The sequence below is a fragment of the Syzygium oleosum genome, unplaced genomic scaffold (genome assembly GCF_021117445.2).
Source record: "Syzygium oleosum isolate NSW1041296 unplaced genomic scaffold, Sole_v2.1 Sole_v2.32, whole genome shotgun sequence".
In the NCBI taxonomy this organism is placed as follows: Eukaryota; Viridiplantae; Streptophyta; class Magnoliopsida; order Myrtales; family Myrtaceae; genus Syzygium; species Syzygium oleosum.
In genome coordinates this window covers 1,654,574-1,774,501 of record NW_026607516.1, presented here as the reverse complement: position 1 = coordinate 1,774,501, position 119,928 = coordinate 1,654,574, and the positions used below count along the sequence as shown (strand labels likewise).

The 119,928-nt window shown below is 42.8% G+C and overlaps 15 protein-coding genes and 1 long non-coding RNA gene across 25 annotated transcripts; 12 read left to right on the top strand and 4 right to left on the bottom strand.

Annotated features, from left to right (window-relative positions):
* The first annotated feature begins 5,042 nt into the window (after positions 1 to 5,042).
* Positions 5,043 to 10,512, top strand: LOC115685429 (alpha,alpha-trehalose-phosphate synthase [UDP-forming] 5). Of its 7 annotated transcripts, none has more exons than XM_056304469.1 (4): positions 5,043 to 5,367; positions 6,075 to 8,074; positions 8,819 to 9,092; positions 9,909 to 10,512. In XM_056304469.1, exons 2-4 carry the CDS (start codon positions 6,084 to 6,086, stop codon positions 10,236 to 10,238), a joined length of 2,595 nt encoding a protein of 864 aa, XP_056160444.1. In that variant the 5' UTR covers positions 5,043 to 5,367; positions 6,075 to 6,083; the 3' UTR covers positions 10,239 to 10,512. The 7 variants fall into 7 exon arrangements, 6 of the variants coding, with proteins under 6 accessions (XP_056160444.1, XP_056160441.1, XP_056160442.1 ...); XM_056304466.1 differs by having other exon boundaries at positions 5,986 to 8,074; XM_056304467.1 differs by having other exon boundaries at positions 5,919 to 8,074.
* A 3,731-nt stretch (positions 10,513 to 14,243) lies between these two features.
* LOC115685428 (ABC transporter B family member 2-like) lies at positions 14,244 to 21,453 on the top strand. Of its 2 annotated transcripts, XM_030610506.2 has the most exons (12): positions 14,244 to 14,735; positions 15,065 to 15,119; positions 15,253 to 15,428; positions 16,665 to 16,865; positions 16,971 to 17,230; positions 17,344 to 17,884; positions 18,089 to 18,468; positions 18,585 to 19,000; positions 19,261 to 19,502; positions 19,585 to 19,832; positions 20,008 to 20,420; positions 20,611 to 21,453. In XM_030610506.2, the coding sequence occupies exons 1-12, from the start codon at positions 14,448 to 14,450 to the stop codon at positions 21,153 to 21,155; spliced, it is 3,765 nt and encodes a 1,254-aa protein (XP_030466366.2). In that variant the 5' UTR covers positions 14,244 to 14,447; the 3' UTR covers positions 21,156 to 21,453. The 2 variants fall into 2 exon arrangements, with proteins under 2 accessions (XP_030466366.2, XP_056160484.1); XM_056304509.1 differs by lacking the exon at positions 15,065 to 15,119 and having other exon boundaries at positions 14,598 to 14,735.
* A 6,936-nt stretch (positions 21,454 to 28,389) lies between these two features.
* LOC115685431 (transcription factor MYB39-like) lies at positions 28,390 to 30,767 on the top strand. Its single transcript, XM_056304429.1, has 3 exons — positions 28,390 to 28,770; positions 29,343 to 30,039; positions 30,341 to 30,767. The coding sequence occupies exons 1-2, from the start codon at positions 28,493 to 28,495 to the stop codon at positions 30,037 to 30,039; spliced, it is 975 nt and encodes a 324-aa protein (XP_056160404.1). The 5' UTR covers positions 28,390 to 28,492; the 3' UTR covers positions 30,341 to 30,767.
* A 9,038-nt stretch (positions 30,768 to 39,805) lies between these two features.
* On the bottom strand, positions 39,806 to 41,534 carry LOC115685351 (inositol-tetrakisphosphate 1-kinase 1-like). Its single transcript, XM_030610420.2, has one exon. It carries the CDS (start codon positions 41,429 to 41,431, stop codon positions 40,439 to 40,441), a length of 993 nt encoding a protein of 330 aa, XP_030466280.1. The 5' UTR covers positions 41,432 to 41,534; the 3' UTR covers positions 39,806 to 40,438.
* Positions 41,535 to 47,557: 6,023 nt separating this feature from the next.
* LOC115685352 (uncharacterized membrane protein At4g09580-like) lies at positions 47,558 to 50,020 on the top strand. Its single transcript, XM_030610422.2, has 4 exons — positions 47,558 to 47,884; positions 48,748 to 49,018; positions 49,093 to 49,263; positions 49,404 to 50,020. The coding sequence occupies exons 1-4, from the start codon at positions 47,706 to 47,708 to the stop codon at positions 49,527 to 49,529; spliced, it is 747 nt and encodes a 248-aa protein (XP_030466282.1). The 5' UTR covers positions 47,558 to 47,705; the 3' UTR covers positions 49,530 to 50,020.
* A 1,627-nt stretch (positions 50,021 to 51,647) lies between these two features.
* On the top strand, positions 51,648 to 53,734 carry LOC115685354 (protein WVD2-like 3). The gene is made up of 5 exons (XM_030610424.2): positions 51,648 to 52,057; positions 52,397 to 52,526; positions 52,923 to 52,994; positions 53,077 to 53,202; positions 53,455 to 53,734. Exons 1-5 carry the CDS (start codon positions 51,648 to 51,650, stop codon positions 53,641 to 53,643), a joined length of 927 nt encoding a protein of 308 aa, XP_030466284.2. The 3' UTR covers positions 53,644 to 53,734.
* Positions 53,735 to 53,943: 209 nt separating this feature from the next.
* Positions 53,944 to 55,065, bottom strand: LOC115685353 (uncharacterized). Its single transcript, XM_030610423.2, has 3 exons — positions 54,690 to 55,065; positions 54,413 to 54,585; positions 53,944 to 54,304 (listed from the first exon to the last, which is right to left on the bottom strand). Exons 1-3 carry the CDS (start codon positions 55,005 to 55,007, stop codon positions 54,238 to 54,240), a joined length of 558 nt encoding a protein of 185 aa, XP_030466283.2. The 5' UTR covers positions 55,008 to 55,065; the 3' UTR covers positions 53,944 to 54,237.
* A 9,841-nt stretch (positions 55,066 to 64,906) lies between these two features.
* On the top strand, positions 64,907 to 69,435 carry LOC115685470 (protein YELLOW LEAF 1, choloroplastic-like). Its single transcript, XM_056304622.1, has 6 exons — positions 64,907 to 64,989; positions 65,090 to 65,148; positions 66,814 to 66,891; positions 67,988 to 68,199; positions 68,779 to 68,854; positions 69,026 to 69,435. Exons 3-6 carry the CDS (start codon positions 66,840 to 66,842, stop codon positions 69,220 to 69,222), a joined length of 537 nt encoding a protein of 178 aa, XP_056160597.1. The 5' UTR covers positions 64,907 to 64,989; positions 65,090 to 65,148; positions 66,814 to 66,839; the 3' UTR covers positions 69,223 to 69,435.
* A 4,577-nt stretch (positions 69,436 to 74,012) lies between these two features.
* LOC115685450 (cinnamoyl-CoA reductase-like SNL6) lies at positions 74,013 to 78,867 on the top strand. Its single transcript, XM_030610532.2, has 5 exons — positions 74,013 to 74,226; positions 74,349 to 74,506; positions 77,191 to 77,382; positions 77,571 to 77,905; positions 78,068 to 78,867. The coding sequence occupies exons 1-5, from the start codon at positions 74,094 to 74,096 to the stop codon at positions 78,171 to 78,173; spliced, it is 924 nt and encodes a 307-aa protein (XP_030466392.2). The 5' UTR covers positions 74,013 to 74,093; the 3' UTR covers positions 78,174 to 78,867.
* Positions 78,868 to 79,999: 1,132 nt separating this feature from the next.
* LOC115685432 (zinc finger CCCH domain-containing protein 12) lies at positions 80,000 to 83,586 on the top strand. Its single transcript, XM_030610509.2, has 2 exons — positions 80,000 to 81,456; positions 82,748 to 83,586. The coding sequence occupies exons 1-2, from the start codon at positions 80,586 to 80,588 to the stop codon at positions 83,026 to 83,028; spliced, it is 1,152 nt and encodes a 383-aa protein (XP_030466369.2). The 5' UTR covers positions 80,000 to 80,585; the 3' UTR covers positions 83,029 to 83,586.
* A 1,017-nt stretch (positions 83,587 to 84,603) lies between these two features.
* Positions 84,604 to 91,122, top strand: LOC115685359 (uncharacterized protein At4g17910). 2 transcript variants are annotated; one of them, XM_030610434.2, is made up of 16 exons: positions 84,604 to 84,741; positions 84,848 to 84,911; positions 85,012 to 85,057; positions 86,017 to 86,150; positions 87,138 to 87,211; positions 87,433 to 87,508; positions 87,611 to 87,700; positions 87,887 to 87,960; positions 88,148 to 88,235; positions 88,929 to 89,055; positions 89,152 to 89,256; positions 89,511 to 89,640; positions 89,765 to 89,816; positions 89,901 to 89,945; positions 90,592 to 90,690; positions 90,769 to 91,122. In XM_030610434.2, the coding sequence occupies exons 1-16, from the start codon at positions 84,692 to 84,694 to the stop codon at positions 90,919 to 90,921; spliced, it is 1,407 nt and encodes a 468-aa protein (XP_030466294.2). In that variant the 5' UTR covers positions 84,604 to 84,691; the 3' UTR covers positions 90,922 to 91,122. The 2 variants fall into 2 exon arrangements, with proteins under 2 accessions (XP_030466294.2, XP_056160592.1); XM_056304617.1 differs by lacking the exon at positions 88,929 to 89,055 and having other exon boundaries at positions 84,615 to 84,741; positions 89,175 to 89,256.
* A 3,748-nt stretch (positions 91,123 to 94,870) lies between these two features.
* On the top strand, positions 94,871 to 97,299 carry LOC115685361 (transcription factor bHLH71-like). The gene is made up of 3 exons (XM_030610438.2): positions 94,871 to 95,461; positions 96,135 to 96,590; positions 97,030 to 97,299. The coding sequence occupies exons 1-3, from the start codon at positions 95,003 to 95,005 to the stop codon at positions 97,123 to 97,125; spliced, it is 1,011 nt and encodes a 336-aa protein (XP_030466298.1). The 5' UTR covers positions 94,871 to 95,002; the 3' UTR covers positions 97,126 to 97,299.
* A 3,143-nt stretch (positions 97,300 to 100,442) lies between these two features.
* On the bottom strand, positions 100,443 to 102,375 carry LOC115685360 (E3 ubiquitin-protein ligase Os04g0590900-like). Of its 2 annotated transcripts, none has more exons than XM_056304618.1 (2): positions 102,047 to 102,375; positions 100,443 to 101,493 (listed from the first exon to the last, which is right to left on the bottom strand). In XM_056304618.1, the coding sequence occupies exons 1-2, from the start codon at positions 102,373 to 102,375 to the stop codon at positions 100,740 to 100,742; spliced, it is 1,083 nt and encodes a 360-aa protein (XP_056160593.1). In that variant the 3' UTR covers positions 100,443 to 100,739. The 2 variants fall into 2 exon arrangements, 1 of the variants encoding a protein (XP_056160593.1); XR_008814813.1 differs by lacking the exon at positions 102,047 to 102,375 and adding an exon at positions 101,670 to 101,808 and having other exon boundaries at positions 101,360 to 101,493.
* LOC130135418 (uncharacterized) lies at positions 102,084 to 102,704 on the top strand. The gene is made up of 2 exons (XR_008814814.1): positions 102,084 to 102,224; positions 102,341 to 102,704. It is a non-coding gene; the product is annotated as an uncharacterized LOC130135418 (long non-coding RNA).
* A 3,338-nt stretch (positions 102,705 to 106,042) lies between these two features.
* On the top strand, positions 106,043 to 107,946 carry LOC115669293 (protein TORNADO 2). Its single transcript, XM_056304620.1, has 2 exons — positions 106,043 to 106,769; positions 107,379 to 107,946. The coding sequence occupies exons 1-2, from the start codon at positions 106,272 to 106,274 to the stop codon at positions 107,688 to 107,690; spliced, it is 810 nt and encodes a 269-aa protein (XP_056160595.1). The 5' UTR covers positions 106,043 to 106,271; the 3' UTR covers positions 107,691 to 107,946.
* Positions 107,947 to 115,891: 7,945 nt separating this feature from the next.
* On the bottom strand, positions 115,892 to 118,680 carry LOC115685444 (protein RGF1 INDUCIBLE TRANSCRIPTION FACTOR 1-like). Its single transcript, XM_030610523.2, has 4 exons — positions 118,453 to 118,680; positions 117,836 to 118,036; positions 117,194 to 117,409; positions 115,892 to 116,657 (listed from the first exon to the last, which is right to left on the bottom strand). Exons 1-4 carry the CDS (start codon positions 118,453 to 118,455, stop codon positions 116,364 to 116,366), a joined length of 714 nt encoding a protein of 237 aa, XP_030466383.1. The 5' UTR covers positions 118,456 to 118,680; the 3' UTR covers positions 115,892 to 116,363.
* Between the last annotated feature and the right edge of the window lie 1,248 nt (positions 118,681 to 119,928).

The window sequence follows — 119,928 nt, the reverse complement described above, 5'->3', positions numbered from 1 at the left end:
TTATGAGCACAGCCTTGCGGTTGAAGGCAGTGTCCATGTATCATGAAGAGCATATTCTTCCTCTCTTTCTCTCGGATCCATTTTTGCATGCTCAAATCCATACAAAGTGGATCTCATCGATTCTCTGTATCGGGTTGCTTTCCATCTCCCCACCCAATAATTCCAAAACCATGTCCTTCCCCAAACCTACAAACAGCGACTCTTCTTCTTGTCATTTCATGGAGCGCCCTCTCTCTCTCTCACTCTCTCTCACACATACACACACACACACACACACACAAAAACCATCCCCTCACATTATTGTACTGTAGAATTTATGCATTTCTCCGGCAAGCAGCCCTAAGAGATTACACTTGTCCCATGCACAGTGCGAGTCGCAATCAATCGCGTTGAAAAACCCTCTTGAGAAGTGGCAGCTTCGTGGCTCAAGTAGACAGACACACCTGCCTAATAATATTCCATAATCATGCTTTTCTTGGCAAATAATTCTTCCGCCTGTCGTATTCTCTGACTAGGGTTAAGTACATGGAGTTCTGAAAGCAAACTACGAGGAGGTAGTTTATAGATGATGACCTCTTTGATTACTTTCGTATCTAGAGTGGAAACACAGTGAGCCATCATTGCACCATGTCATGCTGTAACAGTAGATTGAATCAAACACAACCAGCCATCATTAAACCCGACAATCATGAGATACGCGAACACCAGCAGATTGAATGACCGGTAGGGAATGAGGATGTAAGAAGGGATGATGACCCACCATACTCCCATCATTGGAAGTGATTCATCATTACACTCCGGAAAGAAAGCTGAGAAATAAAAAAAGAGTTAAGAGAGTCCTTTCTCCATTTTGCTTTTCTACTGCACTTTGTTGCGAGGAAGCTAAAACCATGATAAAGATCCTGGAACTTCCGAACTTGGGACTGAGCAGAATCTGAGCGGATCATTCACACATGACCACACATTCGGTAGCGTGGAAGATCGATCAACATCCAACCCTTCAAATCGACACATACCCGTTTCGAAGTTTCCGTCACTTAATGAATCGATGATTGCAAATGCAACTCATCGACTTCGAACACCGTTTGAACTTTTTAGAAAAAAACGATGGGCGCACTTTAGTATATAAATGCCACTCTTCTCCCTTTTTATCTAGCGCGAGTTTCGTCGAACTGTCCAAATAGAATAATTGGGCATATAGCCAGATAGTATATAGTTCCGTCGTATCGGTATGTAGGAAAAACCTCACATTGTGGTAGAAACAAAAACGATCAATAGCGACCAGAGAAGCACAGAAGTCTCGAGCGCATGATTTGTGGCGAAAGATTTTGAAGAGAGCGAAGCAAATCATAGCAGAAGCTTCTTTGTCCTTATTCCAGAACGACCGTCGCTAAAGGCTATTTCTTGATTGTTTAAGAGAAAAGATGTCACAGTTTCTGGTCCCAGAACAGCTGTATGGTCGGACTCATCTCACAGTCGGGGTAAGCTCTCTCTCTTTCTCTAAATTGCTCCATTTTACCTGACTTTCTCTCTTACTAATGGCCAAAAAATAATAAAAACCCTTGTCTATTATCAAATTAAAACCCAACTTTTATGGAAAGAAAAACTTCAAAAGTATACAATCGGATGACAAGCACTGTGTCCTAATCAAATGAATGGCGGTGCCCTTTTTCTTTACGAAAAGATGAAATGACATGCAAGCACGCATTTGTCCTGTTCAGTTTTGGACACATTTTGAATCCTCTTGATTGCTTTCGCTTTGAGCTTATTCAACCCTCAAATCTGCAGTTCGAAGTGCCGTGCCCGTCGCAAATGCAACAGCAAGATGATCAAGAATACTATTAATACGCACATTGGAGAAGAAAACTAGGTACCCAATAATCTATAAATGAGTCCGACCGTCTTCACGTTAATCGTTTTGATAATAACGAGGTAATAGATAAGCTTTGCCAAACATGATGCCAGAAGCAAAACGCCCGACATTAGGAGAGTGGAGTCAACAGATGTACCATGTGTCAAAACAGTATTTAGGCCAATCATATAAGTCTAATTAACAAACTAATCCATCCTCGAGTTTTTAATCCCAACTAGGTTAATCGAATAAGACAGAAAATTAGGTGAAAACCAAACGACTCTGCTCTTTCTTTTTTGTGCTGGGCTAGTTGTGGGAGGGGGACATAGGTGAGATCGAACCCCAGTTCTGAAGCTTGGGATAGGATTGGCTCTAGAATTTCATGGTACATTTATATGTCCATGAATTCAGCCGAAACGTTCAATTAGTCAGTGAATACATACATACATATATTTGGTATTGTACTAATGTGATATCTTCATCTAGTACAATAAATTAAGTATGCATTAGATTAGATAGAAGCAAGCCATTCGCGCTGAAGCTATAACGTTAGTGAGAAATCAATATCTTATGTGGATCTGATAAAATACGAAAAAGAAATTAGGTTGAGCAAGTGTAAGATAAAAGAAGCAACGTTAACATACGTATCCCGAAAACAAGCACCTTGGAGCCACATCTTAATAGGAATTCGATCTGTTCGGAAATAATACTCGCAAATAAAAAAAATAGATGACTCGCCACGCGATTTGCTCATTCAACTCAATATGTAGTAGGATTACGTTAAGTATCACATCATTTCACGAAAACGACGACGCTACAGTCTCAGCAGAAACAGATGTACGAAAAGTGGCTCCCAGACAGGATATTCCCAAATCAATTAATCAATCGAATAAGAAAAAGCTTTTTAACGCTCCAAACAGAATTTTTTTTGCGGTGATACATGTGTTTCGCAATTTAAAATAATTTCTTTATTAACCATAGATCTAGTAATCACTAGACACTAGGCAATTGATTTGACACCCCGTTGGCATTATCCATTCAAAAAGGTGGATTAGTTAGGGTAAATCAAATTCTGCTAAATAATTACACTAAAAAAATTTTAAAAAAAAATTGTGAAGCTTCGCGTACGGTGTCGGCCCATGTGAAGTACACACTCGACAGCGGCATAGTATTGCAGGCCAATGCTCTCTCGTCGGTTTAAATTAGCGGACATGTCGAGATGCATTCCTCCTAAATTAATCCACTTCTTAACCTTAATCTTCGATGCTAATCACGTTATCATCTCACTCGCCCCCAAAGAGCGCGTGCGAGCTACTCTCTCCCGCTGAGGACTTTTTCTTGTGCACTTTTTCTCACCTTTTCTAGAATCCGAAAGCTTGTTTAATTTTTCCAAAGGCTGGCTTTGAAAGTTCCTTAGCAGTTAAGCAAAAAGTGTATCTAGAGAAGAATTTTCCCTGGTGCTGCTAAAACCGAGAGCTCTCAACTTTTACTTTCTCGCCTTTTAGATGCAAATTCCACGTCATCTCGCAAAGATTTGTCTATTATCATGTGCTTTTTAATATCTAAATGAGGCGATATCATGGGTCCGCGTTTAAGCGAGAGCAAGGTAGGTGCTTATCCTATCCATAAGTAAATATTTTCTTGCTCTCATTTTGAACTCGCGATCGAGTGGGTTTCCGGGATGTTTTCCAATCAACGATGAGGCTTATCTCTCATCGCGGCTTGAACTCGGAAGTCTTAAATTAAGTGGAGGCCGATTCATATTGATCAATTAATCTCCGCGTCTCTTGCGTCGAAGACGGTTTGGTGCTTTTCATCTCTTAGTCTACTTGTACTGAGGCTAGTGCCGTGTTGGATACAAGTACCGATGCAATAATCCATCTTTTTTCTAATGGATTTCCTCCAATAGCATACCCTATTTAGAGGTTGACTCTATCACATCTTCTTGTAATACATGGCCATGTTCCCGGTTATCTAAATTCGTCTTTTGTATCGTGTCACCATAAATGTAACATCTCATTGCTGCATCGAAACATATAATTATCGGATTGATCACATTCTCAATCGTCAAAGGCACGTCATTTGCATCAAAATTAGGAAATCCCAAAAGAAGTGTTCCCATTTTCATCAAGACCCCAAGCACAACATCATCTAGAAATTTTCATATGAAAATCTCACATTTTTTACAATATGATATTTCAATTGTCTGACCTGTTTCGATTCGTTCTCTCTCGATGCTCAAGTACCTAACTCCACAATAAAAGTCAATAGTTGATTCTCAAACATGCATCTTCCTTTGTCCAAATCGATTATCGTGAAGCAAGTACTATGGAAGTATGAAATTCTTTACCTTTCCTTTTCAAGATGGGCCTAATTCCAAAAAAAACCCTCAACTTTACACTTTGTCCCAATTATATCCTGAACTTTTTTTTGTCTAAAAAAAACCTCAAACTTTTATCCGAGTCCCAAATCTGCCCTCCTGTTATAAATCCGTCTAATTAACGTCAAAAAAAAAAAAAGAAAACCGACAGCTGCTGCGGTGGCCAAGCCTTTGCTGGTGGCCGCCGCCACAGCCACCGGGAAGGAGCGGCGGCCCTCGCCTGGGCCTTCCCGAAGGCCGGCGACCCTTGCCGGCGAGGGCGTGCAGCCCCCGATCTCGGGGAGGGCGCGACCCTCGCTCCAGATCGGGGTCTACATGCCCTCGCCGGTGACTCGCCCGGGGCTTTCGAGGGTTGCCGGCCTTTGGGAAGGCCTAGGCGAGGGCCCGCTCCTTCCCGGCGGCAAGTGACCCGGCCACCGGCTTGCCTCACACATTGCTAGCTTCTTTTTTTTTTTTTTTCTCGACTTTAATTGGACGGATTTATAACGGGAAGGCAAATTTGAGATTCGGATAAAAGTTTGAGATTTTTCTTGAGATAAAAAAAAGTTCAGGATATAATTGGGATAAAGTGTAAAGTTGAGGATTTTTTTTGGAATTAGGCCACAAGATGATGATAATACTTGGGGCCGAGGGAGGTGGGAAGAAGGTTGATGGTATTTGAGTATTATCTTCCACGCGCTGTATGGGAGCGTCAGCTGAGCAATCGATAAACAAACGAATTGCAGAGACTAGTTTGAGAGGCTCTAATCACACATGGTTAAGCACTAACTGACCATGGTTTAGTTGCTGGGCGGGGGTCCAAGAACTGTTCTGTGCTCTTCGCGTCATCACTCCCCACTCGCTCTCACTCATTCGTACAGGGAGAGAGAGAGAGAGAGAATCGAATGCTTTGAACAAAGACATCCCAATTGCTATCGGCTGTAGAAAGATGGAGAGGCCATCACCGTGAAAAAAAATTTCAGACAAGTTGAATCTCTCTCTGTCTCTGTCTCTCTCCCTACCTCATCCATTAGTCTAAAAAAAACGCATCTTTCATCTGATTTGGTGAGGGGGGTGATTGTGGAGAAAGAAAGGGGGAAGGAAGAATCTTTTTGTTGTTTCAGCCTCAGCCCACTTCCTCTCTCTACCTCGGAGGGTCGGTGAGCTTTCTTCCTTTCACCCTCCCATTTCGAAAGCTCGCCTTTTTATCTTCTCTGTGCTTTTGATGTTTCTGGTCTCTCGTGTTGCATGCTACTTTAGCACGTGTGCCCAGTTTCTGTTCTCTTTTTCTTTTTTTTCCGTTGAGTATGTTTGTTTCTTTCGGTTGCTGCGCTGGATTGAGGTATTATCCATGTGTTGTATCCTGGAAAATTCTAATCTGTTTCGATGCTGAGGGCTCACTTTTACAGTGAAGTTGTTTGGTGCTAGTGGGTTGTATGTAACCTCCGGATATTTTTCTATGCACGTATCATGTGATTCGACCTCCAATTAACGAAATTGTTGCTTGTGTACATGTTCACCCTTGGTCTTTTTCTTGCTTTTGAATACCGTGCTGGTGATCTTCCTTCTTCCCTGTTTTTAGTTCGATTTCAGTGCTTTGCTTGTCCTTTGAGCTAATGCAGAAGCTTAGACTCGTGTTTGCAAGCTTTTCTGTCCCTTTTTTCTTGTATTTAATCTTTCTGATTGATGGCTGTATGCTCTATGAAGGAACTATGTCTGCCTTCCCTTTGGAATATGTTATGTACTAAAACTTTGTACATTTCTATGGCCACAGGGTGTCCTAGTGTTTTGTGCAAATTGTTGGTGAAATAAGAGTGGAGGTGTTGTTGCTGATCTTCTTATCGAGCGAGAATCATTTCTCAGGTCCACACGATGGTCTCAAGGTCTTATTCTAACCTTTTAGACCTTGCTTCAGGCCAGTCACTAGGTTTTGGTCGTGAGAGGAGGAGGTTCTCACGCGTGGCCACCGTCAGTGGAGCACTATCTGAACTAGATGATGATAACAGCAACAGCGTTGGCTCAGATGCTCCCTCATCTTTGTCTCAGGAGCGGATGATTATTGTCGGAAATCAGCTCCCGATTCGATCCCATAAAAGAGACAATGGAGAATGGTATTTTTCCTGGGACGAGGACTCGCTTCTTTATCAACTTAAAGATGGCATTGCGCAAGACGTGGAAGTGATCTATGTTGGTAGTCTGAAGGAAGAAATAGATGTGAGTGAGCAAGATGATATAGCCCAAACCTTGCTGGACACTTTCAAATGTGTTCCGGCTTTCATTCCTCCTGACCTGTTCAGTAAATTCTATCACGGGTTTTGTAAACAGCAACTCTGGCCTCTGTTTCATTACATGCTTCCATTGTCACCGGATCTTGGTGGTCGGTTCGATCGGTCTCTTTGGCAGGCGTATGTCTCTGTAAACAAGATTTTTGCAGATAAAGTTATGGAAGTGATTAGCCCTGATGATGATTTTGTGTGGGTTCATGACTATCATTTGATGGTTTTGCCAACATTCTTGAGGAAACGATTCAATAGTGTGAAGCTTGGATTTTTCCTTCACAGCCCATTTCCATCATCAGAGATATATCGAACTCTTCCTGTAAGGGATGATTTACTGAGAGCGCTTTTGAATTCCGATCTTATTGGTTTCCATACTTTTGATTATGCCAGGCACTTCCTATCTTGTTGCAGCAGAATGCTTGGCCTTTCTTATCAATCGAAACGAGGTTACATAGGTTTAGAGTATTATGGTCGAACAGTAAGCATTAAGATCCTTCCTGTGGGAATTCACATAGGTCAGCTTCAATATGTGTTAGATCTTCCTGAGACTGTATCGAGGATTGCGGAGTTACGAGATCAGTTCAGGGGTCAGACGGTGATGCTTGGGGTAGATGATATGGATATATTTAAAGGGATCAGCTTGAAACTCCTGGCTATGGAGCAATTGCTTTTGCAGCATCCCGAAATGAGGGGCAAAGTTGTCTTGGTCCAAATTGCGAACCCGGCAAGAGGACGAGGGAGGGATGTGCAGGAGGTTCAGTCTGAAACTTTCACTGCGGTGAGGAGAATTAACGAATCATTTGGAAGGCAAGGATACAATCCTGTAGTTCTCATAGACAGTCCGCTGCAGTTTTATGAGCGAATTGCTTTCTATGTAATTGCAGAGTGTTGTCTAGTCACGGCTGTGAGGGATGGGATGAACCTTATACCCTACGAATATATCATATGCAGACAAGGAAACGAAAAGCTGAATGAGACGTTAGGTCTAGACCAATCAGGACCTAGGAAGAGCATGCTGGTACTCTCCGAGTTCATTGGGTGCTCCCCGTCCTTAAGCGGTGCAATTAGAGTTAACCCGTGGAACATTGATGCTGTGGCAGAAGCGATGGATTCTGCTCTTATGGTTTCGGAAGCTGAAAAACAGTTGAGGCATGAGAAACACTATAAATATGTTAGTACCCATGATGTCGCATATTGGGCTCGCAGCTTTATTCAGGACCTTGAAAGAGCTTGTAGGGATCATGAAAGGAAGAGATGCTGGGGAATTGGTTTTGGCTTAGGGTTCCGCGTGATTGCTCTGGATCCCAGTTTTAAGAAGCTGTCAGTCGAGCATATTGTTTCGGCTTATAAGAGAACCAAAAGCCGAGCGATTCTTTTGGATTATGATGGAGCTATGGGGTCATCAGGATCCAATTCCATCAGTGCGATACCTACTGCTGAGACAGTTGGACTCCTTAACAGTTTGTGCCGAGATCCCAAGAATGTTGTCTTCCTTGTCAGTGTAAAGGAGCGAGATATCCTAAGTGAATGGTTCTCATCGTGTGATAGACTTGGGTTAGCTGCAGAGCATGGCTATTTTCTTAGGCGAGTTACCTTCTCCTTTAACCAAGATCCTGTTTCATTCTTTGCTATTAGAAAATTTGACGTAACGTAGGATGGGTTCAGATACCTATCCTTGAAACACTGAACAACCATCACAGATGTGAACAAATACTGGGTTTATGGTACATTGATGTACTATAGGATGTCATATGATCTGTCACCAACTCAATGTCCATTCCAAATTCAGTCTTTGGATAGTTTAAAGCTTAGCAAAAGTGGCACTGCTGGCTCTTTAATTAATTAATCTCAATCTGTTAGGTGGGAGAATAAGAGTTTAGCTAATTCATTGACAATAACATTAGGTTATTCTGTTCTCCAATGAATGGTGCACTAAATAGCCACCAGCGTACATATGTACATCGCAGAAAGCTTTTTCGGGTTTGTCTAAATCTTGATTCGTAAACATTGATTAATGCAAATTGAGCGAGTGAAAGGTTTTTATATAAATTCTTACTGTTTTCTTCTTTGTTGGGAGAGATGGTCCTCGTTTCCTTGGCCCAACCTGCATTGCTTAATCAAATCTTTTTTTTTTTTGATCATTTCAAGCATACTCACAGCTATCAACTTTTTCCTTCCTACTGTTCCATTTAGATATCTCGTACCAGCTTGCCATTCTAATAGAAGGTTAATGCATTATAATTTTCAACCATATTGCCCTTAATCTGTGATAGCAAAACCTTGGCTAAAATTTTTTTTCTAGCCAAACTGATCATTATCCTCTTTCAGGCAAAACCGAGAAGGAGATTGGGAAACTTGTATTTCCGTGCCAGATTTTGATTGGAAACAAACGGCTGAGCCAGTTATGAGATTATACATGGAAACAACCGATGGCTCTACCATAGAAATCAAAGAGAGTTCGATTGTGTGGAATTACCAGTGCGCAGATCCAGATTTTGGTTTTTGCCAGGCAAAGGAGCTTTTAGATCACCTGGAAAGCGTTCTTGCAAATGAACCTGTTTCGGTCAAGAGTGGCCAACACATTGTGGAAGTTAAACCTCAGGTTTTTCCTAGTTTCCTTTTCCCCAAGCACCGTTGTCTTTCAAAATCCTGATGTTCTATAAAAGCTAATAGAATATCACTAGAGATTTTTTGGTTGACTCTAATTTCGAGTGTCTATAGTTGGTCCAGTCCCCACAATCAAGTAATTTGAGTCACTACGGCGCAGTTGGAAACTATTGAAACTTGTGTTGCACTTAGTCAACGGAAATGTGCTAACGTATCGAGAGAGAGTGTCTTCTCACAAGGGAATGAAAAGAACAAGATCAGTCAATCATCATAAACATTGTGCTGAGCAAGTAGTCCATAATATCTTCGTGCTTGAATCATGCCAAGTTTATAGCTTTCAGTAACATTTGTATAGTAAGGTCATGGAACCTGTGGAATTGTTATTAAACTGTGATCAATCTTTTCGGATGTAGGTTAAATTGATTGGATCACATGAACTGGCATAATGTTGGATACGTTTATTAGCATATTTTGGTTTCAAAGGTCTCTTTTTTGGGTCAAAAATTTGATTTCCCGATTGAACTAGTCATTGGTGAACATCCTCACTTTGCTCGGAGATATTCAGGTTTATAGTTCATCTGTCTGTAAATTTGGAAGTTCCGGTGTTGATTTGCTTTTGATCTTAGCTCAAATTTGCAACCTCTAGGATTTGACTAAAGCCTTTTCTTACATTGCTGAACATTTTCATCTGATCCAAAGCAACAAAGTTACGCTATTTCTGGCCATTGTCTTTCAAATCAACAGGCTCCGAGTTATTGGGAAAAAATTCCAATTTACTTCAACATCAACTTATGCATCGACTCTTTTGCAGGGTGTCAACAAGGGTCTTGTGGCCGAACGTCTATTGGAGACAATGCAGCAGAGGGGAATGCTTCCAGACTTTGTTCTCTGCATTGGAGATGATCGCTCCGACGAAGACATGTTCGGGGTAATAATGAGCGCGAGAGAGGGTCCGGCTCTTTCTCCGGTCGCAGAGGTGTTCCCATGCACTGTGGGCCAGAAACCAAGCAAGGCCAAGTACTACCTGGAAGACACGAACGAAATCTTGAGGATGCTTCAAGGGCTGGCCAACGCATCCGAGCAAGCCACTCGAAATTCTTTGCCACCCTCCCCAGCCAACACTTCAGCGACTACAGAGTGAAAAATCCTCCGTTCAAAATCCAAATTCGACATGATATGCAAGAATCCATGTGTATTGGGCTGTCTGGCATGGGAGCGGCAGACGGCATCGTGTATCACTTTTGTAGTTTTTCGATTTGGGGGGAGGGAGCTTTAACCCCTTCTTCGCGGAGTTGTTGTTCGGCGCCCTATTGCATGTTATTTGTTGGCTGTACCATAATGATGTGTTGTTGTATCTCAAAACACCGTGGCAGTTCATAGGTTGTAGATGATGAATGAAGATTTGAGTACTGAAAGTAGGGTTGAGTTTGCTTCCTGAACTGGGCATTGAGTTCAAAGAAAATAACACCAACGCCAAAGAGCTATGTCAGAAGTGCATCCCTCAAATTGGTACTTAGCCATCAAAAGCTCAAATCAAGTCACGTCCGAAGACCCAGAAGAGGAGTGGATTGTGAGAGACAGTGCCCAAACTAGACATGGCTACGGTTCGGAACCGGTGGTTCCGGTTTGTGGCCATATATGAACCGGAACCGGAACCGGAACCGGAACCGGCGGTTCCGGGCTGGTTTCGGTTCTGGCCTGGTTCCGAAAAATAAATTATGAAATAAAAAAATAATGAATTATCAAATTATGAAATAATGAATTATTCAATATAAAATGAAATCAAAATGTACGTTGTAATCAAATTTGAGAAAATAAAAAAATAATGAATTATTTTATTTTATTTTTTTTGGAACCGGGCCCGGCGGTTCCGGGCCGGTTCCAAAATTGTTGGAACCGGAACCGGCCCGTAGGCCACCGGCCGGTTCCGAACTGCGGGTCCGGTCAACGGGCCGGTCCCGGGTTTGACCCGGGCCGAAACCGGCCCGTGGCCATGTCTAGCCCAAACTCCAAAGTCAAATCTCCTGGTCTGTCAACATCCTTCAATAAGAAGAGCGGTTGAAAGCTGAAACGCATTAAATTGCCAGCACTGGCAGTTCAACCGGGGAAACAAAGTCAGAGGAGTGTCTTAACTGAGGGGTTGACCTTCGCCACTCATTTTTGGTCAAGAATTATATATAAGTATGCTGAACATAAATCCTTTCTTGGTTTTCTTTCTTTCTGTCTTCTTTAGTTTTTCCTGATGTTGGAGAGGGTTGGATGTAGACACTCATACACCAGCTGCAACAATACAGCTGAGTTCAATCTCATATTATATGATGCACGACCAAGGAGTCAAGTGCAGGCACTCATTGCCTGGACCATTTTCCTTCAATGTTATGAAATCCTAATTTTTCTTTTAATTTTTTCCCAATTTTTCTCTGTTTTTTTTGTCTGGCCCTTTCCCCATTGAGAATTCGAAGCAATCTGAATCCGTATAATGTCGAATTTTATTTGATAAGTATTTTCTAATGAGTGACCCCTATGAGCGACCCCTGGTTCTTCAAATTATCAATTGCACATAATGTGAGAAAGTCGATGTTTTAAAAGCTGCAAAAATTCCTAAATCAATGAATATACTGATTTATAATATATTTTTTTATCATGCCCAAAATGTGGGACACCTAATTTTCTATCTTTTCAGGGTGAGATTCTCCACTAACATAATTGACCCAGAATCTGTACTTCCATTAAAGAAAGATTTCATTCACCATCATCTGTTTTTTTTTCAGCCAATGAAAATGGGTTTTCTCTTATCTTTGGAGTACAACAGGAGGGCAATGAGGGGAAGTCACAACGGTGGGCTTGGCTTAGCCCACCACCACCACCAAGCATTAAAATCAAATCCCCCCCAACTCCCTCTTGAGTTGAGTCTCTGTCAAAGGCCTTTAAGATCACCCAACAAACTTAAATGACCCTCATTCATATTCCATCTCCCCTCTCAACCGCCCTCATTATATCCTTCCATTGCAATATTAGCCCCCCATCAATTTTCCTTTTTCCCCTTCAAAAGGTTTTCATTGATGATCCCTCTTAATATAATTAGGGTCTTGTTAAGCATTCTTAATAATTACACATAGCATGAGGGAGACCGCGTTGCAAATTACAATCTTTTAAACGGGCGTTTAACAGCTGTCCCGATTCGCACTCGTTAAGAAAAACCCTTATAGTTCATTTACCGTGCTTTGGAAATATATAACTATATACATCTCTGCCTTGTTTCGCATGCTCTTATGTGCGAAGGTGTTATATTTAGTTCATCAGCGATGTTGTGAAAAAACATAAGCTTAACCTTGTGTGATCGATTTGATTAGATGTGGCTAAGGACATTGCTAGACGAGACTTTGAGGCATTTTTCTTACACTGTCGTCTTAAGTAGCATAGTCTTGCAACATCCTATAATTTATGCGAGTCCTGTCTTCAAAATACAAACGAAAAGAGCAACAATAACAGGGACTTCTCCAATCCAATGAATGGAAAGAAAACATGGGCAAGTCAACCATGAAAAAGGAAGAGGTTCCTTTCGATTTCTCCGTCCTGAAAAAGATTGAAATTCGTGCAGGGTTGGAGATATTCAATTCCTTCTTTTAGAACACGAGAAAGCACGAGATTTTGTACCATATGGGATGTCACCAAATGAGTTGATGCTTGTCCTTCTCTTTTAACCCACAAAATGTTGTGCATAAAACCCTAGCTCATACAACAAAGGTGTGAGGAAGTTAATTAATTATATTAATTTTTCGGCCCCTCTCAAAGTTTTTTAAACAGGAGACATGCTCTAATAACTTTATTCCGACTATTTCGGTCGAGTGAGTACTTTTATACGTAGAATCATTCTATTTTAGACGATGACAAAACGATTTTAATTGCGCCATAATATTCACTTCATGTGAGTCGAAATGCTTATGGAGGTTGAGACAATGAATTGTGGATGGATAGCTGCACACCTTTTGACTTTTGAGAGGCCAACTCTCAACTATATTAAATGTCGCATCGCATTTACAGTACAAATAAAGTAGAAATTTTTTTCCTTTTTAAATACCTACAACAGTGTAAACGAGTGAAATTAATGGATTTTCAGTTTTGGATCACATTCCATTTGTTTCGCGGAAAATAAAATAATTTAAAAAATATATTTTTTTAAAAATGATTACTTGTATAGCTTAAAATAATTAATTAATAAAATAATATTTTCACAACCGATAACAATTTATGTCGAGACATTTTCGTGGATGATAATCACACTTTTTCGTTCATTCGTTTTTGTGATCGATACAATCGATCACTTTTAGGAAAATATTTTTCAAGTCTTTTATTTCCTGTGAAGTAAATAGAGCCTGAGTATATTCAATTCGACTTCACCGCGAATCGAATGGCGATTCACAATAAGGGCAATTCTTTTCTTTTCTTCTTTTCATTAATTTCTCCTGAAAAGTTGACAACAAGAATAAGAACAATGAGAAAAATTAAAATGAGGAAAAAATGATGGAAGGGTAGGAATGCAGTTACAAACGGCAAAGGCATGAAAGTGGCAAATGTGGTACCACTTAGCATTAAAGAGGAGAGCCGATCTCAACCATATCAGACCTTTCATCATATTGCACATTTCGAATGAGAGACGCAACTTTTACTCATCAACACCCATTTCCAGCTGTCAAATCAGTCCAGAGATGTATATATAATCACGAGATATGAGTAATCAAACTTTTTTCCTCATGCCGTTGAGGATGTTCGATGCTAATTTATTATGATTCACTGATCGGCGAGAATGATACGACGGAATAATTGTACACCGAGGGGCTCACATGGATCTACGGTCGTTGAGGGTGTGGCGACGAGGAGACGGATTATGGGCACTTGCACCACCGGAGGCGGAGGAGGGCTCGAGCGTCTCGAGGAAAGGTTCGTTTTTTTAAGGGTACTTCCGAGAGAACAGATCCAGTGAAGACGGGACGGGCCTATAGCTCATCGGATTAGAGCACGTGAACCACGGTGTCGGGGGTTGGAATCCCTCCTCGCCCACAACCGGTCTCGGGTGGCGGAAGGGCTCAAGCGTATATATATTATCAAACCATGTATACCTTATGGGTTTTGCATGTGATGTGGAAATTGATAGGACGTCAGCCAAAGCACAGCTCAAAGCTTTACTTAAAGCTTTGCACTAAATGATCCCATCTAACTCTTCAATTCCTAACCATCTTCTCTTATTATTCTCCAACTCCTTAAACCTCCTCCTCTTCCTCCTCTTCTTCCTTCTAACTTCACTTCTCTCTAGCTCTTTCGTTTGGCCCACTTGAGAGGCCAAAGAGAGATGAAGCAGAACGGCTCGTCTTCGGGCCACGACGAGGCCTCCGACGTGAAGAAGACGAAGAGGATGGGTGAAGACAAAGCCGAGCGCAAGAAGCCGCAGAAAGTGTCCCTGCTGAAGCTCTTCTCGTTCGCCGACTTCTACGACTGCGTCCTCATGGCGATCGGGTCGGTCGGCGCGTGCGTCCACGGCGTCTCCGTCCCCGTCTTCTTCATCTTCTTCGGCAAGCTGATAAACATCATCGGGATGGCCTATCTCTTCCCTAAAGAAGCTTCCCACAAAGTCGCGAAGGTACGAGTACAAAAGTATGTATGCATGAACTATGAATGTTCAGTTTGTGATCATGAATCGACCAATTGTGGTGAGCTTTTTCACACTGAAGTGACAGCTTCTCTGCGAGTCTTCTCATAGTAACGCAAGATCATTTTTTAATGAGTGTTTAAGTGGGAACTTAGATTCCCAATGCTTTAATTAAGGAAGAGGTGCAATTCTCAATCTTTATCAAGAAAAGGGTTGGTCTTTACTTCTCTTTATAGTTTGCCTATAGTATGTAGAAGCTTCTGCTCATATCCTTCACTGACCAATTTATTTATTCAATGAACCTTCTTCTTTTTTCGCAGTACTCGTTGGATTTTGTATATCTCAGTGTGGCTATCCTATTTTCATCTTGGATAGGTATTGGCCAAGTGATTCAATCTCTTCAACGGCTTACCGCATATACTTTTGCCTAACTTTGCACATGAAAAAAAAAAGATATATGGGGTTATGCATACATATTATGTATGTTAATTTTAGGTGATTTATGCAGAGGTTGCATGCTGGATGCATACTGGAGAGAGGCAAGCGGCGAAGATGAGAATGGCGTATCTGAGGTCGATGTTGAGTCAAGACATTAGTCTTTTCGACACTGAAGCTTCAACTGGGGAGGTCATTTCTGCAATCACCAGTGACATCATTGTTGTTCAAGATGCTCTCTCTGAGAAGGTACCTCGACCATCTTAACTATTTTCCACATAGGGTCCATTTCTCTAGCATAATCCTGTCAAATTCTGAATTCAAGAGTTCATACTCGCCCCAAATCAACAACATTAAGCACCATCACCATCTTTGTTGGATCAAGTAAGAAACCAAACATTCAAAATGTTTGGAGTTATTCTGTCCACATAGACCGAAATTTAGTGAACGAAACATCTTTTCTGACATATGATTTGGTCTTGTTAACAAGTGTACCAAGAAAGTAAAAATACTTCAAATGGAAATGTTCACATTCCCAAAGTATAATGACCCTTAGCAAGTTGCCTAGGGCATTCTTTTAACATTTTGCCACAGAAATCGTGGTCTCCACACAAATAAGACCTCTTAATACGTGAGTATTAATGCCCGAACCGTAATGCACGTATTAATGATACCATTAGCGACCGAGGTCTCAATTTTTTGATGGTTAATTAGATTTGTTAAATCAGAATTATTTGGCAAAGCATATCCCTCAACTGCAAATTTTGTGGGTCAAGAGAGGCAGTAAATACACCACACTGATGTGCATGCAGCGACACTGACACTGAGTAACCACTATAATTACAGTTGGTATTGACATAAAAAAGAGTTGGTCTCACACTTTGCTTCCTTCATCTGCTTCCTTTTGGCATTCTTTCTGGGGATATAAATGCATTGCCTGGAAGCATTTATAATTCGGTTGGGTTGGGTGAGAAATTGGGTTTTCTTGGGTTTTAACATGCACCAACTTGCACCTTTGCCAGCTGGAAACAGTTCAAATATTGAATGCCCAACTCATGTTTTCTGCTGTTGACGTGTTCAAAAGAAGGCACGAGACACAAGTGTTTAGATATGGAGAAATTGGAGGTCCATCAAGGACCCGACCTTGTACCTGACAATATGCCCTTTTTTTGGTGAGATAGAGGAGTTAAAATTCATTTCCATGAAAATGGGGATTAGTTGCATATTTTGAACACTAACAAGATTTGCCCAAACTCTGCTTACTCACGGATAATTGAAGTCTTAGGAGGAATTACTTTTTTAGTAAAGGGTTAAAGGTCACAAGCAAGCTGATCTATTGCGCTTGTTAAAGTCTCAGTGATGAGGATGAGCTCTTTCTTGGCATACAACAATTAATTCCTCAGGAACTTCCAGAAGAAATATTGATTATTGTTGCCATGTATAGGATGTGTTTGTGGTATTCATTGTGCCTTGTGGAGGATGCAGGTGGGGAACTTCATCCACTACATAAGCCGATTTCTTGGAGGCTTCATAATCGGGTTTGTCAGGGTATGGCAAATCAGTCTTGTGACACTGTCTATCGTACCCTTGATCGCCCTTGCTGGTGGCATGTACGCATACGTTGCCACAGGTCTTATTGCCCGAGTCCGGAAATCCTATGTAAAAGCTGGAGAAATAGCAGAGGAGGTCAGTGTGATGCGCCTAGAATTGACATTTTTTATGAAGGGTCACATACTTCTTTTTCAACTGCGCCGTAGTCATTTGAAACTTAGGAGAAGCTTACATTAACAGGTGATTGGGAATGTCAGAACGGTCCATGCATTTGCCGGAGAAGACAGGGCAGTGAGATCATACAGGAGAGCTCTTATCAATACTTACACGTACGGGAGTAAGGCAGGATTGGCAAAGGGCTTGGGACTAGGCTCATTGCATTGCGTGCTTTTCCTTTCATGGGCACTTCTCGTTTGGTTTACGAGCATTGTCGTTCATAAGGGTATCGCCAATGGTGGGGATTCCTTCACAACCATGCTCAATGTCGTCATAGCCGGATTGTAAGTCTTCTTCGGAAGTTCTGATGCCTGGGATTAATCAGCAAATGTTGGTCTTTATCTTGGCATTGTGAAATTGATGAAAAGCCACCTTCATTGATGCTGTGTCTTGCCAGGTCACTAGGCCAGGCGGCACCGGATATTTCTGCATTTATCCGTGCAAAAGCAGCTGCGTATCCCATTTTTGAGATGATTGAGAGGAGCACAATGAGCAAAACCAGCTCAAAAACTGGCCAAAAACTGAGCAATGTGGAAGGACACATACAGTTCAAGGACGTGATGTTCAGCTACCCGTCTCGTCCCGACGTGGTCATCTTCAATAAGCTCTGCCTCGATATTTCTCCGGGTAAGATCGTGGCGCTCGTGGGTGGAAGCGGATCGGGGAAAAGCACCGTGATCTCTTTGATCGAGCGCTTCTATGAGCCACTTGCTGGGGAGATCCTGTTGGATGGATACAACATCAGAGACCTCGACCTCAAGTGGCTGAGGCAGCAAATCGGGCTGGTCAATCAGGAGCCTGCCCTGTTTGCCACGAGCATCAGGGAGAACATACTCTACGGCAAAGATGAGGCCACCCTCGATGAGGTCACTCGTGCCGCAAAAATGTCGGAGGCTCTCTCTTTTATTAATAATCTCCCTGAGAGATTCGAAACTCAGGTATTTCTCGTTTATAAAGAGAAGCTCTGAGGCAAGCATGGTCCGTAGATAATGTGATGATCTCCTAATAAAGAATGAATGTTTTATGTTGAGTTCTTAGCTGAGAAGTGAAATGGTTGCAATTCACACAAGTTATTTCCATGTTTAACGCTTGCTTTAGAGGGATTGACTTAATTGGACTGAGTTGGGGATATGACATCGCAGGTCGGCGAGAGAGGAATACAACTATCGGGTGGGCAGAAGCAAAGGATAGCTATTTCACGGGCGATAGTTAAGAATCCGTCCATTCTTCTACTGGATGAAGCCACGAGTGCGCTCGATGCTGAATCCGAGAAGAGCGTGCAGGAGGCACTCGATCGAGCGATGGTGGGGAGGACCACAGTCGTGGTCGCACATCGGCTCTCTACCGTAAGAAATGCAGATGTGATCGCGGTCGTCCAGGATGGAAAGATAGTGGAAACGGGGAACCACGATGAACTAATCTCGAACCCGAACAGCGCATATGCGTCGCTGGTTCAACTCCAGGAGACCGCTCACTTGCAGCGGCACCCTTCACAAGGTCCTACAATGGGACGACCTCTCAGGTACTATATTGACTGATCCGCATTTTTAAATGATGATTCATTTCTAGCAGTGTGCAAAAATTATAAGAGTTCTTGTTTTGAAGTCAGACTCATCAGTTGATTAATCTTTATTACAGCATCAGGTTTTCAAGCGAACTATCCCGGACAACAACTAGCTTTGGTACAAGTTTTCGCTCAGACAAAGAGTCTCTTGGTCGCGCTGGTGTTGATACAGTCGACAGTCTAAAGCCGAGGCAAGTTTCTGCCGGAAGATTGTACTCCATGGTCAGTCCCGACTGGATGTACGGGATGTTTGGCACCATTTGTGCTCTTATCGCTGGAGCCCAGATGCCTCTTTTCGCTCTTGGGGTCTCCCAAGCTCTTGTGTCGGATTACATGGGTTGGGAGACGACAAAGCACGAGGTTAAGAAGATTTCTCTGCTGTTTTGTGGAGCTGCAGTAGTGACTGTCATTGTTCATGTGATCGCGCATTGTTCCTTTGGCATTATGGGAGAGCGGCTCACTCTTCGGGTCAGGGAAAGGATGTTTGCAGGTAATTCAACCAAAATTATTGTGAATGCCTATTTTACCCATGTCTACACCACTGATCTTCTGGTAGTGGAGGTTAATCAGTTGCGTTCTTGAGAATTTTAATGATTTGATTGCTTGCGACCTTAAAAGATTTGTTGTATACATGAATGAAATACTAAAGCTTGTTTTACAGTTGAACGAAACACTATAAACAGAGTGCTGGTTACTTTTCTATTTGTAGCTGCATTTTATGCTAAACCTTCTGGCAAAGTTCTGTTGCAGCCATTTTGAGGAATGAGATCGGTTGGTTCGATGATGTGAACAACACAAGTGCAATGCTTTCATCACGGCTAGAGACAGATGCAACTTTGTTGCGAACCGTGGTTGTAGATCGTTGCACAATCCTCTTGCAAAATGTAGGCTTGATCGTCTGTTCTTTCATCATTTCTTTCATCTTAAACTGGAGGATAACGCTCATTGTCATAGCCACCTATCCGTTAATCATAAGTGGGCACATCAGCGAGGTAACTTTTCCTTTCTCTAATGAGTAGTTGAACTTAAAGTAAACAATATTGCTAATGTTTTGATTAATATATCTACCTTCAGAAAATGTTCATGCGAGGCTACGGTGGAAACTTGAGCAAAGCATATCTAAGAGCCAACATGTTGGCTGGTGAGGCTGTGAGTAACATCCGCACGATAGCTGCGTTTTGCTCAGAAGAGAAGGTGCTTGATCTATATGCAAGTGAGCTCGTTGAGCCTTCCAAGCGTTCATTCTCTCGCGGTCAGATTGCAGGCATCTTCTACGGCATTTCCCAGTTCTTCATTTTCTCTTCATACGGTCTTGCCTTGTGGTACGGAACTTAGCTTCACATTCTCGACTTCGCTGGAACTTGTAAAAGGGGTCACGAAAATCATTAACAGTATGCATGTTGCATGCTTCAAGACCTTCAAATCAATGAATTGGTACTTCATGCATTAATGAAAATCTAGGCAAACAATAATACCGAATCATTTTTTGAAATGCAGGTATGGTTCTGTTTTGATGGGGCAAGGGCTCGCCAGCTTCAAATCGGTCATGAAATCATTCATGGTGTTGATCGTAACCGCTCTAGCTATGGGAGAGACCTTAGCTATGGCCCCTGACCTGCTCAAGGGGAATCAAATGGTTGCCTCAGTATTTGAAGTCCTTGACCGCAAGACCGAGGTGATGGGGGATGTCGGGGAAGAGCTAACCGTGGTAGAGGGCACGATTGAGCTCAGGGGAGTCCATTTTAGCTACCCCTCGAGGCCCGATGTGATTATTTTCAGGAATTTTGATCTGAAAGTGCGATCGGGCAAGAACATCGCTTTAGTGGGGCAAAGTGGGTCTGGTAAAAGTTCCGTGCTCGCTCTTATACTCCGGTTTTATGATCCAACAGCCGGGAAAGTGATGATTGATGGTAAGTCTGATAGCAAAATCAACCACTTTGATTCGCTTACTATCTGCGAAAGCATCACATTGTTGCATTATCTGCTACAAAGGAAATTCCCTGACTACTTCAAAGCCCTTTTTCTTTTCTCAACTTGAATGAGAAAAGGAAATTGCATTGCCCGTTATCTTATTTAGTTCCAAAAATCAATGTTTCGCAGGCAAGGACATCAAGAAACTCAAACTTAAATCCCTCCGGCAACACATTGGCCTTGTCCAACAAGAGCCAGCTCTCTTTGCCACATCTATCTACGACAACATTGTCTATGGGAAAGAAGGAGCGTCCGAGGGAGAAGTCATCGAAGCGGCTAAGCTAGCTAATGCTCACGGCTTCATCAGTTCCCTTCCCGAGGGCTACTTGACCAAAGTTGGTGAACGTGGAGTGCAACTCTCGGGCGGACAGAAGCAAAGGGTGGCAATCGCTCGGGCCATCCTAAAGAACCCGGAGATCTTGCTTCTGGATGAAGCAACTAGCGCTCTGGACGTGGAGTCCGAGCGTATCGTGCAACAGGCTCTAGATAGGCTGATGAGAAACCGGACAACGATCGTGGTCGCGCATAGGCTATCGACCATCAAGAACGCCGACCAGATCTCCGTCGTACAAGACGGGAAGATCATAGAGCAAGGGACTCACTCTGCCCTCATAGAGAACAGGGACGGACCGTACTACAAGTTGATTAACCTCCAGCAACAGCAGCAGCGATAACAGCATCATCAACGATTATTGACGACAACAAACCAATTGACAACACGATTTGTGAAGGGGACTTTTTTATCCTGTACTTTTATGTCCTTAATTTTGTTGATTTTTATCGTACCAATTATGTGTTTATGCGAAGTTTGGATCGATTGTTTCTATGTGATGATAATAATCAGAAGGCCGAGGCTTTGGTCTATGTATAGAAAGGGGAACTTCCTACTTAGGTTCGGCTTATGTTTTATTGCCGCAACCTCAGTTGATGTTTAGTGAAACGGAGGAGAAAGACAAGTTTACATGGCTTCTATCTCTTCGCTTCTAGGGAGAGAAAATTCTCTGGACAGCGGGAAAACGAATTTCACTTCGGGCATAGTTGCTGACTGAGGTAGCATGGGCTTGTTCTTCCTTTAAGGGCTATACTTTTCCTCACTTGCTGTATAAGCTTTCGCGGAATGTACTTCGTTGTCTAAGTAATCCCTCTGACTGGGTAAATTTTGATTCACTTCGGGCATTGTTGCTAACTAAGGTAGTGTTTCGCCGGAAATATTCTTACGACGAAATATAATTCACCGAAAGTCGTTCTTCGTTTTTTAATTAAAGGAGACTAGGTTCCGTGTCTAATTCCGAACAGGAGTTATCCAGGCGTGAACAAAGAGTTTGATTGTCTTGATCAATAACTCAAATTTCGTACAGTAATGAAGTTTGACTTATATTTATTAGGGATGAGCAAGATGGACCGCCCAAACCAGGATTGGACCGGACTGACCGGTCCGGTTCCCGGTTCCTAAAAGTGGAACCGGTTTCCGGGCGGTCCGGTTTTCGGTTCTATGGTGGGAACCGGACCGGACCGATAAATATATATTTTTCTAATTTTTTCATATATATATTTATTTACTTTTTAAAATTTTTGAAAAATATAGAAAACCTAATCTAATTTCCCCAATTCTCTCTTGCCTTTACTAATAAGTGATTGATCCCATTGTAACCAGTCCATGGTCCCAAGACTAGTCGGTTCGGTCCCCGGTCTTGGAAACTAGGAACCGGTCCTCCCGGCCCGGTTCCCGATTCTTGGGTTGGACCGGACCGAACCGGGAATCGCTCACCCTTAATATTTATAGACAATTCAGACGGATCCATCCACTTGCTGGCTGTGTCCGAAGTTCTTCGATGCAACATTACAAAGTTATTGGCGTAGAAAGTAGACAACTATAGCTATGGAAACTAAAGGTGCGGTGTTGGAAAGTAAAGATAATTGAAAGACAGCATTTTGGTTTGTGTTCGCGGGAGGCTTCCTTTGGCAACCGGGTGCTATTTATAATGTGGGCTTGGTAACCGCCTTTAATACCGTGTTCGATGACCACCGTTGATCTCATCTTCACCATCCACCTAATGACATCTGTCCGTCAACTGCTATCGATCTTATCTTTTTGTTCCGAGGTGATAACCGTCATTGAGTTCATACCATATGACACCTGTCCTTCTCGAGACAATAATCGTCATTGAGCTTATATCGTCTTGACACCTATCCTCTTCGAAGCAATAACCGTCATCGAGTTCATATTGTCTTAACACCTGTCCTTCTCGAGGCAGTAACCGTCATCGAGCTTATACCGTCTTGACACTTGTCCTCCTTGAAGCAGTAACCATCATTGAGCTCTTCTTTTCCTGACATCTATCTTTTTCGGAGCAGTAACCGTCATCGAGTTCTTCTCATCCTAACACCTGTCCTTGCCGGGGTGATAACCGTTGTCGAGTTCTTTCTGGCTTGACACTTGTCCTTTTCCTTGTCGACATCCTCGATGACTCGAATCCGATATGACCATTTTCGTCGATAACTTTGGCATTCGCTCCTTCTATGACTCAAGCTCTTTCAATTTCAAATTCCCCGTCGGTATCTCCCAGTGCTTGCCAGCTATTTTGCTTAGGTGAGCCATCTCGTATGGGCTACGTCATCCTTTGACGTCTTTTATTATTTTATTTATTTCAGTTGTCGACAACCTAATTAATTATAGGTATCAACAGGTAGCATGGGCTTGTTCTTCCTTTAAAGGCTATACTTCTACTCACTTGCTGTATAAGCTTTTGCGGAATGCATGCATCTATTGTATTTGGAGTGCTTTGTTGTCTAAGCAATCCCTCTCACTGGGTAAATTTTGATTCAATCCTTTCAAAGATCAGGAGGTTGATCTGGGAAAGACTTTCCAGTTGTTTGACTGTGAGAAGAAAAGTGTCTTTGGACAAACATAAGTTGTTTCTGCTGTAATTGGGGACTTCTAGATTGGGTCTCTTAGCTGCTGTTTGTTGAGCATTTAGCAGGTTTGCTCACCCTGCTTTCTGTTGCTAAAGCTAATAAAAATCTCTGACTTACCGAAGAAAGACAAATTTACGAAATCATCGCTATGAATTCTTCCTGATACTTCTATGTTGAACAAAAAGCTAGATCTTTTGAAACAAACTAGCTAGGCACTTGAAAATCTTCCAATTGTGGTTCATGCGTTTACATGACGATCATGAGATGATCTTCCTTGGAAAAATTCAAGGGTAATTGAAGCAAAACGGTGACACCCCGAAGCGAAAATAAGCATGAACAGTACTGTTTAAGGTTGAGGACAAAGATGTTTCATCACAATGGTCCAATTAGGAAGAGTTTCTGATATGACTCCAAAGTTCAATACTTGTACCGTTAATAACGATAGAACCGCTGTGACTTTCATGATTTGTTACACCAAACAACGCTCCGCGAAATCTTGTAAAGTTCGAGGAAGCTTCTTGGAAGGTCGATACAAAAATAACCTAAGTTATTCTCGTATTTCCCTGTTTGTGGTTGAAGAAGCAAAGAGACAAAGTTAATTTAATCAAGAAAACAAAAACAAAGAAACTCATATTTCCATTTGTCAAACGGAGCAGTCCAAAGTCAATGAATTAAAGAAACCAAGTTGGATAAGTAAACCCTACAAAGAGCTTAGCAGATGGCTAATCAGATTTGATCTATTTTGTTTACTCGGCACCCATTATCATATTGATACGCTTGTCGATCAAGCGAATGAGGTAAGGGGGTTTGAAAAACAGGCCCCCAGCAAATCTTACTGTCTTGATTTTCACAGTATCTTCGTTAATCACTATTTAAAACTTCCTTAACGTCACACCCTTGTGCGGACAAGAAACGCTAATCAAGGTTAAAGTCCTGAGAGAGCAAGTCAAAGAAGGGTTAAAGAGTCCATGCACTTTCAAATTGTCAACCCGGGGCTGTGTCCCAGTCAGCACTGCGTGCTTCCCAATGTGAGCAGGTGAAAATTGGACGGTGAATACAAGTGTTTCATTCATGAAAGAATTATTATGTTATGCACAACATGTGCATCCCCAGTTAAAATTTGTTTGAGAGACGATCACAGAATCTCCAGCATGATCAGCATCCAAGAAGTTAGTCATCACGAGAGGGGACGTGGCCCAAAAATGAAGTTCATGAAAGGGTGTATCTTAATGTACTGAAGAATACATGGAGAATTACCAAAAATGTCCTCAACCTATTACAATTGTACCAATTCAGTCTTAAACTTTTTTTTTGCCAATTCAGTCCTAAACCTTTTGCATTTGTGTCAATTCAATCCATTCGGTCAAGTTTGGCCGGCCGACGTCTACGTCAACGCCGACTTATCAAAATTGGTTGGATGGATTGAATTGGCACAAATACAAAAGGTTTAGAACCGAATTAGCATAATTGTAATAGATTTAGGACTTTCTTGGTAATTTCCCCAAAAAATACACAAAACTACAACATAGTGAGTAGTGCGTGGAGCCGACATGAACCAACTAACAACATGAAGCGAACACAAAATATACCGAATGATTTCTATACTTCACCGGAATGAACAAATACAAGCAGCGGCGGTCCTTTATATAGACCCCAAATTGATATGAAAAGATATACAAGATATCCGCATGTTTTCGAATATTTGCGAGATTCGGGTAAATCGCGAAAAATATCCAACTAAATTAAATCAAATATGCAACATATCGAACTCGATATATCATTTAATAGTTTCAAGCTAGTAGCGAACTCATTAAGAGAGAGAACCCAAAAAGGACTTCCCAAGCTACAACATGGAGTATAAGAGAAGCAAGCTTTGAAATACAACTTTATACGACACTATAAATTGACAAATCGGATGAGCGTTTAAATGTCATCCTAAGACCATAGGATTCATTGGGTCAACATAATGTTAGATTGACAGTAGAACTAATCCACGCTTAAAACACTAACTACCATTGAAGTTTATACAAATCAATGTACATACAGCCCTTGAGACTTTTCCAATCAATGGGCGTCATTAGCATAGATTATATAAAAAAATAATGATATAATAACAATAATCATAGTGGATGAACGAGTCACGAGGATTATATCAACTTCGTGTACGTGACACTGGAGCATTGAGTTATCAAGGTCAGTCCTATCTTTAGGGTGCTATTTTCGAAGACTTTTTTCTCTTGGGGGGAACTTGTCTAGGCATTATACACTGCATCTTGGGGCTGTTTGACTAAGTTGGCCTGGTTCAAGTTTTGGGTCCTTAATGTCAAGAATCGACAGATAATATATAGTAATTGGAACCTTTTTTTTTTTAATATACGACAGTAATTTTGTTTGACCCTTTATGATAGTTCAAAGGTGGATTAAGTAACAGTCACGTGGAAACCATGGAATAACTTAAGTTTTCTGTCCTGATAAGAAGGAGCTTGCTTCGCATATTTACAGGGGTTTAGCTAGGGTTTGGTAAAAACAGGTTTGGAAAAAATTACACAATAGCGTGGATTGACCAGCCAGATTGGTAATAGCAGCTGAGGTCATTTCGAGGACTTTGAATCATCAAAGATAACTCGCCACCTTTTAACCATTCTTTGCCCAGTATTTTTCAAACGGATTGATCATGATTCAAGTTGACTGGTGTCGCTGTGTTGTATTAGGGCTGCGAGTTCTTTGGTTTTCTCCATCGATTGCATTCGCAATTTTCTAGCTAAACCGAAAGGACAAGCTGACTCAGGTACATCACATTTTTAAAAGAGGGAAAGAAAATCAAGAACGGTTGTTGGTGGCTGTGACGGACGCGTCGGGATCGCGGTCAACCTCGTGTAGATCCCGAATTCAGGAAACCATGCAATTAGGTTAACGATAATAAGGACAGAGAAGGGGCGCTCCATTTGTTTAAAGGAAAGCAAATTATGCTTTGCTTTACGCAAGGTCTGTCCATGGCATGGTGTTAGATCATGTCTTGTTGCGTCTGCGGTGACATAACGGGGGCTCAGTCGACTCGTGCCTTCAAAAAGAGCAGTTGAAACCACTGGTGTGGACTTTCAGACTCGGAATCAGTTCTTGGCGGCTGATCCCTCATCGACGAGGACGTCGAGCATCTCACAATTATGATCTTGTAAGAATAACAATTGGCCTTTGCTTTTGTCTTTAAAATACAAAAAATGGATTGAAGTCTTGATTCTCTCGTATTCAGATGCGCATATATTTTGCTGTAACAGGAGCTTGACTGTGTCTTCTGTTGTCTGGACCTCGCCACTTTCCTCATTATATGTGAAAGGACGACTCGTGCAATGTTGAAATGATCCAACAATTATTAGCATAATTTCCAAGTCTAGCCATATATGATGGGCTGGCATTGGTAGATATTGAGAAATTAATCTTCACAGGGTGACACTCAAACTACACAAAGGACGTAGGGATGGATTTAGAATAATGTATCGGGAGGTAAGGCTAATCAGTTTCAGGGTGAGTAGGCTCCAAATCAAGAATTTGGAATTTACTCTATTAAAGCAAATCCTCGATTTTTGGAATCGAGGACCGAACCAGTCGACCCTGGAAAGAGTGTGAAAACCTATGATATTATGGAGATCTTAGCGAGAAAGGATTGGTTAATAATTTTGATGGAGAAATTCGAGATGTCATATTTCGATTTTTATGTCGTTGTCCTATGCATAAAGTATACTGGGAGTTGAGTTCGCATTCTCCATCCCTTCAGAAGTAGACCATTTAGGTGGAGATTAAAAAATTCACGAGGAACTGTTTTCTTGCGATCCAATCATAAAAAATTATGCTGAACGGGTAATAAGCAAGAGATCTTACCCTTTCCATAAGTTTTGAGGAGGTATAGTAACTAATGTGAAAGGTTGAAGAAACTAGAAAATGGTCTATCTTTGCGTGTGTACACAAACTGGCTTGAACTCTTCTTCTCTTTTACCATTTGACTCTCTTGAAAAGGAAAAAAAATGAAGTCCACTTATGGAGAGAACAACGATTCTTCTATCTTGAGATCTTAGAAGAGACAATCTAGAAATCTCACTTCATTATTTCAGAATCAGTATTTCGTGTATGAGCAGCATTTTCTAACTAACCCCTGAAGTTTCTGTGTCATCCACAGTTGTTGGACCTAAAAGCCAATTAAATGACATCATAAACCCCTCTCGCACGACAATCTGTTCACTCAACATCATTATTTTATGGGGTTTTTCGTTTAAAGAAAAGCAGCATTATATTAACATTTATTTTAAGGATTAATATCACGAAAAAACCCAAACCGGTACACGTATGACAAATTTATTCTCTGTTAGTTTTCGTTAAATTGGATTAATACCACGAAAAATCACAAACCGGTTCACCTGTGACAAACGGAGGGTAAAACCCCAAACTAGTGTACTCGTCAACTGTCACATGTCATTCAACTCAACAATTTGATAGAAAAATTTAACGGAAACTAATAGAAGGTAAGTCTGTCACAGATGTACTAATTTGGAGTTTTTCGTGGTATTTAACATTATTTTAATCTGCAATACAAATGCAAGTGAAGAGGATTGGATAAAACTTATCTAAGAATCGGCATAAGATAGATAAGAATAATGACTTTTATGTATTTGTCGATTTTCATGATTGATCTTTTGTCACTACGCGATATTGGATAACCATTGTAATTTTAAAATTTTAATAAAGAAAAAGGAAAGTGCTCGAGGGTTGCAATGCTTCACGATGAGAGTACGATTCTTCTTAACAAGGACAAACCTAAAATTCACAAAAAACCTAACATTCATATTTCCTCACTCAATGCCTCAATTCTTTGGGAAAGTTCAAAAAGCATTTCTTTTCCGTTAAGTGAAGAAAAATATAAAACTCTAAATCACTTGTATGACGACGACCTACACTTGTTTGACTAACCTTCGCCATGCAATTATAAAAGCCAACGGCCGTTCCTCAGAAGTTTCCAAATCACATACACTCTCTATCCACAATCCATCGCAGCGCTCTCGTCTTTGGTTCGCTTCCCTTCATCGAATCACTCCCTGCACGCAAAATGGTTCGATCTCCGTGCTGCTCCGGTGACCACCACGAGGCGGATGGGTTGAAGAAAGGGCCGTGGAGCGCTGAGGAAGACACGAAGCTGAGCGAGTACATAGAGAAGGAAGGCCATGGGAGATGGAGTGACCTCCCCAGGAAAGCAGGCCTCAACAGGTGCGGCAAGAGCTGCAGATTGAGGTGGATCAATTACCTGAGGCCTGACATCAAGAGAGGCAACTTCTCTGAAGAAGAAGAGGCCATGATCATCAACTCCCACTCTCTTTACGGAAACAAGTAAGTAGCCTCGCTCTTTCCTTTCTTTAACTTGTTTTTGCTTGATCAAACAAGTAAGAATCTTAGCAACTTTTTTTCCAATTTAAAGAAAAAATTCACCTGTGGATAACAGTTGGTTCCAATAAAAGCATATTTTGATAGAATTCAGATATTGTAGTTTTTTGGACGTTTGCATGCTACCACTGTGGAATTTCCAAATGGCACGAACATATCCATAAATAATTCATTCATTTTAGATACTCTTGTTAACTCGATCAGTTGTTATCATATTAATATGGATTTTTGCCAGTTAATGATGACCGGAATAAAGATTGGCCCTTGGCAGAAGGAAAAATTAAAATCCAAATGTCGGTTTATTACCTTTATCGTCAAAACTAGCTAAGTCCTGTAACAGACGCATTGACACCAGTCTTACGTGTCGACGCTCCAGAATTGGTGAAGTGAAATTAATAGGATGGGCATACATGCACATCACATCTTTGGTGCTTGTTGTGAAATTCGTAAGGACTATAATTGCTTGAGCTTAATTAAAGATCAAACCGACCGTCTCTTCTTTTCATTTTGCATCATAGGTGGTCGAAGATTGCAAGCCATCTCCATGGGAGGACAGACAACGAAATCAAGAACCATTGGAACACCCGCATGAGGAAGAAGCTACTCCGGATGGGCATCGATCCGAACACCCACAAGCCAAGGACTGATCATCTCAACCAAGCCATGAACCTTTCACAGTTGCTAAGTACTACTGGTGGACCACACTTGGGCAGCTCATCACTGTGCCCTTTGGAGAATGCCATTGCAAATGCCGCTGAACTAGCCAAGCTACAACTTCACAGCTTGCTAGTGCAGATCATAGGCACAAGCAGCCCACCTCCAATCTTGGATCATAGCACCAATAGTCTATTGGGGATCCTAAATTACGATAATCGCCATCTGCGTGTTCCAGGGCTTGCTCCAACCATTGAGCACCAAGCAGTGAACCAATTATCGCCATGGCCAAGTTATGGAGGTGGGTTTGAAGTTACTATGGGAGATGATACTGTTGGGTTGTGCAACAACGCATGCCTGATTCGACCAGAAAATCCACTTCCTCAACTGGTCTCAGCCTCTCCTGAGGATTCTAAAATAATGAACCAAATTGAAAGTGAGAGCCTTCCAATTTGTAACAACTGGCCTCCACAATCTCAATCCCTCAACTTTGTCGAGGACTGGGACAAGCTGCTTGAAGATGACACAAGTGCCTCCTTCTTGAGAGAGATTCTGCAATAGGTACGCTTTCTTATGATTTTTCCACTCCTTATTTCAACACCGAATTAGCTACATTACGACTAAAAAACGGAAAAACATTATCTGCTTATGTAGACTAACTACAGATATGCAAACTCCGTCCAACCCCTTAGTAGACCATTGTTGTCTAGACCACTACCGGTGTAGTTGTCTGGCCAAAAAGATATTGCCAATGTAATTACTCGTCGATAAATAAAGATATGTCATTTGTTGACATTAAATATATTTCCTCATTCTGTACTTAGCTCTCATTTTGGTCAATTCTGTCTTAATATTTAAACAGGATGTATTTTTCTCGTTTGTTCAGCCAAAGACCATGTTCGTCCCTCACTGCAACTGCGGCAAATCAAAGTTGAGACCATCTCCATACGGATTTACGAGCATCACATGGAGAACCACCAAAGCAAAATTCATAATTTTTCTCTGGGTTTGCTCTATTGTCTATTCCTATTCAGTATTCACGTGTTGATAATTCTTAATATTTGGAAAAGCCTGTATGTAGTGATGTTTTCAATGATGTGGAAAGTGAAAAGAAGAAAGAAGCCACGCGTGGACCAATGTGAAACTTTCATATCATATGCTGTTGTATCAAATATAAACACACACATACACACCTGCAGCCTTTGTTCTTTTCCTGTAAGATCATTTCTGGTGTATAAAATTCGCATGAATAATATTGATGAGTGATGTGATACTCTTTCATTTGACTATTGTCCTAGCCATGGCCATCACGCTATTACCGACACTCGTTGATTTTCTTGAAATCCTCTCTCTCTCTCTCTCTCTCTCACACGTAAGATCTAATCATTTATATTAAACAAAAAGAAAAAAGGTTTAGGCTTTTATGCTGTAGGGTTAATGATGGCATCTGTTTAAAGTCTTCACAAGACAGATCACATTAGGTTCAACATTGCACGCAACGAGCATAAGCCGATTGACTACTGTTGCAAAAATCCATAACTAACCTAACAACCTAAGCTTCAGTGTTCCCTTTCACAATCCTAATGGTCTCTGTCGGGAAACCACAGCATTAGGTGAATTTAGGAGTTTTAGGAGCTTATCCTCTTGCCAGATTAACACGCGAAATTAAAGGGTTTCCTTAGGGCGGCTCTACTCAGAACGAGGACCATTCCTAGGAGGGGAAATAAGTAGAGAGAGAGAGAGAGAGAGAGAGAGAGAGAGAGAGAGAGAGAGAGAGAGAGAGAGATGCATCTTCTTTGATACATCCATCTGTTTTGTGCTCCCTAAGCTGTTTTTTTTTCCTGCAGATTAGTTGAGTCTTTATGGATAATAATGCATGATTATGAGTCTAGCTTTGACTTGTGCAAATCATGTATGTTGACTTTAATTCACGATTGAAAAGCACAATTGGAGAATGCACGCTGGGAAGCATAAAAAGGGAAAAAAAAAGGAAAGAAAAATAGATGTATGATGTCCCAGAAATGTACTTATGGTACATATCTGTTTCGCCAAAATTATTCCCACGACGAAATATAATTCACCGAAAGTCATTCTTCGATTTTTAATTAAAGGAGACCGGGCTCTGTGACTAATTTCGGACATGAGGTATCCAGGCGTGGACAAAGAGTTTGATTGTCTTGATCAATAATACAAGTTTCGTACAGTAACGAAGTTCGACTTATATTTATAGACAATTCAGAAAAATCCGTCCAGTTACTAACTGGCGGCATCCAAAGTTCATCGATGCAATATTACAAAGCTACTGACTTATAAAGTAAACAACTACAGCTATGGAAACTAAATGTGTGATACTGAAAAGTAAAGATAATTGAAAGACAACATTTTGGTTTGTATTCGCGGGGGGAGGGGGGGCTTTCTCTTGGCAACCGAGTGCTATTTATAATGTGGGCTTAATAACCGCCTTCTGATGTCGTGTTTAATAACCATCGTTGATCTCATCTTCGCCGCTCGTCCATTAACTGCCATCGATATTATCTTTTTGTTCTGACAACTGTCCTCTTCGAGGTGATAACCGTCATCGAGCTTATATCGTCTTGATACCTGTCCTTCCTGAGGTGATAACCATTGTCGAGCTCTTCTCATCCTGATACATGTCCTTCCTAGAGTGATAAATCGTCATCGAGCTCTTTTCCTATTGATGCCTGTCTTTCTTGAGGCGATAACCGTCGTCGAGTTCTTCTCATCTTGACACCTGTCCTTGGCGGGGTGATAACTGTCATCGAGTTCTTCTCTTCTTGACACTTGTCCTTCTTGGGTGATAATCGTCATCGAGCTCTTCTCATATTGACACCTGTCTTTTTTCTTGTCGACAACCTCGATGACTTGAATCCCATATGATAATTTTCGTCGACAACTTTTGGCGCTTGTTTCTTCTTTGGCTTAAGCTTTTCAATTTCAAACTCCTGAACTCCCCGCCGGTACCTCCCAGTACTTGCCAACTGTTTTGCTAATGTGAGCGATCTCATATGGGCTACGTCATCCTTCAACATCTTTTATTATTTTATTTACTTATTTCGGTTGTCTACAACCTAATTAATTATAGGTGTCAACAATATCGTACCCCATAAAGTTCAGCTCACATAGAAGTTATTGGATGGATATAGGGAAGATTACCAAAAAGTCCTAACCTATTGTGCTTGTTGTACTAATTCAATCCTAAATCTTTTAATGTTGGCTAATTTTGTCCTTCTAAACCTTCTGACAATTTGCCAATTGAGTCCTGGGCTGGAAATTGCTGATGTAGATGCCGGTCGTCCTATATGGCAAGGCCGACGGACACCCGACGCTGACATGGACAATTTCTATAATTTTAAAAAGAAATTAATTTTTTTTTGTAATTTTGAATTTTTATTTTCTTTTTTTGTTTGCTTTTTTTTCATTGTGCTGGTGAACCTCGCCTGCAAAATGAAAAAAACAATCAGCAAAGAAAAAAGAAAAATAAAAAATGCAGAAAAAAGTCAAAATTCAAATTTTAAAAAAAAATTACATAAATTGTCCACGTCAGCGATTTCCAGCCAAAATTGGCTCGAATCACTCAATTGACAAATTTTCAAAAGGTTTATAATTAAACTGGTTAAATCGAAAGGTTTATGACCGAATTGGCATAAATGCAATAAGTTTACGACTTTGTTGGTAATTTCCCCGATGGATATACGAGCCACAAATATTAATTATACCACTCATTCTTTCTTCCATTCCATTGTGTTTTTTATGCAGATGGCCAAGTGTGCAGCAGACTTAATCATCCCATCGCAAACCCCTTTTTTAAATGTTTAAATGACAATTAGCTCGCCTGTGCGTCAGAAATATCTCAAGCTAGGCCTTGCGCCTATCCAAGCAAGGATAGGAGGGGAGGGAAGAGACCTCTTAGTTGTTTTTGTCGCCAACCCAAGCAGAGAAACTAAACCCTAAACTTTGGAGATAAGTAGTCTATATAGGGCCTTCAACTTGGAAATAAGTTATCTCGATCTTCTTTCGCAGAAGAAGCAGAAAAATCCTTTTATGCGACACTTGAGGAATGATTCAACAGTGGTGGAGACTTACTAATGAATTATAGGAGGAAGCGGAATCACTCGGTGTCAAATATATATCGAATTTTATAATTTTACTCCTGATGAAAAGGCTATTTTATAACGTGATTTCCTTTCAGCACTTATCGAATCGGATTGGAGAGGTCTTAAAACTTAATATCGGGTTGAGAGAGGTCAGAGGTTTCTTGAATAGATCCTTCGATATGACATTTTTCCATTTGGTAATGGGAATGATGGGGATGTTGGAGGTTGAGGAAAGTGAATAGCTTGCAACTATCAATGGCAATATTTTCCATTGATGATGAATCCGTTCCCCTAAGAATTACTGCTTGTTCTTGATAGAACAACAAGATGAAACACATGATCGTAACTTCTGATATCTGAACACAAATGAAAAAATGATATAAATAGTCTATGAACTTTGATCCGATGTGTAATATTATCCCTATAATTTTAATTTATTCAATGTGGTCCTTGAACATTATTCCAATATGCAACGTCGTATGTAAATTTTTAATTTGTTCAATATAATTCTTGAACTTTTGGTGATTTAGTCTATAGACTATATGAAAATATTTAATGTTGCCCCTGAACTTGAATTAATAGAAGAACAACATTGAATATTACATATAGTTTAGTGACTAAATTGAACATTTACCAAAAGTTCAGGAACTACATTGAACAAATTAAAAATTTAAGAACAATATTACATATTGGACTAAAGTTCAGGAATCACATTCAACAAATTAAAAGTCCATAAATGATATTAGAAATAGGGTCAAAGTTCAGAGACATTTTATGTAATTATCTCAAAACAAATTTTTGTTTTCTGGGGAGGCCTCACCATCAATTTCCATCAATTCCGAAGTATTTAAAATCATGGGTTCGAGCCCAAAAGACAAATCGTAGTTAGATATGTGCAAGCCCATGAAGATGGATGGGTAAGGAAGAGCCCATTGTTGCAAAGTTTTTTCAGCTCCTATTCTGTAGACTTTCGATTAAATGAAATTCCTCAGGATGCATTAGTGCAAGGCCTACAGCAAATGTCTGAAATTGAACTCGTGTTCCATCAGGTCATACAGTCGTGAGTTTTCTTCCGTTTTTTTCCCACCATACGAAGTTCAGCCCGAATTGATCCATTTAATCAGTCTTAACTAATTTCATTGTAATACAAATCTAGTGACCTCATATTCGACCCGACTCATATTACTAAAATACTTTTATATTTAACCTAATCTAGAAAAACCCATATCCAAACTAAAGTGAGCACAGAGTGAGCGAGCGCAAGATCAAATACGGGCATGAGAGAGTCATAGATATGAGTTGGGTCTAAGTAAGTTGTGAATCCATTTAACACTCATATTATTTTAAGTTTTACTATTGTAACCTTAATTATAATTCATTTACTGAATATAACTAACCCATACAACAATCCAGTCCATCAAATATAGGTTGAGAAATGAATGGGAAAAGTGTCAGAAAATCCTAAATATTTTGCATTGGTGCCAATTGAGTTCTAAACCTTTTTTTGGTGCCAATTGAGTCCTAAACCTTTTGTCTTTGTACCAATTCAGTCCTTTCAGCTAATTTTGGCCGGATTTTGCTGACGTCGACTCCGGCGCTAACGTATACAACTTTTTATAATATTTTAAATATTTTTTGAATTTTTACTTATTTTTTAATTCTTTTTTATTCTTTTTCTTTTTTTGCCCCTCCCTCCCTCTTCCTCCAGCCGGTCACCAGACTGGCAACCGGGCCACAGGCCGGCGAGGGCGGCCTCGCACTGGGTTGGCGAGGTTTGCCCTTGCCGGCCATGGGCGAGGTCGTGCCTCGCCCAGCCTCTGGTGAGGGCTGGGCGAACCCCGCCATGGTTGGGCGAGGCTCGCCTTCGCTGTCGCTGGCGAGGGCGAGCCTCGCCAGTGGCCGGCCTCTGACTAGTCGCCGGTTCGGCGATCGGCTAGAGGAATAGGGAGGGGAGTAAAAAAAAAAAGAAAAAGAAAAGAAAAAAATAAGTAAAATTTCAAAAAATTATTAAAAAATTATTAAAAGTTGTACGTGTCAGCGCCGGCTGGCGTCCATGTAAGCAAAATCCGGCCAAAATTAGCTGGAAGGGCTGAATTGGCACAAAAATAAAAGGTTTAGGACTTAATTGGCACAAAAAATAGGTTTATGACTCAATCGGCATAAATACAAAAGGTTTATAACTTTTTTGACACTTTTCCCAAAAATGGATCAATGACCCATTTTGACAGGTCTACTTGGTTGTGTGTTAGAGAACTAGGCAAAGCGTAACAGTTTTATGAATAGCGAAATTTTCTCTATTTAAGAACGAATGAATAATAATCACGAGGCTTACTTTTTGAATGATGACATCTTGTGACGAAAAACGAACGTGCATCAAAACCCATTTCGTACAAATCAAGTCATGTACTCGAGAAAAGTCCGATTCCTGAATAAACAGACATTATCTACACATAATATAGGTAAACATTCTTCTCATTTTTTGAGCATACAAGCCCCATTTCCATCTTGTAAATGAATTATTAAATTATATCTCGAGTTTGAGCCGTTCATGGAACCCGACTTAATTGAAAGATATGAATTGGTTTATAGGATTTGTTAGGAAATAAATCCAAGAATTCTAATTGGATTAGAATTTTAGAGAAGTATTTGTTTTTTTTTTTTTTAAGATAACAATACCCATTGCACTGGCACATAGATTTGACCTGGGAGCAAAAGTCAAAGGAGATAATTATCCAAGATTCGGTCAACGCACTGATTCCTCGATAATTATCAAAATTTGAAAGACTTGGACTCTTGGATGTCTTCTCTAACGTTCGTACGCGCACGCAGCTCTCCGGCTCTGTGCTTGAATATCGGGTAATTTGTGCTGTGAATTTTATCATCCAATTGAGTTTATTTATTTGTAAACACTTTGGGTTTAGGTGTAATCTAGATGGGAGAAATACCCGAGTATACAAGTGAATGCAACTCTGATTCTTCGATTATAGTAGACTATTTGCGGCCGACTCTCCCTTGAAGATAAGTACCGACACTCGGATCGAATCAAGTAAATCCTTAGATCTCGTCGTTTCCGCATTCATATTTCAACACCGACAAACACCTGCACATACTAATCTATGGGAGGAATATCACAACGTCTCATACGTCAATCACAACACGCGTAAACTGAAAATTAGTCTTAAACTTGTCATTGTTTAAGCCCGCCTAATAAACCAGTGCTTAGCGTCGTTATGTTTAAGAAACTAATGACCTCCTAAAAAGCTTATGGATGTCGTTATCACGTTGACGACTCCAACGAGGAGGTTTGGAGATACGAGGCGGTAAACAAGGAATCCCCCCCCCTGGTTTTGTTTCCTTTTCAGCTGTCGACAATAATCAGTGGGGGGGGAAACAGAGCACAAAGAACTGGTTGCAACAACAAAATCGGTGGGCGAACTCCTCTCTCTCTCCTGTAGAATAAATTCGGGGACCCAACACGAGACGAAGAAGCAAGAAGGTGTGCATTAAAAGGACCACCCCTGAAGCAAGCCAGAGCAATTCCAAAGGCAGAGCCTGTTGTGTTCCTTGAATCATTTTGATCTGTATCTTCATCTGGGTACATATCTTTTTTCTCATGGCTTCACTCATCCTCCTTTTGTCCGAGCTGATCCGTGTCCAGAGCACCAACCCTGCTTCCCTCGCGACTTCGCAGCTCTATTCTTCCAGTGCTTCCGCGACGACGGCGTCTTGTGCGGCGGCAGCAGCAGCTGCTTCTAGCCGTTCGATCGGCGCGAAACAGAGCAGCTACGACTCCAGCAGCGAGGATCTGCAGGAACCGAGAGTCTGTGTCGACCTTGCTTGGCCTTAGATTGTGATCAATGTGGTCTGCATCGGTCTTAGTTCGAGAGTCTGAAATCCCGAAGCAATGCTGTCTTTTTGTCTTCGTTCTGTACATTTGCAATCTGTATGGATCTTCTCTCAATACTGTATGAACATCAAGTCCCATAGTGCTGTGCAATTAACCATTTCTAGGAGACCATCCATGACAATTAACATTTTCATCAAGATGCAGTCAAAAAAGGACTTCCAGACTGCAGCAGAGAAAGTATAGCAGACAAAATTCCATCTTCCCCATTGCTGTCCTGGATACAACACAGTCCGATGCGCTTAATCCGTGCGTCGACACAAATTCTCTCATTTTTTGTTGCAAGCCTGTCATTTGTTCTGCTAAGCAAATGCTACTAAGTTTTTAACCCGGACAGAGACTAAAAACGCAGTACTGCGTGCTGAATCGCTAGCCCCAAAAACACAGACCCGCAAAAGTCATGACAATCAAGCAATCAATGATAACTCCAATGTCCTCAATCTTGGGAGTGTCGGTTGCCTTTCTTGTCGTAGTTAAAATATGAAATTAAACGTTTATCTAGCAGCTTAGGTGTTTATTGTTGGTTCGAAATATTTCTCAAATTATTGCACGTTACCAAAGGAGGAGGCCTTGCATTGTATTCTAATCTTTTCGGGGCCTCGTTTGCTTCAATGCCGGCTCTTTGTTTCTTAGAACGGACTGCGGTCTGGTTCATAGCCATGCTAACCAAGCAATTAGATCAAACGACCTCCCCACTCATTGGTTCATTGAAAGGCAAGCTGTCCCTTTATTTTCGCCTCGGGAAATTTTTGTGATTTTCTTTTCTCTTCCTTTCCTAAGTTTTAATGGCCATGGGTGGGTTATTCGGTGCAGCTCAGCCTAATTGATTACACAGCTCCTCAAGGTCAAGGCCTTGAGAAATCTTCGCCGGCATCTTGTCAGTGGCCACATGAGAAACCACAGGGTCACGTGACGTGTTGATACACAGCTACCGACCATAAAGGCCATGAGTGTGAGATCTCGAATGTCTAGAAACTGTCGATCGATTTGATGATCAACATCACTCGATTGAAGTATATTTACGCGGGACCCAATGAAGAAAATCTTATCTGAGATGTCTTCGGTCTTTCTGGCCGGTTTAGCCGATGACCATGGAACTAAACCGCTTGAAGCCAGAGGTTTTGGGCTTAAAACAGAGGGGACTTTCTTGGATTGGTCAACTAGTGGATCGCGAAAACCAACAGCAAAGCCATTTTGATAACCGAAAGCGCCTTCTTCCGTACCCCGCAAGCGTAGGACACGTTAAAGAACCATTCTTATACCGTGGGAAGCACTCGTTTCGCCAAGAACGGCTAAAAAAGCATATTGAAACCAATGGGTTTATTGTCCCTTCACCAGCTCCAAAGATCAAACCACCCAACGCCTATATGTCTATCTACCTCTTGTCTCGAGCTGCCTTCCCAAAAGCTAGGGAAATTCTTGCCTACTCCTTGAATCTTGTGAAACCCATGTGAAATTCCCCAAGGGACGTACAGGATCATCAACAGTTGGTGACCGATTCGGTCCATATATTACTCGGGGCCTATGCAAGAATTTTCCCAAAACCTAATTGAGTTTTAGCCTTCCACGAGCCGTAAGAGACGCCGATACCACATCCTCTGGTCATTCTATTTCGCACTGTACAGCAGCTGAAGCAAATACCAGAGCTGCTCTGCAATTGTCTTAACACATACAGGGAGGCGTGGAAGAGAGTCATGAGAGAGTTGATGGAGAAACGTGACTAAGGATAGCTTCAAAATCGTGCGAGTGATTACGATATGATCTCCGCATGCAAAGGTACGTCTTGGAAGGTAAATCAGGAAGTTTCTGCAAAAGATAATAGAAAACCTCTACTTTTGAATGAACCATCGTGTACTCTCGAGTACCGGAGGTCCATGAGTCCACACTGCAGCACACAACGAACAAATTTCTCTCATCGAAACCGAATGCTCATGCTCATATTATGAATAATTAAGAACGGCGGATGTCGATGATTTTATGGCCATGTCGGCGACCAAACCGGATTTGGTTCTTAATGATTACAGATGAACCAAAACGACTAGAGGGCAAATGTTGATCCCAGCTGATATGGCAAGGGCGTACGTTGTTCGCACAGTAGCTTGCCTGATCGAGTTTTGCTGAGTGCCACACAGCAACTTGACATTTTCTTTCTCCAAAGAGGGAAAGTTAAATGCATCATTAATCAACTGGCATGCACACTGTGTTGTCAAGCGAACCCACAGCTCAGTTGGTTAAATGTGGTTGTGGCGTTAGTCCTCCAACAGAGTGTGGGTTCGAAGAGGAAGTGCTAAATTGGACAGAAACTGAGGACGAGATTGATCGGGAGCACAAGTCCGAAGCATCTGTATTCACCATTTCAGACTACTCATACATTAGTTGACCGCCTCATGCAGAGAAACTCCTCCTAAGAAGCAAAACCTATTTTTGAGGGAGTCGCTAACTTAAGACTCTGGACCGAACAGTAAAATTTAATTCCCTTTAGGTGCCAGAGCTGTAAAACTAGTGCAATGAGATAACTTTGCTCCGACTGGAATTCGGGCTGTCTGAGAATCCAGAGCAACGGTGGAAAGAGTTCACATTATCACGGATTCTCTCGAAACCATGTAATCTTGTCAGGCACAAGAAACGAAAAGCTACAATTAGGACATGCTTTAGTATGCCAATATACCATGAAAGAAATGTTGCAATCAACTTCAATTCGTCAACAGCGAATAGAGCCTCAAGACTTTACCAATTTCCAGTGAAGAAGAAATCTTCAGCTAACCTCCATTGGCGACAGCGAAAAGAGCCCGGCATGATGGTTTTCAATCCACTGTGCATGGCTCGAGTTCAATCGAACTGGAAGCTTTTCCTTCATCCCCCATCTTCAACCACAGACATTGCATTTGGGGCGCAATTTCATTACTTCCTCATCGCAAGCACGCGCAAATCATTCGTCGAATCAGCCCTTCGAAGGGCAAATTTCATCCTCCAAATACTTCACCTCATCCTTCTCATTCTTGTGCACAACATCCCACAAGAAATCAATCAAGACAGTCTCGTAGCATGGCAATTTGGCATACCCAGGGAAATAGTTGATATCAATCACCAAGAATCTGTCCCCATATCTAGCATCTCTGATCACATCAAAGTTGAACAAGTTCAACTTCATAGCCCTCCTCAAACCCCTCGCCAGTTCCCCGATCAAGCTCCGGGGAGGCATCTCCGCTTCCTCCAATCCGGTCGCCTCCCGAGGCCCGTCCCCGCCCTCCTCGCGGATTGCCGAATTCGACACCTGCGAGAACGGCATCAGCCCTTCCGAGCACCCCAACTCCTCCGACGAAACGTCGGGCAGCGACCTGCGCTTCACGCACTGCACGTACTCGCCCACCACGTACACCTTGAACACGACGCCGCCGTGATTCACAAACTCCTGGAGCACGATCGGGGGCTCGAGCTTGCTCAAGCCGCCGCGGTTGAAAACCAGGGACATCTCGTGCGACTGCTCGCTCCCGGCGGCGACCAGAGGCTTCGCGATCATCGGGAACGCCAAACCCTCGCGCGATTGCTCGCTCGACAGCCTCTCCCTATCGCGAACCACTATCTGATCGGGGATCCCAAACGACGACCTGTCGGGACACGCGATCTCGAGTCCGGAAACCACCTGGAGCATAGAGACCCGGTCGTGGAGCCGGCCGATCGCGTCCGGCGGGTCCACGACCGCCGCGCCGGGGTGCCTGGAGCCGAACTCGCGGAGCTGGCGGCACCAGTCCTCGCCGTGGAGCTTGTGGACGAGGCAGTCGAAGGGGCCCTGGTCGGCGAGCGGGCAGCGGAGGTCGACGGCGACGAGGTCGATGCCGCGGGAACGGGCGAGGGCGACGAGGGAGTCCTGGATGAAGCTCTGCTGCTTCTTGGGCAGGAGGGCGTAGCCGACGGTGAATCGCGGCTCGGCCATTCCGGAACGGACGGTCAGGATCGACGGGAGGCGCTCGGAAGGAACGGTATGCGGATGGTGCTAGCGACGAGCTCGGGGTTGCCAGAGAGAGCTTGTCAGCATAAGACGGGAGAGTGGTGAATGATCGGGAGGCAGAGGCACGGCGTATTTATATAGTTTTGGGATAATGACATTAATGGGATAAAGTTTGAGAATCATTTTTTTTTTTTGGTGACCCAGGGAACCCCCGCACGACCGACAGCCGGGAGGTAAACCCTGGGGGTGACACGTGCTAGCCACCACACACGTGCACCGGTTAAGTCACCATGCGGCACTCGGGATTCGAACACTCAATCTTTTGCGAGAGGAAGTGCGCGCTCCAGCAGCGCCACCCAGGCGGGTGGTAAGTTTGAGAATCATTTGTGCCGGTTTTTCTTATAATTTCTGTGCATTTGGTGGACAGTGAGTGATTGAGTGAGAAAAATGGTTCAATAGAAGATTCAAGGTGAGTCCCAATGTACTACGATCCTTCAGATCATGTCAATTTAAGGTATACCTTTGTTATGCTGTCGAAAAGTGCCGACGGGACACCTTTTGAAATGTGGGTGGGTCTTTGCTGATTCTTAGGCACGAAAAGTAATTGAAGAGAAAATTAGGAATATCGAGATAAAAGGTACTAAAATGTAAAGATAAATTGAAAGCAAGATTAAACACCCGGTGTTTATTGATTTTCTTTTGTGTCAAAAACCCCGTGTTCATACCCACCTGCGCATGGCCGAGTTGGTGGGCGATTTTCTTCCCTCTCCAGAGGTTCTGGGTTCGAATCCCCGCTCGGCTCCGTAATTTAAGTGGGGGGCCCTGGCGGTGGGTTGCTGGGCTAGTCTCCACTGAGGTATAAGCGCCCCGATTACCTGTGCGGGCTCGTCCCCGAGAAATGGTGGCGGATCCTCGGTTATAAAAAAAAACAAAAAAAAATCCCGTGTTCATTGATTGATTAGCGGTCCTTTGCACAAATTATAATTCAAGTACTTATACTCACTGCCGATAGTTTACAACGGTTATAAAGAAATTATATGCATCCTACTTCACTCTTACGATTCAGTAATGAGATGACCGCACTACTCGATGGTTGTTTCTTCTCCACTTTCCACGCCCAACATCGTCTGTTACTTTTGAAGTCCCTCATTCCACTACTCAACGGTTCCAAAAGCCACATTTCTCGGCTTCCACCATTGGTGGCTTTCGAGATCCACGGCATCCATGGCCTGATTGCTGTGTTGGTTTCACTTCTTCAAGGTTGTGTCGATCCTCATTTTTATGTATCTTAATTGTTCAATCCGAAATTAGGTTCCGTTACTTAGATAACTACTTTGTATCCAGCTTATCGTAGACCATGATGGTCGTAGCCCTTTGTCAATTAGGGCGAATCTCACTTTTCCAATGACCATGCTCCAAGACTCAGTTATTTTCCTTGATATCTCCTATCGACTAAAATCATGCATCTTGTCAACCAACTGTAATTATCAACTAAAAGTTTTCAAAACTTAGCAAAATTCGCTTTTGCCACGTCTTGCTTGATCTCTCTCCATCTGAGCCAATGGTCAAAGACTTGAGTATTATTTGTGTCGATAATCCTATCTCTCGAATCGCTAAATTTTAGTTAAATCTGCAACCGGATTATTGATTTTTTGTTATAATCGCCAAATACACCAAGCTTTCCATTTACATGGAGTTGGCACACTTTGGTTGGTAAAAGGCCAATTTTCCCGACGATCTGTCAACACGACGGATACATGTCCTGTTTTCAAATTCCAAGTCCACGAAACATCCAGACAATCTCGAGGACTCGATAAGACGGGAACCTAAATCAGATCTGAGTGGTTCGATAAAAAAGAGTGCTCTCGGTGGCTTAAGCAATCGGACCTGTAATGCCTGATCCAAACATAAGGGCTCTTTCTTTCTTAATCTTTTTACGTTCTTCATGTTAAAACGAGGAGAATTGTCCAAAACGTCATAAACCTATTGCACTTTTGCCAATTCAGTCATAAACCTTTTAATTGAGCCAATTGAGTCCTAAACCTTTTTCACGAGTACAATAAATTTAAGATTTTTTGGATAAATTTTCCCCGTTTATAGAATTGATGGATGGTATACATTGGTGGTGGGTTCCTCACGACAAAGGGATTCGCAGCATGGACATGGGCACTTCACTTGGCATCCCGTACCTTTACCATCCTCTCCAAAAAGGACTCTTGCAGGATGCTGATGTTGATGCTGATGCTCTTCTTGTCTTATGTGGAATGAATTCAATCCCCCACCATCCCTTTTTTCTCTTTCGAGAGAATAATTTTGCATAGTTGCTTGCAGCTGTCAGTAAGATGGTGGACGATTATTATTAAAGAAACAATCATAAAAGGAATTAGGCGATGGAGGGTCAGAAGTTGTTATAGCAGAAGTTTCTTACCAAAGTGGGTTGGTGGGGGCTCTACGATTCTAGATGGATGGGTACGAATAGGAAGTTAAAAGATGGACCATTCCATTTGGTTTCTCATGTTCATCTTAGAATGTAGCTTATGTTAGATGAGAAAAGTATCGTGTGTTTCTTTAGTCCAAAGACGTAGCAGTTTGTTTGGTCGACCCCGGTTTTTTTGTGTAAAAGAAAGTTTTGCATATGTTGGATGCATTGGCACGCGCCGTTTCGCACTTGAAAAGCCGCTAGGAACGCATATCGCATACTTAAGGCAACGTGATTTGAGTAATTTATAAGAATCATGCACACGAGAAAGTCTCAATTTTAAATACCATTCTATGTACTTGAAGTAGTATTCAATCTCGAATCTTACAGAAAAATTGCATGAAAACCCATAAATACAATGTAATAGCAAGAAGATTATTATACAATAGACAGATTGTAGGGGTGATCGGTTCCCGATCCTAGACCGAGAGGACCGGTTCCCAATTTTGAGAACCGGGGACCGGACTGATGGTCCAGTCTTGTCCAATAAAACTGGTCACTTTTTTTTATTTTTTTCCCACCACAACGAGAGAAAATGACAAATCTCAACATATTGAAGATAAGTAAAGAGTCATTGTGGTGCGACAATAAGGAAAAAGTTGTCGTACGTGAGTTTAGTTCACATTTAACTAATTTTTTTGAAGAAATAAAAAATAAAAATATATATATGTAGTCGGTCCGGTCCGGTCCGGTCCGGTCCGGTTCCCCCTTGGAACCAGGAACCGGACCGACACTCTCAGGAACCGGACCAATCCGGACTATCTGTTTTGTACACCCGAAATAGATTGCAACATCAAGCTATCAAAAAAGACACAACCACTATGATACTCAAGTTATGTACGAATGCCAATTATATCCTAAACTTGCAATCTTGTCAAATTCAATTCTAAAACTTTACACGAAATTTCAATATAGTCAATTCCGGCCAATTTTCTCCGGGAATCGCCGATGTGGCGGAACCACCAATGCCAAATTGCTTGTTGGCAAAAGTTCGTGATATCCAATCTTAAATTCAATGTTTTGCCCGACTCAGGCCCTCATGGGCTGTCCCAGATCATCGGATATATTTGGGCCAGCGCTTGGCAATATTATTTCGCTTTGTCAGAAAATCAATGCTCGGCCCATTTGCTTTAGCGGGGATAACACCATGGCATGAGCAGAGTCACTATGGTATGGTGCTTCTTTGAGAAATGAAGTTAATCTTCATACAAACTTTGCATCTACAAGTCATCGATAGATGATGCCATAAACCGATCAATACTTAGATATTCATAAAAAAAAAAAATTCGTATATACAAGTGGTTTTTCTTCATGTAATTACTTTCTTTCTCCGTGCAACGAACATTTGAGGTCTCTTATTTTTAGCTTTCATCTAGTCCATAAATCATCGATGCGATCGTTTTCGTGATATAAAATGTTCTTCCCTTCATTCTTATTTGATATTAGTGCACAAATTAGGTTGGCTTGGACTTTCGTTCGATTTGATTCAACTTTGCAAATGAGCTTTGAGATTTTAAAGGTTTTGGATAAATGCAAGTGGTGTGTGGCGATTTTTTTTTAAAAGTTTTTGGAAGATGTGATTGCAATTACGAAACCCTCTAAAGTCTTTTAGCTCAGGTCCCTACCTTGGGCTTTTAGCATTTGCGATAAGCCAACTGATTTTATTCTTCCCATTTTGCCCTCATTAAATTAACTAAATTCCAATTCTACCCTTCCCTCACACACCAATCTCTATCTTCTCCCCCTCTCTCCAGCCAAATCTGACCGCCAGGGAGGGCGACCGAGGCTGCATGACCTCAATAAGAGTTCGCTACGGCCACCCGACCCTCGCCTGGGATCACCCGAGCCCTTTGCCTGCGTCTGGCGAAGGATTTGAGTTCAGTTTTTAAAAAAAATATATAGCAAAAGTCCTTTATAGGTGTAATTTTTTCCAAACAATATTTATACCAAAGTTCCTTTCCGATGCACTTTTAAATTACAGTTTACCAAAATTTCGAAAAATCCCTGTAACCAAAAGTCCGTTACATTTGCTCAAAGACTTTCCCCAAAAATCGAGCCAAACGCGGCTTTTGTTTTCCGAGAGTAAGAACAATACTTGTATCATCTCTTGTACACGGGCCAAATAGATTCCGACCGTTGGATCACGCGAGACTCACACGGAAACCATCGAACCGAGCAGCGCAGAGCAACTGGGCTCACATGCACCGGAATCAACTACTAAATTTTTCCAAGAACGGGGACAAACAAAGACGGATGCAATGGATTTTTATTTTATTTTTTATTTTTTGTATTTCGGATGCGATGATTAGACAATAGAGGAAGCTCGACAAATGCAATCGGATTGGTTGAGCGAGTGGGACACAAATGTGGGGAGCACGCACCCTTGTCTTGTCCCCCCTCCCACCGATACCCCCCATCACGTGCCGCTCACGGCCTGCGCCGTCCCAATACCACGTGATAGCTACTCACTTTGGGCCCGTTTGGCCTTTGGTTCAACTCTGCGCGGTCCCGACCGCGAGTGGTCCCCGGCGAGGGTCGCGCGACCCAGGCGACTGTCGCCTGGGGTCGCGCAAGTCCGAGCGACAGCGCCTGGGTCGCGCGACCTCAGGCCTCGTTGCCTGAGGTCAGGCGACCTTGCCAACCCCTCGCCAGCCCTTCGCCATTCAGATCCGGTGTCGTTGGTCGCCCTCGCCGGCCACGCTTTCGTAAAGAAGATGAACAGTAACAAGGGGGCAAAATCAGTATATTAAAGTTTGAACGAGGTTAGTTAGGGAAGGGGAAAAAAAAATTTCAGCATTCCAAATGCTAGCATTTAGTTAATGCTAGGCCGAAAATTGAACCAAACGGTTCAGTATTTTAGAAAAGGGCTTTCAATCTCGAAAGCCCCTTCCTAAAGTTGAACCAAACGGGGCCTTTGTACGTCAACGATGGAGATGGAGGGGATGGAGTTCATGGTGATTTTTTGCAACATCATGGTCTCAATTAAGGACCAAATACTCACCGAAGTACATGATTACTTAACCTAATCTAATGAATTGCAAACGCACACAAGGTAGCCCACGAAACTGGTTCAAATTCGAAGGACGATTAACTTATTTCGCGTTCAACTTTCATAAAGTTTGGGATTTTTTTGTTCTAGTTTGATCGATTGCAATATGCTGAAGTTAACGGGATCGTGTTTGATTTCAACATATTTTTCGTGGCAACGGAAATTAGGGTCGTCCTTATTAGTCTAATTAGTGGCCTTTCGGAAACCGTTTAGAAATATATATATATATATATTCGCAAATATTTGATTCGTATGTCGGACGCTACCATGTTTAGGATTCACGCGTTCATGACCGATGCGGCGTATTCTGTTTAGACACGAACATTTCACCTCGTCAAATAATTAATGGTCTTTTCTTATGGGTGTTTCGAAAGCATTGGATTCAATGTATTTCATGCAAAACACATGAAGGATTGAATTTGAAAAGTTGCACACCAAAAAAAGCAAAAAAAAAAAAACAGAAGAGTTAAAAAGGCAAGGAGTATTTCTACACCGAATATACGCCCATCGATACATCCAACAAAAGGACATTCTTTTCCTTAATTCCGATATTCTCTCTCTCTCTCTCTATTGGGTCTGTCTGTCTGCAGAGGAAGTGTCCCATAAAAAAACAGGGAGCGCTCTCTCTCTCTCTCTCTCTCTCTTGGAGAATCAGGGACAATTTGAAGAGAGAAAGTGGGAGAATTTGTCAGGGAAAGAGGAGGGTGGGGGAGAGAGAGAGAGAGAGAGAGATGGCCAAGAATGGGGAAGCGCGATGGAGCTTCCCGTTGAGCTTCTGGGAGGTGGCGGCGGCTTCGACGGTGGTGGTGGGCTTCGTTCTTGGCCTCCTGGGCGTGTACCTGACAATGCCCGCATCCGACTACAGCTTCCTCAAGCTCCCTCGCACCCTCCAAGATCTTCAGATCCTTCGGTCATTCTCTTCCTAATGCTTCTACCATGTGCCATTTCTTGCTTTGAGCTGGTTTTGTATGGAAAAGAGTTTGAAGTTTTGAATACGTGAATCCGATTCGGTCGATCCGGGTTGAGTGAGTTTCGTTGCGGAAGTTTCGCATTTGATGATTTATGTTGCTGGAGAGCTTCGTGTGCAATGATGGACAGTCACTGATGCAATGCCCTCCAATTTTGTTGCGATCTTTTTTCTGGCCCTTGCCCGCTTATGCTAGACGCACCATCCTTGTGTTGCTGGGTTTGTCATCAAATCTGAGTGTTCATTCTTTCGGATGATTAATGGGCGAAGCTTTTTTACTCTTGACCTGGTCGGGTCACTAGTTGTTGAAGATGGTGAAATGATGAAGACGACTCCCAACTATCGTCTTGCCCTTATGGTTTCAGAAGAAAGTTTCCATCATAATAAGATGTGTTTTGTTGGGAATGTGTGGAGTGTTGTGTGATGTAACTTGAGAATGGCTGTCAATTCCATTTGGTTCCACCATGATTAGAGATTGGTAGCTGTGAGCTTGACTTGATGAGCCCACTGTATATTTGGGCATTCTAAATTGCTGACCAAGTCAATGCCATATCTGTATCCTTGTGACCTTGCTGTGTGATACTTCCGATGAAGCTCCAAGTTAACACTTTGATGACAATTGATATCAGTTCATTTGCTGTCGGTCGTTGTTCATTGCACACTTAACATTATGATGTTATATTTGGGTATAATGACCACTTTGAATAACCAAATTAAGAGGCTGCAATTTTGTATTTTGAATGCTCCAATTTGGGGAATTGTTGTGTTTTTTTTTATTTTTGATTTTTGGATGTTTGATTATGCAGAGACCATCTTGAGGGCTACACAAGCGACTACACCCTGCAAGTCCTGGTTGGTTACTCGATGGTGTACATATTCATGCAGACTTTCATGATCCCGGGAACTGTTTTCATGTCGCTGCTCGCAGGAGCACTTTTTGGAATGCTTAAAGGCATGGCCCTGGTTGTGTTCACCGCCACTGCCGGCGCTTCGTCGTGCTATTTCCTATCGAAGATGATAGGACGGCCCATTGTCTTCTCTCTTTGGCCCGATAAGCTGAAGTTCTTCCAAGCTCAGGTGCATATCTAAAATCCAAGTAGCATCAGTGCAGATGAATGAATTGAAAGGGCATGCTTTCTTTGTATCTTCAGGTGGCTAAAAGAAGAGAACGGCTGTTGAACTACATGCTCTTCCTTAGGGTGACTCCGACCTTGCCTAACACGTTCATTAACTTCGCTTCCCCGATAGTCGACGTGCCATACCACACCTTCTTCCTTGCTACTGTCATTGGACTCATCCCGGCAGCTTATGTCACTGTCAGGGTAATCCTTCGACTTTTAAGTTGCTATGATTAAACACTTGTTCCTTTTTCTCAAGAGAAAATTGATTGTTGTTCGAGTCAATTAGTGGATGTGAGCACAATTGGCTCATCGTTGATCATGTGACATTTTGTTTCATGCAGGCTGGACTAGCTCTGGGAGAGTTGCAGTCTATTGGAGATCTTTACGACTTCCATTCCATCGCCACTCTGTTTTTCATCGGGATCATCTCGGTTACTCCAACACTTATGGGCAAGAGGGGCTCATAATGCCTAGATTATTAACTCGCTGGTCCTGCATTGTGTCCATGCGAACCCCTTTCCTCGGGTCACCCTTCAGTATCATGTCCACCTCTATATAGATAAGCAACAAATAGTCCTAAACGCGAAGTGCTCTCTATACTCTGAGCAAATTTCGTCAGCACCAAGGAGATCGATCCTGCATGGGATAACTTGGAAAAAGCGTCGGTTACCAGCCTTTGATCTCAACCCTGGCCTGATCAAACAGGAATTGTTATCTTGATATCAGGTAGACCGTGAAGGAGGGGTCTCCTTTTTTTAGTGTCGGTTCCTTATACGCCTGATTTATGTTGTCCCATTAGCAAGAAGGGAAAATGAAAAGAAAAGGAATTTCCCTGTATATCATTGTTATAACTATCAAGTAGAATATGTCACTGCAGTAGAGGCATCTATGTATTACACTCAGATACCCTTTTAAGAATTATCATCTCAATTCGGCTTGACCTATGCATTGTCGAGAATTACCCATCTCTTTGTCCTCGATGAGGTCCCATCGTCGTCCGGAGGTGCAATTTTGAGAGTTAACTTAAAGAAGCCTGTACCTTTACATCAAATTGACAATCGTCAGAATTTCAGGGCCAACTCTGTGTTGTTTTAGTAATCTAACTTTTCTTCATTGAAGAAGAGATTCATTTCATGACTCGAGATAAGATAATGAAATAGTTATCATGGGTCGGCTGTGATATTGACATGGCCGTGCCATTTTTTACGCCTTTGCAAACTTTTCTCCAGGAAGCAACATGAAGTTATCCAGATTTTGCAATGCTCAGCAATCATTTGTTAATTGATTTATTGTCCGGAGAGTATTTAGTTAGATACTTTTCCTCAAATCTAAACACCGGAAAATGACCATTTAGCTTGGAAAAATTGTTAAGGACAAAATAAAGATGGATAAGTGCTTGCCGGCCTCTCGAATTGAGAGGATTTAGCATATACTATTAGGCACCAGAAGCTGACATTCAAGCCAAGACAATGATTTTGTGCCAATCTTTCTGAGTTTTCTTGCCTCCATGCCACATGCACTACTTCTTGCACCTCAAATCTTCTGATTGGTCAATAATAAATATTTAATCACACCTAATGCCACTATTCAACAAGTTGACTGGAATCCACCAAACTAGTATCTAGTATTAACCACAGGGCAGAGCAACGCAAAGCTTACCATATAACAGAGGGGAGAAGACAGGAGAAGTGCAAGATAGGCAGGGGTAAGTATATTCATCATTTGCTGGGAGAGAAAAGTGTCCCAAAAACTAGACCTATATCTTTCATTCCGACGTGAATTTAACTTGCTGTACAAGTTTACTTCCGTGAATGCTGTTCGCTTCTCATCTCTCTACTTTTAGACATATGATATCGAGAAAAGCTATGTACTAATTGGCTCGCATATTATGATATCGTTATGGTGTTAGAAACAAATACTTGGTTGGACGATGGGGAGCGATGAGCACCCGAGGATCAAAGCCTCGGGAAGTTTGTGAGAGCAAAAGTAATGTTGTTTGGGCATGACACTCTTTTTCTTCGGATACCTCTTTCTTAAGACCCTATTCTTAAAGCCATAGCTGTTTACCAGAGAGAGAGAGAGAGAGAGAGAGAGTGGGGCAGCTATACAAAGTATATGAAGTATTAAAACCTGCTATCAATCCTCAAACCCGAGCTGGCCAAATGAAAGGGCCTTTCTTGCTTCCTGAGATTTGACATGGAACCTTGCCACGTTGAAAGGGGCTACTAACCTGATACTTGCAGTAACCTTAACAGCTTGCCCACTCAACTGCAACATAAGGACAGCTTAACATTCATGCTGGCAATGTAAAATCTCTCTCGTCCGATTCTATCTTATCACACCTCTGTTGCTGTGATGGTCTATGTTTATAAGTAAAGATCTAGCCCATTTTTAAAGCCAAATCTCTTCTGACCTACTTAGTTTTGGTTGGGTTGTGAGAATCACTATATCAACATCTGGTATGTGGTATGATTTTCATGTATATCTGTTGCACAAACAGATAATTAAGCTAGATATCTGAAGAATTCTCGAGCTGGATAAGTGCTTTCTCTTGTTCTGAACACTGAGCTTGCTTTCATCATTATATGTCAGATATGGAGGTCACTGAAGATATAAAAGTTGCTGTCCGTCAAGATCGGCCTAAAGTCGTTCCACATGTTGAAGATGAGCACTCACTAGAGCACTTGAAAGACAAAGATCTTCAAATTGAAACCGAGAAAGAAATTATAGAGGAGTACCAGGCACAGGACGCTCGTAATGCCGGAGAAAGTCGAAAGGATCCAGTGAAGAAACCAAAAGAAGCTGCAAAACAAAAGGCAAGAGTCACTGTTCCTCAACCATTCTCTTTGGCAACTGAGAGGAGAATGTCACGAGAAAGGCAAGCATCGATTGATTTTTCATCTTCCGCTGAGAAAAGGACACCAAGAGAAAGACGAGGCTCAGTCGATCTTAACAACATGCAGCCAAAACTATCCAAATCAAGAAGTCTAAACAAGTAAGGTCCCCTTGTATCACCATTAAGTCTAGCTTTCATGTGCTATTAAACTCTCATGCCTGTTAAGAAGATCTCAAAGTCAATAAAGATTTTCATTTGAAGATTTACAATATAGTGGGGTGAACCATGGGTTACCGTGGCATAGGATAAAGGAGAAATACAATAAAATGCTTCTAGGAATTCAAGTTGGTAATTTCTTGAAGTTAAATGATGCCTCAAAGAATTAGATTTCTAACTTTACGATGTGTACTTTCTTGTTAATACAAACTGGTATCAATCTAAAAGTAATGGACCTTGGTACTTACATGCTCAGTCGTCGAGTGACATTTGATTCTTCAGGCCGCACTTCTCTGGGGGTGCCAGAGAAACACACAAGCCGGGGCATGAAAGCTCAGCTGCTGCTGCCACCGCTAAAAGAACTGTCACGTCCAAAGTTTCGGGCCGCCAAGAGGGTGACAACAAAGAAGAGGTGAGTTAGATGCATTTGCTGGAAACTACAGCAACGCCGATCAGGTTACTGCACTCGTTCGGGAGAAAAATTAACGAACAAGAATAGGAAGAAAGAAAAAATAGGCGATCATGATAAGGAATCTGTCACTGCATCCTCTTTTCTTCTTTCTGGTCATGACACTTTTGCATGAGAATCAACGGCGTTCTTAGCGTGCGGAATTGCTGAGAGAAAATATCGTTGTCCCGGTCTCTTGTGATAACTGTTGAGGTCAACACAGATACCTATTGCAACTTTAAGGCTTTGGTCCTCGAGGTGTCTCGATTTGGCCTTTGTACCGTCCAATTATCACTTAATTGAAGTGCTGTGATGATATCAAGCATCACAAGATTGCTAGTTTTGTGTATTGTATGCCAGATTGGAGTTAAGAATCAGAGTAAAACGAAGGCGATCAAGGAGATAAAGAGCAACTCACAAGCGCCTATGAAGGTACTCAGTCAACCTGTATATGGTTAGCCTCTGAATACGATTTAAGTTGACTCATCAACTTCACCTCGATCTCATAATTCAGCGGCAGGAGCAGAAAGGAGAAACGGCAGAGACTCGCAAACTCGGAAAGAGCTCGACATTCAAAGCATTGCCCCTACCAAGTTTCTACCACAAGAACGACCCCGCGGCAAAACCCAGTACAAAGAAGGTAAATCTCTTGACATATACCGTAGTCCTTTCACATGATTCGGAGTTTCGTGGATGTGGACCTCATGAACAAGAATCCCGAGCAATTTCGTCAAGCTAACGATATCCTCGATTGAGAAGTCGAATTGCATGCGCATTTCAATCTTATTGACAAAGATGGTACTATCTCGGAGTGAGTTCATTTTGTTTTGGATTATGTTTATGTCAAAGATCACACGCTTGAGTTGAAGTCTGCATTTTGTGCTCTTACCAGGTTTCATCTCCCAGTCTCAAGTCCCCTCCGCTTGGCCAGAGGAGCAAGCATTCGAACTCGGCCTCTGATGGCCAGAAGAAGACCGTAACCAACGGCGCGAAACAGACCATAAGCAAGCTGCTGAAGAGCACCCACAAGGCTCTGAATCCTTCCAAGGAGACGGTAAAGAGTGTCGTTGTGGCCGCATGAGCGCGCGTTCATGCATTTTCCTCCTTTGTGCTTATGTCCCTCGAATTCGGTTTTCGTCGATTATGCATATGAAGTGGATTTGTCCGTGTCATTTGCTCTCGCGTGAGTCGTAGAAACCAACAATGAATCCTTGCCATTCCGGTTGGCGGAGTTTGTTCCGAGGTTTGTATTCAGCTTCATGGTTGAGACAAATAGAAGTTGTCCTTTGTCCACCGATCCATCTTATCTTACCTGATATCAACACAAGTTCAATGCGTTTCCATGAGCATAACTTTGGACGAACCCGGCAATGTATGGACATTTTGCAGTATCTAAGATCATCTTCATTGTAATGAACCGAACGATATTGCAGTAAACAGACACAAGTTGGCTTCCCAGATGGAAAACCTCCAAAACAATCATCTCCACTTCTATTGACATGTCGGTTCGCAACGCCCTGGCTGCGCCGAAGTTGTCCATTCCCTCTCCTGTTTGTTGCTGTTGCTCTGTGATCTTCAATTTTTGCGCCGAGGCATCACTGTAACGAGCATGAAATTCCAACCTCTGTTGTTACATTGGAACCATCATGGGCCCGCGACGGCTTGAAGTTGACGATCAAACCGTTTCTTCATCCTCTTCCCCTGCTTCCCACAGAAAGTGCGCGTACGCCCCCAACACCGTGCTGCATTCACATGAACACCCGCATTCGATCAAATATCCATCGCCTTTCGGATCAGCTCGGAGAATTTCGGACGATAGCGACCGAAGGAACGAACAGGGTGGAACTTACCAGTCGTCAGGAGATGCATGCACCGCTCGATCGAAGTACAGTCCGGCCCTATCTTCGTCTCTCTCCGCCTCCCAAATCAACCTCCCGTACAGCGACAGAACCTCGCCGTCGCTGGGACTCGCCAGTATCGCCCTCGCGTAGTACTCCGCAGCTCCCTCCGCATCTCCCTCCACCTACAATCGCGCGCCAAGTTTAAAACGATCGCGACGATCACATCACCGAGCTCAAACCAAAATCAGCGAGTTCAAGTTTACGCGGTTCTTCTCTCCGCATTTACCTTGTGCAGATACTCGGCGTAATTCCTCAGCAGGAGCGAGCAGTCGGGGCTCGACCCCAACATCTGGCGGTAGTGATCGCCGATCTCGCTGCTTCTCGCGCACCCGCCGGCGGCGGCGTGCCGGGATCGGGAGCCGCCCGGAGCGCTCCGCCGTGCGATCGCGTCGTCCGATCCTCTCGAGCTCGAGCAGCCCCCGTCTCCTCTCCGGCGACGGAGAGGAACTCCGGCGGCGATCCGAGAGCAGGAGAACACGGAGGTACCGGAGAGAATGGAGCGATGGTTAGGAACTGAGTTGACTCGGAACAAAGAAGCTTCCATGGCGGTCTGGCTATCGCTGGCTCTTCTTCTTCTCTCGCGCACCGTGAATGAGTTGGGGTGAGCTGAACTCGGCCATTTATATAGAGAGGCGCTCGAGTTTGACGAGTTCTTTCTTTTTAATTTTTTCTTTCACCATTTTTTTTCCCCAAATACAAATTTATTTGGGCTTCAACACGATGGATTTAATAATTCATATAATTTATTTATTAATATACAATGAAGCCAAATCGTTTGCATGCGATAATTTCTAGCATTTTTTTTATTTAATATCGCGCCTTCTTTTTTTTTTCTCATTTTTTGCTTTGCCAAAAAAGATTCCTACAAAAGCAGGTCAAATTTCAATGGGGCTATTTTTATTTTTGGACGAAATTTTTTTTTTTTTTTTGGGACTAAGGTCGAAAAAACCATGTTCGGAAAAATTTTGGGTCGAAAAATTCAATGGGCCTTAAACAAGGGGCTCTTTTCACCCTCTCCCGATAACTAAAAAAAAATGAAAAATTAGAAAAACCATGTTCGGAAACCAAAGCTGGGTTAGAAAACCTGGTTCGGGGAACCCAAAAGAAGAAGTCTGAAAAGGACATTTAACTCAAAAGCCCAGCTAAAAGTAAATACTTATAATTTTATGTTAATATCACAAAAAAATCCTAAATTAAGTTCACCACGGCACCGGTACTTCAGACTTTTTATCATATCACCAAGGATCCTAAATTATGCCCACCACCATGACATCAATACTTTATGGATTCATTTATGTCGCCAGAACCCCCAAACTTGTACCGATTATTTGAGAATTAGTAACATGAAAAAAAAAAATTGGGGTACCGGTGTTGTTGTGGGCAAAGTTTAGGATTTCGTCGTGATAGATAAAGGATATTTCGTTACACCGATATAGATTGGGAGATTTTGATGACACAGAAAAAAAATTAAGTTAATAACATTACAATGGACATATGTTAGGGTTTCATCTTCTTTCTTTGTCTTTCCACAAGACCAGACTCAGTTTCCCTGGCCATTGTTATGAAGTTTCCGTCCTCAATCATGGGAAACGAGCAACTTGTGTGCAAATTGAACAATCGACAGTGGCATCTCGTTCTATGTTAGAAAGCAATTGATTTGTCCAATATGTCTATGGATTTGGTTACTACGAGGTGAAACTTATGGATCGCAACGTCGCGCTTCTCAGAGACTTTAGTTTCGATTTTTATTTTAATCGAGCCTTGAAGTGCAAATGAAAAACAAAATTATCCGATTCTTTTATGGGAAGGAAATTAGAAAAAACAAAAGGCTCCATTTTTTTCCCGAGACAAAAGTGGATTATAAAACGAAGGATTTGGGGGGCCGAAAAATCGAAAAAGATGTTTAACTCAGAAGCCCAACTAAATATATATTATTTTAAGTTAATACCACCAAAAACCCTAAACTATATCCATTGTAACATTAATATCTTAAACTTTTGATTGTATCACCATAAATCCTAATTATGTTAACCGTGACATCAATACTCTAATTTTTTTAGTGTCACCAAAACTCCCAAACGTGTACCAGCGTGACAAAAAAATTCTAAACTTGTCACATTGGATCAATTTTGCGATATCAATGACACGTAAAAATAAAATTTGGGGGATTTCTCATTAATTGTGGGCAATTAGGATTTTTTGTGGTAGACGACAAAGGGTTTTTTTTATCACACTAATGTAAATTTGGAGATTTTCGTGACACAAAAATCATTTAAGTATTAGTGTTGCGGCAGTCGGCAGGCATAATTTAAACTTTTTTATAGTATTTTTTCTATATATATATAATCTGAGTTTGGACGGATTTTGTGTTCCTAGGTTGTATTGAGCAACTTGGACCTAACATGGGCTATCTTCATTTGTGGCCTAGAAGTGAAACGATGCCTTGGGGAATACTGCCAAATTGACTTATTCTCGATTCATCCTCTTTCTCTCTGTCGGCAAGACCAGATTCAGCTTCCCTGACCCGTTGTTCTCAAGCTCCAGTCCTCAATCATTGGGAAATGAACAAACTTGTGTGCAAATTGAACGATCGATGGTGGCATACCGTTTCTTTCTTAGAAAGCTATTGGTTTGTCCGCATGTCTAGGGAAACCTTGAGGACACTGACATCTGATATAAAAGATCCCTGAACTTTAGCATAACGTGCAATATGATTTTTGAACTTTAGCTCAATATACAATGTCGTCCACAAACTTTAAATTTGTTCAATGTAATTCCTGAATTTTTTGTATATGTTCAATTTTTTTTTTTTTTTTTGTAACCCGGAACCCCGCACGTAGGCCGACAATGGGAGTAACCCCGGGGCGACACGTGCTAGCCACCACACACGTGCCACCTAGTGCTCAAGTCACCCTGCGGGTGTCCGGGATTCGAACACTCAACCTTTTGCGAGAGGAAGAGTGCGCGCTCCAGCAACGCTACCCAGGCGGGTGGTTGTATATGTTCAATTTAATCCATAAATTATATGAAAATGTTCAAAAATTATCCCTTCGGCAATTCAAATTTAAGGACAACATTGAACATTTTCATATGGTTCAAGGACTAGATTGAACATAAATCAAAAGTTTAGGGACCACATTGGACAAATTAAAAGTTTAGGGACTACATTATACATTGGAATAAAGTTTAAGGGTACATTAAATAAATTAAAAGTTCATGGACCATATTTCCAAATTTCATGGACCGTTTGTGTCATTATCACGAAATCTTTTGGTAATTGCGAGGCGAAACTTGTATACCATGAACATCACGTTTTCTGAGAGATTTTAGTTTCGAGGCTTGCTTCGATCGGGCCTTGAAACTCGAGTTATTGCTGCAAGCGGTGGTTGTGTCGAAGTGCGAGTTTTGAATGGTGAAAAAAATTGTTGGATCTCTCTATGGGAGGGAAATTTGGGGAAAATCGAATTGTGAAGAGTGTTGGAGCGAAGAAAGAAGAGTTATGAGGAGATGAAACTATGAGTAGGCCTTTCGTGGGCAAGTGATGTGGAAATAGAAGGGGATGAAGAGGAAGAAAAAGACACAGGAAAAACCGGTTTTCAACCAATAAAATGTTACGTGCTGAAAAGAAAAGGAAAACTTCTATTTTCATCCCTATACTTTCATACTTTTTCTGATCCAGTGCTTATACTTTTAATTTGCTTAATCATGTCCTTCTATTTTCAAATATTCTTTAATCAACTCCTTTAGATAGCAAATCCGACTAAATTCAACTGACGTGGTAAGTGGAGACACCAAAGTATGATGCAAATTAAATAGGGAAAAAACCACCAAAAACCCCAAACTTTGCCCTCTGTGACACATTTACCCCAAACTTTTTTTGTGATACCAAAACCCCAAACTTTGTTATTTGTGACACATTTACCCCAATATCTTGTAGCCTAGGGTATTTTAGTCTTTTCCCTTTTTCTATTTTTTTTTTTTTTTTTTTTTTTTTTTTAAAAGCAAAAGCGCCCTCGCCGCGAGGTCTTCAGGCGAACTCGCCGGTGCGAGCGAGGGCCCTCGCCGGCGTTGGGTGAGCGGCTCTCGCCTCGCCGGCGTCGGGCGAGGACCTCGCGCCGCCCGGGCGAGGCGCCCTCGCCGGCGTTGGGCGAGGCGGCCCGGCCTCGCCTCGCCGCGGCGTCGGGCGAGGACCCTCGCCCGCCCGGGCGAGGTGAAGGCGCCCTCGCTTTGGGCGGGGCGAGGCTGCCGCCGGCGTCGGGCGGCCTCGGCAGCGTCGGGCGAGGTCGCCACCGCCCGGGCGACGAGGCGGCCACTCGCCGACAGCGGCGAGGGGCGAGGGCGTCGGCGAGGGCGCCCTCGCTCGCCCGAGGCGAGGGCGACCCTCGCCGGCGCCGGCGAGGGCCGCCTCGCCGGATCCGGTGAGGGGGCCTCGCCGGTCCGGCGTGAGGTCGCCCTCGCCGGATCTCGCGGGGCCGCCTCGCCCTGGGCGGGGCGAGGGAAGCCTCGCCCGACGCAGCGGCGGGCCTCGCCCCGCCCGTGCGAGGGCGCCTTCACCTCGCCCGGGCGGGGCGAGGGTCCCTCGCCCGACTCCGGCGAGGCTAGGTCGCCCTCGCCCAACGCCGGCGAGGGCGCCTCGCCTAGGCGGGGCGAGGGTCCCTTCGCCCGACGCCGGCGAGGTGAGGGCTGCCCTCGCCTCAACGCCGGCGAGGGTCGCCCTTGTCCAACGCCGGCGAGGCGGCCCTCGCTCGGGCGGGGCGAGGCGCCGCTGCCGCGCGCCGGCGAGGTCGCCGGAGACTCCGCCTGGCGAGGGCAACTTTGCCTATTAATAAAGAAAAAAAAACAGAAAAAAATAGAAAAAAGGGAAAAAGACTAAAATACCCTAGGCTACAGTATATTGAGGTAAATGTGTCACAAATAGCAAAGTTTGGGGTTTTTGGTGTCACAAAAAAAAGTTTGGGGTAAATGTGTCACAGATGGCAAAGTTTGAGATTTTTGGTGGTTTTTTCCCAATTAAATATACGGATGTCCATGTGGACGTGTGTAGAAAATTTTAGCTAGTGTACACGACGTCTAAGTATGACGTGAGTAGAACTTGGCCAGTATGGACTCATAAGGTTGCGTTTGGTTCAACTTTCCAATGAGCTTTGGGGAATAAATAGATGTCCATTTTGAAAAAAAATTTATCCACATTGTATTATTACGTTGTCCAACAACTATATCAGCTGCATCTGGTTGGATCTGGTGTAAGACGAACTTGATTAAAAAAAATTGTAAATAAAATGACTTAGTTAGACAAGTTTAAAATACATGGACTTTGCTTTAAAAAAAAGTGAAAATATAGGAATGAAAGAAAGTTTCAAATGTAGCAAGCAATAGTGTAGTATGGATTTTCCTTTTCACCAATCCTATCCCTCGTGTGAGAAAACTAATATAAAAATGGGTTAATACCACGAAAAATCTTAAACTGGTACACTTATGACACATTTACCCCAAACTATTTTTTTGACCATAAAAAACCTCAAATTGGTACACCCGTGACAATTTTACCCGAAACTATTTTTTTGACCATCAAAAATCCCAAATCACACTCGTGACAATTTTACCCGAACTTACCACAAAAACCCCAAACCGTACATACGTGATAATTTTACCCCGAATTAAAATTTTAATATTATTTTTTATTTTTTTCGAATTTTTATTTATTTTTTATTCTTTTCTTTTCTTTTTTTTTTCATCTTCAAACCCTGGCCGGTCGCCGGTCCGGCAACCGGCTAGAGGCGGAAGCCGGCGAGGGCGGCCCTCGCCGGCGTCGGGCGAGCGACCCTCGCTGCGTCGGGCGACCCTCGCTGCGTCGGGCGAGCCGCCCTCACCGGCGTCGGGCGACCCTCGCTGCGTCGGGCGAGGCCGCCCTCGCCGGCGTCGGGCAAGGGCCATCCTCGCCCGCCCGGGGCAAGGGCGACCCTCGCTCGGCTCGGGCGAGGCCGCCCTCGCCGGCGTCGGCGGCCGTCCTCGCCGCCCGGGGCAAGGCGACCCTCGCCCGGCTCGGGCGAGGGGGCCTCGCCCAACGCGAGCGAGGGTCGCCTCGCGTCGGGCGAGGGCCGCCGCCGGCGTCGGGCGGCGACCGCCTGCGAGATATCGGGCGAGGGCGCCCTCGCCGGACTCCGCGAGGGCCGCCTTCGTCGGCGTTGGCGGCCCTCGCCGACGCCGGCGAGGTCGACCCTCGCTGCGGGCGAGGCCGCCCTCGCCCGAGCTCGGGAGGGTCGCCTTGCCCCCGGGCGTGCGAGGACGGCTCTTGCCCGACGCAGGGAGGGTCGTCCTCGCCCGACGCAGCGAGGGTCGCCGACGCCGGCGAGGGCGCCTCGCCGATACTGCGGGGTCGCCCTCGCCGGATCCGCGAGGGCGGCCCTCGCCGGATCTCGGCGAGCGGCCCTCGCCGGCTTCGCCTCTAGCCGATCGCCGGACCGGCGACCGGCCGAGGTTGAAGGTGAAGGAAAAAAAAAGAAAAGAAAAGAAAAGAAAAGAAAAAATTCAAAAAATAAAAAAAAATAATATTAAAAAATAGTTCGGGGTAAAATTGTCACATGTGTACCAGTTTAGGATTTTTTATGGTATGTTTGGGGTAAAATTGTCACAGGTGTACCAGTTTGGGGTTTTTTATGGTCAAAAAAATAATTTATGGTAAATGTGTCACAAGTGTACCAGTTTAGGGTTTTTCGTGGTATTAACCCTATAAAAATTCAATCTTTTCAATTTCTAAAAAACAATTGTGTGCAATTGAAAAGACACCGTTTTTACTTCGGTGGAGATTCATTGCACTCTCTTTGTCCTATAATCAATACGGTGACAAATTAGTTCATATTGCTTTATGTCACAGATATGATGTTTTCAAGCCACAAAAAGTTTAAGAGGGGGAACCAAGCAAACTTGAAGCTTCCAAGGGTCAAGGGTTACAATGAGCAATCTATAATATTCCTAGGAGTACCATGAGAAATGTACACTTGTAACTAATTAGGTAGGTGATAAATAGGGAGATTGAACTTTCACCGTTAGATCAACGGGACATTATAGTTACAATTAGAGGGATTCATGTATAAATTGTTTCCAGGACACAATAAGTCGAGGAGGTGAACCATGCAAAGTTGATGCTTCAAAGGGTCCGGGGTTACAATGGGTAATCTATAATATTCCTAGAAGTATAATGAGAAGTGTACTCTTGTAATTAATTAAGGAGGTGATAGAAATGGAGATTGGACTTTCACCGTTAGATCGATGGAAGATTATAGTTACAATTGGAGGGGTTCATGTATAAATAGGAGTCCTCCCCTTCTCATTTGCATCATTCCTCAAATCCAACACAATAAAAGAAATAGAGCATTCTGTCAAATGAATGGGTTGAGTCGGATTTGGGTCGGCTCATAAATGATCTGACCTAAATTAACATGTTTAATTCGTTTTGACCCATTCATTTGTAATGCCAATTTCTCGATCCATATTCAACTTATTTCCAACCTGTCTTAGGATTCATTTTTAGCATTTTTTTTCTCCCTATATTGTTGCATTTGAAGAATAGATGGCTCGATTTGCTCGTCGAGTTAGTGGGAGAGCTCGAGGGTCGAGTTATGGACGAGTGGTGAAAATTCGACCCGGCCATCCACAAATCATGAAACAAATTCAAGTTTATGTTTTTGGGTTAAATGTAAATGGGTTATCCAAACACTACGCACCCCTTCTCAATCGTCACTGGACATTGGCTCAGGGGCTTCAAGGACTTTTTTGGCGGATGACCTTGAGCGGACCTTTGTGCGGGGCTCTAGGCACCTTTGCCGACGTATGACCTTGAGCGAACGTTTGTGCGGGGGCTTCAGGTACGTTTGCCGGCGGATTACCTTGAGCGTACGTTTGTACGTGGGCTGCAGGACCTTTGCCAGCGGATGACCTTGAGCGGACATTTGCGTGGGGCTTCAGGCACCTTTGCCGGCAAAGGACTGTTACCGGGCGTTTGCGTGCCGGCACGTGGCTCCTCAGGGAAGATCGCACGCACCGTTTGCGCGCCGCATCCGGCCCTTCATTGAGGTTTAACTGCGGATTTTTCGGCACACTAAAGGGAGGTTCGCAAACCAAGTTGTGTCTCGTACTCCACTAATGACCCCTCTCCGACTTGACAAGCGCAACCACCTAGATAAATGTCTAATCGATTTAACCTCTTCGTTCTTTCTATATATCCAGATCAGCAAACCATCACCACATCATCAATCCAATCAAAGAAAACGAAAAAGCGCACTCGATCATTCGCTGAAGTGGTTAAGTTAGCCAAAACAGGGGAAAAAATATACATGTTGAATGACTCGATCATCTCGCGGTAATAAGGAACAGGTGCAATTCCAAAATTGGGATTACGATAGATTCATCCACCGATCTTGCATATCATCAGCTGCAAGTGAATTCAAGAGCTTCTCGGTTGAAATTGAGGATTAGTCATGCCGCTCGAATTGCAATATCAGTCGATGGGATACTATTAGTCTCTCCGATTGAATTCGAAATGAATAATTGGTAGCTTTTTAGTCATGTGTAGGAAGATGCTACGGTGAGACGGAAGTTCAACCCAAATATATGAGTCAAAAAATTGATCAATAGCCTATTTCGACACCTATATTCTCGAATTAGGATTCGAAGAACCACACTAGAATCACGGTTATATATTTTGAACTTTTTTATTGTTTATTTTATTTTACGTGTTTATCTTTTATGGATTGTTGATTGACAAATAGAGATCTTTGTTGTTGCGTTCACTTTTAATTTGTTTAATTAAAAATGAAAGAAAAAAGGAAAAAAATGAAAGAAAAAAGAAAAGAAATTGGCCCGATCTAGGATAAATTCTGGAACCAGAATAGGTTCAAGGATACGCAGGATAGGGTTTAGATTCCAACCTTGAATGAAACTTGGATTGAAGCTGGACCGCTCACCCCCTAACCACATCACGTCCTAAGATCCATGTAGGTACCGACCGACTTCCCTCCTCGGTGTGCCGTCTTCCGGTGGGATTCTTCAGCTCTTTTTTCGCGTTTCTTGGGCTTCCGCTTGCTGTATCTGTTCATCGGTGGACTAAAATGGGTCGATGGACCAAGTGGGCTGATGAGGTTTCTTTCTTGATTGTTGAGTCTTCAGTGTTTTTTTTATAAATTGCTTGCATTTATGGGGTTTTTTGAACATTTGGGATGGAAACCAAGTTCTTCCATTTGGGTGCAAGGATTGACTTGCAATTGTTGTGGGCATTTGGCATTAGATTAGTTCTGTGAAAATTCCGGCGACTTGGTGATATCAAATCATAAAGAATCGAGTTTTATGACGTGAATAAAATTTAGCCAATGTGACCACCTATGCATTGAAATATTCTTATTGATAGACCGGTCAGCTGGATTTGACTAGATTTAGTATCGCAAGGACTTAATTAGAAAATGTGTATAAGTAGAACGGTTTAATTAAAGAGAAGTTAAAAATATAAGGACTTGCTTCATAAAAACGTGACAAAATAGAGGGACGAGAAAATATGGTTAATAACACGAAAAATCCTAAATAGGTACACTTGTGATAAATTTATCCCAAACTAATTTTTTGAACAACCAAAAGCCTTAAACCGGTACATTTGTGACAAATTTATCCTCCATTAGTTTCCATTAAATTTTACTGTCAAATTACTTTGTTAAATGATACGCGGCAGTTAACAGATGTACCGGTTTTGAGTTTTACCTTCCGTTTGTCACATATGTACCAATTTGTGATTTTTTTGTATTAATCCAATTTAACAGAAATTAATGGAGAGTAAATTTGTCACAAATGTACTAATTTGAGATTTTTTATTGTCAAAAAATTAGCTTTGGGTAAATTTATTACAGGTGTACCGATTTGAGGTTTTTCGTAGTATTAACCCCGAGAAAATAAAAGGTTTTCAAAACTATATAAATGTAGCAACCAGTAGTCTCGAATGGATTTTCCTTTGAATCAAATTCTATTCCTTATGTGAGAAAACGAATATAAAATTCCAATCTTTTGAATTTCTCAGCAATTCGTTTTTATTGTGGTGGAGATTCATTTCACTATCTTTGTCCTGTTATTAATATAGTGACAATTTGAAGTTCATCTTGCTTTACCTGTCACTTCCATCCCATCTCTTTTTTTTAGGTTCATATTATTTTACCCCCTTTTAAACCAATATTTTATTTTTATCGCGGTACCAAATGATAAAATTAGCTAAGTGCACGGTGAAATTTTTCATTTTCAAAATCTCATGGTACCAAATTGATAAAATCGATTTTCTTTCTCTGACCCAAAAAAAATTTATTTTCTTTTCTTTTACTCTTAAATCCGAAGCAAAACCACAATCATATAATCTTAGCCAAGGCAGCAACCGACTTTCTTCCTCTCTCTCCTCCGCCGTCTTCTGCTTTGTAGGCGGCGGCAATGGCGGAGTAAAGACTCGATCTTTGCAGCGTCTTCATGCGATACGAAGCTTATCTTCGCTTCTGAAGGTTAGCTCCTCCAAAGGGCAAGCTCTCTCTCTCTCTCTTTCGACGCCGCTCGCATCACGGAGGTGCAAAATTCACCCTCGCTCTGTTTCGTTTTGCGAAGCTTTCTGCTTCGCCTCTTCCTGTTCATCGGCGGACTGAGTGGGCTGGAACCCAAATAGGGTATTTCTGGTGACGTTTCTTTCTTGATTGTTGGGTTCAGTTCTAATGAATTGCGTGGAATTATGGGGGTTTTGTTGAAATATGCCAGATGGAAGCTCCAAGAATTGGCTTGCAATTCTGTGAGAATTCTAGTGATATCAAGTTTTTGGTTTATGATGATGGCATGCTCTGATGGTAATTTTCCATTGATTCACGTGATTGTCGAAGTTTGCTTCTTTCAATTGACCCCCTCGAGCAAAGATGTGGAGACTGAGCGGTACTTTGAGTTTGTTTCCTGTCATGGTGGAGAAGATACTGGAATCAATTGTCTGGAGGTTTTTAGCGGACTGAACGAAAAAAGTGCCACGGATATGTCATTGAAATCGCCAAGCATAGTTTATTTTTCGTCATGGGATGTGTGAATGTGCGCAGACTGGATACTGCATCAAGCTGGGTTTCCTGGCTGTGCATTAGTTACTCTGCTTAAGCATATTGACATATCATGCCCATGTATGCGATCTTCCTCGAGATGGGTTGTTCGATCATTCTCCGATTTGTATCCCCGTAGTCATCGCATGAATTTCTCTTTATCCACTTATTGTCAGAAATTTCCTTCAGCTGTATTTATTGTTCATAGTATATGCCATATATAGGGTCCGGGGCCTCTGGTGCATATGTAGCCGTTCCGCCGTGGATGACGACTCTGTTGTTTACACTTGCCATTGTATATACTTCTTTAGCGCAAGTTACTTGTGGCGGGACTTACGCAAGTTGTAGACACCATTTCCATACACGCTACTTCTTTTTAGTCTCGTTATCCTTCTTGCTCATTGTCCTGGTTTTGGGACTTGGGTCAGATGTCTGGACATAGCATGCCTGTGAATGTGCGCAGATTGGATACTACATCAAACTGGGGTTCCTGGCTGTGTATTAGTTACTCTGCTTTAGTGTATTGACGTATTGTGCCCATGTATGCAATCTTCCTGGAGATCAGTTGTTCGATCATTCTCCAATTTGTATTCCCGTAGTTGTCGCATGAATTTCTCTTTATCCACTTATTGTCAGCAATTTCCTTTAGCTGCATTTATTGTTCAGAGTATATGCCATAAATAGGGTCTGGGACCTCTGGTGCATATGTAGCCGTTCCGCCGTGGATGACAACTCTGTTGTTTACATTTTCCATTGTATATACTTCTCTAGCACAAGTTGCTTGAGGCAGGACTTATGCAAGTTGTAGACACCATTTCCATACATGCTACATCTTTTAAGTCTTGCTATTCTTCTTGCTCATTGTCCTGGTTTTAGGACTTGGGTCAGATGTCTGGATATAGCATGCCTGTGTTAATTCCCCATTTGTTCACCAGAATGCTTTTATCCCTCTTAGCTGTTGACGCGTATAACTTTCCTGTTAAAAAGCGCGATCTTGTTAAAAAGCCTGATCTTGTTAACATAAGATATCAATCTTCTCGTGTCTAAATTCTTTGTATTTGGATGCATGGTGTATACTCTGTAGGTGTATAAGTAATGACCATGAGATTCATAATATTTTCATTTAAATCATTTTTCCGGTCTTTCTATTAGGTCCTGTACTTTGACTTATTACCGCTGAAAATTGTTTTTCTTTACTGATTGATTGAAGCTGTTGCTATATTCAGCTCTAATGTAGGTAAATGCTTATATTTACAGGTTACATTGATCCAATTCCCACAAATATGTCGATGTTGGTTTCGAGCACTATCTCCTCCATCCCTCAACTACCAATAGGTAAATAAAAATACATTGCAGAATAGCCTGTAAGCTGATCGATAAGATTTTATTCTGCCTTCATTAATCAATTATGAAAATAAGTGGTGTATAGTCATTCTGAGTTTGGCAATTTATCGTTTTGCTTATGTGGATACTACATGGGCAAGAAGTGCCCTCCTTTTTATGCACGCATGTTAAGGGTGAGTATAAGACTCTTTTAGTCACTTGTTTCTAGATGTGAAAGGGGTACACAAGTGAAGAAGTGTGTGACTTATTTGGAAATAAAGTGTTTCACAAACGAATTGTAGCAGTTATAGAGTAAGCTATTGCTCGTGGTCTTGCTTATGGTTTTTTCCTCCCAAATTTGAAGATTTTTAGCATCTGTGCTTTGATACCTTAAACTTGTACCTTCTTGAAGACGATCTGAGTTATGGGACTATTAGTATTATCCTGTCTTTTATAAAGTTAATATATTCAGAATTCTAGGTTAAAAATAAAATCAGTGCGAAACCTGTTATTTGAGTAATAAAGCATTTTATTTGAAGGTCCTGTCATACTTTTCATTATTGCTAAATTGGTTTAGTCCTGCTTTATTGGATTGAAGTTTCGAGGCTGGTTTCTCTTTTGTTTGGGCTCTATCAAAGTTTTGCTGTGGTCTGCGTTGCATGTATTTAACCAAATAAAGTAGTTATTCATAGAGACGTCTCCTTTTCTGCTGTGGTGTTGTCCCCCATTATCTCTGAAATGGAGGGTATACAGTAAATTATAGATATATGATTGTTGACTCTTAGCTACTTCTGTTGCAAGCGTGTATTTAGGTAGATTGTTCTGCAATAGCACTAATAAGATCTTGTCACACCATCTTCATTTATGCACATTTTATTTGAGGTTATCTTTCTGCATTCTTAGCTAACTTTAAAAAGTATTCCTCGTTTTCTTTTTTCATTGAGACAACATCATATTTCACCCCGATACACTCACCTGAAATTCCGCACTTTCTGCTTGTTGCACCTTTATGTCTAGGTGTTGGGGCCATAAACACATTCTTTTTGGTTATTGGAAAATGAGAATAGGCGTGGTTTTGATTTTATTTATAATTTGAAATTACGTGCAGTTAGAGCAGACGCTTGGTTGCAAGAGCGAACTAAACACTTGCCCTCGGAGCTCCGCATGCAATCTCAACATCTATACGCTCAAAGGGGAAAAGTAAAGCTCATTGCTTCGAGTCCAGCTGGAGTGGGATTACAACTAGAGCCTATTGATAGGAGATTTGCCAAGGCTTCAGTTGGAAGGAGATCTGCTTCAGCCATCTGTTTTGCAGCTTTGGTTAGTTTGAAGTACTTTGGCTCCTCTGCTTGTTTCCTTCTTCATCCTGTTCTGAGATATATTGCTATTTTCCTCGGTACTTGTATAGTATGATATTGACTAAGGAAAATAATCTCGACCTGATTTAACCAGAATAATAATATCATGCGAAGCCACGTCTTCTTGTCATTCCTCTAGTGGTTTGCCAATTAAGCATGAGAATTTTTTTATCCCTCAATTTTCTTAAACTGCTATTGGTATCTTTAGAAAATGAAGTAACTATTCCATGCCACCTTTTAAGAAATCAAGCTGCTGCCCGCATTAGAGAATATTAGCACTCGTGCATGTTTGCTATATCTTTTGGCAGAACCATGCAGCTAGATAACCTGGTGATGCAAATGACCTAAAAATGCTTGGAGGCAGTAAATGGATATTACTAAATTGCTGGTTGAAATACTATGCTATGCTATGCTGTGCTCTCTCTCTCTCTCACACACACACACACAGAGGGTGTGCGCGCTTATGCGCACTTGAATAGATTGTCTATTGATATTCGCGAGTTTTGAAGTCCTTGATTCACATTCTGTCAACTGCTTGCAGAATGCAAGATGTGCTGAAGGGCAAACCCAGACTATCACCCACAAAGCACCGACAATTACTCAAGCACCTATTCACGGTAATAGTTCTATGAATCCACATTGAACCGGTATCAGCAATCTAGCATTATGTGGATTAGGATCGTTCCTATTGAACTTCAATGGTATCTGTTCGATATACATGTAGGAGAGTGCATGAAAAATCTCTTCTCTATTCTAAATGAAGCTGACAAGTTTAACTTGAATTGCAGTCCAGGAGAAATCGCCACAGCTCGACGATGGTGGGACAGGCTTCCCGCCCCGCGATGACGGCGATGGTGGGGGCGGCGGTGGCGGCGGAGGCGGGAACTGGTCAGGTGGGTTTGCCTTTTTCGGCTTCCTCGCTTTCTTGGGCTTCTTAAAGGATAAAGAAAGTGAAGGGGACTACAGGGATGGCAGAAGAAGATGAAACTGAGCATGGTGAGCTTGTGAGATGATAACTCGGACTACCTCAACAGGAGTCCGCTTATCCCTATTCTTTTCCTTTTCGGCGTGTTGTTTAGCATCCGTAGGCTCGATTTTGTCATCGCGTCAAGCATACTTTGCCAATCATAATAGCTTGTACCGTTGTTAACGCCGCAATAATTCAGAATCAACACAATTAATGATCTTTTAACAAGTACTCTCAAGGTGCTGTTTTGACATTTTCCTTATCATAAATGCATCTTCAATCGCTCAGCTGGCAAGCATACAAAAAAAGTACGCTTGAAGACACAGGCCGATGAATGCTGCAGCAGGAACATGTTATGGAAGGGCCACTTGACCTTTTGCCATTAAATCAACGCTACGCAAAATCGATCTCATGTCTCATCTTTTATTATTCATTTGGCCCCAGATGTGCTGTCGCATGTGGCGCTGGAGCTGGCCCCGAACACTACGAATTCAATTCGGGTCGGAGCCATTCGAGGTCGTCCGCATCCCGAGGGCCTCGTAGGCCCCCTTTCGGGGGGGTTGGCTCCCCTCCGACGCCAGCTACATGTGCATGGACAGCGAGCCCTGGTTGGCATTTCGGGGATCCAAGAAACTGATATACGCGCTCGATATGATTTCGATTCGATACGCCAACCCCACCACAGGATTGGGTCATGCATGTCCCCGGAATCCCTATTAATTACATTTTCTAGATACGAGAAATCGAATGTACGCAATTTTTTAAACACGTACGCATGTGGTAATAAATGCGGTCGAGGATTAACAAAACGCAACTGGAGGCTGCTCCCAACTACAAGCTGTCCTTCCAGGAATTAAATTTCTCTTATTTATTCATTTAATTATTCTCTATTGTGGGGAAGAGGGAAGGGGTCATTAAGTTCGGAGTTGCGACAGTCCGATCCAGGCTTGCTTCCTGAGGCCACATCGTTCTCGCCTCTCGCATTGAATATGCTGCGTTTTGACTTTTGAACGGAGAGGTCTCGTGGCCACCGGTTCTCTGTCTTTCATGTTTTGTCCACGCATCGAATTCGGTGAAATTCCTGGAATGTTTTCTAGGATAATAGGGGAGCTTCTCACGGTCGCTCCAGAATAGAACCTCAACTCAATCGAATTTACCCGACGAGAAGGGAAAATTAGGAACAAGGAAAACCGATACAAATAGTCCTTCAATTTTGATCGATATGTAATATGATCTTTGAATTTTTAATTTGTGAACTTTAGTCTAGTGTGTAGTGTGGTTTCAAAATTTTCAATTTGTTCAATATGGTCTCTTGAACTTTTGGTATATATTTAGTTTAATCCCTGAAACTACGTGAAAATGTTCGATGTCGTCACCGCATTACACATTGGGCTAAAGTTCAAGAACCACATTGAACAAATTAAAAAGCTTAAGGACCATATTACACATTAGATCAAATTTCAAGGACCATCTGTACTATTATCCCTAGGAATAATAATTAGCATCGTTCCCCGCGTCCTTCCCCCGCCGAAATTTAAATTCCCTCCGGTCGCTGTCGCGCAAGGAGTAATTCTAGGGGAGAAATCCCGGGCCCGGTCCGATCGGTAATCGCGGCGTCATCACGGAAACAACGTTTAAGTAAAAATCGAATCTTGGTGTCTAAAGGTAAATCAAAGTCGGTATCTGTCCTTGGAGGATGGGAGAGATTTGCGAGGCCGTTTGAAGCGAAACGTGTCGAGTGTGCAGTTTTTTTTTTTTTTGGTCGAAATAGAGATATCATTTCATTAAACCCGGGCCCACCTACAAGAGTAAGGGGCATCAAAACACAGGATTTCCCAAAGAGGGGAAGGGGGGTTACAAACCCAGTTTCGGGGGAGGGTCTTACACCTTGACGCCTTTACAACCCAGTCTGCTAATCTATTTGAGTCACGGGTGCAAAGGACCAATTCTAAACTCTCAAAAAAAGCCAAGAGGCCAATACAATCAGTGATAATTGGCTCAACATCCCAAGGACAGAGGGAAGAATCTCTCAAACAGCTTATCAACGTTGAACAGTCAGACTCTAGCATTAGTTTTAAATGAGGCCGATCAGCAAAGTGTTTGAGGGCATAGAGATAGGCAAGGGCTTCGGTTTGAAGGGCGGAAGATGCTCGGACTGGTCGCGCAAGGCCTTCCATCAATCTTCCTTCTGAATCGCGACATACGCATGCAATTGCCCCTTCCATGGTCCCTGAGAGGTGAGATCCATCGATGTTTATCTTCAGCAAACCAGGGTCTGGTGGTCTCCATCTCGGTTTTAAGTTCAGCGGTACTGCTTCACGCTTTAAGTTGCTTCTATTCCACTTCGCGTAATTACAATGCATGTCTAGAGCCGATTCAATTATGTTAATTGGGTCTGTCTGCTCATGATGGAATACTAGGGTATTACGCGCTAACCAGATTTTCCAGAGGGTGACTGCGATGATCTCGAAAGGTATGTTTTTCTGGGTCATATCATTGTAGTTTTGCAACGCAGTTAGGGTTGCCGAAGAATGCTCCTGCGAAAGACCTCACGTTGCATGAAGCAAGCAAGGAGGTAGCTGCGGCCCACGTGCAGGTGTGCATGTCCTACGCCATGCACTCGTTCCCACCAACCCGCCCTCCCTCCTTCCCTCCCCTCCCTTTAGGCATAGCAAACCCCGTGCCTGCTGCCTATGGAGGTCGATAACTCTCGATCACGAAGTCGGCAGCATTTTCAAGAATCATCTGCGAGATGCACGCCGGATTAAAAGAAGTTTCTATGTAATTCATGCGGTGTGGTGAATTCTATCAATTCTATCGTCCTTGATCTAAATTTATACCGAATTTTCTCGTCGATCCGAATTTGATGGTTGTTGAACTTTGTGTGACCCTCTTGAAATTTAGCATAATCGAGTATTGCGATTCATTCGGACCATTCGGGATCCTGGTAAGTTCGCCCATTTTATAACTTCTGTCGTGTCCCCCCCCCCCTCTCTCGTGCATCAAGTAGATGACTTACGTGACGTAACCAACCAATCAAATTACTCTCGCGACATACGTGTCGACACACTTTAAGTTATAATCGATAAATCCCACCCGCGATTTCGAAAGCTCTCGCTTACAATTTTAAGAAAATTCTATTCGTTACTCAAAATGATACATGATAAGCACATAAATTTCACATAATACTGCAAAACAAAGCCAAATTCAGGAAATTAGGAGTATCAACAGCAGGGCTAAGCACACGCTCCTTCCACAAAAACATATCTGTCAAGTAAAATAATTGGCGACCGATCACTAGATCTCTGTATCTCTACAGTTACAGAAGAAGGAATTACCGGCTTACAATCGACTCGTTTCTTCACGCGCCGCTGTCGAACCCAAGTTATGTGTGGCTTGTTGGAATAGCTCTAGTAGTGGTATTGTGAACGTAACGAACACAACCAAAGATCTCTGCCCTGACCGGTGAGGCACGTGGAAGGAGCTCACCGAAACGGTCTCATCCGATTCCATAGCGTGGACGCAATGGACGCAAAACCAAAAGTAATGTGCAAAACATGGGAGGTTCGCGATGTTCTTACGTGATCTCCAGCTTACGTCCACGTGCAGGCGTGCTCTGCTCGGTCCGAATGCATGATGCAATTAGGGGCCTCTTTTTTTTTGTAATGGAGTTTGGTGATCCGGCGGTCCTTCACCTATCACCTCCATCTCCTTTCATCTCAAACGTATCGATAGGTAGCTCTCTTGGTCGTATAGTAAAAGATATCGTTCACGAATACAACGTACGAAATCCGATGGATGGCTTCCCTTTGTTGTTCACCAAAACGCATTTGATGAGAGTCGCCTTTTGTTTTGTTTTCTGGGTTTTAGGTGAAAAAGAGTTGCTTCATTAGCCTCTTCGTCAAAACTAACGCATGTCCTTTTCGTCTTATGGTTTCCCAAACGAAGGCTGAATACCAAATGGAAGGTTGGAATTCCCGATGCGGGAAGATAAAATTCAAAGGTAAAAAGCCGTTCGGATGAGTATTTTTCTCTCCTTAGGCAAGCGATTCGACGGTACCGTGACAAACACTGAAATAGGCTCGAGCGCTCTCGACTCCAGATCGATTTCTTCGCATCGCGACGTATCCCATCCTCCACAAGAGAAGAGAAACCATGAGGCAATTGCGGCACTATCGAACATCATGTTCCGTGCGTCATCCTGATGAATTAATCGAGTCGATTTTACTCCGTTCGAAAGTATTTGAAAGAGCGTACACAATCATATAACTAATGAGTGGGTTTGCGTCGGGTTTGCGTAAGATCGAAAATGGTTCGATCCATTTTGATCAATTTTCATGTAATACAAATCTATTGACGCGTACCTGCCTGAATTCATGTTACTAAAACACTTCCAAATTTAATCAAATCTAGAAAAACTCATACTGAGTGAGAGAGCGAGATTGAGTGAGAGAGCGAGAGAGACAGTCATAGAGCTGAATTGAATCACAACTGTTTAGCACCCATTTTATTTTGGGTCTTTAGTCTTATCGTTATAAACGCATTTATGACCCGTTTGTCGTATATATAACAAATCCATATAATAACTTGGCAAATCAAATACAAGTTAAGAATCGAGTAGACGATCCATTTTTGACATGTCTATGCACGACTCTTAACACGCGCTGGCACGCGCGCATACAATTTTTTCCAACAACCACCCTCCTCCTCCCAACCATATCTACTCGCCACACACTCTTTGAATGCTAAAACCCCCCTTTCCCTCTCCCTCCCCTCCCCCCTTTAAATACCCTCCCACCTATCCTTCACCTCTTTGTCAACTATCTTCCACCCATCTCTCTTCTCCTCTCCTCGCCGTCGTCGTTTCGATATCTCTCCCTCTCTCTAGGATGGCGCCCGCTTCTCTCTACGAGCCCCCGAACACCGTCTGCGTCATGGACGCCTCCGGCCTCCTCGGCTCCCGCCTCGTCCACCGCCTCCTCCGCCGCGGCTACTCCGTCCACGCCGCCGTCCAGAACGAAGGTCTCCCTCCCTCTTTACTTCACTACTCGATCCGTCCCGGACTTCGCCGCGAGGCTCTTTCCCGGCGCTGACGTGTGTGTGTTTTTTGTCTTCGTCGGTTTTCCGATTTTCGGACCGGGCAGGCGAAACCGATCGGCTGAGGGAGCTGTCGGCCGACGCGGAGAAGCTGAAGATCTTCCGCTCCGATCCCTTCGACTACCAGAGCATCGTCGACGCGCTGAGAGGCTGCTCCGGCCTCTTCTACGCCTTCGAGCCGCCTCAGGACCAGCCGACCTACGATGTACGTACGCCCCCCCTCCCCCATCCATCTCTTCTCCTCCGTTTGAATCTGTCCTTTCTCTCAGTCGATCGCCGGTTAGAGTTCGAATTAGTTCTCCCGGATTTCATCGGATTCCAATAATACCTCGATAACGAGAGCGAGAGCGAGAGAGAGAGAGAAACAGAGGAGTAGCTTGTAGCTCGTGTTGCGAGAGCGTGTACTGTGAGCAGCAAGATGCACACCTGTCATGTCCCCCCGCCCCATTAGGGCTCGCGTTTCCATGACAACTGTTAGAGAGAGAGAGAGAGAGAGATTGATCTGAGAAGAAGCTGTTTTATTAAAAGTGGGGGAGGGGGTTAGCTGGCCCAATAGAACACGAATTGATGATGAGCGATGCATGAATTGAACGACTGTTTTTATGATCAACTGCCCCTTGACCGGAAATGATGGAACGGCTCCTTTGATTGGACATTCTTGTAAGCTTGTGGTTGCCAATTGCCCTGAAATTCCCCTCTTTCCAGCGTTACAAGTTATTCTTACTTGGCTGATCGTTGCGCTCAGTGCCCTAAGGTTGCTGTCGTTGACTGATTCCCTAGAGTCCGAGATGTTAGTGAATTTTCTTCCAGCTTATTTGCTATCCATACCTAAAAAAAAATATCATGGAATTGGTGGAGATCGTTCACAAGAGCAATTGTTGTGAAAGCTCTTATTGAGGAGCGCCTGTGATGCACCTATGAATCGAACTTAATGAGAAAATATTTTAATTTTCAATGTGTTGATGATACATGACGCGAAATATAAAAAATAAAAAAAATACCCCAGCTTGTCGAAATTTATTGAACTTTCTTTGTTAAGGAGTTAATTGATGAAATCCTTATCTTTAATGATTCATCAAAGAAGATCGGTAATTTCGCTATACAATTTTTATGATATGTCTTAGAACTTAGCGCTACTACTACTTCTTGGGTCCTTGGCGATGCGAAGTGCCCCTAAGGACAACCGTCGGCCACATTTGTGATACAAATATCGTCGTATAGTATAAATTAGAAACCGTTAATTATAGTACAAAATAATAGATTCGAGACTTGAAATTGTAAAACTTACAAAGAACAAAAAAAAAACATAAGAGTTCGTGATTTGTTGACTCTGTGTTCCATCGCTGATTGCGCTGGTGATTTCGTTGTTGGGTGGCCCGATGTGTTTCACTGTGTTGCCGACCGCTATCCGGCCGCAGACGGTTGAAGAAGAAACATTATTTGTATCGACCGTACGGGATGAATATTTAAACTCCAAATAGAAATTAAAATATAGCCATGAGCTTTTTTGTATAGTCTAGTGTCCCCTCCACGGCCTAAAAAAACCTGAAATTCTACATATTCCAGAAAGGTATTCGTATGGGAATAAATCAATCGGTCAAATTGATGTACTAGTGCCCCTTAAGAACTTGTTCGACGCCTCAATAGAGAACCTTTTCGTGTTCGATGTACTTAGTAAGGGACCCAATTGTCATGTCCATTCTTTAATGCCATCGGGCAGGCCGTAAGCATCGCGGAGATGGATGTGGGTCCTCAACACCACTTGCACAAGTATATTTAACTGTTGGATGGCAACACTTCGATTAGGCAGAAGAAATCAATTGAGTCTGTTCTGTAGTTGGCTGTCAATTCCAACCTTAATTTCCCAGTAATCTATCATTCCATCGCCTTCGTTTAACGTTTCTAGTTAAGGGAGCCCCGCATCCCCAAATCACCCACACACATGCCTGCGTGCACGCGTGGACGGTAACCGTTGAGGCCGGTGGCGACGGCTAGCCTGTACTTGGTCATCGCTCGTATGATAGATAACTTAAGAAACTAGTTGGAGCAAAGGCTGTTGTCCTGATTCATTGGCCCAAAAGAATTGCCGTCCTAAGTTGTCTTAGTTCTCTTAATTGAGATTTTGAGTAATTTTGTCTGGGAGTTGGAAGTTTCTTTCGCTTTACAGAGTTCATTTTGAGGTCATGAGATGATTGTCATGTGGGTTTCATTTTTGTATATATGCGGGATAAGGATGTAGTTGGTTCTTGAAACTGGTAATATACTTCAAGGAGTATCGAGATCCTGAAAATTGAATAGTCTCCTCGCTTGTAGTTAATTGAGGAACCATTAATTGTTGAAACACAAGCTATTTTAGGCTTTAGCTGTTAAAACGTCGCATAAATCTACAATTAGTGCTTTTTTAACACATAGGTGCAAGCAGTGTACTTGCCAGATAGACTACTGACAGCCGCCATTAATGTCATAGCTAAAGTAGCTAGCTTTCTCGAGAACTGTCACGTGTTTACGTACCTAACGATTGACTTTGTAGCTTCTAGATCCTTTATCTTGTAGCCCTTGCTTGTTTCTTTCTATCAAAACCCTATCCTACTTGAAAAATTAATATATGGAACTGGAAGGATAATGGCCATATAGTCAGTTGATGTAGCGTTTGCCGAATAACGCAACGGTCTTGAAAGCCCTTGAAGAGCTGTCACCGTCATGGCCATCTCGGACCCAAAGAGCCAATTTGCTGTCCACCCAAATAGCTCTGAAAGTCAAATGACCAGGACACCGAGAAGTTATTGCACAGGCTTATCTTTTCGTGTAGGACCGAATGCAAATTGGCTGTGATGTTTCGCTGAACCCAGCTTCAAGTCGTGACGTTAACGTGTGTTTGTTGGGTCGCAGGAGTACATGGCCGAAGTGGAAGTGAGGGCAGCACACAACGTGCTGGAGGCGTGCGCCCAGACGGACACCATCGATAAGGTGGTCTTCACTTCCTCCGCGACCGCGGTAATCTGGAGAGATGACCGGAAATCGCTGGAGTCGGATTTCGACGAGAGGCATTGGAGCAATGTCAACCTCTGCCGCAAATACAAGGTAAGTCTACAAAACAAGTTCCCATTTTCTCTCTCTACTTTCTTGCCTCGAGGTGAAAGGAAAAAGTCTTTCCTTTTTACTGTTGCAAAGGAATTATATGCTTCCCACTGGCTAAGTCCCTAGTGGGATCTTCTTGTACGTTACATTATTGAGATGGGGCTTGTTTTGTTCCGATGCGATGAACGCAGCTGTGGCACGCGCTGTCGAAGACACTGGCGGAGAAAGCGGCGTGGGCCCTGGCGATGGATCGTGGGGTGAACATGGTGTCCGTGAACGGAGGGCTGCTGATGGGGCCTGACCTGTCCATCGCCCACCCGTACCTGAAAGGAGCGGCCGAGATGTACGAGGACGGGGTGTTCGTGACCGTCGACGTCGATTTCCTGGTCGACGCCCACTTGTGCGTCTTCGAAGACGTCTCCTCCTACGGCCGCTATCTGTGCTTCAACCACATCATCAACCGCCCCGAGGACGCCCTCAAGCTCGCCCAGATGCTCGCTCCCTCAGCTCCTTCGATGCCTCAAAGGTGAGGAAACTTCATGCCTCGTCCCTTTCTTTGAGGGAAAGATTACGACATCTTGGACCATGGAGTGAAAGCATTCTCTTAATCATCTTAAGACCCATCATGAGTATAAAAAGGAAAAATATTCGAGTTGGGTCCCTGAGTTTTCGTTTGCTTGGCGTGCAGCTACGAGCAGGAGTTGAAAATCATCCAGCATAGGATCAGCAACAAGAAGCTCAATAAACTCATGGTGGATTTCGAGATAGGAGTCCAGGTGGACGAATCGGTCTGATCTCAATCTCGATTTCGACCCCGGTTTGGGGAAAAGAGAAAGAGGGATGCATTTTCGATTACCGCGTTTATATAGAGATTTTTATTAGGTTCGCTGCTTGTGTAAGAAATAATTCTCTCACTCATCGTCGGATGGTGGTGGACGTGTGGAAGAATTTAGGTATAAAACCGACCCCCAATTCATGCTCCTCGACCGTCCGATGAAGGATGAGAAATTGTTTATTCTGTCACATCGGCGGGGAGCCTAATCATAATCTTTTATGTTTAGTTCGAGGACTCCTAGAATAGGGAGACTATGAACGGTGCTTGGTCACGTGCGGGGCAGGAGACCCGTCTTTGTCTCTGAAAGGTAAGGATGAGTCAAGGGCGGGACCAAAGTGCAAGTAATATACTACGGGGGGAGGACGAGAAGAGGACGGAGATCGTGGACTTTTTCCACGTTGTAATTGTTTGTCTGTCCCCCGAAAGCCTGGTCGACGGCGATGTAAATACATGCTGGATTTCTTCTTCTTCTTCTTCGTCTTGGTCTTCTTCTTGTTTTTTTGTTTTTTTTGGGTTTTGGATAATTAGACAGTTGAGAGACCATATGGCCGACTTGTTTCTCTCTTTCTTCTCGGTTTGCTGCTGTTGTCTGGTAGCTTTGGGTCTTTAATTGAGCCGCAAATGGCAAGTTTCAAGTTGCTTGTGATTCCGAAGCGTCAAAAGTCTCGGTTCATTTCTTGTTCTTGCGTACAAAAATCGAAAGTTGGCGAGGTAAAAGAGCGGAGAAAAGCGAACGCCGACATCGGCAATTCGTAGATGCTCGAGCGCGCATGTTCTCGATGATAGTCTCGCGATTAGCGTCTACTCGATCGTTAATGAATAGTGAGAAAAGATCTTACATAATCTTTTGCGAGGATGAAGTTTTGAATAATCAATAGTTCAAGAAAGAACTCGAGAAATTGAACTTCAATTAAGGTAATTTTGAAACAGTACATATGAACTAACAATGGTATGATGCTCACCAATGTTGTGTAGACCCGTCATATGGGTAGGTCAAGTCGAAATGGTCCGACCCAAATTGACTTATATCCATGCAATAAAATCCTAGCGATTCATACTTGGCCGACCCATATTACTGAAACACTTATATATTTAACTAAATATAGAAAAACTCGTACCTAAACTGAGGTGAAAGCATGAAGTGAGCAACCGCGAAATCGAGTAAAGGCGACAAAAGAGTCATGGGGGTGGATTGGGTAAGTAAGTTGTGGACCTATTTAATACCCCATCTTATTTTGAGTTTTATCATTCTAAACCCATTTATGACCCATTTGCTGAATATAATTAACACATATAACAATTCGGGCCATTAAATATGAGCTAAGAAATGGGTCTACGGTGCTATTTTGATAGGTCTAACGTTACGGGATCATTCTTTTTCAAGCCTGTCGATCTTACCAATAGCCCGATCCTCATCTCGAGGGACCGCCCGCCCTCGCCCAAATATTGCGCCGCCTTTTCTACCGGGCCTATTCGGGCTCGTTGGCCCGTTATCCAGCCCCCAGTCGGGCCCAAAGTGCAGCACGAGCCGGCCGGGCCGGATCAAGGATCCCTCCCAAAGCCCGTTCGCGAGCGAAGAAGATATATAATAAACCCGCGGGGCCACAACCGGGAAGGAAGGCGATCGAGCCATCTCCTGCCGCCACGTGTACCGCCCTCCCTCCTAGCCCCTCGCAATAAAAAAAAGAAAAAAATAAAAAAAAAGGAAAAGCAAAAAGGGGAAAAATAAAAACAGACAAGAGGAAAAATGAAGTAGGAGAAAAAAAAAAAAAAAGCAAAAAAAAAGAAGGGGAAAATCCACTCCTCTATTCTGGGACTGTTCTTCAAACCTTGTCAGTCCAACACGAAATCAAATCCAGCTCTCAGATTCTCCCCCTTCTCTCGCGAGCTCATCATCTTCATCGGCTCCTGCTAGCTCCCCTCTTCCGATCTGCAGATTCCTTCTTCTTCTTCTTCGGAGCTTGTTCTTGTGTAATCGCTTGATGCTCCGGGCTTTCGAGATCTGAGCTGCGATCTCCCGGGTTCCGCCGTCCCTGAGCTGACCCCGCATTTCGTTTCCGTTCGCGCGAAGCTAGAATGCTTGTTTCTGCTGCTTTCGGTGGTGGTTTCGTAGCTACGGAGCTGCGCGTGCTGATCCGGCGAGCTCCTTCTTGAGGGGGGGAGATAGATAGCTACCCCGGCGTATCGATTTGTTTGGAATTCGAGGCGCTCGCCCCGGTTTTGCTGGCTAATCGGGCGAATTCTCGAGCCGCGGAGCTAGGGTTTGTGAGTTTCAGCTTCGTTTACGACATCGTCGACCTGAGGGTTTGAAGTTGAGCGCTGTTGCTTGGTGGGTTTTCTTCTGTTTTGTGTTGTTTTTGGTTGGGGTGTGATGGATTACGGTAGAGAATCGGGCTTCGGCGGTGGGAATGTGGTTCACGTGATCACTGGAGGTCCTAACGAGAGCTGGATGCAGAATTCTGCCGATCCAGGGGTGTGGGCCTCGGAGGACGAGTACCGCGTCTGGAACGGCGGGTTGACGCCGTCCGACGCTCCCTCGAACTCCAATTACGACGGGAGGCAGTCCCAGACGCGGTCTGGGAGCGAGCCCCCGAGCAAGAAATCGAGGAACAATTCGGATTCCGCCGTGTCCAGCAGGTCGAAGGCGATCGGTAAAATGTTCTTCAAGACCAAGCTGTGCTGCAAGTTCCGTGCCGGGACTTGCCCTTACGTCACGAATTGTAACTTTGCTCATAGCATCGAGGAATTGAGGAGGCCTCCTCCTAATTGGCAGGAAATCGTTGCGGCACATGAGGAGGAGAAGGGGGTTGCATCGGAGCCGAGAGAAGAATTCCAGATCCCGTCGCTCGGGTCTTCGGGATTCAGTGGGGAGTCGCAGCGGTCATATAAGGGGAGGCATTGTAAGAAGTTTTACACGGAGGAAGGCTGCCCGTATGGAGATAGTTGTACTTTTCTTCATGATGAGCAGTCCAAGAATAGGGAGAGCGTGGCCATAAGTTTGGGACCTGGTGGTTATAGCGGCGGGGGTGCCGCCGGCGGTGGTGGTGGAGGAGGTGGAGGAGGAGGAGGAGGCGGAGGAGGAGGAGGAGGAGGTGGTGGTGTAGGAGGCGGAGGAGCAGGTGGAGCTGGGGTTGGCTCAAACGTGAAGCCGTCGAATTGGAAGACAAGAATCTGTAATAAGTGGGAGCTCACGGGTTATTGTCCATTTGGAAACAAGTGCCATTTCGCTCATGGAGCTACAGGTATAAATCTAACTTAAGGGAAATATTGTTAGACAATTCTAGTTACACCAGGGGTTGCCATCCTTTTCTTTCATTGATTGAACTCGAAACATGTATTTTCTACACTTCATTCTGTTACTTTCTTCTTGTACATTCTGAGTAATTAGCAGATGTCTAGACCTGTCATAGAGGAGGTGCTTTCCTGTGGTTCTCTAAATGAGGAGATTCATTTTAGTAGAAAGGGTGAGTTCTGAGCTTAAGAAAGGATGCACGAGCAAGCGGACAGAGACAACTAATTTAGTAGTATAGTAACACTATATGATTGTTTAAATCTCAATAGCTCTAATGGACGTTCTTTGTGTGTGCTCAGTTGCTCTGATCACTTATACTTTAATATTTTTACATTATTGATGTCTATAGCTTATGAAGAGAGGTATGTTCAGCTGTGTGTTATACTCTGATAAGCATGCTCTCTTTATAGCTTCTAAACGGTAAAGGGAGCTCAGAAATGGAGTCTCTTTCACATTGCTTAGTTGTTACTGGCACATGCCATCCCCCTTATTAAAAATTAACTTCGCTCTCCAGATTTCTTTGCAGAGGAAAGAAATCATCAACCCTTCTCTGAGCCATACCTTCGCTCTTGAGAACTTACAAGATGTACCATATAACCAACCAACCAAGCATAAACCACTTGAATTTAAGCTTATTCAAAAGCTGAAAGTGCAAATAGTCTACGTAGACCTTAGACATGTAGATATAGGAAGTAGAAGTGAAAAGTCATGACATGGTTGCTTGGGAGATGGAAGAAACTTGTGTAAAAAAGTGGAGGATAATCGACTGTGAGAATGCAGAAGTTCCATTTTTCTTCTTGGACAGCCAAGACTTCCTATAAGCAAAATATCCTCATAGTCTCCATATAGTTGCCAACTCTTCTTATTGGTTGTTTTCCATTTTAGATGACACTCGAGGTAGTGTGACCAGGACATAGCAATTCTGGACATAATAATTAAATTAGGCAATTCTAGTCGAGTTAATAAATAGTGTTAGGAATTAGGATACAAGTATGGTGGTGATGAGTGCTGAACTGGTGATCCTCTGCATATATGATAATGCACCATGTATTGCTTTTTTTTCGTTGGCGTGTGTGTTAATGGCTTATATCGATAAATTTTGTCTGCAAGACTGAAACTGCATTCACGTGGTATTCCTCCACATTATCAGAAGCATATCCTATTGGTTCTACCAAATAATTTTAGTTTCTTCGTGATGCAAATACTGCCGAATCTTTGACTTTGTATCTGAATATGTGCAGAATTGCACCGGTATGGTGGCGGTCTTGTGGAGTCTGAGGCAAGAGATTCTACTTCAGCACCTGCTGATCCAAAACAGGGAGGAGCTCCTTCAAAAACTCCTGCAGACACGGCAGTTGCATCAGTGGTCTCAGTTCCTCATACAGATGCTTACCACATGGGTGTTCCATCGCAAAGATCAGCAATCATAATACAGAGGCCAGGACAGAGAACTCATCAGAAATGGAAGGGTCCAGACAAGATCAGCAGGATATATGGTGACTGGATCGATGACATTGAGTGACATCGAGAAAGCTCACTGTGGAAGCAGCAGTTACCTGATAACAACCCTACTCACAAGATGGTTTGAGCAGGAAACATCAGAGGCACGAGAGTATCATCGAGCTTCGTCTTGAGTGTCAACTAGTTTGCTGGTTTCAGCCGCGTAGGAGATGCATCGCTCCGAGAGGGCGAAGGAAAAGGAAAAGGAAGGGAAAAAAGAGTCGGGACGGATGCGCACGAGTTCGGAAGTCCCTTTTTACTTGCATATGAGTTCTTCATTTTGTACAAGGAGCTTGATGCTTGTATCGCCTTCCTGGTCCCAGTCTCATCTTCTGGGAAAGATCTATCAAAGATCAAATGTCCTTCTGTTACTGAGAGAAGGTCCATCCGGGAGAGGGTGGATTTCTGGGAATTTTCAGATTGTGAAACTGACCCTTTTCGGAATTTTCAATAATCTCTAGTTGAAAGCGGTTACTTTCTCTTTTTAATGCTTGATTTATGAACTATCACTCAGTTATTACATCTGTAACTTTGACAATAATTTCGGGCATTACGTATATTCATGTCTGTGTTTTTTGTTTGTACAGCTTAACCGAGTGCATTGCACTTTTGGTCTCCAAGATGAAGCAATGACAATTGGAGTTTGTATGAATCTCGTATATACGAAGAAGCTAAGATCTCACCTGATTTTAGTGAATCGTTATTGTTCTTGAAGGATGATACTTCGGTAATTACATTTATTTAAGGATTTATTTGTTACGTTAAAAAATGAATGATTTGAAAAATAATTTCTTAAAATCGGTTGTTTGTATCGATTGAAATAACTAGTCGATAATTTTTTTTTTTCATTATAGATGGATAATAAAAAAATATTTTTTATTTGTTCATTTTTAAAAGCAATATAAATTTTTGGAAAACGTATTTTAAATCATTTATTTTTCGTAAAATAAATGGGGCCTAAGTTCAAAATATAAAAAAAAAAAATTATACATAAAAGGGAAATCAAAAGGTTGCCTTTTGCTTTTATTGAAACAGAAACAAACATGCTCAAAACAATTCTGATATCATGCCGGATTTTTATTCGACACCAAATTAGAGGAGTATATGATCGTGATACCCGAACTCGATCTGACACGATTTAACTTGAAACCGCCGCTAATAGCCACATTTTCAATATCATTTCTGATAAAAACATTTCGTTATTACATTGAAACGTTTTTGTACCAACAAGAAATTACACAAATAGTCAACATGAACACGACACGCAAACATTAACTGACTTAGAATGTTGTTTCGTTTTTTGTAAATTCTTCCATTCAAATAAAAGATTCTACACGTTAGGGAAGGAGTCGAAGAGAATTTTTTTAAGGCTGTGTTTGAAAGAGAGAAAGGCCTAATATCATAAAAAATACCAGATTGGTATATTCGTGTCATATTTATTTTAAATTAGTTCTTGTGTCACAAAGGCTCATATCAGATTAAAATCTTTTGTGATAAAAAAAATTATTTTGATACGGTCGTATTAGTTTGGGGGATTTTTGCGGTATTAGTCTTTTAAATGAATTAATAGATTCAATTGAGATGGGGAAGAGAGGAACGCCTGCTTTTCCTTCTCTTCCTTCCAGCCGAGTGATCAAAGCTTGGGTTCTGCAGTTCCGTTTCTCTTCTCTTCTCTCCCGGCAGCAATGGAGTCTCGCGCCAAGTCCTTCAATCCTACCAAGCATCTCAAAGAAGAGTTCGATCTCTCTCCCTCTCCGTCTCTCTTATTCTCAATTTCAGTGACTACTGACCGACTGACTGCGTCGCTCACTCGGAGATCCTTCGTGTTGACCGCCGCTCAGATTCGTCAGCAACCTGAGGGGATCGTCCATGCTCGAGATCGCCGCTCTCTCCACCGTCGTCCCCGTAAGCCGCCCTTCCTCCCTCCCTCCGCCCGCTTCTCTTCGCTCCCTATAGCTTTGGTGGCGGATTCATTGTTTGTTTCGCTTCGTTTCGATCGTCTCAGGTCGTGGTGCTTCTGCGGCACTCGCTCGGCTCCCGCTCTCCATCCGGTACCCGATCGCTCTTTCGCTCTCTTCAAGCTGTATTACCGTATCGATTTGCTTGTGACATTGTCCGTGCTGCGTTCTGGGATTGTACTAGGAATTGTATGTTCGGCGTGGCGCCGGAGTTTTTTCGGTTTGGAATTGCAAGTTTGGAAACACTTTGGGTGTTTTGAGATTGAAAAATGTGTTGTTTGATGGTGGTGCGAGTGTTGCTTGTGGCGACAGGCGAAGGTGGCGGTGCTCTTGGTGGACCTGCCGGGGGAGCAGAGGTGGTGGTGGTAAGGGTGACGGTGGATGTTTTAGTGACGATGATTGAAGGTGGTAGTGGAGGAGGCGGCGGTCCTACTGTGGTGGTGATGATAGGAAGCGGCATTAATAGCAGCTGTTGTGTGATGTGGGGGTGATGGTAGAGTGTAGTGGGGTGGGATTGGGCTTGACATTGGTTGTGTTCATGCCGGCAGACAGATGTTGTCGCAGTGGTGCTCGCATCGGTGATAATACTAGCAGTCACATAATTGATGTTCTAATTTCATGGTTAAGCGAATGTGGAAGCTTGAGTCTGCTTTGTGGTGTGGCTGAGCTTGTGAAGTGTTTGTTACTATAATTGAATTCCAAACTCCAGCCTGTATAACGTAGGACCAAATGAAAAGGTTAAATTTGATCCGTGTTGTATGGTTCCAAGGCTTAATTCAATGAATTAGAACAGCGGCTTCATGTGCTCATACCAAATATATTGTAGTACTTATAAAAATAAACCAAACTCGATACCATTTTAAAAAGGCAGAGTTTCAACTTGTTATAGCATGAGCACAGAAGTTCTGTATACCTTTGGAACTTGCCATGAGCCTGCAGCCCTAGACAAGATCTCTTAGGTTTTATGGAATAGCCTCTCAGAAGGGTTCTTTTTTTTAATGTAGCATACCTGTAGCTGAGAGTGGAATTCTGATGTTAATCTATTTCGACAGACCTCGGTCACAAGGATGCTTTGTCAAAGAGAAACCGCGAATCATTAGTTTCTCCTAAGAGCTGGAGGGCTTACATGGCGACACTGACATTGGATTACCTATGTATTATTGTCCCCATACTGTTATCTTTTACTGTAAGTTTCTTGAACTAGCAACTCAGCTCTTTGAATGAAGCTTGTGTACTAGAGGGTTTCTATTATTTATCGAGTCTTCCTCGTGAGCAGGATTTGTTGTTCACAGTTTCATAAACTCAGTATCACCGTGGTGTTCTTTTCTAACAAGTTTTGACATCTTCCTTTCATGCTTAGAAGTCGACAACTCCTAGACCTTTTATTGGTGACTTTCCTCAAATAATATATTTTCGGAGCAGTATTTATTTGCTTAAGCTGTTTTAGATTTTCTATTCTCTAATATTTGAGGTTTATACAACAAAATTTTCTATGGATACTGATAAAAATTGAAGAAAGAAGCATGATTTATGTAATGCTGTTCATATTCCATACCACTGAACAATGAGGTTGCTCAAGATCTGTTCTGGGAAACAACTGCTTTCACTTTTAGCAAAGGGAAAATGACACAAACAGTCCCTGAACTTTGACCCAATGTGCAATTTGGTCCCTGAACTTTTAATTTGTTCAATGTGGTCCCTAAACTTTAACCTAATGTTCAATTTGGTCCCGAACTTTTGATTTGTTCAATGTGGTCCACGAACTTTTAATATGTGTTCAATTTAGTCCCTGAACTATTTAAAAATGTTCAATGCAGTCTTTCCATTAATTCAAGTGCAAGGACTATATTGAACATTTTTATATAGTTCAGGGACTAAATTGAACACATATTAAAAGTTCAGGGACCACATTGAACAAATTAAAAGTTCAGGGACCAAATTGAACATTATTTTAAAGTTCAGGGACTACATTGAACAAATTAAAAGTTCAGGGACCAAATTGTACATTGAGTCAAAGTTCGGGGACTGTTTGTGTCATTATCCCTTTAGCAAATTCTGGTGTATCATTTTAGCTTGAATGGAGAGAGATATTTCCTGATCTTTCCTGCTATTCTTTTACCTATTTTACACACTCTAGTTTGTTCCTAATCATGAACAAGTTTACATGTCTCAGGTTCTGTCAGAGTGGACGTACTGGTGGACAATTTTGTTAACATTTTCTCTGGTTCTATGTGCAGCAATTAAAAGGTCCACTCTTTAAATACTGTTTTCGGATCAGTATCTCATGTGCCGAAATATTAGAGATTTACACAAAATGCATAAGCTGCATGTATATGCCTAAATGCATGTATATAATCTCAAGACTGCATGTTCTTATTTCAATTTCCTGAGCAGTGTAGGACAGGATGCTTTCGTACACAGCTGGCTTCTATTTTGTTGCTGACCCAAGTATTGATAGTTTCATGCAGATTTTATTCTTCTCTTCTTTCAAGAGTGGCACCTAATTCTTTGAGGACAGATATTTCATTGTACAGGGTTTGCATGGTATTTAAGTTGGATGCTTTTCTTTCATGTTAGTACAGCTTATTTTAGCAGCTTATCCATTTCCTTATGACATAGTTTTCCCCGCGAGGTTGATTGCTGCAGATGATTGTGACTTGTTTGTGTATCTTGGCTGTTGACTTTAGAATATTCCCGAGGAGATATGCTAAAACTGAAACTTTTGGCACTGGATTGGTAAGATGCATGACCTCCTCTTATATCATAGAGCTGTGGTGCTACTTTTGTGGGTCCAAGTCAATTGTTTCACCATCTTTACAAGCAGCTTGAACTAGGTCAATATTCGAAGGAGAAAAAAAAGAACAATAAAAAGTAGCTGGAACTGGCATATTTGACATATTTGTCTGTTTCCGTCTTCTCCAGATGGATCTTGGTGTTGGCTCATTTGTGCTGGCAAATGCTTTGGTGTCAAGACAAGCTCGAAACATTTCATCTGTGTGAGTGTTTTTCCCCTTTCCAATTTATTAGTCTCTACAACCTTAAATAGTTCAACACACAAGATTGAAAGATTGTGACATGAGGTGCAAAAAGTTGAAGATAGTCGACCTTCGATAATGAACTCATCCACTGTTAAAAGTCAATTTTGATGGTTTAATTTTTCATATCTTCCTCTAATTTTTTCAGGAATCTGATGACAGCACTAAGAAATACCGGTCCTCTCATTGCTTTAGGGTTTGGACGGCTTGTTTCTACAGCTGGTGTAGATTATCAGGTGGAATATCTTCCCTCAGATTGCTTTTAGGCTACCAGCATTTGCGTTGTATCATTGCATATGTGTAGATATAATTATCATCCTCAAGGGTGCTATATAATTAAATATGTACATGAATGTAGAGAGACTGAACTAAGGGTAGTACTACTCTTGATGGGTAAGTATCTTCTCAATGTCTGTAGGTCTACATTAAGCGGAAGAGTTATGCGTAAAACTATTTACACCAACTCCATCTGGGTAAGTCATAGGAACTCTATTTTACCCAGGATTCTCGAGTAGGTGGCTATTACCATCGGCTTCGGATAGTCTCCTTTTTATCAAAGAATTACAGTATAAGCTTATAAAAAAACCAATCCTTTCACTCTTTCTGTGCTTCTTGTTTGCTTTTTAAAACTAGACAACAGTCATAGCAGAATGGTCTTGTCAATATGCCATATGCAGCATTATATTCTCCCTTGGTACCTTTTGGAGGTCTCTTAGACCCTGTTGGACCTCTGTTTGAGAATCTCCAATGAATTACTGCAGTTTGTTTGTGATTTAAGCTTCATAGCTGTCGAAAGAGAATAATGTTGTGACATGCAGTCTGCTGCTCGTCTCCAACGTAGACTTATCGCCTTTATTTTGTGTCATGTAAGCATTTCTGGTTGCTTCTTACTATCTTACATATGTCAGTCTTCTCCCTCCGTGTTTTAGGTTCATGTCGGGGAGTATGGAGTGCACTGGAATTTTTTCTTCACCCTTGCTGCCGTCTCATTGCTAACCTCTTTAATAAACATTTCCCCCAAGAATTGCGGGATACTAGGTTTCTTAATTTTGATAGGTACTTTTTTTATACTTGTGATATGTTTTTGCGTGATCAAGCATCTTCAGTACTTTTCTTAGTGTCGTCATATAAATTGACTTCTTAATTCCTCAGGCTATCAAAGTTGCCTCGTGCAGGGGTTAAACTTATATCTAATTTCCAGTGAAAGAGGTTCCAGCATCATTAGTCAAAATAAGGAAGGAATATTTAGCATTTTTGGTAAGGACTTCTTGGTATTAGCTAATTGTTTCTCTCTGTTGTGAATTCTGGGGAAGCTATGGTTACTTGGAATGAATTGTAATTAACTTATTTATGTGCTAGTTAATTCGGGAGCCATGCTCTTCTGGCAACACGAGCTATAGATTTAATTTTGAAAAATATTTAATTTCTTGGCAGTTTAGGTTTTAGTTTCTTCATAAACAATTCTTCACCCTCGATTGGCTTATGTTTAGTAAGCTGATGGCATATTTCAGGATATTGGGGCATGTACCTTGTTGGCGTTCAGTTAGGCAATTATCTCTTCTTCGGAAACCGGACCTCTGCTACAGAGAGAGGCAAAGAATGGGCAAGAAGAAGGGTATGGATTATTGCACTTCTATTCTGGTATGAGCTTGTTATCTATTTTTTTTTTTATGTGTCCTTTTAGAGCCTTTCATCTTTTTGTCACTTGCAATGTGTTTAATGGACCCAATATGGACTAACCCTTTTCTCTCAATGCATGTGGTAGGTTATTTACAATAATTCTGGACAGGCATGTCGAACGTGTTTCACGTAGAATGGTGAGGTTTCTTTGGTTGCATCAATCTTTACTCAAGGAAGTCTTCTACATAAGCTTTAAGAAAGGATTGATCTCTTTTTTGCAGTGCAACCTGGCTTATGTTACTCTTGTGTTGGCACAAAACTTTCAGGTCATTGCTATTTCCCTCTATTATAGTGAAACCCAAAAGTTTAGAAGCATGTTGAAAATATGTCATACTGCATTATTGTTTTCTGCCTGGTAGAGCAATATCATGTCTTTTTTTTTTTTTTTTTTAGATTCTGGGATGGTTAATCGGTATAAACTATTAGTATGTATGTTCTGATTTCACTCATCCATGAGTCATCTCATGCTGAATAATGTATCACATGCTGCAATCATGGGAAATGCGTGAGTGTCCTTTTCACTCATTGGTTAATCTAAATCTTGTTACGCACACACTTTGACCTTTTCACAGTCTTTTCATAATTTTTGAAATTGAATAATATTTTAATTTATGCGGGAAAGCAACAAGTTCGTTTTGCTTATTATTAAGTGTAAACAAACCAAGTCCTTGATCTTAAATCCTCAAGTTGTTGGTTGATGGATATCGACAGTCAAAGTGCTAGTGGTTAATATGTGTTATTCAATGTCAACTTTTGAAAGAGACGCATGTGGAACTTCTTAGAACAGTAACTTAAGCACTAGTTAGACGTGTGTTTACTTTCAGTGGGTAGTTTTCTCGTGCAAACACACAGTGCTATACCCTTATGGTAATTTGCTGACTCTTGAGGTTGAGACTTTGGCATGTTTTATAGGTATTAGCCATACTCATGCTCTCTGATTATGTTGGTGGGAGCAAAAGTTCAATTCTTGAGGATGCATTCAACCGGAATTTACTGGGTTCATTCCTCCTGGTACAGCACTGTGCTTTATGCGGAACTATGTTTGCTGAATCTTGATATCACCTAATGTTTATTTCTGCTTATGTGCAGGCAAACGTGCTAACGGGTGTGGTTAACTTGTTTTTCGAGACTCTGTTTGCGTCGCCACTCACATCCCTAGCCATCCTATTACTTTATGGCTACGTGCTGTCTGTGATCACCGGGGCTTTAGAATTTTACAGCATTAGGCTAAAGTTTTGGTAGAGGGAATGTTACCTTGATCCTCTTTATTTGTACGTTATAGCAGTGATTATTGACCATGTTAAGGTCTCATCTTTCGTGCACTCGGCACCAATACATCAGGAAAGTTCCACTGCTAGGAACATTAGTTCGTATTTCAATTATTAATCTAATATATCTAGTGTGAGGAACTAAACTAATCAAAATCTTTGTAAGTATGACTAAGGAATTGCAGAATGGATTGTTCTCTTCACACCGATCGAGATGAGAAGGGGGTAAACGAAAAGCCAAATCGCAGAGGTAAGCAATCCTTTTTTATCTCATGGTCCCGAGGCGAGACGGCAGGTATGTATTGGACACGCATCGCTGGTGCACACATGTATGAGCACATGCAGATGCATGCTAAACTAGAGCTTGCTAGTTGCCCTTGCCCATATGGCCAGTCACTCTGCCTGGCTTCTTTACAAAAGACAACACACAACTCATATTTCTAGGTCATGTACATGTCCGCAGGCTTGGTCTTTGTCGTCTGCATGCATAGATTCTCGTTTCTCTCTCACCCCCAACCCAAGTGTTGTTGCTTTTGGCGAGAAGCACCTTCCCTACACAGATGGGCAGACTCTTTTGAGCACCTTCGCGGCCTGTCCCCATCTTGTGGGGTGGGCTCTATGGATGCGTACTTTATTTTAATGGTGCCAGCGCCACATTTTACATTTCGGTGATCTCGAGATTCGGATAAGGATTGAGATTGAACCATTTAAGGATATGCTTATGTCCTGATTAGTTCTTTTGAATGCATAGAACGAGACTAGAGATTTTATCATATGATGCGCTGTGGAAGTAAAACGAGAGGGGGGGTTTGAAAATCGAAAGGGTGGGGGGGAGAGAGTGGAGTGAATGATTGCTACTGGTAAAAAAGTAGTTTTCTCGGTCTGAAGGTCAGAAGCTTTGGTGGTCACATGGATTTTGCCTGCAGGTCTCTGACAAGGTTGGACCATAATTGTCCAAACGAAGGTCGACCACCACCAACCAGCCCCACCAAGCCCAACGCCGGACGCCCGCGCACCCATTTTCATCAGTCCATCTTTTTGCCTCTAAATAATAAAAAGAATCGAAACCACAATAGAATAGGAAAAAAAAAGGGCTACAAGTCCCACTGTTCTTTAGCCTGCTCTCTCTCTCTCTCTGAGCGTACGGACATCATCGTTGACCCTGACTATGTGGTTCTGAATCTTCTGATGCGTGGACAAACGAAGCCGTAATTTTATTTTTGCTAGTGTACATAGAACCACGCGAGTCTTATCTTCTCTATCCGGTCCTATCTATCCGCTGAAAGTGAGGAGCACAAGAACCCTCTTTGCTAAAAGAGTAGATAAATGAGGGGAAGAAGAGGTGTGGTGTAAACCTTTGAAATCTGCCCGGTTTGTGACGTGTGCGGAGCTAAGTCAAAAGCTAGCGCGCGACCCGTGCAGAGACTACTGGCTTCGAGTGGAAATATTGTGAGTTTCTAAGGAAACCCTTTATATATCCAACGGGATTTTATGTTAGTTGCAGAGCTTTACTCCGGGGCATGAATGTGTGGTGGTCGACCTAGTCATTGTTCTAAAATTCTAAACGCAGAACATGAAGAGAGATGAGCATTTTACATTTCTAGTGAATCGTCGTATAAGAGAACAGTAGTGGCTACACTGTCGATGAAAATTACGGGCGATGATCGCTTGATATGCTTCACCACAAGTTATGCCCCAAATGTTTCGGCACATCCCGTGTGTACCTAGATAGATACTCGAGGTGCGTGTGAGCCTTTCTTAGTTATTTGAGAATTCTTCGAATCTCCTGTACTATCATGTTATTTATCTTACCATTGCCTGCTTCTATCTTGAAATTTGATAAATCATTGGATACCTAAATTACGTTCTCTTTTCATTACAATGTCATGATCAATGAGCCATACTAAAAAATCGGCGTTATGTTATTCTTATCTTTTTCGATTGCGGGTTTTTTTTTTTGGCTTAATGTAATCCTGTCTTTACCACTAATTATTCTTACTTGGATTATGAAAACTGCAATTTAGCCGATAAATGTTTGTCTTTCTCATAAGAAATGTGTAGATAAAAGGCAATCATGCCGGAAAATGAAGATCAAATGAAAGATACCAACCCTCGACCAGGGCAGCAAAGACTACGACGTCGATATTAGTTAGCAGTTGCCGGGCAACCATTCCAATAGAAAAGACAAAGTTACAACAATGTCACTCAAAAGGATCAAAGCATATCGAAAAACCACATTCGAAGCATTCAAGGCATTGCGACGCTCGCGCGCCAACCATGCCTAGAGAAACACGAATCTTGTCATTCCCTTCATTCATCATTGAACAGTCGCACGCGAGCATATCCAGATGGTTTGAACTCAAACTGGATTGTCACAATGCGCTTGCAACATCTATAGAGGCAAGAATTTTGGTGGCAATGACTACGAGAGCAAAATCTGCCAAATTCCAAGGGCTGATGAAAGGAGATCCCCCCTGAAGAACTTCGAAAGAATGATCTTTTTGGCACCATTTCGAATCTACTGTCTATAAAAATATCAGTGCTTACATTACCTTCCAACACCCAAAAAGAGTGGCCACACATGACCCTCCTCTCAGATGATGATGTCCATCCCGGAAATGCTTCAAGCAATGAATTCATTAGTACTTGCTTAGTACTACTGCTTCCCACCTTTATTATCCTTTGTAGCCAGACAGACATTGCGTATTGTTTTTCTGTTTTCTTTTGCGCCACCATACACTGCATCTCCACCGTTCATTTCCCAAAACAAAAGCATCATGCGTTGCATGCATGCATGGCTCGGGGCTCAGCTTCAGAGGATTATTCAAAACCCCACGCACCAGACAAGCTTTTCAACCCTGAAATGAAGAGTGTAGTTGTGTTGTGGATGATGCCAATGCGTGCATTTTCACCGCGGGGATGAGAGCGAATGTTTGAGGGTATAAGCTGGGGGAGGGCCCGTTCTTTTTTATCTTTTTTATCCCCCCTGTAAGCGAGGGCAAAACCCAACGGAAGAGAGGAGGGGATTTGAACTGTGAGGAGAGGAGTTGCTTTTTGTAAATAAATATATGGCTGCTCCTTCGTGTTGTTTGCATCCAATGCTTTGCCCATTGATAGATTTGGGTCCCCACCCTCTCTCTCTCTCTCTCTCTCTCTCTCTACATTGCAGAAAGTGTGGCAGAATTGGCAGTTTGTCTGTGAAATCGGGAAGGGAACCAAAACAAGGACGAGAGAGAGAGGGAGAGAGGGGGAGATGAGAAGGGTCTCTCTCTCTCTCTCTCTCTCTCTCTCTCTCTCTCTGATCTTTCTCTGTCTCTGTGTTTTTTAGTTTTAAAATCTTTTTCCTCCTTCGCCTTTTGGAAGCAGAAAAAGCACGACACCTTTTCACTGCTCCTCTCACGTGCACTCTTTCCCTTTTCTCTACTCTTTTCATTTACCATTTCCATCTCCATTTTTCCTGTGTGTCCTCCCTACGCTTGGATTCTCTTGTTCTCAACTAGTCCTGTCCTAAGTCGTGTGATCATACAGAAAGGAGACAAAGAAAAGCCTGGCCTGGCCACACACACCCTTCAATTCCTTCCTCCATGAACTTGCATAATGAAGAAACCTATTGGAACGCAACAAAGATGACTGTCGATCAACTCGAATGGTGAAATCAGTATGTCATGTTTCGTTCAGTCCACGTACTCCTAATAATGGGTACCGCCCGATTAATTCGGAATTTGGGATGACCCATATGATAATTTGACATAAGGGTTTTATAAGTCTCGGATGCAATGAAAAGATACAGTCTAGGCATGTACCTTATGATCCTTTTTTTTTCAGCAAATTCACTATCTCTTTAAAAGAAAAAAGAGGACTACTACGTGTCCTCAATATTTTTTTCTTCCGTAGGGCTAAGTATAAAAGCGCTGGCGTGCTCTATAGCATAGCCCTAAGCAAAAGCTAAAGCGGTGGTCTTTCCATAGTCTTCTTCACTCGTTTTATCCCAAGAAAAGAGAAACACACACCAAACTCAAAGCTCAAAGCTCAAACGAGGAAAATAAAAGGAAAAGATGGCGCTGGACGCTCTCTCGGCCAACGACCTCCTCAACTTCATCATCTACGACACCTTCTCCGCCACCCCCTACGGCTCCCACGACTCCTCCGACACCACCTTCTTCGACAGCCACCACCACCTCGCTCAGCAACCCCATCAAGAACAAGCTGCTGCTGCCGGTTCTTGCTCCCTGCAGGCCAACTCCAACAGCGGCTCTCCTCCACCGCCGCCGCCGGCGCCTCCTCCACCGCAGCAGAACCGGCGAGCGAGGTCCGGGGAGAGGAGGGCGGCCAGCCTGGGGGCGGCGGCGCAGGGGAGGAAGAAGCGGAAGAGGAGGGCGAGGGTGTCCAAGAACAAGGAGGAGGCGGAGACGCAGAGGATGACCCACATTGCCGTCGAGAGGAATCGCCGGAAGCAGATGAACGAGCACTTGGCCGTCCTCAGGGCCTTGATGCCCGAGTCCTATGTCCAAAGGGTTTGTTCTCCTTTCTCTAACTCTCTCTCGCTCTCTCTCTCCCTCAGGTGTTGTGTTCATTAAGTGCACTACACTGACATGGCTTTGTACATTCTCATTCTCATCCTCTCCTGATTTTTCATTATATGTGGAGAGATATAACAGCCTTTCACATTTAACAGACTCCATGCAGAATTTTTTGTGGAGGTGGCCATTAAATTACTATGCTTTCTTGCTTATTAGAAACTGCATTCTCCCAATAATATGGGGGAGGAAAAAAAAAGTGTCTTCATTAACTTCACAATATGCTTCCCCCACAGAATTATTGGTCACCAAGGAAATTGGGGTTCTTGAAATTCGTAGTGGGTGGTGAGTATCTATCTTCATGCTGCATTGTTCTGATAAAACAGTTCATCTTCAAGTTGACCCTCAAACTCTATCATCAGCTCGTACCTTCTGTCATGTGAAGGGGAAAAAACAGTGTGATGTGGGTTTCATCTGAAAATATTGGAAAGACAACATGCATGCTTCTCCTCTCCCAAATAAGTTGTTGGGAATTCCATATCTTTCGAAACTCGGTGTAAAGCATTCATGCCTTGGAGCAGCAATGTTTGGGCTTCAATTTAACTCCTCCGTCAGCTATTTTTCATTATCTCTAATCTAACATGTGGATGCTAAAAATTCCTATGTGAAGGGTGACCAAGCCTCCATAGTTGGTGGAGCCATTGAGTTCGTCAAGGAGCTAGAGCATCTCCTGCAGTCCCTTGAAGCCCAAAAGCTCCAACTTTCACAACACCAAGCAGGACAAGACATCACCAATGAAGAAGCGGACACGACCAACAACACCAACAATGATGGTCCCTCCAAAATCCTGCAACCCCCATTTTCACAGTTTTTCATGTACCCTCAATACACATGGTCTCAAGCCCCCAACAAGTACACAGCCTCCTCCACTTCAACCGCCAGAGCGGCCATCGCCGACATCGAGGTCACCCTCATCGAGACCCATGCGAGCCTCAGGATCCTCTCAAGGAGGAACCCTCGACAGCTCTCAAGGTTGATTGCGGGATTTCACACGCTCCACCTCAATATCCTCCACCTCAATGTAACCACATTGGACCCTCTCGTCCTCTACTCAATCAGTGCCAAGGTATTGTTGTTTGTCCTAAATCAGTCCTTGCTGTGTCCTGCACATATTTTTTTTCTCTCAACTGTGCCAATGATTTCTCCGTTCTTGATTCAAGTTGCATTATTAGACAGATTGAGTCCCAACTCGATGTGACCAAAAATTCAATGGCCGTCATTATGAGAACTATAGAATCATATGTTGTTGCAGACATTATTTAATATTTGGGGGCATCCTAGGAGCTGTAGCAGACATTATGAAATCTGGTCTAGTATTAATTGACACAAGAAGGAGAGAGAATGAACAGAGAAAAGTGCAGGTTCTTTACATGACTATGGTTTGTGTTCCATGTTTGGAAAAAAATGTCTGTGCTCATGGTTTTGGGAAAAAAGTTTGGATTTTTTGGGGATTATAACAAAAGGACTTGGATTAATGAGGATGCTTTGGTGCTTTGAACACACAGGTTGAAGAAGGGTGCCAGCTCACCTCAGTAGATGACATAGCAGGAGCTGTCCACCACATGCTCAGAATAATTGAGGAAGGCAGTGAAATTTGTTGATATTTTTACATTAGGCTGCCTGGATTGCCCTTTGGTTCCAGCTGAAATAACCAGGATCCCCACCCCTCTTTTCTTTTCCTTTCCTCTTTTTTCTTTTATGGGGTTCCTTTCTCTTGCAACTAGAGTTTCTCTCTGTTTATCTATATGTAACGAATGTATTAATTGGTTCTTTCATTTGTTTGGTTTCCTTGGGTACCACTTTATTTGGGCAGTCACCAGAAAAAGAAAGAAAGAAAAGAAAGCAGAAACCATGAAAGAGCTTGGACTGTTAATGTGGGATCTGCAATTCCTCAGCCCTAGCAATGCTAGAGCATCTGATTAAAGTAATGTGCATTGGCTGGACTGATTTGCTGAGTTTCCACAAATGTTCATGTAATTCGATAAATAGACATTACACACTACTCCATCTGAAAATATAATCTCTTTACTTTTTTCTTTTTCTTTTTGGCTTCTTTCTGACTACATTCAAGCGTTGCCCCTGCTTGAGAAGCAACTCTTGGATAGACAGCAATAAAAGGGGAACGTTACCTAAACTAATTCCAATAGACTAAGTAATTCATTTGAGTGAACTAAAACCAGACCTTTGGATTTGTTCAACCGCTCTTGATGTCCCATATATATATCGACATCGATATCAAGATTAACCTAACTTTAATCCGAGCTCGGACTTAGCGTAGGAGCCACTTTGTATGGTGAATGATTAGAGTAATTTCACGGTATGAGCGGTAATTTTCCCACCTACATCTGATGAATATAAGGAGTCACAGTTTGTTCACTACAAAAAAAAAATGGTTTCTTTACACCGCCAGACAAAATACTAAGTATCATTGTCCAAACCTATCTCAATCGCAATGTCTGGACCGCGTACAATTTTGACAACCTATATCTCAAACAAATTAAGCCCACCAAGCTGGCTCTAGGTATTAAGTGATCAATTGGAAGAAACATGTCACGTCTTATAGTACACAATAATGTTCATGGAACGTGACAATTTATAAGCTTATTACCTAATAACATGATATGCGGCAATGGCAATTGATGTAGGTCATATGTGTGATCTGTTGTGCCAAAAGAGGTACACTGGCAAATGTTTATGTGACCTAAATAAGCTGTATATAACTGAAAACGGGAACTTTTCAAGGAATTCTACCCATTTTAGGCAATTTTAACAAGCCTAATCTATTGCCAACTGAGCATTTATTTTTCGTGAATTTACGAGGTTTATACTCATAATTTCAACTTCTCTAGGTATTTTATTATGGTAATTTGGAAATTCCATTACACAGCTTATAACATCGGTTAACTAATTTTTGTAGATTAAGAATTGCGAAACAAATTTTTCCTACATCTGGATTGAAGAACATTGGTGGAGATCTTCCTTATCTTCATTTTCGGGTGATGGATCAACCTATACGAGTTCAATTGTTTTTATTGAAGTTTTCTTTTTCTCTTTTTTCTCCAATTTAGTCATTGCTTATTTCACTTCTTTGATGATTAGATCATATTTCATGAATCATATGTATTCAAACATAATGAAGGATACGTAAAATAGGTGACCACATCATGTCCGTGAGTTTGTTCGTAGAAAGTGCTTGAAAATTCGATAATTTTTCTTTTCCATTATTTTTACAGTCTTATGTTAATTTGGCTTTTGCTTAAAATGTTTTCCCTTATAGACCCAATGCCGGATGTCCTATGTATGTATTTTAAAAGTGTTCATATTTAACAAGTACATCTGAATTAATATCCAACTTTAGTTATTTAACTTTACATGTAGCATCGAAACATTATCTTTTGATATAAATTATTGGAATTATGCTACTTTCATCAACCAAATTTCCTCCCTGTCTCTTTCGCTGGCGTATGAAGAAGCATGTTTTTTGTTCCCACTATCAAGTACACGCACATTCCTGTGCTCGACCTTAAAATGGACGGCATCCTTCCAATTGGTCACCCTTTCTGTGGAGGATAAGATCCATCGCCAATGGCGATAACGAAGATGTGAACATGGTCGTCCCCTAAACTTTGCCCACATGATTTTGTCACCGAATGAGCCCAAAAGAATTTCACATGCTTCCCATTCTCTCGCCTAGGTTAAATGTCTTTCCATATATACGAAGATTAATGCCCGTGTAAGCGAGCGCTACAGATATCATGTCCATTCGACTCTGGTCGTCTGTTTTTTTTGTTTTTTTCTGCCGGGTTACCGTGTCTCGCGTGGGTTTCTAGATCCAGGCTCGATGCTAGGGAATGTACTTGCGTTCACGAAGCGTGCTGTGCATGGACTTTGAAAGATACCATCATCGTTCCACAAAGTTTTCTTCAAAAAAGCAATGGATCCATTGCAAGAACATGTGTGTCCCAATTGCACAGGGGAAAGTGGTGATGGTTTGTGGGATCGGGGGAGATGAAAAGATGTGGGGTTTTTCTTATGCAGGATCGATGCCTTATTTCTTATGCAGGGTTTCATAATTGGATATCAGTCTTCAGATTTGTTTCCATGCGTGATGGAAAATCCATATGCCCTCGCCGTTAAGGCTCGTGTCTTCTTGCCTACCACTAGGAGACATATGATGATAAAAACCCCATCCTCATTCTCGTTCTCATTCTCTCTCTCTCTCTCTCTCTCTCTCTCTAGAGGGAGTGATTGTGCCTTGATTGGACAAAAAAATTCTTGTTTGACGAGGACTAAACATAGAACCATGGAGGAGAAACCGGGGAGTTAATGATGATGTTTGGATATTTTGCAAAAAGGTTAGACAATCCATGCAAGTACATTCGCCTATACATTCCCAAGAAGCAACACTCTACTTAATGTCCCATCATAATTCATACTTTGTCTTGTAACGATTGGCATGTAGTGGATGGTTTTGGAGTGCATATAGGAGTGCATATCTTTGTCGGGAGATTACAGCAAAATTTGAAAATTAAAAACTCTCGCGACGAAAAGCCCGTGGTGGCATATTCCTTACGTTTCAATTGATGATATCGACCGTACCATCCAGCGAGACGAAACATACAAAAGAGCATGTCGAATAGAAGAGTGACATACACGAGGTAGCCGATATGGAAATAAGCTCGGCGTTTTCGATCGTGGACTCGACTATTCTCGGATTTCTTTCTGACATATTTGATTTTCGAAAGCTTTGTGTTTTTTTTTCCACCCTATATGAACTTATGGTGATTTGGTGTGCAGCAGTAGTAGGGAAACTCTTTGATATAAGTATTGGGTTTGGGCCCATCTTTTGATTCTTTTATGGACGGGGCTTGGATAATTTCAAGCTCAGCCCGTTCAACTGGATGCTGGACCTAGAAAATTTAATACGCCTTATAAAGCATGCTCCTTTCAGCTGAAATAGCATATATTTCTTGCAATGATCAACCTTACAATTGGCTGCTGGATTCCTTCACTAGTCAACTGTAGCTCGATGCTCATGACAGTGTAGTGCCATGACAGCCATGGCATTCATACTTTCGTAGGCATATATATATATAACCATCTCGCTAATGGAGCTAAGAAATTACGCACCAAACTGATGATGCAGCAGCAATCACTCTCCGCACGAACAAAATGCGCTAAATTCAGCTTCTGCGTTGTCCCACTTGCATTTATTTTAGACAGGAATCGTAGCATTCCTCAGCCTTCCGTGCCGAGAGAGGAAGGAAATCCTCCCACTTGAAAACGATCTCTTCAACGCTGCCGGACTCACTCCAGATACACAGTGCAAGTGCAAGAGCCTTCTCTTAATATCAGCCTTTGGTACTTCTTCCCCTAGTGAATGCTTCACTGGTCCTGCTTCTGCATTTCCTGTGCACTCGTCCGCTCCGATGACTAGCCGCTCTTGTCCGTTTGCCTGAAGCGATATAGCGGCGATCGAAACACAGGTTTGACACGAGTGATCCATGGAAAAAGATCTCCTGACTTGTTGCAACTGTGAGCTTCCTTCCCTCACCTCAATTACGGTATGCGTGCGTTCAGGGTTCCCCAAATCGCTAAAAATCGGCAACGGGATCTTAGGACTGTTACTCATTTGTGCCGTCTTGTGGGCTGAGCCTGAATCTTGTGCGGCCGGTGAATTATCATCTTGGCTTTCCTCCTGGTGGATCTCTGGGAAGGATTCATTTCCTGATGAGCTTCCATCGGTCGCAAGAGCAGGCGTCGGAGCCAGTGAAGCACTAGGAGCGAAAAAAGCGACATCGGAGCGGCACAACGGGCAGTTCGAATGGGACTTCAGCCACGTGTCGATGCACGGGACATGGAAGCCATGAGTGCACTTGGGCAAGAGCCTAATGCTCTCATCCTCCTGGAACTCACCGAGGCACACTGAGCAGGTCCCTTCTATTAGCCCACCATCGTCCTTCTTGTACCTGCACAACGCGATCGACTTGATCAGGGCCTCATCCAATCCCCCCGTCGCGACCTGCCATGGCTCTTGGTCCGGCGGGTGGCTGTTTTCTTCGAGTTGCACATCCAGGTCATAGATTTCTCTTCTTCTCGAGCTGGTGCTGCCACAGCACTTGGAGATGAGGGTATAGTAACTCACTAGGAGGAAAGCGCTGGCCAAAATTCCAATGATTGCTATGACGAGTGGGGAAAAAGTTGGGCCTGCATTGTCATCATCTGAGTATGGAAAAGTTGGTGGAGGAGGCAAAGCAACATAGCACCACTGAGGACAGTAAAAGCTGCAGAGACCTTGTGAGCAATCTTTAGTGGTCAAGTATGGAATCCAAGTTTTGGGGTATCCTGGAGACTCCATAATTTGATCATAAGTAGAGTGACTGGGAGACTCTAGGAAATTCTCCTCCACTTTTTGGACAAGCTAGAGAAGAAAACCTTTAAACTGTTTCAGAAGATGCTATTAAATTGAGACAGTCCTCACATGGTCTTTACATCAACTAACCAGAAAGAAGCAAAGAATACCTGGAAGGCTTGTGGCTTGTGGCTCGTGGGTCATTCCACTGGCTCTGAGTCTGAGCAGGGAGTGATTTAACTGTCAAATTTGTGTTAATGGGCAAATTCTCAGAGACAAAGGTAGACATTTGAGGATTGAGGCAAAACTGAAAAGCAGCTGAGTTGGAACAGCCTAGGAAAGAGGAAGGTGTGGGGTTATATTCTCTTCCTCTCCTTTCTTTTGCTTTTGTGCTCTCTTCTTTTTCTTTTGGCTCCCATCTCTCCTTTTTTGCCCCATTCAATTGCTTCTTTTTTCTTTCCCAGGGGATGCTGGTTTGTTGACTATGGTTGGAGTCCATTGAAAGTAAGGAATGCTTTCATTGTTGTTGTCCAAGGCCAATGTAGTTGCAGCTGGGTGTGAGTATATGGCATGACTCCATCAGAGACATTGAAATCTTTTTCCTCTTTTATTCTCCCCTGGATAAGCTTTGAGTACTTTGCAAATCAAAAGAAAAAAGAAAGGTGGGAGGAGCTGAAAATTGTGAGAGAACAAGAGTTGTATAATGCCACTATGGTGCCAAAACTCACAAGTGAGAGGATCGCGCTGGAGATCTTCACCCGCAGCATCTGATTCTCTCTAGTGTTAGGCAACTTGTGTTAAAGATTTCAAAGGTTCTTTCCATCAACATATCGAATTTCTTTGATCTAGACAATGTTTATCTTTCTGCACATGCTGCAAAGGCCCTCTTGACCATTCTGCTTACGCCAACAACATGTGGATAGGCCATGTCATCGACGATAACCAGTGATAACCTGGCATTGAAAATGCATCGCCCCTTCTTAGTATCTATCTTTAAGTTTGAATTCCACGACTTTCATAGGTGACACATTCACTAGCTCTGGTATCGTGAAAGGGGCTACGTTCAAAACAAGAATTTAGCAAATACAAGAATTCAATCCTCTCGCGGTGCCTTTCATGAGCTTTACACTGTCGGGACCGACTTTTAGCATCTAGTTAAATCCACATTCCGAACATAAGGCTTACTGGCCTCACTTTCTAATGCACAAGATCCTTATAGAGGCGAGTATAGAGCATATTGCCAGGATAATATATTATCTTGTAATTGTAAGATCTCTAATACCAGATATAAATTTGAAGAGAATAAGAGAGATATTAACTTTATATAGGTTTAGAATTGTTTTGGTAATTTTCCCTTAAAGGGGCTATGTTCAAAACAATAGTTTAGCAAATAAAAGTATTTAGTCCTCTCGCGGTGCCTTTCATAGGCTTTACACTGTCGGGACCGACTTTTAGCATCCAGTTAAATCCACATTCTAAACATAAGGCCTACTGGCCTCACTTTCTAATGCACAAGATCCTCATATAAGCGAGTGCAAAGCATATTGCCAGGATAATATATTATCTTGCCATTGTAAGATCTGTAATACCAAACATAAATTTGAAGAGAATAAGAGATAATTAACTTTTAATTGTTTAAGCACACAAACACGCGATTTTATTGCTGAAGGCTAGCCTGTCTCAACATATTACAAACTATGCCTTTTATAGGCATAAGGGTAAGGAAAGGCAAGCAATGTTACGTAGGCATATTAACGTCTAATAACAACATATGGTTTCACACTATGACACCTATGACTTAAAAATATTACAACACCATGACTCATCTTAAAACATTTATTACAATACCATGACTTATCCTAAAAACATTTATTACAACATGACTCATCTTAAATATTTATGACAGCACGACTCATCAACGTGACATTTATGACAACACGACTTATTTCAAATACCATTATAACAAATCATTAATACACTTTCTATTTATCGTTTAATGATAAAAGGGATGGGTATCTTATCACTACATGGTTTCACTCAATCCTCTGAAACCAATTTTATTTACTCGTAAATTTCTTAACAGCATCGAGTTCCATTTGCTTTTTTTCGTCCCTTTTTTCTCTCCTTTTTCTATAAGCACGGAACCTCCCCCCTTCCCCAACGAAATAAACCAAAACATAAACCTAAATAACGTCCTTGTCCCCCTGCAAATCAGTGGGCCCAATCGTCGCCTTAGGACATGTAATAATCCACTTTGTCACCAAATTACTTGTGGAGGCAGGGTTTCTAACAAAATCAATTGTCGCAGGAAGAGCCTGTACCTGGCAAAGTTTCTTTGCCATCACACCAGCAACACATTGAATCAGAGGCTTCATGTCAGCCCTCAACTTCAAGAATTTCCTCCCAGCACATGAGGAAGAAGCAGATGAAGTTATCTGCCAGAAACTTCTGTGCTTCAGCATATGTGCTTTGATCCAGGCAAATCCATAGAGAGCCAGCTCTCACGAGCAACATCCATGTTAGCTTCCTGATAATAGCTTTATTCCATTGATAAATTTGTTTGAGGCGCCCAAACCCACCCTCCTAAAGAATGCTTATAATCTGGCATACGTCTGTAAGTATGCTAAATAAGCAGCTTGTATTTAAATCTTGAAATCGAATCAGCTAAGCAGAAGCCAAATATCCGCATTTTATTTAAGGCCATACATTTTATTAGAGTCATTCTAGCTCTAGCACCATGTATTATGCGTATGTTCCGTTGAAAATGAACTCAAGCGAGAATGTGCATCAAAAGAAGGGGGGAAAATTACCAAAAAAGTCCTAAACCTTTTGCAATTGTGCCAATTCAGTCCTAAACCTTTTTTTTTTTATCAATTGCAGTCCTAAACCTTTTGCAATTGTACCATCAGTTCTGATCCGGCCACTTTTGCCGGCCACTGACGTGGCAACTTTTTTTAATAATTTTTTATTATTTTTCAATTTTTTTTTATTTTTTCTCTTTCTTTTTTTTTTCTGGCCTATCTTCTTCCCCGGTCGCCGGTCCGGCGACCGACGAGAGGCTGAGGCCGGCGAGGTGGACCTCGCCGGCCATGGGCGAGGTCCACCTCGCCATGGCCGGCGAGGGCCGACCTCGCCGTCGCCGGCGAGGTCGACCTCGCCATGGCCGGGCGAGGTCGACCTCGCCATGGCCGGGCGAGGTCGACCTCGCCCGGCGACGGCGAGGCCTCGCCAGATCTAGGCGAGGTCGAACTTGCCGGATCCGGGCGAGGCCTCGCCGTCGCCGGCGAGCCGCCCGGATCGGCGAGACCTCGCCGTCGCCATGGCCTGGCGAGCTCGACCTCGCCCGGCCATGGCGACGGTGAGGTCTCGCCAGATCTGGGCGGCCTCGCCGTCGCCGGGCGAGGTCGAGCCTCGCCTAGATATGGCGAGGTGGACCTCGCCGGCCTCAGCCTCTCGCCGGTCGCCGGACCGGCGACCGGGGAAGAAGATATGCCAGAAAAAAAAAGAAAGAAAAAATAATAAAAAAATTCGAAAAATAATAAAAAAATTGCCACGTCAGCCGGCCGGCGTCCACGTCAGCGCCGGCCAGCCAAAAGTGGCCGGATGGACTGAATTGGCATAATTGTAAAAGGTTTATGACTGAATTGACAAAAAAAAAAGATTTAGGACTGAATTGGCACAATTACAAAAGGTTTAGAACTTTTTTGGTAATTTTCTCAAAGAAGGGATATCATGATTCATGGAGAGCAATTTCCTGTCCTTTCGTTGAATTACCACTTATATTGATCGTGGAGTTTATATTATCTTTATATAAATATGACCTCTTTCAATATATTAGTTTAAGCTTTTAGCTTCATTTTGTAACATTGTATTAGAATCAGATTCTGCACAACTAATTTCGTGCGCGCGTCTTTCTCCACTATTTCGTTTCCTTGTTGATTAAGGACTGAACCTGGATTTGATGCATAAAGCCATGGGTTCACTTATCTTCATATAATTAAATTCTTACTTTTAGTTTCCATTTATTTTTATTTTTTCATTTAAATCTTTTCACGTCTCTCTATACACGGTATTCCTTTTTCAAAAGGCTGTCCTAAAGTGATTTGACGTATGGAAGCAACCCAACAATCAACATGAAACACATATATACAAACAATATCATTTCATCATGACTTTACTTAGCTGTTCCATGCATCCAAGGTAAGGATTCCCACAGAGCAAGTGCGGTGGACAGCTAAAAAGCTCAATCTTGTATCCAAATTTCAACATCTCTCTCCATCACTGTACCATACCTTCTACTCTTATCAATCTCCATGACAAATCTGCCTTGGCATCCTAAATTTTAAGCCCTAAATCCCTTCTTGGCGTGCGTAGTTTTCTTGAAACGAAATAATTATGGCGCTAAGCAACAACGTGATCGGGGCGATAAACTTCGTGGCGGTCCTCCTATCGATCCCGGTCATCGGGGCGGGGATCTGGTTGGCCACGCAGGCCGACAACTCATGCGTGAAAATCTTGCAATGGCCGGTCATCATCATCGGGGTCCTGATCCTCGTGGTGGCGCTCGCCGGCTTCATCGGGGGGATCTGGAGGATCCAGTGGCTCCTGATATTCTACCTCGTGGCGATGCTGGTCATGATAGTGCTGCTCACTTGCCTGGTGGTGTTCGTGTACATGGTGACGGTGCGAGGCCACGGCCACCCGGAGCCGAGCAGGGCCTACCTGGAGTACGATTTGAACGACTACTCTAGTTGGCTAAGGAGGCGGGTCAAGAGCTCATACAAGTGGGATAACATTAGGAGCTGCCTTAGCTCCACCAGCATGTGCCCCGAGTTGAACCAGAGCTATAGGATGGCTCAGGATTTCTTTAATGCCAGGATCAATCCGTTACAGGTAATTTTAGCCATGTAAAAATCTGTCCTCATTCTTCCGAAAATGATGTTTCCACTCAAGTTGGCTTGTGAGAAATGCTTCAATGGTCGTGACTTTGTTGCGACCTTGTTTCTAACCAAAGAACAAGAACACCACTTTGCGTATAAACCTTCCAAAACAACTCTTTTCCATTATTCTTACTCCAAAGTATACAGTGCACAGACCACCTCCTTCCCGATCTTCTGAATGCTGATACATGAGTTAAGATGGGGAATAGCGATAAGCATATCAAGACCGATTTACAAATTTGTATGTTGCACGCTAAGCACGACGCATTTGCTTAGGCAACATCGATTAAGGTTTTCTTCCTAGGGTTTTCTTGAGCCAGGTCGTTCTTGATTAGTTAATTCCTAGAGCTTAACAAGCATCTTAGGCTAGGGTGGTTCTTGAAGAACGATGAACGGAAAAAACAAGAGAGACAAAAAGTAAAGCGAAACTGAGTTTAAAGGTTCTCGAGCCATGTGCTATTATCTTCATTTTCCAAATATTCCTCGAGTTTACCGTCAGTTTGTTCTTTTTCGGCTCTTTTATCTTTCAAATCTTTATCCTTTTTTCTTTCTTATCAAACAGTCGGGATGTTGCAAGCCACCGACGGAGTGCGGGTACACCTTCATAAACCCGACGTACTGGATCAGCCCGATCAACACGGCCGCCGACATGGACTGCCTGAACTGGAGCAACGACCAGAACCAGCTCTGCTACAATTGCAACTCGTGCAAAGCTGGGTTGCTCGCCAATATGAAGAAAGAATGGAGGAGAGCCGACATCGTCTTGCTCATAACTCTCGTGGCATTGATCTGGGTCTATCTGATCGGGTGCTGTGCCTTTAGGAACGCCAAGACCGAGGACCTCTTTCGCAGGTACAAGCAAGGTTACACTTAGTATGTGTAAGAGAGAGAGAGAGGGTGATGGTGGAGTTTTCTGAGGACTGGAGATTGGTGAGAAATGGGTTAGGTTTGGATTGAATTGGAGGGTTTCTTAGTTTGTGAGACTTTTTTTCTTGTTTATTCATCATGGCTTTCAATATGTGAGATCCCACTTTCTTGTTCATATTTGTTCCAAAATTATGTCTTGGGATGAAAAGTTATGGTACAATCTCGAGTGTCGAAGATATAATTTAAAATCGTTGACTATGAACCATGTGAAAAGTTGTTATTTCTCAAGAAGGAATAGTATAGGCCAACGACAATGCTATATCGCATGCATCTTCTCGTTTTATAAGATATAGCCAAACAATCTTCAAGGTCATATGAAAATATCTACTTTTGTAAAATGAACAATATTTAAGAGGTCCCTTTGGATGCTTATTAAGTCCTATCAATCGTGGCTTTGATATGTACAATTTACCATGCTTTTGGTTAAACTTGAGTAGTTGTCAAAACCCCTTGTGCACACATGAAGTTTTAGGGAATGGGGTCAGTATGCTTTGAGACTCGAGCTTGAAAGGAAGAGGTCACAGGAGCTGCACGAGATTTGCGGAGAGCACCGAAAGCTGATCACTTTGTTGACCATTACGACGAGTGCTATTATTGTACCCAGCGACATGAATGCCCACCTCGATAACGATGAATGGGATTCAAACTTGAAAGAGGAGGGGAAAAAACACAAAGGACAGGAAAACCTTTTGCACTCGAATGGCGTCAAGTACGCAGTACGACGTCACGTGTTCAGAAGACTGTATTTAAGGAATCGTATAATCTGTTTTTTTAAAGATAAATGGCATGCGGTAACATCGATTTAACACAACCCCATATGATTTCCTTTGTTGTTTGTTCCAATCACGTGAGGAGTCGTCGAGGAAGACGAAACTATGTGAAGAGAAATGTTATCTTACTTTCATCGAGCTTGTTTGGTTTCGGTTAACATATCCTTTTCTTTGCTCTTTAATTTATTTTTGATGATCGCAAAAGTGCTAAACGACACGCATGTATTTCTTGGTAGCAAGTTTGATGAGTGTAGTATCGCGCTATATCTTAAAAAACCTCTTTTTAATACTTCTGCTCTACGAAAGGTATCTCGAGTGCACGAGAGTTGCAGCTAAATGGTCACGATCAGCTTTGCCATTATTCGCCTTTTTGTCAATGGCTGGATTGATTCTGTCCCTCGTCGAGATAGCGCGCTACTTTAAATGATGGGACAGAAGGAATCGGTAAGCAATGAAGTAAGCTTTGGTTTCGGCATGCAAGCTTTATCGAAGTCAAAATCAAGGTTCAAGTTTAGATTTTATTGAAAGCTATCAGCAGTTGAGTTTATAAGGAAAGATCATCTTCAATGGAGTTGTAGCTTTCTGAGGCCTTGAGCCGGCCCAGAAGAGTGAAGCAGATAGAGTCCGTCCTCTGGGGATCACGGCGGCAAATGATCATGGGCCTCCATTGCAACTCCAAGAACCACATCTTTTTCCCAAGGTTTAACCCAAAGGTCACAATATGGTAAGAGATTACCATGTTACTCAATGCTTATATTATACGACGAGCTGCGCCGACGTTCCACGGAATTTAAACATCCTTCAAAACTAGGATACGAGGTCGGATGAGAGATATCGCGTTGGCATATCAAGTGATCGCTTATGGACCATCTCCTCCCTCGATCGTCCAACCTTCTACTTTTCCTGATTTGAAAAGCAAATGAAGTTGGCATTTCCTAAAGTTTTCGTGGTACGGCATTTTGGCGTCCCAAATATCGAATGCTAGCTTCAATACCAGTAGTGACATAACTCATCTTATTCCCTGCGAAATTCTCGTGCAATAATACAACATCGACTATGTACAGCTAGATTTTAAGGTGCTTGTTTCATTGGGGACCCAGGTTCTTAACGGCCGACTCGGGACAAGAAACAACGAAATTACCACATAATTAGGGTCCATTTTGGACCCTGACCTTCGATACATCAAACGAGTTGTATTGGGTAGGTCCGCCGAACAATTCAAGTAGGCAGAAAATTGCACATATCGACATAGGGGCTACACAGCAATAATCGAACCGGGTCAATGGGACAAAACGAGAACAATTAGGTGACGAAAGTAGAAATAGAGAAGCTTGTCCTTTCCTCTTTTTCTCATTTGGAGCTTTTCACAAACATCATATGGGGGCAGTCAAGTCCACATTGAGAGACAGGTCCCCCCAACTTGTGCCGAGAGTATCCTTCATCATTCAGCCTCAAGCTATAATGGCGAAAAGGCGGTGGTGGGATTGCACCGAGCCAACCAGTGAGATTGGTAGGGAAGTGTTTGCATCATCATCACTTTTGTATTATATATGACGAAGCAAAGCAAGAGAAAAGGAAAAGGAAAAGAGGAAAAAGCCACTTTAGGGTTTCTTAGCATATTCAATGGGGGGTGATGGTAGTTGTTCTTATCTGAGTTTCATGATTTAAATTTTCTCTTTTCTTGATTGATTGATTGGTTCCAAATGGGGCCCCAACACACGACCAAAAGCATGAGATGCTGTTGATCCCAAACTTAGCAAGTTGGACAACCAAACCTCAGAACATTGCCTCCTAATCTCATGCTTATAATTGATTTCGATGGCTGGATGGTGGACTTGTCGTGTGGGATCAGCAGTTGCTTGGATTATTTATATCTCCCATCCATCAGGATTTTCTTTTTCGGCGAGAAAATCCAACTTGAATTAGAAAACTTCGAGTCGATGAAATAGCTCCCCACCTGGTACCCGATAACCTCATGAATCAGACAATGCGCAAGTTGGAGTTGCGATTATATCTTGTCTCGGCGAACGATCGATTTTTCAACCTATCTCTAAGTCGAAAGGTTGTATTTATACCCCGTATCCCGACAGAGCGGAAAACACGGGTTTTTCGAGGAATCGATATCTTGGAGAAGTTATTCATGTCGAATTAGTTCCATTCCTTTAAACCAACGGATCCTAATCAGTGAATGGTCGAGAGGAACAGGTAATCTCTGCAACATATCTTCAGAAGAAGCATTCAGAGGCGTTCGGCTGCAATCTGCCGAAGTTTTGCTGCATGAGAGTTCTTGTGTTAACGTATTCTTCGCTAAGTATTGTCAAAACATGAATGACCTAATGCTCAAAATCAAAGCCTCTAGCTGGAACTCTGCGTGTGGGCCGCGTGTATTATTGTAATAGCAGATTAGGTAAATGTTGGTGACCTGACACAACATCGTCAGCCAATCAGATCGAACCAAGATGGATACTGAATTCGTGAATATTATAAAGTGAGAGTTTCTTGCTCTATAATAGAACCCCCAAAAGAGACTTGGTAAACGATGCATGTAATGGTCGGTCCATCTATTCCGTGTTGGAAAGCCTCCGTGTTTTTACACTGCAATCGAGACAAAATGCTGCTATAGAGCAAAACCCAGACGCTCTATGGGGATTAGTGACCGAGTTTGCAACATGCCATGACGAGGGAGGGGATAGCTAGATGTGATTCATCTTATTCTTTTTTTCTATATCGATGGAGGCTTTCGATACATCGGTTGACAATTGGCTGATCTCCCACCGTGAGCGATTATGCCGGTACTTACACCTCGACTACACCAGATATTACGGTGCGGCGTATAATGCAATGATTCTTGAAGTGAGCTATACAGTGCCCGACGTCAGTGAGATTGGTGTAGGCGTAGAATACGATTAGTAATGATCTTGAGATAAAAATAAAAAAAAACAATATGGGCAAATGAAGAATATTTCTGTATATATTTCAAGCACTTCCCTTAGCACGCTCTAAGATAGAATTTAAAGCATCGTCACGCGACTTCACAAGCATCCACTAGCCAACTCTTTTAGGGGTCATATATCAAATGATCAAGCCTAAACTCAATTTACTGGCCCACAAACCAAAAAAAGATAAAAAGAACGAAATTCACACTGTATCAAACCTAAAAGATATTTACCTTGTCGGGTGTCTTTTAATGCCAAGATCGAGGGAATGCATTTCTAGTGAAAAACGATCTCTTCATCGGCCTAAGGTGTCGTTTCATCGTCTTTTGAAATCCAACAGATCTTTACACATCAATAGTAAAATCGTCGTCATGATGATTATCTACATTCAATTCTCTTGAATCTATATATTTCCCCCGTTCTCTTTGGACTATACCCTGTTTTTAACCTTTCGCTAGGGACAATTTTCAGTCGGACGTGCGATCGCACCCAATTGGGACGGACGAGAACACGTCGCGAAGAAGACCCGTGCGTCGCCAACTCTCTCTTACAAAACTCGGGACGAAAGGGCGACTCATCATCCCATTCGCCGTGTCGTTTTTGAACACGTCGTTGGGGAGGTGGGTGGGCCCACCAGCCACCTGCAAATTCGCCGTCGTTTCTGGGACACGGCGATTGCGACGGATCCCCGAACACTACTTCATCATGTCTGCTCGTCCATTTTCCTTCTCCCGTTCTCGAGGATGTCTTCGCTTTTAATGGGCTTTTCTCACTGACCACCTTTACCTTATCCCGAAAGTTTAGGGGAAGGAACATGCCATTCATCACGAGGAGCAAGCAACCACTTCAATTATTACATAGAATATTGGAAAAAAATGGCGGATCCTTTTTTTTTATCTGAAGTATGACGGCGACTCGTGCCTCATCGATGTAATTCTCCGAGACGCTTATTAATGATATTCGATTTGGAGCATCGTATTGTTCGAGACCGAATAGTTTGTGCATTGGAACATCGTATTCTGACTAAGAATACTTCAGAGCGGTCGTGAACAAGATTACGATCATGTGGGTTTGGAGAAAAGCGACCAATAGATAGGTGAACTCTGGTTCGAGAGGCAACTCGGCTCCTCTGTTCACGACGAGTTCGACTTCTCCTTTACGGGTCGAAGAAATTAGTTTAGCTACATTTTGCCACTTACGTACTCTCTAATGACAAGATCTCGTGGCGTAAGCACCGGAGATCCCAAGCGGGGAAATTCCAAGGTCTTGGAATCGGAACCCATTTAGGGACAACAAGGAATCTCACGTTAGTTTTCGAAAAGTCCAGTCTCGAAGTCAAGGGATTGTGATCACACTGTCAGTTACCGAAGGGCATCGAACGCGAGCTAATTATCAGGTTCATATCGACTAAGAAAGAGTAGCGACTTGCCGATTTAGTAAGTCCGATCTCATCTAACAGTCCATGTGAAGCGGGCTCTCGTGCACCCGCCGCTAAAGCACCCCCCAAGTTTTCTACCGGTCCCCCCCGCACACCTTTCGCCTAGAAAGGGCGTGCGACCCTTGCTCCCTAAGGAATGTCTCGACGTGGCACATTGATTTCACCGCCTACCGACACGTGGCGATGCGGTGTACGGTCCCCAGCCCCCCGGTGCCCTGGGATCCCCACCCACACGTGGCGGTTCACGGCCCCCGTGTTCTTTGCCCCCCCATCCCGAGAGAAGTAGATGGAGACAGGGAGGAGGCCACGTGTCGCTCCGGTCGCTTTCTTCGGACCAGCGGCCCAGATGCCCCTTACCGGAAATACCGGTAAAAACAGCCCCTCAACCCCCCCCCCCCCTCCGCACGTGTGCGGGCGGGTCCGTTCGATTCCGTCCAGGTTTCGCACGTGGCGGCTTCGTCCCGAAGGAAATTTTCTTTGCAATTATGACTTTGATTAAATCTTATGAGCATTGACAATCATAGCGCACTAATTGGAAAAAGAAGAAGAAGAAGAGAGATTGGAGGAAATTTCCTCCAATTTTTAGACCGAGGATTTGGTTCAGATTTCAAGTTGACCGTATCGTCCTTCGTTTTTCGACGGAAAAAAACTTCCTCTAATCAATTTCCAGTAGTCTTTCATTTCGTGTCTCTATCGTTAAAGCGAGAAGCACCATTTCCTTACTTTTCACTCTTTCCGAAACGATCCCTGAATAAAGATACCCCTCTTTACAGATTTTATTCACCGCCCGCTGTCCTTAGCAGATGAAATAATCGCTAATCATAGAATTGGTCGGAGAAGAATTCCCCTCCAACCTAAAGGAAAAGGAAAAGCGCGATCGTTTTCACTTTTTTACACTGTTAAACCGGGGAACTTTAAATACGGGCTTCAAATATCGAAGTTTTCGGTACTTCTACGTCAAGTTAGTTTCTTGATTTTTCGAAAATCCGAGACGATGAATATGTCGTTTCGTTTTCTTAGTGTTTTTCTTTTTTTTTTGTATGCATAATTTAAGTTCTCGAGTGTGCTTTTAATTCATGCGGGGTCAAAAGTTGGCACGCGAAAGCAAAAGGAAAAAAATGAAGGGTTTTCAGGTGGTACGTCAGGTAAGGCCGCGCACGGCGAATCTCGTGTTGCATGGTGATTTCATCCCCCCACGTAAAACGTTTATTATTATGACGGGGAGTGAAAAAAAGGGGCAAAAGCAATCGGTCAAAAAGGTGGAAATTTCACTCTCGCACCACTTTTTTACGGTGAAAAAAACAAGAAGATTGACCCAAAACAGAGGAAACAAGATCGATAGCAACGTGGACCGTGATGGGAAACCATCACGTTCAACGCCCCCATAGCAATATCAACCCTTTCGCTCGGCTTACTTGTATGTAATGATCAGGTCCGACGTAAGTGGGAAGTGATTGCCGAGGCCAGAGGGCACAGATAATGAGTGGCTCTCGACAGACTTTTAGGATGACGAAAAGGACAGGAATGAATCTAGCGGGAGGAGACTAATTTTGGAGTGTATATACATGAAAACTAAAATTAATTTTGGATTGCGCCTTTTGATGTAACAGTAATGCTTAGCTTTGAAACTCCAGAATTAAGCGTGCTTAGATGGAAGCGCACTACCGAGATGGGTGGCCTTCTGAGAAGGTGCCCACTTGTACGCCAAAGGACAAAACCGTGAGAACTCGGTATGAGACAGACCAAAGCGAACAATACTTTAATGAGTCAATACAATGATGTCACACCATTTATGTTCTTCAATCAGACCTCCTATCAATGTACCGTAGGGCTAAGAACCGTCGAAAACTCTGCCCGAAAAACAGTCACCTCATCGAAGACGGAGGAAAAAAACCGAAGGGCCCTCTTTCCCTAACTTCTCCGAGAGGTAGATAATCGAACGCGCGTCAAGTTCGGACGGACGGGTACTCATGTCCCGTCTCATGTTCTCTCGGACTCTCAAGATCCCGACATCCCGAAAACCCGATCCGTCGATCCAAGACCCGAGCATTCTCGACGAGCGGGTCTTTGCGTGGACCGAATATGCCCATCAGATTATCGCCGCGAACATGAATTTCCCCACCACTTTTGTCCTAAATATCAGTCTTTAGGACCAATGTCCGTAGCTTTCTAAACCCCCCCCCCCCCCCCCCCCCCAACCTTTTTCGAATGGCAACGTACGACGACTAGTGGGGGCGACGTCGTGCAGCATCGGGATCACACACACACACACACGATCGAAGAAAAGCTCGACTTCCGCACCCGAAACGGAAGCCCCGGACTTCCTAACCACCCAAACGACAATACCGGACCCCACGCCCGAGTTCACCTCCACTCACTTCCGCCAGCGGACCCCACCGGGGCGGGCCAAAAGCGGCACCACCACCACCACCACCTTGGACTATGCCGAGGGGGGCGGCTGGCGTCCCCATATAATATCTCGATTACCTCCGAATCCGGACAACTTAGATTTCCGCCCGCCAATCGCGTCCCGACACGTCACCCCCTTCCCGACAGCAACCCCTCATGGCTTTGACCGCACACGCTGCCTCGGGCGGCCGCCGTGGGCCCCCCACCCCCCTCCCGGGACTATTCCTAGCAGATCGACACGATTCGCGTATTCACGAACGTCGCGAATCTTCTCTCGCAGATATTTAACCCTAAAAAGAGAAAATGGGACGTCTTCCGATTCCTACCATCGTCTCCATTAGAGCAATGAAAATGAAACGAAGAAACGACGAGAGAACTTCTAGAAATGGAAGTTTGGAGCCTTGGAAACATCCCAAAAAAAACGCGAAAATTAGTAAACCATTGTTTTTTTTTTTTTTTTTTGCAACTTCACTTCCAATCCACACATACATATAACATTGTCGTTGGGGCTACATGCTCCTTCTCCGAAGTGAGGAGATAGAGAGAACATTTGCCTCTTTTTTTTTTTTGGGGGTGGGGGGGCATTTTTCCTTGCTTCTCTCTATAGAGATGGTGAGCTTGAAGTGAGACCCCACAAAACATCCATATTCACATTTCTCACCCCATTACAAAACCTATTATATATATGTATGAAGCCCTCACTCTAAAACCCTAATAAAAGCTCACTTCATCAACTATATGGCTTGTTATTGCTATTAGCACGACTTCTTCTTCTTCTTTCTTTGCATCGTGGTCCTTGATATATTGTCTTATTTGCATCTTTCACCCCCATCCATCTATCTATCTATTTCTTCTTTATGCTTCTATGTACAGAAGAAAAGTGGGGAAAAAAAGAAAAGAAAAGAAAAGAAAAGAAAAGTCTAGAAAGAGAGAGAGAGAGGAGGGGGGGCCCCATCCACCATACCGGCCTCTCTTTGGTGAGAAGCTCGGGTACGGAATCGCGGGACCTTGTGGCTGCTGGGCGTTGACTTCGTAATCCGCGGTGCGGTGGAGGGCCTGATCGGCGATCAGTACTCGATGATGAGCCCGCCCATCGGGGCTCGGTGGGGGATCCCTTTCCGGCGCTTGGTGATCCGGAAGTTGGTGGCCGTCGGGGGCGGCGTCGACGGCGTGAAGCTGTGGACTTTGTGGTGGTGGTGGTGGCGGCCGCCGCGGTGGGGGCTCTTGTGGTGGTGGCGGCGGCGGCCGCTGTTGCTGCTGCTGTACGAATCCTCCTCCTCCTCCTCGGAGTCGGTGGCCATCGCTCGTTGCTTCTTCGGCTTCATCGGCTTCTTGACGAAGTTCTTCGATGTCCCAGCAATCTGAAATGAAGAAACGAAGAATTAATCGCTTCTGAGCAATACCCGTCGTCGTTCAAAGGAGCGATTTTTGAAAAATTTGACCAGCTGAATGAGAAGTTTCTTTTTTGACGAAATGTTTCATTTGACCCAGAAACCCAAATCTCCTCTTTGAATCGAAAGTCTCTTCCTAGCACAAGTTTTGATCAAAATGCAATTCTTGAATTCAGAGAAGCGGACTGATCGGGTAAAAGGTTTGAACTCTCTCTAGTCTTCATTGGCAAAGCAACAGGACACAAGCAAATACTTTTTTCTGAGATTTCCGACATTAAAAGAAGAATCTTGCATAAAAAAAATTCCAAATAAATGTGCATTTTGGCAACAATCAAATGAAGCAGTAGACAGCTGTTGAATCGTTGTGTTTTCGGCAAAAAAAATTCTTCATTAAATGCCCTTCATTTTCTTGGTTGGGCACACCAAACAAAACAAACTGTTTCGAAAGCAAGAAAAGTTCGAAACTTTTTTTTTCTTCTTGTGCTTTGAATTTCGTTTGATGTTACCTTGCAACCGAGAGAGCAGAAACGGAAGGAATCAAGGAGGCTGCGCTCGCAGACTTCACAGGTGTTGGTGACGCCCTTCCCGGGCCTGGGCTGAGGTCGCTCGTTCAAGAACACGACCCTGGCGCTGTTGATGATGTAGGTCTGGACACCAGTTATGTCCAGCACTTTCTGTATCTCGGACACTCTGATCACGTCGTGGTACGACGACCTCCTTATCTGCACAATCAACCACGAAAGCCATCAGATGATCGTAAAGCCGAAACTTGCAGATTTGTGAAGCTTATTCAAATATGAGCAAGCGAATGAAAAATGACAACTTTATTGGAGCCGAGTGGGGAAAGAAGAAAAAAGGGTAACTTTGGTTTTGCGTGTAAATTAGAAAGATGCGATGAAGCGGTTTTAATGCTAAGATAATCAAAAGATTCAGGGGATCAGCTAAAAATGTCGAATTTGGGTAATCTGTTAAAAAGAGGAGAAAAAGGAGTTAACGAGCATGAAAGGAAAGAGCTGGACCCAAGTCGGGCAACAAAACTTTAGCATTGACAAGCGAGATGAATACCCAGACGAAAATGGTTAAAAAGGGAATCGTATCAAGAAAATCTCACGAAATAATGGCGGAGAGAGATATGGTGGGATTGGGACCTGAATGGCACGATGATCCTTGTGGTGAGACAGGAGGCAGAGAGAGCAGAGAGCTCCGTCCATGCAGTCCAAGCAGTACATGTTGCACTCGCTCTTGTGCGAGTCGGCGTGCGTCTTGCATTGCACGAAGAAGCTCTCGCTCAGCAGAGGCTTCAGCCATGGCGGCCACCTGTTGTCGTCATCATCCGGACCTCCAGCACCCTGTTTCGTCCAACAATCCAATACAAGAAAACCACAGAAAACCCACATCAATCGAAACTCGAAAAGCAACAAAAAAACAAAACATAGGATAAAACCACACCGGAAGGACGATCAGCGAGCCCGGAAAGAATCCGGATCGTCCTTTCAAAAAAAAAAAAGAAAAAAAAGAAGAGCAGAGAAAACAGAGTTCACTTTCAGAGAAAAAACAGAGCAGATAAAGAACACCAAAACACAGACATCAAGAAAAGGCCCGGTTTCTTTCAAGCTCAATGCAGCCTCCGAAAGGAGATTGAAAACGACGAAAACCCGAGACCCATTTGAAGCCCCGGTCGACAAAAAACAGCATTTTCCCCCAAGCAAGCACGAGAACAGAGCACGGGAAAAACAACAAGAGCAAGAAACGATTCGCACGGTACCATGATCCTGCGGTTCTTCGGCTTGATTTCGCGGACTGTGGTGTCTTGATTTTCGATCGCCAGCTTGAAGACTGAGCACTCCGTTTGCTTCACCCAAGTGCAGAGAGGGAGAGCGAATGGAATTAGTGCGAGCGACAAGCTTTCTAGAGAGAGAGAGAGAGAGAGAGAGTTTAGAGAGAAAGTGGAGATGGTGGGGGGGAAGAGAAAATGCGGTTCCTTTGTGGCGAGAAGTGAGAATGAGAATAGGCCGTTCTTATCCGCTCGCGGTCGTCTATCCGAACCAGAACCCGAACCCGAACCCGAACCTCCCCATCCTTCCACGCAAGAAATTAAGACATCATCCTATCTTAGATTAATGTCGCCACACACCACTAAACTTTTCGACCCGAAAAATCTTAACAAATAATTCGGACCGCTCTACCTTATTTTTTCTCTCCCTCGATGTTTAATGCTAATTACGAAAAATTAAAAATGTGATTGGCCGCCGCTCACCATCGCCTTAATAATTGGAATAAACTAAACTAAATTAAAGACATTAAAAGGGGAAATGATATAAATAGTCCTTGAACTTTGGTCCAATATGCATTTTGGTTAGGGACTATCCTGAACAAATTAAAAATTCAAGAACCAAATTATTATACGTTGAACTAAAATTCAGAAACTGTTTGTGTCGTTATCTCGTATCAAAAAATAGGGTTAATCAGAAATTGCGTTGGGTGCAAGGAACCGACCTCCTCCTTTCCTTTTTTTTTTCTTTTTCCATATTATTATTATTTCTTTAAAATAAATTATTTTATTCCCTTCCCCTTTCATTTTCATGCCCGCCTCGGTCTTGTCAAAAAAAAGGGTTAATGTATTTTATTTTTTTATTTATTAATTTCTCCCTCTCCCCACAGTATATTAATATCAGCTTTTTTCGGTCCCGTCCATTATTGGCGATCAATTAATTTCCTAATGGAATATTTTAATTCCTGGAAATGGCAAATTCCGTGTTGTCACTGCTTAGGATAAGTACGACGCCCCGTTTTCTTATAGTACCCATTGTGGGTATTTGTTTTCTCCTCCCTCTGCCCTTTTTTTTTTATTAATTACTCAGATGTGGAAGTGGTTTATGTTGCAAATTATAGGGTTAATGACCCGAATGGTTTCAAACTTTGGCTCAATGTATGATACGGTCTCTGGAGTTTTAACTTGTTTAATCTGGTCTCTGAACTTTTGCCTAATGTTCAATGTGGTCCATGAACTTTCAATTTGTTTAATGTGGTCATTAGACTTTTGGTATATGTTCAATTAAAGATGTTCAGTGCAATCCCTAATCTTGAATTAATGGAAGGACTACATTGAATATTTTCATATAGTTAAAGGGCTAAATTGAACGTGCACTAAAAGTTCAGGGATCACATCGAATAAATTAAAAGTTCAGGAATCACATTACATATTAAATCAAAGTTTAGGAATCACTTGTGTCAATTTTTC

Coding starts and splice junctions, on each gene's coding strand:
- LOC115685360 (XM_056304618.1), bottom strand. CDS start 102,375: ATGGACTCCAACCATAGTCAACAAACCAGCATCCCCTGGGAAAGAAAA. Junction 101,494..102,046: donor ACAAGCCACAAGCCTTCCAG/GTATTCTTTGCT, acceptor CGCGTTGTGCAG/GTACAAGAAGGACGATGGTG.
- LOC115685432 (XM_030610509.2), top strand. CDS start 80,586: ATGGATTACGGTAGAGAATCGGGCTTCGGCGGTGGGAATGTGGTTCAC. Junction 81,457..82,747: donor TTTCGCTCATGGAGCTACAG/GTATAAATCTAA, acceptor GAATATGTGCAG/AATTGCACCGGTATGGTGGC.
- LOC115669293 (XM_056304620.1), top strand. CDS start 106,272: ATGGCGCTAAGCAACAACGTGATCGGGGCGATAAACTTCGTGGCGGTC. Junction 106,770..107,378: donor CCAGGATCAATCCGTTACAG/GTAATTTTAGCC, acceptor CTTATCAAACAG/TCGGGATGTTGCAAGCCACC.
- LOC115685450 (XM_030610532.2), top strand. CDS start 74,094: ATGGCGCCCGCTTCTCTCTACGAGCCCCCGAACACCGTCTGCGTCATG. Junction 74,227..74,348: donor CGCCGCCGTCCAGAACGAAG/GTCTCCCTCCCT, acceptor CGGACCGGGCAG/GCGAAACCGATCGGCTGAGG. Junction 77,906..78,067: donor GCTCCTTCGATGCCTCAAAG/GTGAGGAAACTT, acceptor CTTGGCGTGCAG/CTACGAGCAGGAGTTGAAAA.
- LOC115685444 (XM_030610523.2), bottom strand. Junction 117,410..117,835: donor AGGATCATCGTGCCATTCAG/GTCCCAATCCCA, acceptor TTGATTGTGCAG/ATAAGGAGGTCGTCGTACCA. Junction 116,658..117,193: donor TCTGCTCTCTCGGTTGCAAG/GTAACATCAAAC, acceptor TCTTCATTTCAG/ATTGCTGGGACATCGAAGAA.
- LOC115685354 (XM_030610424.2), top strand. CDS start 51,648: ATGTCAGATATGGAGGTCACTGAAGATATAAAAGTTGCTGTCCGTCAA. Junction 52,995..53,076: donor ACTCACAAGCGCCTATGAAG/GTACTCAGTCAA, acceptor CTCATAATTCAG/CGGCAGGAGCAGAAAGGAGA. Junction 53,203..53,454: donor CAAAACCCAGTACAAAGAAG/GTAAATCTCTTG, acceptor TGCTCTTACCAG/GTTTCATCTCCCAGTCTCAA.
- LOC115685431 (XM_056304429.1), top strand. CDS start 28,493: ATGGTTCGATCTCCGTGCTGCTCCGGTGACCACCACGAGGCGGATGGG. Junction 28,771..29,342: donor CACTCTCTTTACGGAAACAA/GTAAGTAGCCTC, acceptor TTTGCATCATAG/GTGGTCGAAGATTGCAAGCC.
- LOC115685359 (XM_030610434.2), top strand. CDS start 84,692: ATGGAGTCTCGCGCCAAGTCCTTCAATCCTACCAAGCATCTCAAAGAA. Junction 86,151..87,137: donor CCATACTGTTATCTTTTACT/GTAAGTTTCTTG, acceptor TACATGTCTCAG/GTTCTGTCAGAGTGGACGTA. Junction 88,236..88,928: donor CAGCTGGTGTAGATTATCAG/GTGGAATATCTT, acceptor TCCGTGTTTTAG/GTTCATGTCGGGGAGTATGG.
- LOC115685429 (XM_056304469.1), top strand. CDS start 6,084: ATGGTCTCAAGGTCTTATTCTAACCTTTTAGACCTTGCTTCAGGCCAG. Junction 8,075..8,818: donor GAGCATGGCTATTTTCTTAG/GCGAGTTACCTT, acceptor ATCCTCTTTCAG/GCAAAACCGAGAAGGAGATT. Junction 9,093..9,908: donor TTGTGGAAGTTAAACCTCAG/GTTTTTCCTAGT, acceptor ACTCTTTTGCAG/GGTGTCAACAAGGGTCTTGT.
- LOC115685351 (XM_030610420.2), bottom strand. CDS start 41,431: ATGGCCGAGCCGCGATTCACCGTCGGCTACGCCCTCCTGCCCAAGAAG.
- LOC115685352 (XM_030610422.2), top strand. CDS start 47,706: ATGGCCAAGAATGGGGAAGCGCGATGGAGCTTCCCGTTGAGCTTCTGG. Junction 47,885..48,747: donor CAAGATCTTCAGATCCTTCG/GTCATTCTCTTC, acceptor TTGATTATGCAG/AGACCATCTTGAGGGCTACA. Junction 49,019..49,092: donor TGAAGTTCTTCCAAGCTCAG/GTGCATATCTAA, acceptor TTGTATCTTCAG/GTGGCTAAAAGAAGAGAACG.
- LOC115685470 (XM_056304622.1), top strand. CDS start 66,840: ATGTCGATGTTGGTTTCGAGCACTATCTCCTCCATCCCTCAACTACCA. Junction 66,892..67,987: donor CATCCCTCAACTACCAATAG/GTAAATAAAAAT, acceptor AATTACGTGCAG/TTAGAGCAGACGCTTGGTTG. Junction 68,855..69,025: donor TACTCAAGCACCTATTCACG/GTAATAGTTCTA, acceptor CTTGAATTGCAG/TCCAGGAGAAATCGCCACAG.
- LOC115685361 (XM_030610438.2), top strand. CDS start 95,003: ATGGCGCTGGACGCTCTCTCGGCCAACGACCTCCTCAACTTCATCATC. Junction 95,462..96,134: donor CCGAGTCCTATGTCCAAAGG/GTTTGTTCTCCT, acceptor TCCTATGTGAAG/GGTGACCAAGCCTCCATAGT. Junction 96,591..97,029: donor TCTACTCAATCAGTGCCAAG/GTATTGTTGTTT, acceptor TTGAACACACAG/GTTGAAGAAGGGTGCCAGCT.
- LOC115685353 (XM_030610423.2), bottom strand. CDS start 55,007: ATGGAAGCTTCTTTGTTCCGAGTCAACTCAGTTCCTAACCATCGCTCC. Junction 54,586..54,689: donor ACGCCGAGTATCTGCACAAG/GTAAATGCGGAG, acceptor GCGCGATTGTAG/GTGGAGGGAGATGCGGAGGG. Junction 54,305..54,412: donor CATGCATCTCCTGACGACTG/GTAAGTTCCACC, acceptor ATGTGAATGCAG/CACGGTGTTGGGGGCGTACG.
- LOC115685428 (XM_030610506.2), top strand. CDS start 14,448: ATGAAGCAGAACGGCTCGTCTTCGGGCCACGACGAGGCCTCCGACGTG. Junction 16,866..16,970: donor CTGGAGAAATAGCAGAGGAG/GTCAGTGTGATG, acceptor TTACATTAACAG/GTGATTGGGAATGTCAGAAC. Junction 19,001..19,260: donor CAGGGAAAGGATGTTTGCAG/GTAATTCAACCA, acceptor GTTCTGTTGCAG/CCATTTTGAGGAATGAGATC.